Source organism: Balaenoptera ricei, chromosome 12, assembly GCF_028023285.1.
Source record: "Balaenoptera ricei isolate mBalRic1 chromosome 12, mBalRic1.hap2, whole genome shotgun sequence".
In the NCBI taxonomy this organism is placed as follows: domain Eukaryota; kingdom Metazoa; phylum Chordata; class Mammalia; order Artiodactyla; family Balaenopteridae; genus Balaenoptera; species Balaenoptera ricei.
In genome coordinates, this window is record NC_082650.1 from 59,714,371 (window position 1) to 59,858,549 (window position 144,179).

The 144,179-nt window shown below is 43.3% G+C and overlaps 1 protein-coding gene and 1 pseudogene across 8 annotated transcripts; one reads left to right on the forward strand and one right to left on the reverse strand.

Moving 5' to 3' along the window:
* The first annotated feature begins 287 nt into the window (after positions 1-287).
* FAXC (failed axon connections homolog, metaxin like GST domain containing) lies at positions 288-80,003 on the forward strand. 8 transcript variants are annotated; one of them, XM_059941547.1, is made up of 7 exons: positions 288-306; positions 5,409-5,530; positions 10,805-10,940; positions 26,982-27,178; positions 36,130-36,353; positions 69,305-69,421; positions 79,202-80,003. In XM_059941547.1, exons 2-7 carry the CDS (start codon positions 5,424-5,426, stop codon positions 79,489-79,491), a joined length of 1,071 nt encoding a protein of 356 aa, XP_059797530.1. In that variant the 5' UTR covers positions 288-306; positions 5,409-5,423; the 3' UTR covers positions 79,492-80,003. The 8 variants fall into 8 exon arrangements, with proteins under 8 accessions (XP_059797530.1, XP_059797525.1, XP_059797532.1 ...); XM_059941548.1 differs by lacking the exon at positions 288-306 and adding an exon at positions 4,625-4,644; XM_059941545.1 differs by lacking the exons at positions 288-306; positions 5,409-5,530 and adding exons at positions 4,851-4,930; positions 7,208-7,895.
* LOC132376351 (small ribosomal subunit protein eS12-like) lies at positions 53,989-54,407 on the reverse strand (annotated as a pseudogene).
* Positions 80,004-144,179: the final 64,176 nt, after the last annotated feature.

Here is a 144,179-nt window from a genome sequence, read left to right on the forward strand (position 1 = left end):
GGGTGCATCCGGAGGTGACATTGGTGTGTGTGGGGGGATATCTGGGTAGAAATTGACTTTTCATTGCATTCTTCTCTGTAGCTTTTGAATTTTGTACTGTGTTTATGTATTAATATTAAAAATAATGCATGTGATCCCTTTTTAAAAAGAATGGAGAAATATTTATTCCCCTCTCTGACGATCAACCTTTGCTTCCTCCTTTCACAGCCGAATTCATTGTGGGTGTTTTCTGCACTTACTATCCCACCTTCATTTTTCAAGCCTGGCTTCTGACCCCCTGACACTTGAAAGTGCTCACCTGCCAAGGTCAGTAATGTCTACGCTGCTGGGCTAAATTTATTTTACTTGACTTGTTAGGAGCAGATGATGCGATTGCTCCCATCTCACACTTTCTTGAGACACCCTCTTCCCTTGGCTTCTGCGGCCCTACACCTGTCCGGCTTCCCTCCTGGCCTCTCTTTCCTTCTCAGTTTCCTGGATGGTCCTCTCTTCCTCTGGCCATCCTCTAACTGTGGTGTTCTCAGGGCTCTGTCCTTGGCCCCTGTCTCTTCTCACTTAGCATTCACCCTCACATTCTCATGTCTACCCTTTAATGACCCCCACCTATCTCATTCCCAGGCCCAAAGCTCTTTTCTAAACCCACACATTCTGTTGCCATTGGGCATCTCCACTTAGGCATTCAATAGGCTGTTAGGGGCTGAACTGTGTCTCCCTAAAACCCATATGTTGAAGTTCTAATGGTCCAGTACCTAAAAATGTGACTGTGTTTGGAGGTAGTACCTTCAAAGGGATAATTAAGGTAAAATGAGGTCATTAGGGTGGTTGTAATCCAATATGACTGATGCCCTTAGATAAAGAGGAGATTAGGACACAAACGTACAGAGCAAAGACCATATAAAGACACAGGGAGAAGATGGCCATTAACAAGCTAAGGAGAGAGGCCTTAGAAGAAATCAACCCTGACAACAGCTTGATCTCAGACACCTAGCCTCCAGAACTGTGAGGAAATAAATTTCTGTTATTTAAGCCACCCAGTCTGTGGTACTTTGTTACAGCAGCCCTAGCACACTAATGCACTGCCCAAGCTAAAAATCTTCCAAACCCTTTCATGACCCACCTTCTTAATTGCCCCTCACTTATCTGAGCCTGGTTATTATTTGAATATCTTTTCTCAGCATCAAGTCAATCTTCAGGAAATGTTTTCTGAGTGTTGCATACTGATTAATAAAATGCCCAAGTCCAGTGGATCAGAAAGTAGATAGGCAAAGTCACCTTATGGTGACAACAAGCTTCCAGCTATAATGTTGGATATCTGGGTAGGGGAGTATTAGATCTCTTCTCCACAAGTCAAGCCAAGAAAGCAGAAGCTTTACAGTAAAATTCAGGGTAACATTATCAAGTAAACTGTTTATTTTTTGAATGATACAGAGATATTTTAATAAAGTAACATTAAATTTCATTATATAAAACCAGCAATAATGCTAACATCACATCCACCTTTTTTATTTTTTTATAGTATTTATTTGTTTATTTGGTTGCTCTGGGTCTCAGTTATGGGAGGCGGGCTCCTTAGTTGCGGCAGGCAGGCTCCTTAGTTGTGGCTCCAGGGCTCCTTAGTTGCAGCTCACCGGCTCCTTAGTTGCAGCACGTGGGCTCCTTAGTTGTGGCATGCATGTGGGATCTAGTTCCCTGACCAGGGATCAAACCCGGGCCCTCTGCATGGGGAGCGCAGAGTCTTATCCACTGTGCCACCAGTGAACCCCACATCCACTTATTACTACAAGAGGAGGATCTTAAATCTGTTAAGCTATATTTTGAAGCATGAAGTATAACATTCTTGTGAAAATGTTTTCCAGGATAAAAGAAACTTATAAAATATTTTATTCACTTGTTTATGCTCTTTGTGTTGGTTCGTGAAAAAAGGTGCCATGATATCACTACTCCCCCAGGATACTCTGTCTTCTCCCTCTTCTCCGTCTAACGCCCTACCCCCACCTCTCCTGCCCCGTGGCTTCCGCCCTCAGCTCCTATCACTTGAGCATCAGATCAACTTCTCATAAGGCATATGCATTATTCTCTGTTCTAATTGCTTTTCTTGAGTCTTGATTCATTTTCTTTCCATTTCTGATTCTACTGCTGCTCCAACCCTTTTATCTGTGTGTCTAGTGTCCAGACTCAGCAAGAATGGTGACTTAATTGGGTTGGTTAGGAACCATCCCACATGGGGTTCTGTCTCTTTGGGGCAGAGTTTTTGTTTTTATTTTCTTTTTTTTGTGTGCTTCATTTTTTTTTTTTTCTCTTTTAAACATCTTTATTGGAGTATAATTGCTTTACAATAGTGTGTTAGTTTTTGCTTTATAACAAAGTGAATCAGCTATATGTACACATTTATCTCCTCCCTCCTGCATCTCCCTCCCACCCTCCCTATCCCACCCCTCTGGGTGGACACAGAGCACCGAGCTGAACTCCCTGTGCTATGCAGCTGCTTCCCACTAACTAGCTATTTTACACTGGGTAGTGTATATATGTACATGCCACTCTGGGGCAGAGTTTTTGATGCCCCTCATAAGCTAGTGTTCTAGACCACTGATAATCAAAGTGTGGTCTGGCTTCACCTGGAAGCTTGTTAGAAATGCAGCATCTCAGACCTCACCCCAGAACTCCTGAGTCAGAATTTGCATGTGAACAAGATCCCCAGTGATTCGCATACACAGTAATGTTTGAGAAACACTGATCTAATTGTCCCTTTTGATCATTGTGGCAGATTCCCAGATGATATGTATACAATGTTTGGGAAGCACTGATTTATTTGTCCCTTGTCATATCATTATGGCCAGGCTGCAGAGTGACATGACACAGGCATAGCCATATCTGCGTAAGGAACGGTCTAAATCTACCTTTCTCAAAAGGTGATAGCATAACAGGCAGGCGTTTGAGGCTTTGTAGTCATTGGATTTAGACGTGGTTCAGAAGACTGAGCCACAGACTGATGGTCTAAAGAAGAAATGCCATGAACAGCACTCCAGCAGTGGTACCTGGGATGAGAGCCATTGTAGGTGGTGGGAAGCCCAAAGGGCTGCTGGTGTGGGACACATGGGGTTTGAATCCTGGCTCTATCATTGCCTAGCTCTGGGACTTGAGCTTGTTAACTTACCTCTCTGAGCCTCAGTCTTCTCATTTGTGAAACAGGGATGCCAATACTTATTTAACACAGGTTGTTTTGGCGAGTTACTGAAAAATGTATCATCACTAGACAGACAGGTGTTCAATAAATATTAGCCCCTTCCTTTTTTTTTTTTTTTTTCTCTTGTAATACCTCAATAGTTAGTAAAACAAGGTTCTTGAAAAAAAAATAATAACAAGATGCCTCTAGCTTGGAGCTAATGTCATGGTTACGACGCCAAGGCTCTCAGAATTGGTGGTGGTGGTGAGAAGGGTGGAGTAAAGATGCTCACTCTGGCTCCCCAGGTCTTCATACCATCTCACTAGGTCCTCATGGCTGGACCTAGACACTCAGGCCAATAATCAGGTACAAACGGATATTCTTTGAATACTGGCTCAACATTTAAAGAGAGCATAGGCTGATGCCATGGGGGAAGAACAATGGAGAATCCCTGGTGCCCTTGCTCCTTATCCCCTCTCTGCACAGGGCCTTTAGTTCGGATCCCAAACCTGTCCACTCTGCTTCCTATGCGGCCTCCTGCTCCCTCTCCCCGGAAGACAGTCTGGTGACCACCTCTGTGTCTCCAGCAGACCCTTGGGTTCCACTCCTTGCAACCTGCTCGTGGAAGGTTCACTTCCACCCGCACACTCTGCTTCTTGCTGAGAGGTCCCATAAACGTCTGCAGGGGTGTTTGAGACCCCGCACGTGCTGGTGCTTGGGCGCCAGCCTGGCTGGCCCCTGCCCTTATCTGGTGGGGGCTGGCACCACGCCCCACATTATTAGCTGTAGGACCGCCCTCACTGCCTGTTCTAAGGGGCTGGGGCGGCAGGGGAAGTAGAAGGGCGTGTCCCCCTTCACTCCAATGTCGGCTCTCTCACGCAAAAGCGTGGAGGCTTCTTATATCCATCCTTTCACCTTAAGAGTGATAACCGCGCCCCCCCCCCCCCCCCCGCCACTTCAATGTTTTTTCAATTCCTTCAAACGATTTTAAACTATCCATGCTCTTGCTAAAATGTGTGTGTACATCATACACTTGCATGAAGCACAGCCCTGTTCTTTGTACGTAGGAACTTTTAAAAATGAAGTTAAAGAGAAGAAAATTGATCACATACACACACACACATCCACGTTTGACAGATTTTCTGCACCGAAAAGGAAAGGAAAAACAACAACAACACCCCACATTCCCTGAGTTCCCTGATAATGATTTCCAAGGGGAAAGACTAGGACTTGGGCTGCGTCTGTCGGAGGGGAAATCGCTCTAGAGTACATTTTTGTTGTTATTTATCAAACCAGACATCTCTCCGTGGGCACACTGCCGAGACTTAGGTAACTGTGTAATGTGATAAGTGTTTTTATGAGTTATGCAAAGACACAGCGCTTTCCTGACGGCCGGAGCAACGTAATTCGCGACCTTGTCCGGGCCCCGGTTCCCGGCTCGCGCGGGGCGGTGTCTCTGCCCGAGCTCCGCGCGGCCGCAGGTGAGTCCTGCGCGCGCCCTGCTCTCGCGCCTGCGGGAGGGGCTGGAGCGGCGGCGGAGGACGGGCTGGGGGTGGCGGTGGGGGACGGAGATCCGGGCCCGACTGCAGCTTCCTCCGGGGGGAGCCGCATTTCCAGCCACGTCCGCAGCCCTGCCCTCGCGCGCCGAGCCGTTCCCGGCCGTGCCGCCTGGAGGCGCGGAGCCCGCCCGGCTCGCCCAGCCCTGCAGCTCCGGCCGGGGCGGAGGCCGCCGGACCGCGGAGATGCGGGGCGGGGGCAGGGCGCGGGGTAGGTGACTTTATCCCGCCTCTGTTTCCCTGCCCCAGGGAGCAATGACATCACGCGGCCTTCTCCCGGCGCCGACACAAAGAGCGGCGCGGAGAGGCCGCTGCGGGGGGAGCCGGCGGCCGCCGCCGCTGCCGCCCCGGGCCCCGGGGCCCCGCCGGCCAGGCCCGCCGCCCGCGGCCCGCGCCCTCCGTCTTCCTCCGCCGCCGCCTCGGTCGCCGCCGCCCGCGCCGCCCGCACCGCCAGCGCGCCGCTGAGCCCGCGCCCGGCCGCGCCTGCCCCTTCCCATGCGGGCGGCGCGGGCCCTGGGAGGGGCGCCCGCAGCCAGCCGCGCAGCATGCACTGGGGGGTTGGCTTTGCCTCGTCCAGGCCGTGCGTGGTGGATCTGAGCTGGAACCAGAGCGTCTCCTTCTTCGGCTGGTGGGCCGGGTCCGAGGAGCCCTTCTCCTTTTGTGGGGACATCATCGCTTTCCCTTTGCAGGATTACGGTGGGATCATGGCAGGGCTGGGCTCCGATCCCTGGTGGAAGAAAACCCTTTACTTGACCGGGGGAGCTTTGCTGGCCGCAGCTGCGTATCTGCTCCACGAACTCCTGGTCATTAGGTGAGCCGGAGAGAGGGCCCCGCGCAGGGGCGCAGAGAGGGACACCTGGCCAGGGCAGGGTTGGCGCGAGGGGGGACCCGTGCCAGCCCCTCGGTCACAACGCCCAAACGCCCGAGTCCTGTCCTTCCCTTTCGCCAGAGGCAGTCCGTGGTCACCTGGCCGTGAGGGGCAGTTTGGAGTTGACAGGAGAATTAAACTGGTACTGGGAGGGAAAAACACTTGTCTCCCTATCATTCGGTGCTAAAAGCAAAAATTCTCTGGGCTGTTATGGAGCATAATAGTCTGTTATGAAGATCTTAACTGCAGTGTGTTTGCAACAATAGAATTAGTTCCTGCAGAAATACTAAGTTACATTTTTATGCAATGCCTTATTTGTTTATAGATGATAATGCTGGGATATCAACCACTAACCTCATCTTTTACTTAAAGGTTAGTTCTCCACTGTCCATCCCCAAGTGTCAACATCATCAAAAGGCTGAAATTGCAAAAGCTCCAGAGACCTCTGGGTCCCTGTTAGGGATGCACAGTGGAGTGTGCAATTTTGATGCAGCCTTAACCCGGTTATGTGCTAATCTGGTATCTAAAGCTAGGCACAAGCTTCAGGTTTAAATGCCATTGTTGTGCTAACAAGAGGAGATCCGAGGACTGAACTAGCACATGGGCCTGCATGGGAGTTGCCCCAGGCCCTAAACAGTTGCCTCTGCCGCCTGCCGCAGAATGTTTACAGGATTGACTTGGGAATACCAGAAAATGGAGGCCCCTGCTGTTGGTACATCCAGCCGGACATGAGATCTTTGTTTGAGTAGAATAATGCCATAGGCTGCCGGGACCAGTGGTTTGGCTAATTGATACGTCAATTTACGGTTAAAATTTCCATGCGTTTGAGCCCTCTGTCACTGGGGGGAGGACCAGGAAAGAGCAGTTTTCAATAGCTCAGAATGTCCCTCTTGGCCAATATTTTCTAAAGAGTGAGAAAATGTGTCTTCCTGTCTTCTTCCCGTGGGGGAATCCTACACAATAGGTTTATAAACAAAGACAGTGATAGGTGACCTTTAACAGGCCTGCAGGGATTCCAAGAGGACACTGTAGCAGCCTAACAGGTATTTTGAATATTTTTAGTCTCAGAGACTGGAAATCATTTAGGTCTGGGGAAATGTATTGTCTTTCATAATTGGGAAGTTTTATTTTAAGCTTATCATTGAATTCTCTCACTTAGCACAGTGTCTTGAATCTAGTTGAACCAAATTTAAAAAATTAAGTGAATTATTTCTTTAGATTATTTTATATATTTTCCAGTTTTAGAACTCTACTTCAAGCTAGGTTTCAAGCCATATGGAAAACGAAAACATTTGTGCAGTGCTTGAAATGGTAACCCAGTTGTTCTGAAATTCATATTCCAGTCCAAAGCCTTTGGAGGATTCCGAACCATGTGGCTTCTCACCGGTCTTCCACTTTGAGGAGGGAGTGAGGCACAGCTTCACAGGACTGAGTCTCAAACTTGCTTAAATGACCTTGCAGAAATGGGGAGGCGGGTGGGGGAGCTCAGGGTTGACCTTGGGAGCAGGCCACGCCCTGGTAGATGTGGTCTCTGCGCCCAGAAGAGCCCGCTGCCCACTTGGACACTTATTTGAAAAAGTGTTTTTAATCCTTGGTTTATTCACTTTTGTTTCTTGACAGATGTTTACATTGAGTTGGGAAACCGTGTTGTAATGCAGATAATAAACAAATGGCTGCCTGTTTTTGAGCCCTTAATAGGGGGCTCTGCTTAGAAGTGCTTTACCTATGTGATTGCATTTAACCTTCGCAACTGCCAACTGCTGTTGAATGCTTGATCTCCATTTCTTAGATGAGGAAATTTAGGCTGATAGAGGTTAAGCAATTCACCCAAGATCCCGTAATAAGAGTAGTAGGATCCAGATTCAAATCTGAGAATGTGTCTGCGGAGCCCGCACTTCTACTACTTTCTCCTAACAAGTACCAATTCTGGAATAAGTTTTGATGGCGGAGAGGAAGAGAACTGGGGCATTGCTCAGGGAAGACAAGTCTGTGGCACAGACCTGAGTTTTTGACAACCGCTAGGGGCACAGAGGGCATAGGGGAAGAAGACCAAGGAAAATGCGGCACTGGGATTTGGAGGTTACGCGATAGAGACCTTCACTTGACGGGAAGTCTTAAGTTTCAGTTGTCTGTGTAGTTTAGGCAAAACACAAAACAATCTGAAATATGTGGGATGGAAAATCCATCTTGAAATGGCTACGCTGTCTGAGTTCACTGGCAATCATATTCTTCACCACGGTACTTGGATTTCCTGCTGCGTAGACTTAATCTATGGGTACATCTCCAGAGTGGAAAGTAAAGTTGACAGGTAAGAATTATTTAGGAAGTTTAATTAATGAGTATAATAACCAAAGTAGGTATTTTGGATTTTACTCATATTTTTCCCATCACAGTATTTTTAAAGAAATAGAGTCCCAGCCCTTTACTTTATCCTCCCCTAGTGGAGAGAGCCTTGCAGCTCTCTTAAATTCAGTCCAGCATTTGGAAATGTGTTGTTTGTAAATTGAATGACCCAGGAATGACTTGTTACCCATAGCTTGTTTGTACTTTAGGCACGTGGGCTCAGCCTGCCCTAGAAAACTTAGGGAATCAGAGCAGCCCATGGGTCATGTGATCTCTATAAACTAACAGCCCATCAGCCGTACACAGAGGCATGGTCATCTGTGATATCCTTCATCATGGGAGTAGGGGCTAGTCTTGCTGCTTGACAGGTGTTCTCTTAGACAGTCCTCACTATAAGGGCACTTTATAAAATATAGCTGTCCAGATTACCTGCTCCTCTGGTCCTAAATTACAGAGAGAGCTTCCTGACCTGGAGGGAGGGCTCTGGAGCCAGACTGGGTTCAAATTCACTCTGCCTTTAACCAACCATGTAACCTTGGACCTGAGAGTAAGCTTGGTTACTCAGTTTTCTCATCTGTGAAATGGAAATAATAATAGTAGCCTTCCTCCCAGAGGTGATTACATGAATTAACTCATGTGAAATGCTTAGCCAGAGTTCGACGTTATAGTGAGCATTCAATAAAAGTTGGCCATCATTAATTATTACAGACTTTCATCAGAAAGTTCCAGGCTTGCGTGGTCTGAGTCAAACCAGCTACTTTAATAAAATTAACTGAGGTATTGCCCATTTTTGGCGTAGTCGAAGTGCTTAAGAGCTTGGGAACTAACGTTATTAACGACTTGATCTTAAATTGGTATTCCTTGGGCAAGTTATTTAACCTCTCTGAGCTTCAGTTTCCTTGTCTACTGTAAAATATAAGTATGATATAATATTCTAAATTTAAACTATAGCAATATCTGCTCTGTAGTGGTACTATCAGAATGAAATAATTTAATATGTATGATGTACACAAAGTCATTGGCATATGCTGGTCACATCCATTCTTATTATGACATGGCCAAAGTTAACCATCAGAATTAGATTGTTCTGGCCAGTGGAGCAGGGGATTTTACATTTATCTCCTCTTTCAGTTCTTAAATTTTTTGCCTGGCTAATTTACATGAAATTACCACTCTGAGTTGAATTACTTGACTGGACAAAGTCAGTTAATTGTCAAGTCTACAGTTTGCACTTCTTAGAAACATAGTCTAAGTGGCTTCTTAATTTTAGTATCTGACCTCCCAAACATTTCATCTAAGTGAAAACCTTTGTTTCATAGCAAGTATTGTCAGAAGGCAGCAAATATTTTTATTCTTTTGACTAGTATTTTCAAAATTAGTCATTCTTAACTCTTTAAGTGGAAAGGGCGCTCCGGTGGTAAACTTCTCCAAGAGAGTTTGTTTAACTGAACGGGGTTTCTGCAGGAAGTGGGCATCGTTGTGATGATGATATGAAGAGCTTGCCCTTGCTTGCTTGGGTACAAGGAAGTACACGAGGATTACACGAGGAACAGTGTGAGGGAACCAGAGGCTTAGGGAAGGCCAAGGGGGAAGAGGGAGGTTTATCTGACTGGGAAATGGTTGGGTAGAGTGAAAGATGGAAGTTGCAAAAGGTTCCCGAATGTGGTGTATGAGTGCCACTGTTTGGAATGAGATTTTGTAGTTTAAGGGGATAAGACCATGTCTCTTTGAATGAGAATAAAGTCCACCACTTAATGCTTGATAGCTCACCAAATGTTTACAGATATTATCTTATTTAGTTCTCGAGATAATTGAGGCAGAATTGGTACTGTCCTCACTTTCCAAATGAGAGAGGAGGAGAGGTCTTGGGTGATGTGGCCAATAGGAAGTAGGGCTTGCAATTGACCCCAGGTATCCAGAAGTGGAATCCAGCGTTTGATCTCCTACATGGTGGCTACTGAAAAACTCTACCAGGGAAGTCCTCACCACCCAGAAAAGTAGCCAAAGGAAAAGATAGATGTGTGGCTGAGACAGAAGAAAGGGAAAAGGCAGGGGTACTGGGATATATGCTGTGTGGTGAAAGTGGGGAACCTGTGAAGGTAGAGAGGAGGAGAGAGCACCAGAAGCCAGGTTCCTCAGCACCACAGGTGAAAGGTCAGGTGAGGGCGTGGATAGTTTGGAAGAGGGACCAGAATATTCAGAGTCTCAGATTGCCTGCAGACTTGAGTCGTGGCAGAGCAAATCTGCACTGTTATTCCAAGGTCCTGTGGATGAATAGACTGTTTCATGGTACAGTCTCGTGGTCAAGAACATAGGCTCTGACTACATGGTTTAGTCCAAGTTCTGCTATTTACTAGTAATGGGACTTTGGGCAAGTTTATTCTCTGTGCCTCGGTTTCCTCATCTACAAAACATGGATAACGGTAGTACCTACCTCAAAAGGTTATTGTGAAGATTAAATGAGATAATACCCGTGAAGCCCTCAGAACAATGCCTGATGCACAGTAAGCACAGAATATCTTTTTTTATCCATCCAACTTGTCCCTGGCAGGTAGGCATAGCCAGCTGGAGAAGAGGTGGACCTTTACCAGAAAGAACACATCCTGCCCATAGGCCACAGGTACCAGAAAGAGGTTGACATGTAGTTACTCTCCTGAGCCCTTGCAGTTACGGTAATAGCAGAGTTTGTGAGGTTCTCTCGTGTTTTGACCAAGCTTTCCCCCTCTAAGTGCTTGTTGGTGAGGTAAGCCCCTGTGACAAACAGACCTGCTTGTTTATTGAGGAGCTACAGCCCAGCAGGGGCCTCTAAGGAACTAAGGGAACTGCATGTGTAACACGTGGATTGTTCTTTTTTTTCTGTTTTGGTTTTGACAGGAAACAACAAGAGATTGACTCCAAAGATGCTATTATTTTGCATCAGTTTGCAAGACCTAACAATGGTGTCCCCAGTTTATCTCCTTTCTGTTTGAAAATGGAAACTTATTTAAGGATGGCTGACTTACCCTATCAGGTACTTTTGTGCAAATATGTTTTATCCTCGTGGCAGCAATATTGGCTAGGGGGGAAGTACTTAATCTCACAGGGTGGGAAGGGCTCGCTCTTGGTGCCAGAGGGGTGGGTATGAAAGCAGCGGTGCCCAGTCCTTAGTAGATACTTAGGAGACTTGATTCCAATCTGTTGATTTTTACATCCAATTTAACGAGTGATCACAAGGGTCTGGACTTTCGTAGCGTTCAGGGCCATGTTATTTTTTCCTGACATAGAGTATTCTTTGGTTAATAGTTTGGCCTACTGGGAACCTATAAATAAAGGTGAGCCTGATGTGGTTCTTTCCTTTAGGTTTCTATTTGTTGGAAGCATTATATTTATCTCTTATGAATCCTGGGGACAAACGTCCACCAGGCCACCAAAGAGATACTTGTAGATTTTGTGAGAGTTTTTCCTACTGTTTCATTGTTCTGTTTGGGTGACTTTCAGGGAAGCACTTGCTCATTTCAGCCTTAGAGAGGGAACAGAGGAATGAATGCATTTAAAATATAAATTTTTCTCTGAGTAATGCTTGAGCTTTGTCTCACAAATTTGACAGGTTGCGTTTTCATTGTCATTCAATTATATTTTTTTAAAAAATTCCCTTATGTTTTTCTTTTTCACCTAAGTTCCAGTCATAGGCATTAAAAAAAACTTTGATTTTTGTTATTGTTTTTTAATTTTATGGTCAAAGCAGGTAGTCTTTGTGATATTAATTCCTTGGAATTTACTGACATTTTAGCCTTGTGTATGGCTACTTGTTTATAAACGTTGAAAATAGAGACATATTCCCTGGGAGTAGAGCTCTCTCTTTATCTACTTGTTTGAGCATGTTTAGTGTATTGTTTAGACCTGTTATATCTCTGTTTTTTTAAATTTAGTTTTTTAAATTAAAAAAATTATTTTATTTTATTTATTTATTTTTGGCTGCATTGGGTCTTTGTTGCTGCACGCGGGCTTTCTCTAGTTGCGGCGAGTGGGGGCTACTCTTTGTTGTGGTGCGCGGGCTTCTCATTGCGGTTGGCTTCTCTTGTTGTGGAGCACGGGCTCTAGGCATGCAGGCTCAGTAGTTGTGGCTTGTGGGCTCCAGAGCGCAGGCTCAGTAGTTGTGGCGCACGGGCTTAGCTGCTCCACAGCATGGCATCTTCCTGAACCAGGGCTTGAACCCCCGTGTCCCCTGCATTGGCAGGCGGATTCTTAACTGCTGTGCCACCAGGGAAGTGCCTCTCTTTATTTTTTGTCTGCCTCTTCTAGCAGTTTCTGGAAGGATTGGGTTAAAATATTCAAGTGTATTTGTTGATTTCTCTCTTTTCCTGCCATTCTGTCAGTTCTTGCTTTAGGTAAGAGTATGCATCTATTCGAGGTTATATTGTTAGGTCCATATAATATGAAAGATCACATCTTTTACTGTTTTATTTCTTTTTCTGGTATATAGTACCCATCTTTGTCCCTTATGATTTTTTTAACCTTGAATTCTGTATTATCAGATATTCAGATCGATTCTCCAGCTTTCTTTTGGTTCATATTTGTTTGGGATATCTTTCTTCATCCTCTTTCTCTATTATTATTACTTTTTTTTGGTATTTGTCTCTTGTAGGCGATGTATTAGTTATAGCCAATCGGAGAGTCCTTAATTGGTGAGTTTAATCCATTTCACTTGCAATGATTATTTTATTAGGACATATTTCTAACATGTTATTTAATATTTTTCTCCTTACTATACTTTGTTTTTATTTTTTCTCATTTCCTGCTTTCTAATAGGTAAAAATATTTTTCTTGTCATTTAAAAACAAATTCTATTTTTGTTGTTTTGGCGGTTGCTCTTAAGATCCAAATTTGTGTTTATTTATCCCCACTCACTTCTTATATGGGTCAAAATCTGTGCTTTCCCTCTAATACTACAAGTCTGTTAGTAGGTTTACGTGAACCTTGGGTCTCTTTCTTCCCAGGGCTTATCCCAGGTGTGTTGCTGTTATCTAATATTTTAATTCTGGAATTTTGGAAATCCTTTCTCTTTTTATGGTCCTTTTTTAGGCCAGAAAACTTACTAAGTTATTTGACTAACTTTATTTCCCATATATCTTATCCTACAGGATTTATTTATCTTTTTATATGAGTACATCCTTGATGAATATTTTGAATGAGCCTTTATGGGGCAAACTTTCAGTGGCTTTGCATGCCCAAGAACATCTTTATTATGCCGCACATTTGATACTTCTATGTCCAAAGTTCATTTCCTTCAGTGCTTTGAAAATATTACTCCATTGTCTTTTTGGTTTGCTGTTGCTATTGAAAAGTCTGATGTTAATCTGGCTCTTTTTCTTTCTCTCTGGAAGCTTTTAGAATTCACATTGAATCTCAACATTCTTTTTTTTTTTTTAATCTCAACATTCTTAAATGTCATCATAACTGGCTTGGTGTGGGTCTTCATGTATCTTGTCTGGTCCTTTATAAACTCTTTTTACCTGAAGTCTTTAATCTCTTTTTAATTCTAAGAAATTATCGATGTTCTTCACGTTTCCTTTTTTTAAAAAAAATTTATTTCTTATTTATTTATTTTTGGCTGCATTGGGTCTTCATCGCTGCTCACGCGCTTTCTCTAGCTGCAGTGAGCAGGGGCTACTCTTCGTCGTGGCACGCGGGCTTCTCATTGCGGTGGCTTCTCTTGTTGCGGAGCACAGGCTCTAGGCATGCGGGCTTCAGTAGTTGTGGCACGCGGGCTCAGTAGTTGTGGCTTGCGGGCTCTAGAGCGCAGGCTCAGTAGTTGTGGCGCACGGGCTTAGTTGCTCCTCGGCATGTGGGATCTTCCCGGACCAGGGCTTGAACCCGTGTCCCCTGCATTGGCAGGTGGATTCTTAACCACTGTGCCACCAGGGAAGCCCTCTTTTTCTTTTTTGTTTGTTTGTTTGTTTCCCCTTCTTCTTTTCTATTCCTGATTATCTGGATCCTGGAATCTCTGCTATTATTTTCTGTGTTTCTGAACCTATCTCTTTATTCTTTTCTTCTTCCTTCTTGGAGAATTCGTCTCTCTGAGCTTCCATTGCATCCCTCTGTTCTCTTCTTGTATCCATCCTATTATTTATCTCATCCATTGTGTTTAACTTCTACATTTTTCTTCTTAATATTTTCCCTTGGTTTGTATTACAATCTCTTTCTTTATCCCTTGGAGGATATTTCTTATGCTAATTAAATTTTTCGGTCTGTCCCAATCATTCTGCCTCATGTTGTATATATTATCTGTTGCCCTTCTCTTACAGTAACTGTACCCCTCAGGTGTCTAGTTGTTTTGGTTTGAGGTCTCCTTTTACCAGGGGTGTCAGCTTCCCTGCCCAGGAGTTTGCACAGGGCAAAGGCTAAAGCTTAGGACACAGGTTGTGTACCTCTGAAGGAGTTTAAGAAAAGTAAGGAGGTGAGCCCCAGGCATCCCCACACCACCGTGGTTCCTCCAGTTTGCTGCCACTTCTCCAGATGGCTCCCACTGGTCAGGGGTTCACCTTTAAGCTCTTACAAAGAAGCAGCATAGGGAGGGGGTGGTCTTCTTAGCAGGAAGCAGAGCAGCTGGGAGGTTGGAGGGGGAAGGTTCCTCACCCAGCCAGGGTTTTGGCACCCTGTTAATGATATTACCCCCCAAGTCCCGCCTCCCCATGGCCTGTGCTTTCTGAGCTGGTTTCTGTACAGAAGAGGGCATGGGGGTGGCAGTGAGGCTCCTAAGGCAGTGCTGGGACAGTTGAATGACATGCTCAGCTTGGTAAGTGGTCCTCTGGGAATATGGCACTGAATCTGGACTTCAGTTAGGGGATCTGACAGGCATGAGGTGTTTGGGGAACAGAAAAAGGGTCTTTATTTATGACGGGGAACTGGAATGCAAGGGGTCAGTCTGGACAGAGAAGCAGGGAGGTTATTCAGGACTTTCTAAGCCAGCAATGGAGGAGAAAATAGCAAAAGACCAGACAAGGCTTGAATCATCTACATACATTGGATCGGATTTGAGAGATCCTTGTTCAGCTCGGCATTGGCTGTCAGCACTTGAAGGTGTGTGTCACTGAAGGACTCACGTTGAAGGAAGAGACTGCTCACTGCGGCTGCCTGCCTCTGGGCCGTTGTCACTCCCCACCAGATCGCTGCATTTAGCCAGGACAGCTTTGGGGCAATTAGGGCCCCAAACCTGAGTTTTGTGCGCTGCAGCCTCTGGTGGCTTTCTGGATCTCCTGTGCCCCCCACCCTTGATGAAGTCCTCTTGCCGTTGGCAACGGCTGCAACAGCTGCCAGGCTGCGCTGCCCTTTCCTTTCTTGCCTTCAAGCCATCAAGCGCTGATTGCCCCAGCCTTGTCTCTGCCAGCAGCCTAACACCTCTGGTCATGTTTCAGAGCATGTTGCTGCACTGTTAACGCAGTAACAGTGCATATACTGCTTTTAGTTAGTATAACTGGAACAACTGGATACACGCCTTGCTATGAAGCCTGGAGAGACTTTCGAGAAGGGGACTGCTTACCCCCTTCCAAAATTAGTATTGCTTGTTAAGTATATTTTTTAGGAAAGGAGTGTTTTTTCTTCTGTGAGGTCTCTATGGAAAAGAGATGAAGGGAGCATTCAGCAGGGTAGGTAACAGGAAAATGGTCCTATGGTTTAGAAAGGGATGCCCTGAGCCCCCGGGGAGGGGAGCGGGGGAGTGGGTGGCGTTGGGGTGGGGGGAGGGACGGTGCCTTGAGACCCGTGTGCCGTCAGCGAGGGTTTGTGTGCATGCAGGTGGTTCCTGGGAAGTGCTGGTGGGGCTCATCGCTTGGAGGATGAGTAGAGAGGTATTCTGTCATAGACTCAGGGAGCTCTACCCTCCGCCCCTTCTGTGCCCTGTACCTTTTAAAAAAAAATTAAAATGTCATCCTCCTAAGAGCACAACTTTATATTTGAAGCTTTTTTATTTTTTAACAAAAATGAGACGGGGTAAGTATTTGATGACCATTAGTAGGAACTCACAAGGGTTTTCTTAAAAAGCCTGATGTGTTGGTTAAAATCAGAATATAAATATTGGTGGGTCAATTTTTAAAACTTTTCATTTTGTTATAATTATAGATTCATAGGAAGTTGCAAAAAAGAAGTCCTGCAGGAGTCCTGCAGATATGGCTACTTTTTTTTCAGACCAAAAACGGATTTACCGTTTTCTTGTTTTTTGTTTTTTCCTGATTACATATAGATGACATAAGGTCCTTATAAGAATTTCAAACACTACAGAAAAGTGTAAGGGGAAAATGAAAATCGCCTGACATCCTACTCGCTGGAGATTATCATCACTAATTCTTCCGACCATCTTTCCATACTTGTCTTTAGACATACATACATAAAGACATCGTTTGCCATAACTGGTTGTATAAGAAGCATGTATTTGACACAATCATTCTTTTTAAATACGAGAAAGAAAAAAGAAGGAAAATGGCTCCTTTGGAACTCTCTGCTTTGGCTCTTAGCCCTAACTTCTTTTTTTAAAAATTTATTTATTTTATTTATGTATTTAATTTTTGAATTTTATTTTATTAATTTTTTTATACAGCAGGTTCTTATTAGTCATCCATTTTATACACATCAGTGTATACATGTCAATCCCAATCGCCCAATTCAGCACATCACCACCCCACCCCACTGCGGTTTTCCCCCCTTGGTGTCCATACGTTTGTTCTTTACATCTGTGTCTCAATTTCTGCCCTGCAAACCGGTTCATCTGTACCATTTTTCTAGGTTCCACATACACGCGTTAATATACGATATTTGTTTTTCTCTTTCTGACTTACTTCACTCTGTATGACAGTCTCTAGATCCATCCACGTCTCAATAAATGACCCAGTATTGTTCCTTCTTAGGGCTGAGTAGCATTCCATTGTATATATGTACCACAACTTCTTTATCCATTCGTCTGTCGATGGGCATTTAGGTTGCTTCCATGACCTGGCTATTGTAAATAGTGCTGCAATAAACATTGGGGTGCATGTGTATTTTTGAATTATGGTTTTCTCTGGGTATATGCCCAGTAGTGGGATTGCTGGATCATATGGTAATTCTATTTTTAGTTTTTTAAGGAACCTCCATACTCTTCTCCATAGTGGCTGTATCAGTTTACATTCCCACCAACAGGGCAAGAGGGTTCCCTTTTCTCCACACCCTCTCCAGCATTTGTTGTTTGTAGATTTTCTGATGATGCCCATTCTAACCGGTGTGAGGTGATACCTCATTGTAGTTTTGATTTGCATTTCTCTAATAATTAGTGATGTTGAGCATCTTTTCATGTGCTTCTTGGCCATCTGTATGTCTTCTTTGGAGAAATGTCTATTTAGGTCTTCTGCCCATTTTTGGATTGGGTTGTTTGTTTTTTTAATATTGAGTTGCATGAGCTGTTTATATATTTTGGAGATTAATCCTTTGTCCGTTGATTCGTTTGCAAATATTTTCTCCCATTCTAAGGGTTGTCTTTTCGTCTTGTTTATGGTTTCCTTTGCTGTGCAAAAGCTTTGAAGTTTCTTTAGGTCCCATTTGTTTATTTTTGTTTTTATTTCCATTACTCTAGGAGGTGGATCAAAAAAGATCTTGCTGTGGTTTATGTCAAAGAGTGTTCTTCCTATGTTTTCCTCTAAGAGTTTTATAGTGTCCAGTCTTACGTTTAGGTCTCTAATCCATTTTGAGTTTATTTTTGTGTATGGTGTTAGGGAGCATTCCAATTTCATTCTTTTACATGTAGCTGTCCAATTTTCTCAGCACCGCTTATTGAAGAGACTGTCTTTTCTCCATTGTATATCCTTGCCTCCTTTGTCATAGATTAGTTGACCATAGGTGCGTGGGTTTATCTCTGGGCTTTTTATCTTGTTCCATTGATCTATGTTTCTGTTTTTGTGCCAGTACCATATTGTCTTGATTACTCTAGCTTTATAGTATAGTCTGAAGTCAGGGAGTCTGATTCCTCCAGCTCCGTTTTTTTCTCTCAAGACTGCTCTGGCTATTCGGGGTCTTTTGTGTCTCCATACAAATTTTAAGATTTTTTGTTCTAGTGCCATAAAAAATGCCATTGGTAATTTGATAAGGATTGCACTGAATCTGTAGATTGCTTTGGGTAGTATAGTCATTTTCACAATATTGATTATTCCAATCCAGGAACATGGTATATCTCTCCATCTGTTGGTATCATCTTTAATTTCTTTCATCAGTGTCTTATAGTTTTCTGCATACAGGTCTTTTGTCTCCCTAGGTAGGTTTATTCCTAGGTATTTTATTCTTTTTGTTGCAATGGTCAATGGGAGTGTTTCCTTAATTTCTCTTTCAGATTTTTCATCATTAGTGTATAGGAATGCAAGAGATTTCTGTGCATTAATTTTGTATCCTACAACGTTACCAGATTCATTGATTAGCTCTAGTAGTTTTCTGGTGGCATCTTTAGGATGCTCTATGTATAGTATCATGTCATCTGCAAACAGTGACAGTTTTACTACTTCTCCAATTTGTATTCCTTTTATTTCTTTTTCATCTCTGATTGCCGTGGCTAGGACTTCCAAAACTATGTTGAATAATAGTGGCGAGAGTGGACATCCTTGTCTTGTTCCTGATCTTAGAGGAAATGCTTTCAGTTTTTCACCATTGAGAATGATGTTTGCTGTGGGTTTGTCATATATGGCCTTTATTATGTTGAGGTAGGTTCCCTCTATGCCCACTTTCTGGAGAGTTTTTATCATAAATGGGTGTTGAATTTTGTCAAAAACTTTTTCTGCATCTATTGAGATGATCGTGTGTTTTTTCTCCTTCAGTTTGTTAATATGGTATATCACATTGATTGATTTGAGTATATTGAAGAATCCTTGCATTGCTGGGATAAATCCCACTTGATCATGGTGTATGATCCTTTTAATGTGTTGTTGGATTTTGTTTGCTAGTATTTTGTTGAGGATTTTTGCATCTATATTCATCAGTGATATTGGTCTGTAATTTTCTTTTTTTGTAGTATCTTTGTCTGGTTTCGGTATCAGGGTGATGGTGGCCTCATAGAATGAGTTTGGGAGTGTTCCTTCCTCCGCAATTTTTTGGAAGAGTTTGAGAAGGATGGGTGTTATAGCTCTTCTCTAAATGTTTGATAGAATTCACCTGTGAAGCCATCTGGTCCTGGACTTTTGTTTGTTGGAAGATTTTTAATCACAGTTTCAATTTCATTACTTGTGATTGGTCTGTTCATATTTTCTATTTCTTCCTGCTTCAGTCTTGGAAGGTTATACCTTTCTAAGAATTTGTCCATTTTTCCAGGTTGTCCATTTTATTGGCATAGAGTTGCTTGTAGTAGTCTCTTAGGATGCTTTGTATTTCTGCAGTGTCTGTTGTAACTTCTCCTTTTTCATTTCTGATTTTATTGATTTGAGTCCTCTCCCTCTTTTTCTTGATGAGTCTGGCTAATGGTTTATCAATTTTGTTTATCTTCTCAAAGAACCAGCTTTTAGTTTTATTGATCTTTGCTATTGTTTTCTTTGTTTCTATTTTATTTAGTTCTGCTCTGATCTGTATGATTTCTTTCCTTCTGCTAACTTTGGGTTTTGTTTGTTCTTCTTTCTCTAGTTCCTTTAGGTGTAAGGTTAGATTGATTATTTGAGATTTTTCTTGTTTCTTGAGGTAGGCTTGTATAGCTATAAACTTCCCTCTTAGAACTGCTTTTGCTGCATCCCATAGGTTTTGGATCGTCGTGTTTTCATTGTCATTTGTCTCTAGGTATTTTTTGGTTTCCTCTTTGATCTCTTCAGTGATCTCTTGGTTATTTAGCAACGTATTGTTTAACCTCCATGTGTTTGTGTGTTTTATGTTTTTTTCCCTGTAATTCATTTCTAATCTCATAGCATTGTGATCAGAAAAGATGCTTGATATGATTTCAATTTTCTTAAATTTACTGAGGCTTGATTTGTGACCCAATATGTGATCTATCCTGGAGAATGTTCCGTGCGCACTTGAGAAGAAAGTGTAATCTGTTTTTGGATGGAATGTCCTATAAATATCAATTAAATCTATCTGGTCTATTGTGTCATTTAAAGCTTCTGTTTCCCTATTTATTTTCATTTTGGATGATCTGTCCATTGGTGTAAGTGAGGTGTTAAAGTCCCCCACTATTATTGTGTTACTGTCAATTTCCTCTTTTACAGCTGTTAGCAGTTGCCTTATGTATTGAAGTGTTCCTATGTTGGGTGCATATATATTTATAGTTGTTATGTCTTCTTCTTGGATTGATCCCTTGATCATTATGTAGTGTCCTTCCTTGTCTCTTGTAACATTCTTTATTTTAAAGTCTGTTTTATCTGATATGAGTATTGCTACTCCAGCTTTCTTTTGATTTCCATTTGCATGGAATATCTTTTCCCATCCCGTCACGTTCAGTCGTATGTGTCCCTAGGTCTGAAGTGGGTCTCTTGTAGACAGCATATATATGGGTCTTGTTTTTGTATCCATTCAGCAAGCCTGTGTTTTTTGGTTGGAGCATTTAATCCATTCACGTTTAAGGTAATTATCGATATTTATGTTCCTATGACCATTTTCTGAATTGTTCTGGGTTTGTTTTTATAGGTCCTTTTCTTCTCTTGTGTTTCCTGCCTAGAGAAGTTCCTTTAGCATTTGTTGTAGAGCTGGTTTGGTGGTGCTGAATTCTCTTAGCTTTTGCTTGTCTGTAAAGCTTTTGATTTCTCCATCAAATCTGAATGAGATCCTTGCCGGGTAGACTAATCTTGGTTGTAGGTTCTTCCCTTTCATCACTTTAAGTATATCATGCCACTCCCTTCTAGCTTGTAGAGTTTCTGCTGAGAAATCAGCTGTTAACCTTATGGGAGTTCCCTTGTATGTTATTTGTCATTTTTCCCTTTCTGCTTTGAATAATTTTTCTTTGTCTTTAATTTTTGCCAATTTGATTACTATGTGTCTTGGCGTGTTTCTCCTTAGGTGTATCCTGTATGGGACTCGCTGCACTTCCTGGACTTGGGTGGCTATTTCGTTTCCCATGTTAGGGAAGTTTTCGACTATAATCTTTTCAAATATTTTCTCGGGTCCTTTCTCTCTTCTCCTTCTGGGACCCCTATAATGCGAATGTTGTTGTGTTTAATGTTGTCCCAGAGGTCTCTTAGGCTGTCTTCATTTCTTTTCATTCTTTTTTCTTTATTCTGTTCCGCAGCAGTGAATTCCACCATTGTGTCTTCCAGGTCACTTATCCGTTCTTCTGCCTCAGTTATTCTGCTATTGATTCCTTCTAGTGTAGTTTTCATTTCAGTTATTGTATTGTTCATCTCTGTTTGTTTGTTCTTTAATTCTTCTAGTTCTTTGTTAAACATTTCTTGCATCTTCTCTATCTTTGCCTCCATTGTTTTTCTGAGGTCCTGGATCATCCTCTCTATCATTATTCTGAATTCTTTTTCTGGAAGGTTGCCTATCTCCACTTCATTTAGTTGTTTTTCTGGGGTTTTATCTTGTTCCTTCATCTGGTACATAGTCCTCTGCCTTTTCATCTGTCTGTCTTTCTGTGAATGTGGTTTTTGTTTCACAGGCTGCACGATTGTAGTTCTTCTTGCTTCTGCTGTCTGCCCTCTGGTGGATGAGGCTATCTAAGAGGCTTATGCAAGTTTCCTGATGGGAGGGACTGGTGGTGGGTAGAGCTCGTGTTGCTCTGGTGGGCAGAGCTCAGTAAAACTTTAATCCACTTGACTGCTGATGGGTGGGGTAGGTTCCCTCCCTGTTGGTTGTTTGGCCTGAGGCAACCCAACACTGCAGCCTACCTGGGCTCTTTGGTGGGGCTAATGGCAGACTCTGGGAGGGCTTACGCCAAGGAGTACTTCCCAGAACTTCTGCTGCCAATATCCTTGTCCTCAGGGTGAGAAACAGCCACTCCCTGCCTCTGCAGGAGACCCTCCAACACTAGCAGGTAGGTCTGGTTCAGTCTCCTATGGGGTCACTACTCCTTCCTCTGGGTCCCGATGCACACAGTACTTTGTGTGTGCACTCCAAGAGTGGAGTCTCTGTTTCCCCCAGTTCTGTCGAAGTCCTGCAACAAATCCCAGTAGCCTTCAACGTCTGATTCTCTAGGAATTCCTCCTCCTGTTGCCAGACCCCCAGGTTGGGAAGGCTGACGTGGGGCTCAGAACCTTCACTCCAGTGGGTGGGCTTCTGGGGTATAAGTGTTCTCCAGTTTGTGAGTCACCCACCCAGCGGTTATGGGATTTGATTTTACTGTGATTGTGCCTGTCCTACCATCTCATTGTGGCTTCTCCTTTGTCTTTGGATGTGGGGTATCTTTTTTGGTGAGTTCCAGTGTCTTCCTGTTGATGATTGTCCAGCAGCTAGTTGTGATTCTGGTGTTCTTGCAAGAGGGAGTGAGAGCACGTCCTTCTACTCTGCCATCTTGGTTCCAATCTCGCAATCCTCCCTTTCCTGAGCAAGGATTAAATTAGCCTTTTACATGTTAAGACTGAACAATCGTGATTTATTTAACATTTTGAATATAGAAGCTAAAAATAGGTATTGTGAGGTTACGAGGTTAGGAAACAGAAGCTGGCCTTTCCCCTAACTTCTGATGTTCTATTTATTTGCTGTTTTTTTTTCTATACACCACCCTCCCACACCACCTCCACAATCTTTTTGTTTCGGAATTTTTCTAAGCTACAGACAAGTTAAAAGAATAATACAACGAACATCCATATGCCCTTCACCTTGTTTCACCAATTGTTAACATGTTGCCTTCTTTCCTTTATTTCTCTTTATATATACTTTTATGAACAGTTTTTTTTATGCAACATTTGAACATAAGCTGTAAGAATCATGACGCTTCACCCCTCAATTCTTCAGTGTGCATCTTCAAAAAAGAAGGACATTCTTCTACAAAACTACTTGTAAAGGGAAATACTCGGATTTTTCCTCCCTGTGTAGGGAAAACTAGTTCCTTCCTACTGCGTGTTTCTCCCCATGAGTATCCTTTACTACTCACATGAAACACTTCATTTCTGACACTTTTGGTCAGATGTGTGGAGGCTTTTCCCCGCACCAAGTGATTCACTGACACCAGCTGGACATCCTACAGTTTAATTCAATTCTGACGCTACCCAGAGATAGTGTCAGATCCCACAGCTTAAGGACTCAGTCCCACAAGACTGCCCCCCCAGACCCCCAGATGCTAGTTGCAAGCCCAGATTGTCACCTGTGCTTCTGACCAACCGACTGTAGATCAGAGGTTCTAAGACCCTTCCTTAGGTCTGATTAAGTTGCTAGAGCAGCTCACAGAACTCAGGGAAACGATTACTTACATTTACCAGTTTATTAGAGGATATGATAAAAGATACAGATGAACAACCAGATGAAGAGTGAGGTTTGGGAGGGTCCTGAGTGTAGGAGCTTCTGTCCCCGTGGAGTTGAGGGTGTCACCCTCCCAGTGTGAATGTGTTCACCAACCTGGAAGCTCTCCAAACCCGATACTTTGGGGGTTTTGTGGAGGCTTCCTCCTGTAGACATGATCAGTTAATAACTCCATGTCCAACCCCTCTCTCCTCTCTGGAGGATGGGGGAGGGGTTTGAAAATGCTAAGCTTCTAATTGTGACTTGGTCTTTCTGGTGACCGGCTCATCCAGGAGCCCACTCAGAGTCACCTCCTTAGAGCAAAAGGTGCTCCTAGTGCTCTTAGCACTTAGGAATTTATAAGGGCTTTAGGAGCTCTGTGCTGGGAACCAGGGGCAGAGACTAATGCCTCTATTTCTTATTCACAATAGCGGTTGCATGAATTTTTTTCAACGTGTTATAATCCACAAAAGTTGCTCAAATTATCTCAAATTTAGCCAGTGGGAGACCTTTCAAGATGGTTCCAGAGGTGCAGTGAATGTAATGGATATAAATTTAGCTGAAAAGTTGGGGGCACTGTGGCCAGTGTAGCATGTCAGTTTCCCAAGACTCTGGGATTTCTTTTAAGGCCTCAAGTTCTCCATTTTGAAATGGTGATGGTGATGTTAATACTTCTGATGAAGGCACTCTGTCAAACACTTGGTGTGCATTTTCTCATTTAATTCAAGCAACTGTTTTTATCCCCATTATATAGATGGGCCCAGGGGGGATTAAGGGAGACCAGGGAGGTCCAAGGTCACAGATTGACTAAATGAGGGAAGCAGATCTTTAAACCCAAAGCCTATTGCTTTCACTGCTGTGCTAATAATGTATTATAAGTGTAGATGCATTCAACTCATCTAGGACAGACTTGCAGGGGGAAACATCAGCTTGGAAAAGAGGTAAAGAGGATTTACCTCTTCATCTTTCTTCTCCAAATTACTTTCAGAAACTACTCTTGGTGGGCCAGTCAGACTCCAATTGCTTAGATAAAAATAGACCAGGAGTTCTTTAGTATATTTAAGGAAGTTAAGGAAAATTAAGTATTATTTTAAAATTATATATATTTATTTAAAAAGTAATATAACCACATTCAGAAAAATTGAAATTCATGGAAAAAGATCACCTGCCTCTCACACATAGTTTTGACAATTACTTTGGACATTTTTGTGTTTCTTTTTAAAAATATTTTTTGAATTCATCTAATTTTTAGATATACTCATATTATCTCTAAAATGTTGTCTCCTGCTTTTTTTATCCAGTAAGCAAAAAAAAAATTTTGATGATGAAAACCTACTAGAACTTTCATTCCCATAAGAGTTCATCACTGATTTTTATTACCCCAATTAAAAAAAATGGTCTAGATAAAAATGTACCAAGTCCTCAGGGAAGGAATGGACTAGACGGAAGGGCAGATGTATAAACAGTAATTCTGAAAGGTGAGGGGAATATACACTGCACTGTGGAAGCATGGAGGAATGGCAGATAATGGTTGTGCTTTGAGGAAATGGTTCACCAACAAGGTGAAATTTGAACTGAATTTTTTAGAATGGATAGGACTTGCAGAGGATGGGCAAAGGGATTCCTGTACAAGGTACAGGAGTGTACAAAGTCGTCAGAGAGATGGCAGGACTTTGACTTGGTTAGGGGTGGGCAGTTGGAATTCAGGAAATCAGACACACTGGCAGCAGGGAGGCTGGGCAGGTGGGTGGTGACTAGATGGTATGGGCCTAGACCACTTTGTGAAGGGGGTTAGACTAGACCTATTAAAGCCGTTGGGTAATTTTGAGCAGCAGAGGTCCTGCATCTCATTTGCACTACAGACAGTTCCCTCTGATGTCAGTGTGCAGGATGGAATCCATCTGTGAACGACAAGAGTCTAGAAGGGGATGTGGAGGGAGGATATGGGTGGTATCAAGAGCAATCTGAAGCAGATACTATGTTATATGGTAAATTCACATCTTTAGTGTACAAATTATAAAAATGTCAGATGTACTAGCAACTTTTAAAACTTGACATTTCTCAACATCAGGAGTAATGTCTAAGGCTGCCATGTATAGTTGTGCAGGTTGTTCTCTGCACAACAGTGCCTGGACAAGGAGTGGGGGCAAAATCTGGACCCACCTCTTGCCAAGCTGTGAATCCTGGCATGGACTGTATCCACCCAGAGGAGGCTCTATTTTCCAAATTGCACAAAAACAATATGGCTAGCAGCAGCCCCAATAACTCCCTTTTCCAGGCTTAGGCCTAGAATGAATTTCTTTAGAATAATCAATGAGATAAGAGATCAAGACACCAAGAGTCAGAGAACAGTTGAAGTCCCCATTGTTCTCTACCAAATTCATTGTGTGTATCAATAGTTCATTCCTTTTTATGAACTATTGCTGAGTAGTATTCCATGGTAAGGTTATACCAGAATTTGTTTATTCATTTACCTCTTGATGAGCATTTGATTTTTTCCCCCTGTTTTTGACAATTGCAAATAAAGCTTCTATGAACATTTGTGTACAAGTCTTTGCATGGACATATGCTTTCTTTTCTCTTGGGTAAATACCTAGGCGTGAAATGGCTGGATTGAGTGGCAGGTGTGTACTTAACTTTTTAAGAAACTGTCACATAGTTTCAAAGTGGCTGTGCCGTTTTACTTTCCCACCAGCAATATTTGAGAGTTCAGTTTCCTCCACGGGAACCAACACTTGCTATTAGCCCACAGTATCTGAACTATCGACTTGTATGAAGTATGAGGAAGAGTTGGTAATAATCTGATTAATTTAGTCTGTGTAGACCACCCAAAAATGGATTCAGATTTAAAAATCAACTTTGGGTTCTACACAATCCAAATTTACTGGGAAAAGGGATTGAGTAAATGCAATCATTACCACAGAATCCCCTCCATCAGTGTGGTTAAGATCTTTTAATACAGTGAGAAGATGTTACTCTGTCATTCTCAGTGTCTATGTGTGACTCCACCTCCACCTCCCCACCCAACCCTATTCTGGGATCAGAATCCCCTCTGAGACACTGTGAGCTTCTAGTGTGGGTGTGAATCAAAGGGAGCTTGTCAAAAACACAGATTTCTGGGCACTTTTCCCTGGATTCTGACCCAGTGATCTGGGCGGGGGCCCAGGAATCTGCATTTTCACAGGCACTGGAGTTGAGTCTGTTGGACACCCTTTGTTACACCTAACTTATAATTTCTGGGACTACTTGTTTGCAGTGTAGTGGTATTAAGCATTTTCAAGTGTAAGCTGCTGGGTTTCAAGTGAGATTTTTGATCAGTAACCTGGTCAGTACAAGCCTCCTCATGGCTTATTTTTACTTTTTGCATTTTTGGGTTGTTCACATATTATAACTAGACTGACTCTTACCAGGATCAGGGTCATTTCAACACTTCCCTTCCTCCCTGCTGTTTTTTTTTTTGTTTTGTTTTTTAAACAGTAAGCCAGAACCCATGATAAAATCTATGGGAGTAAAGTAATATTTTCATGTGAGACAAATCTTTTTTTTTAAGAGTAACTTCTTATTCCCTTAAGAGTTTATATGCTGAGTTCATTCACTTGAATAGTGCAGTCACTATCAAATATGCCATTGGAATATTTGTTTCTGTTAATCATACAGTGAAGTTTAAATAAAACATTGCTTTTCTCTTTTTAAAATTTACTTTGCTTAGAACTATTTTGGTGGAAAGCTCTCTGCTCAAGGGAAAATGCCTTGGATTGAATATAATCATGAAAAAGTTTCTGGGACAGAATTCATAATTGACTTTCTGGAAGAGAAACTTGGAGTGAATTTAAACAAAAACCTTGGTCCTCATGAAAGAGCCATCTCCAGGGCAGTGACTAAGATGGTGGAGGAGCATTTCTATTGGTGAGTCCCCACGGGCGCCTGGGTGGGTGTCCAGGGCCTGTCCCTATCATTTGGAGTAAGCTAAGTTGTTTCACTTTTCAGACACTCCCCCCCAACCCACCGCCTTTTCCAAAGTGTTCTACACTCTGACTGACTTAGGGGTCAAAGTTACGACTGTTAAGTTTCTAGGTATCTAGAGCAGGGTTGACATTTTCTGTGGAGGCCCAGCTAGTGCATATTTTAGGCTTTTCGAGCCATATGTGTCTGTGGCAGCTACTTAACTCTGCAGTTTTAGTGCAAAAGCAGCCACAGATTGTACACACATGAATAAGTGTGACTGTGTTTCAGTAAAACAACAAAAGCACTGAAATTTGAATTTCATTTAATACGAAATACTATTCTTTTGATTTTTTTTTCCTCAACCATTTACAAATATGAAAACTTCTTAGCCCATGGGCTATATAGTTGGCTGACCCCTGATCTAAGTCACTGAGGTGAGGGAGATATTTCAGTAGACTGGGCTTTTTACCAGTACAAACTGCTGAATTAAAGTGATAGTACATCAGATACCCAGAGGAGGGAACAGAAGACTAAGGCAGGACAGAAGTCTCAGGTGACATAAATTAAGCAAGCTTTGGCAGGGTATTGTCAGTTTTCCTTGGATGACAAGAGCTTCTCTATGATCCAGAAGTAAAGCATACTACTATTTTCTGAGCAACTTTGCCCGGATTGGCTGACTGCTAGCCTGTACTTTGCTCTGATTGGCTGACTCCTATCCTGTGCCTTGCCTTGATTGGCTGACTCCTAGCCCGTATTCCCTGAGTCCGAAGCATAACACACACTGTGTGGATGAGGTAGGTGCCCCTGTGCTGCCCCTGGCGTGCTGGCTGTGACATCGCCTGAGTTAAACAGACTTGGTTCTTCTTGCTTTACAAGCTCATTGATACGTGGGTTTCTTCTTTTTCTTTCATCCGTCTTCTGGAGTTTTAGCATCTTTCTATACACTCCAATAGATAAGAGACGTTTTCTCCCTGATTTCTGCACTTTATCTTGTTCGAAAGATTTAATAAAGAATTGCTGAGCCCACTTTTTTTGGCATTAATTGTTACTCCTGGGTTATTGCTCACCGAGTAGCTTTTTACCTCTTCCACCAAGAGATTCACTCACTGTGGGGTTGATTGTAGAAGGTTTTTTGCCACCACATTCCTATTTCATCCATTCAGCTCTCTTTCTAAATGGAAAACTTGTCTCTTGGATTTTGTGACCGTCTGTTTTTCTTTTTCTTTTTCCACTTTCAGTTCTTGCTCACTTTATTCCAGGGCTGACCTGAAGCAGCACTTTCTTCCCCTTCTCACTGCAGAGGGTGGGAGGAAGGAGGGAACCAGACAGAGAGTGGAGTCAGGGGTGCAGATCAGCCTGGGGGTGATCACAGACTCCGTGTGCCCAGAATGAACTCTGGTCTGTTCCTTATAATACCTGTGGAGAACTGCTGACCCTTCCCTCTCAAAGAGTGCAGGGGTTGCAGTGTGGACCAAAATGCATGAGTACAGGTGACATGCTTAGTCTCAGGGAAAAGCCTTTGAGGAACAGAGTCGTCTCACCTGCTTGCCAGGTTCGAGTCCCCGCTTTGCAGCGATCAGGGAAATGAAGAACCAGCACAGGCACCCAAACCCTCGGTGCCTTCCCTTGCTGAGGCCCCCATCAAAGTGCTGCATCATTTAATGGATGGGCCCATTAATGTGGAGAGCTAGCACTTTGTCAGCTGCCTGAAAAGCCGAAAACCTTACATTTAAGTTGATATTTTTCTACACTCTTTGTTTTCTGTAGTGGTTCATAAAATTTATATTCCAGTTAGAAAGACTTTGATCCAGCTAGATTCCCAAGTACCACCCATCACTGCTTCTTGCTCTGGGTTTTAGTGACGTTTTATATATGTTTACTCTCTGGTAGAAGTTCATCTCCTGCTCTTCCCTTCCCTTCTCTTCCTAATGAGAGGATCCCTGCTAATGAGATGGGGTGTGGTGGGGAGGGGTGAGAGGGAGAGTTGGGAGGTGGTACCCTGGTGGGGAAGAATCTTAATTTTACAGACTACAAACCCCCAAGTGCTTGGGAAGTTGCTTAGGTCATTTGTAGATTCTTCTCTTTTTTTAATTAAAAAAATACTTTTTTGGGTTAGCTACTGTTTCTTATTTGTGTCTCAAGGGTTAATTTGAGGAACAGATAGTGAAGGTGGGAGGTCAGGTCTTGACTGAGATACAAATATCCAGTGAACTTTCAAAAAAAAAATCCGAATTCCTCCAATTTCTTTTAGTCTCTAGTAGCGGAAGGAAAAGCAAACTTTCTCTGTTTCATAAAGTTTCCAAACCTTTAGCCAACTTCTTGCTTTGGGGAGATCCTGAACAGGCTTTCCTGAGAGCTCTAAATCCCAGGGGAGAAAAGACACACCCGCCCCCCTCCCAGCCCCACACTGCCCGTGCAACCCATGGTAAGAAAATGTGTACCTGTGGAAACCGGGGGCCAGCGTAGGGAACTGACCACAATATGTAGGAAAACATTACAAGTATGAGCTTTCCATGAGAGCTTGTTAAATTCTGACCATCAGTGTGCTCTAAGGTTGTGTTTGTACTTACAGAAGTGGAAGAGATGGAATCAATTGTTTGACTCAGTTGATTCAATTATCTGGAGTTTTCAGATATGTTTATTTTGGTCTGAAGCTTTAAAAATACTCCACTTCACATATGATTTTCTGAAAAGCAAAGACATTGGAAGGCTGTCATTATATAACATCACATAATTCTGAAGCTCTGAGTTAGGTCTGTTCAAATAAGCACACTCAGCTATAAAGTGGTTTTTCCTGAACTTGAAATCCATACGCTTGCATTATACAGCTATTATTGAAGATGAGGGAGATGGGTTTTCATTCCCTTTGTTCCACTGGATGCTCAAATTAGATCTAATGCAGGGAAGCCGGTGTAAAGCGAAGTCTGATTACTGGAACGAAATTGAGTTTTGGTAACAGAAGCTATAGCTGCTTCTGTGTGACATACTGCCCCCTTGTGGACACTACTGAGTGTCTTGAGCATCTTCCAACCCGATAGGGAAGTGTGCAGGGCACCGTTGTCAAACTATCTATAGCCATAACAGTTTTACCCATAAAAATATAGGGGTTAGAATAGAGGATTCAAATTCATTTTTAGGTTGGCCATAATTTTTAAATTTTGATTTTGGCTTTTGGTGAATGGGAGAGATGGGATGCTTTAATAAAATGACTTACCCAAGATCTCCTTCTCTAAAAGCCAGGAGACACTCTCTCCCTGATTACAGCTCGATTTATGTGGTTCCTTCTCCTTTCTTTTTTTGTCCCCCTCCACCCTTACTTTTAGATGTAGTGAGGACCCCTGTTTGGAGAGGCTAATCTAATGCCTGTGAAACGTGGTGAAATTACAGAAGCATATCATATGCTCTCGCACCCTTGAGCATTTAGAGTACAAGTGAAAGATGGCAAGGATGTAGCATGACCCAGAAAAAGACATTCTCATGGTTGGGAAGGCCATATGCTAAGACTCATTTGTCAAACAGTAGTTTGCCATGGTTTGCAGTTTCTCACATGTGTACTAATAGTCATTTCTGCTATGGGCCAGGCCTCATGTTAGGTTATAATGAGGGATATCGTCATTAAAACATCAGAGGTCTGCTTTTCTTTCCTGCCTTCCTAATCTGCTTTAAAAATGTTTGAGCAGGGTTTACTCTTCTGTTCTAAGATAATCAATACTGAAAAAAGAAAAAACCTCTTTGACCTCATTTTGTAGGAGAGACCAGATACATCAGTTACGATAACGAAAATGAGTATCAACTTCCTGAGAGAGGCTCTCAGAATGAGAAATTATTTTAATTGCTCAGCCTGGTCTAGTTTCCAAATTGGCCTTCCCCGTCCTCTCCAGTTAATAATTCATGATTCCTTGTGCAGTGGGCCTCTTCCCAGTGTAGAGTGAAGAGGCAGATCCCAGAAGAGAATGGTGGCAGCCCCTCCTTGTTCATTCTCCATAGGCATCTCTCTTTCCATTTTTCTGTGTAAATATTGTCAGCCCTTAGAAACACTACTTAGCAGAGGCTGGCTCAGAAGTGAAGGCTTTTCATTCAATTGATAATTCATTCTTTCAGCAGACTTAGTGAATGGATGACTACCAGTAGCTGGCACTGTGCTGGATGGGGGCGGGGAAGCAAGGTGACGAGATGCTGTCCCTGTCCTCAGATGGCTCACAGGACAGGGAGGCACCCAGCTTGCACAGTGGCCAACGCCAGGGGAGCGTTTGAAGAACCGAGGCCAGGCAACCAGCACCTGCTGGAGCGACGCGGGGAAAGCTTCCTGAGGAGATGGTGCCACAGCAGAATCTAGGGCCAATCAGGGTGGCAGGCGAAGGGGCCAGGTGGGAGGGGAAGATGAGGATGTCCAGGCAGAGGGGGCAGCAATCTGCCAAAGTTTAGAGGCAAGAAAGTGGTGTCTGGGGGGGGGGGCATGTGTAATTCTGTGTGGTGGGTGCACGGGAGGTGATGCAGGTGTTGGGGTCAGGCTGTGGGGAGGGATGGGAGGCTGGCGTGCCAAGCTAAGCAGCTATGGGGAGTTAATGAATGACTCTGAGAAGCAGCGAGGTACCATTCGATTTGTGTTTTAGGAGGCTTCTTGTGGCTGCCTCGGGGGAAATGGATTTCCGGAGGGCCTTGAGGGGCTGTCAGGAGCCCTGCAAGGAGGCCACTGTCCTCAGGGTTGAGCAGTGATGCAGCCTGCACTGCAGTGGTAACTGAGTTGGAGAAAAGGGCAAAGCCACAGGGTGACGGGCCGTCAGGAGTGAGGCGTGGGGAGCAGTGAACAGGAACTCCTGGGGTTCTTTCTGGTTTGGGTGAAGAGTAGCAGAATTGAAGGGAAGGAAGAGGACGAATCCAACTTTGGAAATGTTGGTCTGAGCTCCCGAAGCTCCTTCACATGGATCCGTGGACCTTAGGGCAGAGGTCTAATGGGCAGTCCTCACTTTGAAATCATGAGTGTGAAAATTAGATCACCCCATGAGTGACGTGTAAGAAGGTGGAAGGAATAAAGAGAAAAATCTTGGCAACGTGGAAGAGGTGAGAGGAAAAGCAGTAGAGACGTAAGCTAAGGGAGAATTCTAAGAGGATGATAGTGTTGGCTGCTGCCGAGAGTTCAAGAAAGGTAAAGATGGAAAGAAAATGTATTTGAACTTTGCAATAAGAAGGGATTGTTGACTCAGACGAGAGTGGTTTCGGTGGAGTGGTGGGGATGGAAGACCCACCACGTGGAGAGTTTTCAGGAAGCTTGGGTGTGGGAGGACGTGGATTTGTGGTTGTTATGATATGGAAGCATGCATGAGTGATGTCTTTGCCCTGTAGAAATTGACTTGACCTTGTCGTTTATACACACCTTATGGGGCTTGATCCTGGAAGAGCCTGCCTGGCCCTCATTTGCTTCTCTTCCCTGATACTGGTCTGTAATTTGGGGCACAGGGAGTGAAAGAGAGGAAAGAAATAGAGAGCAGGGTGGGAAAGAGAAGGGAAGAAGGCCAGACAGTTTCTGAGGTTACTTCTAGCTGCAAAATTCTGAATCAACCCAGTGTTTCTTCTGTGCCCTGCATCCGACCTGCTAACGCAGGTGGAGAACCTTACACCATTGCGTCGGGGCTGGGAGGTGTTTCTCTTCCCTGCTCAGCTGTGTGGCCCAGACAACAGCTGCCTCTTCCCTCCCCACCTGCTCCTCTAACCCGTCAGTCTTCTCAGACTCTCTTGCCAGTGCTGCGTCCTCGTCTTCTGCCTTTGCCCTCGTTTCCTGCTCTCAGAGGAGACCAAGTTCATCAGGCGGGAACCTGGAACCTCTCTACAGCCCCTCACATCTCCATCTCACAGAGAGCGGTGTCCCTACTTCTCTCCAAGCTGGCCCTTCCAGCCTGGCCTTCTAGTCTTCTCACTTACCCTTGAACTAGGTTTCTCCCAAACCACTCCTTACCCTAGAGACTTTCTGAGGCGACCTCAGCTCCCCTCACAGCTTTGAAACTGCCACCGCCATGCCCCTGCCCGTAAATTCTTTATCTTGAGTCTAAACCTATCTTGTGAATTCTCAACCCTCGGAACGTCCTCCCTTGGAGGTTCCATGGAACCTTCAAATGCAACAGGTTAATTCATCTTTCATCACCTAAATCTGTCCCGCCTCGTGTATGTTGGCACTGGCTACCATCCACTCCAGCCATCAGCCTGGGAGATGGCTTCCTCTGTGGTTTCTCCACCTCCAGTCCTTTCCTCACCTTGCCACACATCTGAGTATGTTTCTCGTCTGCTTAAAACCTTTTAGTGGTTAAACTCTGCATTCTGAATAAATCTTAGCACCCTTTGCATCGGACCCCTCCTGACCCAATCCTTGCCCACCCTTCTAGCTTCAACTCTTACAAGCTCCCTCAGCCATCCCGGACCCCACCCGCCCGTCCTGAAGTTCTTGCAGTTCATAGAGCAGCCAGGGCTCTTCATGCACATGCCTTCTGCCTCTGCTTCATGCCTGGTGAACTCCTGCTCATTCTTCAAGATCAGTTGTGCTTGTGAGAAAGCCCGTGCAATTTGTCTACAAAGAATGTATTCTTTTTCACATCAACCTGTCCGTTTACAGCCACCATATTCCTCATTTTTATGCCTTAGATGCTTCCTGGATGCTATTATTACCTGGTCATACTTAACTTAGGATAATTTAGTTTTATTCTCAGATCACTGACTTCCAAAATAATCAAGGATGGTATAGGCCTTTTATTGTGAATTTAGATCTAGTACAGTTAGAATCAAAGTGCTGATTATTCTAAAGAAATGTGAAAATTGACACCCTCATTACTGCAGGTATAAAAAGAAGAGCAAATAGAAAAACGTTTTGTTTGCATGTTTATAAAGAATCTATTAGAATAAATGAAATCTTTTATATCAAAAGTGTTATTGACTCTCTACATATTAATTAGTCACCATTGCAATGTACTTTTTCCTCTTTTCAGTCAAAATTTCTTGCCTCCTCAATACTTTATTTTGAGATCCTTACAAAAAGAGGTACACAAATATTTCTAACAAGATTTGTAAGCATCTTTTAAAAAGCTAATAAAGAAGAGTTGTGGTTGTAGTACAGAGTATGTTGAAATTGGTTGTGGGACTTTTCAGTAAAAATCAGGAAGGCTTAAAAAAATGAGAGAAATCTTTTTTTTTTTTTTCTTATTTTCATACTCAGGAAAGAGCACTGAAAAGAATCGAACTATATAAAATGATCAAAATTTCAGGGCCTTCTTTTCCGCTTTTGTTTCTTTTTCTTGAGGTGGAAAGTAGCTACAGTTGGCTATCAACCCTTGCGTTCTCTCTGTAAAAAATATTTTCATTCCTCTGATGTTTTCCAAGTGACCATTACTGCTGTATCAACCAACAGTGGGAGTAGGGATGACTCCAGTACAGCTTTTATTGCTCACTGTGAGGAAAAGCTAAAACATCTTCTGCCTGTACGCCTACAGCTACGTTTTTCTTAGCCTTCAGTAGGAAAACCTTTTAATTTCTATCTACCAACACTATGAACCATAAAAACATTCCTGCGATTGCCCAGGTTCAGAGAACAAACTCAGCAAAGGCCTGGGTGTTGCAACCAGCATAGCACACGAGCAGGGAATAGCTGCTTAGCTGTCCACACATATACGCAGGAGCCCCTGGAGGGGTGGGTGTTTGCCACGAGCACCACCCAGATGGGAAGACTGATCCAACCACGTTCCTTTGGTGTTCATGCTCGCTCCAGGGTCCTGGAGAACAAACCGAAGCAGAGAGCTGCCTTTCTGGAGAATGAATCATTTATGTACTACTTATAATTTATATGGTTTATAGTAAACATAGACAGCTATACCTATTCCCTGATCCTGTCAAAAAGGCAAAAAGATTTCTTTTTAAAAAATCCTTTGATATCAGGAAATATAAAGTGCATACACAAAGTGTACAAGACAAAAATGTGCAGCTTAATTAATTAACACAGAGCATAAAAAAGAATAATGCCATCTGCAGTAACATGGATGGACCTAGAGATTATCCCACCAAGTGAACTAAGCCAGACAGAGAAAGACAAGTATCATATGATATCGCTTATATGTGAAATCTAAAAAAAATGATACAAATGAACTTATTTACAAAACAGAAATAGACTCACGGACATAGAAAACAAACTTATGATTATCAAAGGGGAGGAGGGATAAATTAGGAGTTTGAGATTAAAATCACACACTACTATATATAAAATAGATAACCAACAAGGACCTACTATATAGCACAGGGAACTATATTCAATATCTTGCAATAACCTATAATGGAAGAGAATGTAGAAAAAGAATATATGTATATAAGTATATATATATATTTATAAAACTGAATCACTTTGCTGTACACCTGAAACTAACACAACATTGTAAATCAACTATATTTCAATAAAAATTAAACAAAAAACCCCACAGAGCGCAGACCTTTGTAACCATTACTTTGATCAAGAAAGAATGAAGCCAGCACCCCAGTCCTTGCCGCCTCCTTCCCGATGCCCCCCACCCCGCCACGTAGGTACTCACTGTCTTGTCTAAAAGCCTTTTAAAGTAGGTTTCTACTTGTTTTCTGTGGGGCTGCCTGAGAGAAAGCAGAAGCATGGCCTTGGGGGCTGGGGGATCTGCAGGCAGCTGCAGTTTGGTGGGAGGATAGCATGGCAAGCTCTCTGCATTTGTCACTGTTTCTCCCTCAGGCCCTAAATCCAGGCATGGACTAGAGTCCGTTGTAATACCTGCCGTGCAAACTGCTCTTTGGAAAAGCTGCAACGATTCAGTCCTCCAGAGTGTGCTAAATTCCCAACCCCTCACTGGAAATTGACTCTGTGGACCTGCTATGTATCTAACGCACAGTAGTAACTTGTTTCCACGCAATTGCAGGACCTTAGCTTATTGCCAGTGGGTGGACAATCTCAATGAGACCCGGAAGATGCTCTCTCTTAGTGGTGGCGGTCCCTTCAGTAACCTGCTGAGGTGGGTCGTGTGCCACATAACGAAAGGAATCGTGAAACGCGAGATGCACGGCCACGGCATTGGCCGCTTCTCAGAGGAAGAGATTTACATGCTGATGGAGAAGGACATGCGGTCTTTAGCAGGGCTTCTGGGTAACGTACCATGTCTTCTATTCTATATTTTCTATCCTTACTTTTTGCATGATTAGTAAAGCACTGTTAGTTTACTGACTTAAAGTTTTATTTTTGTTCGTTTCTTTGCTTCCACATGTAGGCTGCAGTTGCACCATTTAACCAAGTCCCCTAATTTTCAGGAGCACATGTCTCTCTTTTTAATCACTAGAGTATGACTGTTTCTAGTGTGGCGAGGCCTCGTGTAAAGAGAACGTGGAACATGGTGTAGCATTACTAACTGGCTGTAAGTGATGCTGGCGTTTCTGAATGTGTTGTGAGCCAAGGGGGATTTTGAGCAAGGAAGCTCTTCTATTTATGAACAGGTCAGGGTAAAAGGCTGTTTATAAACACATCTGCTCAGAAGATTCGACTGGGTACTGTCAACATCAAGCTAAGAGAGATGCTGACCCAGCCCGAGTACACGTGCGACATTTGACATTTTCTCACCTCTTTCATTTCCCTTTGTAATCCAAGTCCTCCTCTTATTAGCATGTTTTAACTCTTCTGATTTTGTATTTACTGCACCCAGTGGGTTTAGCTGTGTTGGGAAGCCTCTCAAAGAGAAGCACAGAGCGGCATCTGTTCACGGGTGGGTGAGGACGCTGAGCCGGGTGACACGCGCTTGCTCACCTGGTCGGCTGGAGGTGGCTGGGCTGATGTGACTTTGTACTGGACAGAGTTTGCGTCTCAGCTCTGACAGATCACAAGCAGATCATTTGAATTCAGGAGCTTCAGTGTGTGGAAGGATGGCCTCTCCTGGGAACAACTAACGTATACGGAGCCAAGGTCATAGGACCTAGTCCTTCGGGGCTGCTGATTTTGTCTGGGGACAGTGCGTTTTCACCGACCCTCTCTCAGTACCCTCATATCTATTCTGGAGCACACTAGGTACTTCACCTCCTCCAGGAAGTGGGGGTTTGGGATTTGTTTTGTTGAAACCTACCTGGTGCCGAGGAACTGGGGGCTGTGCTGGGTGTAACCACCCCTGTGCAGGGTGACCCACTCTGATGGGCTCCTTCATGCTCTTCGCTCCACCTACTGGATCTGGAGTCCTCCCCTGAACCTGGCCTGCAGGGGGAGAGCCCAACAGGGCATGCAGCTCTTGGCCAGCTTTGTCATGTGGGGGGTTTGACGCCGCTGGGCTCCTGCTCTAAATAGACACTCAGGAGCTCTGCCTGGCTTGGAGGTTGACGCTGTCTGGACCTCCTGGTGCTTTGCGTCCCTGGGCCCAGGTGGGCCTGCCGGATGTAGGTATGATGCTTCGTTCCTTTGGAAACTCTCAGCCTCACACAGAGCAGGTGCACAGAGGGCCGTTTCCTCCTAGCAGTGGCTCTGTCTGCTCCTGGCTTCCTTCCCAGCTCATGCTGTTGGGAGCCCCAGAAAGCCAGGAGTGGAGACCCTGAAGTGATGACAGCTCATTTCTAACAACAGTGCTCGTTCCTTAACCAGAGCGGGCTGATCCTCTCCCTTCTAGAGCATTTTTGGTTGGGAGAACCTGGGGGCAGGGTGGTAGCAATAATAACGATAACTCCAGTGTCTCTGTGGTATTTAATGACTCAGAAAAATGCTTCCACCCCAGTGACGGTGAGATGGGAGACAAATGAATCACTGGTAGCTAGGCTGTCAGTGGCAAGTATTCACAACAGCATCCCAAGTCCAGGTGATTTTCTAGGATGAGAAACTGAGTGGGTTACTTGCAAAGCTGGATTTTACTAGAGTTATATTCTGTATGGGGGCCCAGGGAGCAGTCTAGCTTTGAACTCTATCACAGGAGAAGCACTTCTTCTGCATTTGGGGAGGGAGAGGCTCTGGGGCCGAACATCATAGTTTTTCTTACTAAATGAGGCAGAAAGCAGCTATTTCTCCCTTCACTCGGGGTTATAGCTTACTTTTAATGTCCAGCTGCCTAAGAGACTCAAAATGCAAAATGACTTTTTATTGAGCTATTTCAAGATTTGGGGAAATTGTCCAGGGATGTATTTGACTCATTAGGATAAATTAGTTATTGCTGTTTCAGTTCAACTGACTTCAGTGATTTGACACCTTCTGTGTGCCAGGAGCTGAGAGATTGAGTACAAAGATGAGTTAGAGCTTGTTCCCGCTCTCAGGTGCCTATAGTCGAGTGGGAGGGATGAACCTATAAGCCAGGAGCACGCAAATTACAGCCCATAGCTGGTGGCCTATTGTTGTTGTTGTTTTGTTTTTTTAAATGGCCTGTGAGCTAAGAATCATTTTTTTTTTTTAAAGTGCTTCTATAGCACCTTGGTTTTTTTTTTTTTTGTAATTTTATTTTATTGATTGATTGATTGATTGATTGATTGCTGTGTTGGGTCTTCGTTTCTGTGCAAGGGCTTTCTCTAGTTGCGGCAAGTGGGGGCCACTCCTCATCGCGGTGCGCGGGCCTCTCACTATCGCGGCCTCTCTTTTTGCGGAGCACAGGCTCCAGACGTGCAGGCTCAGCAATTGTGGCTCATGGGCCCAGTTGCTCCGCGGCATGTGGGATCTTACCAGACCAGGGCTTGAACCTGTGTCCCCTGCATTGGCAGGCAGATTCTCAACCACTGCACCACCAGGGAAGCCCCAAGAATCATTTTTACATTATTAAAATGTAAGGAAAAAATCCAACAGAGATCAAATGTGGCCTGGAAAACCTACAGTTTTTACCATCCGACCCTCCATTGAAGAAGTGGTTACCACGCACAAGTGCACAAGTCAGGCTGCAGTAGGGCCCGTGATAGAGGTCTGTGCTCCCAGGGGCAAAGAGGCAGGAGAACCGTGCAGGGCTGTAGGAGAGGTGGCAGCTGTGTTGGCTCAAGAAAGTAAACAGTTGTCCCCATGTAGAAAATAAGGAAGGATCTCCCAGGCAAATCACGAGAAAAGGAGTCCTGGGTGAGGGGCATTTTGGGATCATGGTTGAAATGAAGATCAAAAGGTAGTTGGGGCCATATTATAAAGGGTAATAATTATCATGCTCAGAGATGTATACTTTATCATACAGGAAACACGGAGGTGTTGCAGATTTCTGAGTATAAGAGAGAAAGAACCATGTTTGTGATTCTAAAAAGTGGCTCTGTTGGTGTCTTAGAGGAGGGATTGGTCCAGAGGTGTAGCTGGTAAAGAGAGACTGAAGACAGGCAGCGAATATCTATGGATATAGTTTAAAAAATTCTAATTAAATTCAAATTAAAATAAAAAATTAAATTTAAACTAAATAGAAATCAGTTAAACAAAATTAGTGAATTTTAATTTTGGTGTATTAAAAAAACTCTACAGCCAGATCAAGTAGAAACTGAATAGAAAATATGATTTGATGATATAAAATATATTAACAACATCGATTATGAATGGCTAGGAGGAAAATCATAATTTTCTCAGTACTGAAATGGCATTTGAAAATGAAATTCAGGATCCATTCCTGATAAAAACTCTTTGTAAAAGACTAGTTCCTTAACTTGAAAAAAGGGTGTCAAGCCAATAGCAAATGTCATATTTAATGTTGAGCCACTAGGAGCACCTCCAGTAAAATAAAGTACAGAACAAGGATGCCCGCTCTCATGTTATTTAATGTACTTTTGGGAGAGCCTGACAACATAGTTGGACAACATGAAAAAATGATTATCTTCATGTTGGAAAGGAGGAATCAAAATTATTATTTACTGAAATTAAGAGATTACATAGGGGCTTCCCTGGTGGTGCAGTGGTTGAGAATCTGCCTGCTAATGCAGGGGACACGGGTTCGAGCCCTGGTCTGGGAAGATCCCACATGCCGCGGAGCGACTAGGCCCGTGAGCCACAACTACTGAGCCTGCGCGTCTGGAGCCTGTGCTCCGCAATGGGAGAGGCCGCGACAGTGAGAGGCCCGTGCACCGCGATGAAGAGTGGCCCCCACTTGCCGCAACTGGAGAAAGCCCTCGCACAGAAACGAAGACCCAACACAGCCATAAATAAATAAATAAATAAATTTATAAAAAAAAAATGTATGCTGGTCATCACTCCATGGCAGTATATAGCTATATTAAAAAAAAAAAAAAAAAGAGATTAAGTAGCTAAAATAATGTAGAATCAACTAAAGTTATAACAGATAATGGGAGTGTCCAGTAAGTTTGCAAAGGTTACAAGCATGCAGACATCTATAGTTTTTTTGAGTATCCCAAATAAGCAATTAGAAAATATAATTTAAAAAATCCACTCACAATAGCAATAAAAATTTAAAATATTAGAAATAGAATTTGTCAGAAATATTTAGTACCTAGAGAAATAAAAATAAACAATCCTAGTAAGAGAGAGAAGGATTTTTAGAAAATGCAGGGTGTACCTTGATTGATTGATTGATTCACTCATTCGAGAGTGATGACCCGAGAGCCAGAGGCAAACCCCAGCTTCCTCACTAACTAGCTCTGAGACCCTGGGCACATTTCTTAACTTCTCTAGGCCTCAGTTTCCTTATGTTTGAAATGGGGACCATCACCACGAGAAGACAAGTAATACATGTAAAGTGCTCAGAACGGTGCCTGGCATGTTGGAAGCAATCAAACAACAAGCAAATTAAAGTACCAGGAGGAGAGGAAATTCAGGAAGGAGAGGTTCAAGGTGCTGTGAGAGCTGATAAGGGGGGTTGCCTAGTGGTCAGTGCTAGTCCCTGTTTAGTTCTGCGTGGTCCCCTGACCTCTCTTTTTTTTTTTTTTTAATAAATTTATTTATTTATTTATTTATGGTTGAGTTGGGTCTTTGTTGCTGCGTCTGGGCTTTCTCTAGTTGTGGTGAGCGCAGGCTACTCTTCGTTGCGGTGCGCAGGCTTCTCATTGTGGTGGCTTCTCTTGATTCGGAGCACGGGCTCTAGGCGCGTGGGCTTCAGTAGTTGTGGCATGTGGGCTCAGTAGTTGTGGCTCACGGGCTCTAGAGCGCAGGCTCAGTAGTTGTGGCACACGGGCTTAGTTGCTCTGCGGCATGTGGGATCTTCCTGGACCAGGGCTCGAACCCATGTCCCCTGCATTGACAGGCAGATTCTTAACCACCGCGCCACCAGGGAAGCCCGACCCCTCTGTTTAAAGCAGAGATACCCTCCATGTAGTAAGTGCTTGATTGTCACCTCAGGCAAGAAGGGCACACATTGTCTATTTCCATCCTCCTCCCCAAAGGGTAAGAGTCCGAAGAGCATGAAAGATGTAAAAATTAAAAACAAATGGTTAGGTTTTAGGAAGCAGTGTGGGTGGAGGCAGGCAGCCTCGTGGCCGCACAGGAGGGAGTTCTGGAGTCAGATCCCTGGGCTCAGACCTTGGGCTCCACCACTTGCCAGCTGTGTAACTTCACATGAATAACTTAAGTTTTTTTCACCTGCAAAATGGGGGTCGGAACCTAGAGAGTGTGAGGACTAAAGGTGATAATTTATGCAATATACTTACTACGGTGTCTGGCACATAATAAATGCCAAGTAAGTATTAGCTATGACCATTATCACTTTTACAGATTTTTGTATGTAATACAAGTTCACAAGGAACATTGTTTTCTGGGGAAAAAAATGTTTGTGAAGAAAACCTTTTTTCTGATTTTTAAATTTATTAGTTAATTATAGAAATTTGAGGGACTTCCCTGGTGGTGCAGTGGTTAAGAATCCGCCTGCCAGTGCAGGGGACACAGGTTCGAGCCCTGGTCCAGGAAGATCCCACATGCCGCAGAGCAACTAAGTCCGTGCGCCACAACTACTGAGCCTGTGCTCTGGAGCCCACAAGCCACAACTACTGAAGCCCACGTGCTACAACTACTGAAGCCCGCATGCCTAGAGCCCGTGTTCCACAGAAGAAGCCACCGCAATGAGAAGCCTGCGCACCGCAACGAAGAGTAGCCCACGTTCACAGCAACTATAGAAAGCCTGCGCGTAGCAACGAAGACCCAATGCAGCCAAAAATAAATAAATAATAAATTTATAACAAAAAAATTAAAAAAAATAAAAATATCAGAAAAGTATTTTAAGAAAAAGAAATTTGGTAAGGTTCAGAAAAGCATAGAGAAGGAAGATTAAGTCCTTAATCTTATAATGTACTGCTAACCACAGTTACCATTTTGGTGTGTATCTTTCCAATATTTTTATGCATAATTTTGAATCTTATATATGATTACCTGTATTATATATGTATGTGTATTTGTGTACACACACATATATAATTTTCCAACCTGTCTTTTCCCTGTTTAATATATTGCACATATTTTCCTCTATTATTAAGTATTCTATACCATGCAATTCTGTGCGCCTGGTATCACATTTGATGCCATAAAAGCTGACTAAGATTCATCAGTAAAACTCTGTTTTGCCCTCTGCCTCGCTCATATTTCTGTCCTATTATTATTAATCCTGAGTCTACAGGTATGCACATAAAGTGGAAGGAAAATAAGACAGAATGAACATAAGAAGTATGTAGCTGTATCCTTCATTAGCATAGAGATCCCCAGCTGTGGCCATTAGAGATGAGATTAAAGTAAGAATAGAGGATGGAATCTGGTATAAAGTAACAGCACCCATTTGGCTGATGAGGAAACCGAGGCACAGGAAGGTTGAGTGACTTGTCCACAGCTGCACCAGTCGTAAAAAGTGGAGGCAGGAATCAAATCCAGGCTGCCTGACTCTAGTCCCCTGCTATTTTCTGGCCCAACAGCTACCCTGCAGTTCCTTGGGAGCTGAGACTTAAAGTGGAGTGTGTGTTATGTTATGTCAGGATGACTCCTTTAGAGCGTTGTCTGAAGTTGCCAGAACTTTAACTGGCAAGTTAAAATGTAATCTCCAAGGTAATTTTACAAGCTGTTTTATGATGCTGATCTTGGAGGCTGAGAGCAGCACAAACTATGAAGTCTCATCATTGATGTCCGTTCCTGGGCTTTGTGAGTTGAAGTCACCCCCATCCTGAGGAGGCTGGCTCCCAACAGAGATGTGTTAAAACTCCAGGCTGAAGTGTACAAGTACTTGAGGAGAAAAGGTCTCTTTTTTAGGAGCTGTTATTGAAAGAGCCAAGTAATAAAGTGGAATTTGTAAATGAAAGTGAGAAAAACAAGCTGATTTCCAGCGAACTATACTTGACTAATATAAAGTGAAATGCACTTTCCCCTCCTGGTCTGAAGCCTTTTGTTGAGTCATGAAAATGGCTTGGGGAGTCTTTATTTTTCAGAGTCCTTGTTGCCATTGGGTTGGCACATGTCAAAGAGCCAAATCTATTGGTTATTTTAATAAACACCAATGTGTGATCTTGGCTATTTAATAAAGAGGAAAGGGGTGCAAAGTAGTGCTTCCTTTCAAAGGCAGCAAAGTGAGTCACTTGCCACATGTGCTTCATGTCACCCTTTTCAGCATGTATAGTTACAGTGTGGTATAATTTTTCAGAATGACTGTATTTTGCTATTGAACTGAAAAATAAAATCATTTAAAATTTATTTATTTATTTGTTTATTTTTCAGGTTGTAAATAATTTCATTTTTTAAATACATAGATATTCAACTGATCACTTAGTTCTTTAGTTAAATAATATATAGAAGATTAAAACTGGCTTTGTGATTAGTAATAGAAAATCTCTAGCCCATTTTTAATCAGAAATGCCTTTGGGGTTCCATCCCTCCAGACTGAAGAACCTTGCTTTGGAGCAGAAGTGGTGATGTGGTATATTAATTTTGTATGCTGCAACTTTACCAAATTCACTGGTGAACTCTCGTGGTTTTCTGGTGGCATCTTTAGGATTTTCCACGTATAGTATCATGTCATCTGCAAACAGTGACAGTTTTACTTCTTCCTTTCCAATTTGGATTTCTTTTATTTCTTTTTCTTCTCTGATTGCTGTGGCTAGGACTTCCAATACTTTGTTGAATAAAAGTGCTAAGAGTGGTCATCGTTGCCTTGTTCCTGATCTTAGGGGAAATGCTTTCAGCTTTTCACTGTTGAGTATGATGTTAGCAGTGGGTTTGTCACATATGAACTTTATTATAAGAGAGCTGGTCTCAGAGAGCTGGGACTCCAGAGCAGGAAGCTGGGCTCGGTAAGAAATAGATTGGGGGTCTTGTAGCTGCAGCACGGGAGCTGCTGTCTTTGGGGAGTGTGGCTTAGGTTGTTGCCAAACTTTTTCTGCATTTTTAAAAAATATTATTTATTTATTTATTTACTTTTGGCTGTGTTGGGTCTTCGTTGCTGCATGTGGGCTTTCTTTAGTTGCGGCGAGCGGGGGCTACTCTTCATTGCGGTGCATGGGCTTCTCATTGTGGTGGCTTCTCTTGTTGCAGAGCACGGGCTCTAGGCACGCGGGCTTCAGTAGTTGTGGTATGCGGGCTCAGTAGTTGTGGCTCGCGGCCTCTAGAGCGCAGGCTCAGTAGTTGTGGCGCACGGGCTTAGTTGCTCCACGGTATGTGGGATCTTCCGGGACCAGGGCTTGAACCCGTGTCCCCTGCATTGGCAGGTGGATTCTTAACCACTGTGCCACCAGGGAAGTCCTTTTTCTGCAGTTTTATGCTCCATGTCTTGTGGTTCTCAAGCTTCTCCTAGTCACAACGCAAGATTGCAATATGATGCTTTTGGAAAGCAGCTTTTGTCAGGTGGACCGGAACTAAGGGTTATTAAGGAAAGTTGAGGTGGCAGCTCCTTATGTGTGGGCATTGGGGGTGGGTTGAGGCTGGACCTGAATTTCTTCTCTTGTCTCTAACTCACCCTCGGGTTCAGGCGGGGGAAACAGGCTGCAGGATGGGGGTGTCGGTGGTATTGATAGTTCAGACTGTTACAGAGGGTCTTAAAGAAGCCGTCCATTTACCTGATTGTGATGAAGCAGCACAGATGACTGAACTCTAATGTTTGTTTGCTTTTGACTGGACTTTTATAGAGCCTGCATGGTGATACAGCACTTATGTCATGGGAAAAGCAAATGAATAATTGGCAACTAGAGTTGGTTTGGGAGACATAATCATATGGGGGAGAATAATAAAGGTACAGTTTCAGTTATGAGGCTCAGCTGGGCACTGTTGGTGGGCAATAAATAACTGCTGGACGAATGAAGGAAAGAATGAATGAATGTCAGGACACGTTTAGCAGGTAGCCAATGTGGCAGTCCAGGATCTGTGGATCTGAGAGTACTTTCTGAGCAAAAAACTGAAATTTGTGAATGCTTTTAAGAGGTAGGATCAGAAATAGTGCTGGGCTCTCTAGGTGGAAACTGCAATTTCCTATCAAAGAATGTTCTTTTTAGCCATGGCTAGAGACCTTAGGAGGGAGAGTATACTTGTAATAATTAGAATGCAGACGGAAAGATAATGCCTTTGACTTAGGACTGTATGAGTCTGACTGTATGGGCACACATGCCTTCAGCTCTTTGAGAGGGGCTGTGAGTAAGGTGGCGACAGCCCTGGCTGCTAGAACTGCCGCCTGAGGGAGATCTTGTAATATTTATAATAGCAACACTTGTGAGACGTGCCACCCTGGAGAAGTACCAGGTGCAATGAGGACGTTTTTTGCAGGGGAAACTGACATGGTCAAGGCTACTTTGAGGGGATGACATTTAAGCTGGGCTCTGAAGATAAACGGGGGTTAGGCAGGCATGTGTGTGGGGAAGAGGAATCGGATGCGGCAGGGAGGAGATGAGCACGGAACATGGAAGGAACTTGGCCCGTGAAGGCTCTGAGTGGAAGAGCAGCTGGGGGCCTTCAAGGAATGAAAAGATGGCCAGTGTGTCTGGAAACTGTGTGAGAGCAGAGGTGTGGCATGAGGTGGAGGTAGGCAGGGGCTAGATCATACAGGCCTTCCACGTCACGTAAAGAACGCAGGCTTTGTTTGAAGAGCAGTGAAAGCCATAGGAGGTTGAAAGTAGGGAAGAGGCGGGACCTTATTTACGCGTAACGCGCTGGAGGGGCCGAGGGGGATTCGGGGCCCAGTGAGGAGGCTGGTGCAGTCCAGGAAAGGTAAGATGGCGTTTGGACTACGACCATGGCCATAGAGTTGGGCATAAAATTTAGTGATTTTAAATGTGTGTGTGGGTGTGGGAGGTGGTGATGGAGAGGGCAGGGGTGAGGAATAACCAAGTTCTCAACACGAAAATTGAGTAATAAGCAAAGTAGCCATTCCGAGAGCTGGGGATCACTGGAGAGAAGGGGAGGATCACGAATTTCACTTGTGGATATGCCGAGTTTCAGATCCTGGGAGACAGGTGCCTGAGTGGAGAGGAAGTATATGAAAAAGGCAGCCTTTTGAGTTAGTGGAGAAAAGATAAATTAATTCAGTAAAATGGTGTTGGGACAGCTGGCTAACCACCTGGAACAAAATAAGTATAATCCAGACTTTGTCATATACCTGAATAAATTCCAAATGGATTAAGCACTTCAGTGTAAAAAATAAAACCCTAAAGATGCCAGGATAAAATACGGGAAACATTTATATAATGTTAACTTGGGAATATTTTTCTAATAATGGCACCAAAGGGAGAAACTATAAAAAGAAAGGTTGAATTGGTGGATTACGTGAGAAAAGGAAAACAAAAATCGCCATAAATAAAGTTAAAATTGAAATGGTAGGTTGAAAAATGTTTGTGACATGTGACAAAACAATATTACTGAACTTGTGAAGAACTTCCGCAAGTCAGTAAGAAAAGTGAGTGCCTGAAAGGGAAAATTGGGCAAAAGACATAAAAAGGTAATTTGCAAAAATAATACAAATAATAAACACATGAAAAGTGTTCAACTTCTTTAGTAATCAGAGCAGTGCAAGTTAAAAAATCAGGCACCACTCTGTCAATCAAACTGGAAAAACCTTTTTTATTTTTTTAATAGTGTGAAGTAGCTGCAGGGGTGTGGAAGAGGCACTAACCTCTGTTGGTAGGAATAAAAACTAATACTTTCTGAAGTTGAGTTTCACAGTTTCAAAAGTCATAAAATTGTACATATTTATCAATACAGCCGGCTGTCTTTATCCGCCTGGGTTCCGCATCTGCAATTCAACCAAGCGTGGATCCTGTACTATGTTTAGGATCCGAGATTGGCTGAATCTGCGGATGCGGAACCTGCGGATATGGAGCGTCAAGTAATGGACTTGAGCATCCGCGGATTTTGATATCTGCGGGAGTCCTGGAACCGATACCCCGAGGTACAACTATTTACTAGATAATTAAGCCTGTTGGGGTTTTTCCTAAGAAAAATATTACAAAGATTTTTATCTATAAAGAAGATTATAATACTGAAACATTGAAATCTTATGGTTATTAATAGTATGGATTTTTTTTTTTTTTTTGTCCAGAGTGCTTCGTTTTTGTTTGAGATGGTAACAGGAAACTTAAGTTACTAGGCACTCACAACTCTCTCTTTCCCCACCCTCCTCTGCCCCCCTTATATTGTCAACTTTCCCTTCTTTTAGGGCAGCTCAAGGTTTAACCATGGCAGAACACATAAAAATTGGTATATCCTTAGGTGCCCACTTGTGGATCGTTTGTGAGTAATTTGCATTTTTCTCTAGAAAGAGTGATGCATTTCATCAGTTCTCTTTGGTCACAGGCATACCCAAAGAAATTATTATTACTGCCAAGGGTGCTCTATAGAGCTGAGCAGAAAGCTGTAATGTCAGGAGATTGAGGTTCGTGGTTTGTAAGAGAGCTCAGGACATTTAAAGGTTTTTTAAGGATACGAAGTTAAGTGACAGCAAGGATAAGGTCTTAACACTCAACTCATAATTTGCTTCTATATAGAAAGTTGAATTGAAATCTAAACTAGGTGAGAAGGTCAAAAGAGAGCATTTCAATATTTTTTAACAACTGAAGACTAACAAGCAAACTATTTGAACATTATTTTTGTATCGGTTATGCACCGGGTGCTATGTTAGGCTCTTGGGAAACAAAGACGAATAAAAATGGTGTTTACTTTTAGGAAGCTTATAATATAGCAGAGCTCACGTTTCTAGGCTCAGACAATATCCTTGGATGTGAAGAATTTCCCATGTGATCTTGGAACTCTGATTGTAATCTTTCAGAAATGAGGAGGCCAGGAAAAATGTCAGAAGATGGAGATAGGAAATCATCCCTGTTTCCAAAAGGGGTTGGAGAAAGTAGATTCTCATAATTAAATAAAACACTAGAATGAATTATTGAATAGATGGCTGGTTTTCTTGAAGGACTATTTTTGGTTCATTGTGAATAAATCATACCAAAAAGGACTGTAGTCATCCCTCGGTATCCACTGGGAATTGGTTCCAGGACCTGCCACTGATACCAAAATGCTCAGATGCTCAAGTCCCATAGTTGGCCCTTTGTATCTGCGGGTTCCACATCACTGAATTCAACCAACCTCGGATCACATATGTATATAGTGTATTTATTGAAAAAAATCCGCGTGTAAGTGGACCTGCAGCAGTTAAAACTCATGTTGTTCAAGGATCAACTGTACTGTGTTTTCGTGACTTGCTGGACCTACTAATTGGATAGATGATCCCTTGATTTCTTCAGATCACTGGAGACCGTCTCTCATGATATGCTTGTGCAAGATGGCTGGTTTTTACAGGGGGCTTCGTGGATGCATATGGTGCCACCAAGGTTTCTTGAGAGGTCTGGTTGGGGGGTGGGGAGAGGGAGCCCTTGATGGCTGGATCTTTCCACCCTTTCTTCACCTAGAGCAGCTCCTGTGTTATCTGTTTATGTATTGGGAATCTCTTTCATTTTGTTTGATAGAGAACTTCTCCTACCAAAGAAAAAAGTTTGAAAGCCCCTGGATTAATTGGTGGTGGGTGCATGCTTGGTTGAGTATCTGTAACCGCCACAGTACCCATTAATGGACTGATATCACCTGAATCTCCAGGGACACTGCTCTTGACTTTTCTCCAAGACCTGTTGACAACTTCAAAGACAAGCTTAATGGTTTTTGAATGACTCCAGGGGGAAGGATAGCTAAAAATTGGACAGAAAAATCAGGAATCAAAGCTGTCAACCTTAACAAGAAGAAACCTAATACGGATAAATGTCAAATTCTGTACGTAGGTCCCCAAATTGAATTGCACAGGGTGGGGAGAGGCATATGAAAAAAGATTTAAGGATTAGTTGATTTCGATCTCAGTATGTCACCAGCATGATGGGCTTCCAGAGGTGCTAATAAAAACCTAGCCTGTTTAAACAAAGCATAATGTCTCGGCTTAAAAGTTGTTTCCTCAAGGAAGCCTTTCTGGAACTTTCTCCCAGAGTGTGTCAGGCAAACCTGTTCCATGCTCCCAGGCCCCTGGTACTTTCTTCCCAGAGCACTCCCTGTACCTTCTCTGCATGGTAGGCTTGACTGTCTCCTCAGCTGGTTGGGGCACCAGGCCTGGTGGGTTGGTTTCTGTCTCTAGGGCCTGAACAAACGCCTGGCACACGTTAGGCTTTCAGCAAGTGTTTGTTGAACAAAGGATGCAATTTTCAGTTCTGGGAGCCATCTTTTAAAAGGAATGTGGCCAAACCAGGGTGTATTCAGAGAAGGGTAGTTAAGAAGGTGGTTAGTCTCAAAAAATTTTCCTATGAGGAATTTGAATATACTGGGCATGGATAATGTGGAAAAGTGCAGATATAAGGGTCATCAACTAGCTTTTTTCAAGTGTTGAAAGTGGGTAGTGACTTAGGCGTTGTTGCAGGTGTTGGGCATGTTTGGGCAGAGGAAAGGAGGACAGAGGGGGACTGGGGTGTGTATGAGGTGAAATAACAGATTGCAACTCAGGGTGAGACAGCACTGTAGAGCAGACCCATCTAAAGTTGGGAGGGCTTGTCCTATGATGTGGTCAGAGCTGCCGTTTTTTGGAGTCACCCCCTGAGGGTGAGGACCACCATCAGGATAGCTGAGGAGTCTTTTTACAGGCAATACGATGTTAAAGTAGAAATGGTCTCTGGGGGTCCTTTCAGTTCTGATGATTTGGTGATTTTATATTCATTCTCTAGAGAGAAGAGCAGAGACAGTTTTCCAAGTTATAAAACGAGGCAGATTTATTCACTCGTATTCTGGTTGATCTCTTGGATTGTGATTTATGTTTGGGCTGCCACTCATGCCTTCTGAAGGCACGATGCTTTAAATGATCTATGTTTACTCTATGTCCCTTGTTGTTAAATCTACTTTTTGAACAATGGTTGATTTCCAATAAACCTCTCTTCTAATCTTCTACTTTTTTAAAAGTGAGTTTTACTCAAAGGCTTTTGGACAGTAGGAAAAATTGTTTTTTATTTTTTAAGAGAGCTTGGGAATAGGCTATTTTAATAGCTGCTCTTCCTACCCTGTTTAATTACATCACGCAAACAGCACTGCATTCACATGAGGCATTCAGGCTGAGGCTGGGAGCCACCTGGCACGCAGTAGCCATGCCCCAGGCCCCCCACTGTGAATGGCAGGGGGAGGGTGGGGGGGTAAGTCTTCAGAACTAGAAAAGGCTGAGAAACATTAGGTTATATCTATGTACGTATTAGCACATTTAGCATATGTTGAGTAACTGAACAGAGGGCAGAGGAGGAGAATAAAGGTGGGAGTAATTAAGCCTGTCAGTCTAACTAGAAAGAGAAAACCCACAGATAAGAAAATAATAGACACTAAAAGGAATGTTCTGGAACTGCAACGCAGTGTTTCCTAACTCAAGTTCTAAGCCCTTTCCAAATTACAGGGGCCTGTCTAGCACAGTGGTTCTCAGCCCTGTTTGCTTGTTAGGATCAGGTCTGGGAAAGGCATTTTTAAAACCCAGGAGGTGGTTGGAACATGTTTGTCATTTACTATAGGGCAGACAGAAGGGCTGGTGTGGGCGCTGGAAGGAGGCCAGGTGGGTAGAGGGCCATGGAAGGGGCCACATGAGGGGACTGTCCTGGTTAGGGTGACCCTGGGTGGGTCTGTCTTCATGGTTCTTTCCGTGTCACGGACCTATTACGCAGACTGCAGGGGTTTTCTTTGTGTGTGGATAAATTTTAGACTCTGTTTTTAACAGCATCCTGAAGATGTTGTAGTCTTACAGCACCCCTGAGAGCTAGTTATTTCACAGAAGGGAAAGCCGAACGAGGGTCAGAGAGACGAGGGAACTGGTCTCGGGCTGTGCAGCTAATGACAACGCATTTCTTTTGCTGCAGGACAACTTCTGTATATTTGCATTGGTGGTTTGCTAAAACCACCTGCAAGAAGAGTAATAATTTGACCTGGAAACCATAAATTCTATTTTTACCTGTATTGATTGGGTCCCCGTGAGTGCCTAAGCTTTTTTTACAACTTCATATCGGAATCCGATACTAACTGAAGTGAACTGATCTACTGTGAAAGATCCTTACATATTATTCAATAACTCTAAATTGCTTGCAGCTGCTAATGGAGAGGACATTTAGATCAGATGCTCAGAGAGCAGCAACTCTTCTCTTCAGGCATCACATCCATTCCAGACTTCCAGAAAGAGGGAGCAATGGAGGCCTGGGGGCCTGGCCATCTTAAAGAACCAGGGATTGCGGGGGCCAAGCCCTGCTCATCCTAAAGTGTTGGCAGGACTTCCCTGGCGGTCCAGTAGTTATGGCTCCACGCTTCCACTGCAGGGGGCACGGGTTCCATCCCTGGTCTGGGAGCTAAGATCCCACATGCCGTGCGGTGCAGCCAAAATAAATAAATAAATAAATAAAGGGTTTGCATCCTTATGGGGACGAGGCAGTTGTGGCTCATTTCTTTTCCAGGTTCATTGTCGCTATCTCAGTTGGTAAAAATATGTTGATTATTCACGAAAACAAAAAAAAATTACTTTTAGCAGATTAAAATGAAATGCTAACCAGTGCTGAGTTCTTGGAAATCTTTGTGGCTTATTTAGCAACACAAATTGGTTGATGTAATTCTGACAGAAGCAGTCTGGTTTTTGCTTTATCCTGGGGGTGTTCTAGCTGTTTGTTCCCTGAGAAAAGTGACTTTGTGTTTAAATTTTCAGGGTTCCAATTCCTGAATGATTAAAATAAAAGAAAAAAAAGAGTAAAAAGGTTCACAAGCTAGTGCCATGTAGACAATAGATTCTTAAATCTTATGTAGGTATGTATGTGTTAGGGATGAGCACAGAATGAGAAGTCTCAGTGCTTTTCCTGTGTCTCCAGATATGGAAACCCTCCGCATTTGTGTCGTGGGGTTGGGGAACTTTCCCTTTCCACTCCTCTCTAGTTCTTGTGGCTGGACTAACACACAAGACAGATTAACAGGAGAAAAAGAAATTTTCATTTGCGAACATGCAGGTCTCATAGAAATGGTACCTAAGAAGTGGCCAAGGAAGGGAGCTTTTATATTTTTTAGGCAAAGAAACAATATGTGAGGAATTGACAAGACAAAGAAACTTGGGTTTTGGGTGCTCAATTAGTGAAGAATCTGAACAGGGTTTGGGCTTGGGGTAGTCAATTAAAGACGTAAGGAGGTTTGTTTATACAGGCTTCTCAGCCCCGAATTCCCAGTCTCCGGGTGGTAAGGGTGTCCTTCTACTTCCAGAGGCAGGGAGTGCACCTTCCACGTTGGAGACTGATTTCCTGTTTTCAGGGAGACAGAGAGGAGGGTCAGAGTGTCCCTCTTGCATTGGCCATTTCTTAAGTGACTTTAATTCAAAATAATCAATATGCCACTCTGACATATTTTGGGTGGCCTGCCCTGCGTCCCAACAGTGTTCTTTTGGGCTGATTTGACTGGATAAAATTCATTGACTAGACTGCCTAACTCGGGAGGAATTATAATTAAATGGTGACTTGATGTATCCTAGTACATTAAGTCAGTTGCTTGGTCCTTGGTGAACCAATCAACATATCTTAGCCCACCTCGCTCCCACACTTGAGCATTGATGCCTCCGGACCTCAGGCTTCTTCCTTCTTCCCCTTCCCCCCACCCTATTATTCTATTTGCTCCTTCCCAAATTTACTTCCCTCCCACTCAGCCCAGCCTGAGATCCATCAGGGAAGCTACTATCTCCCCAGGGTCCTCCATCCCTCAGCCCAGCCCTCGTGGTCTGCACCCTGCAGCGCTCCGGGCAGCTGGGAGGCCTCCCTCTGCTCACTGCACTCAGTTCCACCCCCTCCACCCCTTCCCCTCGAATTCTCTCTTCCCTCTTTCAACCCTTATTTCTTTACAGCCTCCTTCTACTTACCATATAAGTCTTTCCTGTCTAAAAAAGATACCACTCCATACCTCATTATTTTGTAATAACCTATAAGGGAAAAGAATCTGAAAAAGAATATATATACATATATATATATATATATATATATATATATATATATATATATATATATATATATAACTGAATCACTTTGCTATACACCTGAAACTAACACAACATTGTAAATCAATTATACTTCAATTTAAAAAAAAGTTTAAAAAAATACCACTCCACTTCTGTCCTGTCTCTTGCCTTCCCTTCACACAGAAGCTTTTTATGAAATGAATCAATAGTCATTCTCTTCACTTATCTCCCATTTACATCATGAATCACTGTATCCTGACCCCTGGCCCCCAACCCACCTGTCTGCAGAGTGCTCTTGAAAGGGTAAATAACACCCTGCCTTATTGTCAGATCTTATTAAAGCCAGGTCTTATTGCCTGCCTTATTACAAGACTTATTTTTAGTTTGGCCTTTTAGTTATTAATTATTATTATTTTTCAAGAGCCAAGTTTTTTTATTTGTTCATTTCTTGCATTTGAAGTAGTCCTCAATGACATCCTTGGCCTGACTGAGACTCTTTGCCTTGTCCTTTGTCCTTGGCCACCACGCAACTGCAGCGACCACTTTGCGGAGCTCCCCTCTCTTGTCAGCTTTACAGAGGCCCACTCATTCCCCTAGTTTCTTGTTGGCATCAACTTGAATTAGGTTGATTTCGTGCTCAGCACAAACAGCCTCCACCAGCTTGACCCACACAGGCTTATCACACAAAGATGGATGCAAGCACACAAAGGTGGTCTTGGCGCTGGTCTAAGGCTTTGGCAGCTTCCCGAATTCCACGTGCGAGGCCATCGGTGGATGAGAGTGGTCTTCAGTACCTCCTGTAAAGTGTTGTTAACGTCCATTACACCTTCCAGCAGCAAATCAATGCCTTCCTCAGCCATGGCTGTGGGTTACAGGTGGAGCCGAAACTGGAATACACCCTCCAGCTTGGTGGCAGCAGGGAAAGAGAACCTTTTATTTATTTTAGTTTTTAATTTTGGATTTTTAGAAGTAGGAAACTTTTACCTGAAGGAGAGACTTTGAGGCGTCTCTTCCTTGCTGTAAGGCTGATGGAAATGACGTTTCTTGGGTGTGTTGAAGTACAGAGGATTCAGGCTTTCTCTTCCCCCGGAGGCTCCATCCTCCATTTCAACTCTACAGATTTCCGGGCACGAGGTGAGGAGGCATTAGTCTCCTGCTGTTTCAGGTGTCGCCCGATTGTTGGCTGGGGGGTGCAACCTTCTAACACACGCAGGTGCATACTTTTCACGTATTAAGTCATTTACTGCTCACATTGATCCTGTCCATGGGGAGATTTAGGCACAAAGAGCTAACTTGTCTGGGAACACCCAGCTATCATGGATTTGAACTGAAGTAGTCTAGGAGAAGCCAGAAATCATTGCTGAACACTTTTTAGCCTTTATCTTACTCATTGGCTCTCTCTGACCCTCTTTCCCTGCTCTCCTTTTTAGGTTCCTTAAATGTTGATTGGTCTCAGAAGTCAAGCCCCCCACCCTCTATTCATCTCCTGAATCCAGCTGTTTTCTCTATCTTCACTTAGATGTCCCACAACCATGTGAGATTCAGCACATTCCCAAACAGAACTCCTCACCCTCCCACCAAACCAGCATCCCCTCCTGTGGCCTCTCTCTGTGAATGGCACCATCCTCCATTCAGTTATTCAAGTTGGGTGCCAAAAGTCGTTCTAGATTGCTCCTTCTCTGTTATCTTCCACCTGGCTTTCAAAGCCCTAGACTGCCCGGGCCCTGCCTTCTTTCCAATCTCATTTCTTAACCCTCACCCCTTGCCCACTCTGTGCCAGCCATCCTTGTCTTCTGTCCACTTCACAAACACACCAAGCTTATCCTGACCCTGGGGCACTTGTCTTAGCTGTTTCCCTTGCCTGGAATTCCCAGTCTCCAGATCTGTGCATCGGTAGATCCTTCTCGACATTCATGTCTCTGGGTAAATATCAGCTCCACAGAGAGGCCTTCCCTGACCACCCAGTCTAACATAGCTGTCAGTCACCCTCTATCACATCACCTTACTTTAATTCTCTGCATTGCATTTATCACTGGCTGATGCTTTCTTATTTATTGATTGATTTGTTTATCATCTCTCCATGGGATGTAAACTCCATGAGAGCAGTGACCTTGTCTGTTCTGTTAGTCCCAGGATCCCAGCATCCAGAGCTGTGTCTTGCATATAGTCAAAATAATATTGATAAGAGCTGACATTTGTGGAGCATTTCCAGTGTGCTTAGGCAAATAGTAGTACAATATGTAATACCCTCATGTGGTAATATGTACTTTCTTAATAATATACATAGTGTGTATTATATATTAATTATATAACATACAATATAATACATATAATATATTACACATATGATATATGTATACTATGTAATATAAAATACCTACTATATACAATATATATCATATGTACATATATATGTGTGTGTGTATGTATATCCTCATGGTAATATAATAACAATACCTATTCTCATATGGTTTGGTGAGAATTAAATGAGGCAGTATTAGTAACATCTTATTATGATTATGATTATCATTAGTATTATTATGCCTGGTTTGTAAATGAGGAAACTGCGGTACATAGTGGTTAACTAACTTCACAAGATCACGTGGCTGAGACGTGGTGGGGTCAGGCTTGGACCCAGGAGTCTGGCTGTAGAGCCAGATGCTCAGTAAGCTCGCTGGGAGCTCACCGAACACCTTAACCTCTTAGCTCCTTTCTGCCCCACGGCCATAGGAGGAGCGCCCAATGTCTGTTGCCTGGATTTTGCCACAGATTCTTAGCTGATGTCCCAACCTCCAGGCCTGCTTTTGAATTCTACGAGCGTGGTCAATCTAAAATGTAAATCAGAACTGTTAGGCTCCCAGTTCTCTTAGACTAAGATCCAAACTCCTTTTCTTCATAAGCTGAATTCTCTTCACATCTCTGGCCATATTTCCTACTTCTTCCCCATGTGCACCTTTATTCCTAACGCACCAAATTACCCTTGGGTCCCTGAACACACTGTGCTGTTTTGCAGCTTCATGCAAAACAGAGGCTGTTTCCCTTGCCTTGCTTAATTTGACAGATTCTTAAAGCTTGTTTCTATTACTTAGAAACTTTCTTAGTGTTCTCCCTAACCTACTCCAACCCCATGGGGCCGCCTACATTGGGTGTTCTCTTCTCTCCTGTTTCACTTTGTGCACAGTTCAATCATGGAAGTACTGTGTTGTACTCTTCTGGGCTCCTCCTATGCTCCCCTACCCCCCAACCTCCAGCCTTCCCTCAGCCTTTCCTGTGGACGTTATCATTTTGACTGGCTTCCCTCCAACCCTGGTACCTAAGAGAAGGCCTGGTAAATATTAGGCACTCAGTAACTATTTGCTGAATGAATACTAACTTCCAAAAGGAATTTGAGGCAATCATATATAAGACAGAGCATTATAATATATTCAATATTAATACAAACATATCAGAAACCAACTAGAAAAAAATTACGTTCTTGGAATGAGTTTATTCCTGGAATTGGGCACAATTTAACTTTGAGTTTTTTGGCTACCAAGATAAAAAGGGAGATGTGTGGGGGCAGTTTCATCTTTATTTTCTAGGAAAAGGAAAAGGTTCTTCAATTGAGACAAGTTTTTTCGTGGTCCTGAATTCTAGGAAGAGATTCTTCCATGGAAGGGAGATTGGATTTCCTTAAGGACAGTGTTTTTGAATGTAAACATTTGTAAAAAATTTTTCTTAATAAAAGCTCAAGGTTTAACGTTGAATTGCAGCTCCAAAGGCATTTGTTTGGGGTCCTACTTTAATACAGTGCCTGTATTTTTTATTTGGATTTATTTATTATAGGGGTGGAGCTTAGAGAGCCTAGAGATTTTGATAACTTACCCAACAACCATAGCCCAGGCACCTCTTATCAATAGATCCACTTTCCAATGTAAGTTATTTTTTGGGAGGGGAAGTGTGTGGGTTTAGGGCAAGCTTTGGCAAGTCCTGAGTCAGCTATTTTACATTTGGGTCTTTGGTGACTACCAGGGGTTTAGCATTTCCATGTTGTTCATTGAAGAGATTTCTTGCATTAGACACCAGGTGGTCCGTCCACCTTTGGAGGATCTCTCATCAGAACTTAAGGGCCTGCACAACTACTGAGCCCGCGTGCCACAACTACTGAAACCCACGCGCCTAGAGCCCACGCTCCACAAGAGTAGCCACTGCAATGAGAAGCCCATGCACCACAACGAAGAGTAGCCCCTGCTCGCTGCAACTAGAGAAAGCCCGCACGCAGCAACGAAGACCCAACACAGCCAAAAAAAAAAAGAAAAAAAAAAGAACTTAAGGACCTGACTTGTGCTGCCTGGTTTGAAGGCCATCTTGCCTTCATGAAACAGTGAGCTCCAGCAGTGTGGGGCAGGGCCACTGTAGTTCTTCACAGACTATTAGCTCAAGCACCTATATAAGCCCTGGCTGAGCCTCAGAATTGTACATCCTAGAGTTCTGTGCCATCAAGTATTGGGAGGGATAATTTTGGTCTAAAAGATTTAAGGACAAAGTATTATAAAATAGTCTGCATTCACTGAAAAATATATTTACTGAGCACCTGTTGGGCGCCGGGCACTGGTGGGTACCGGGGGTACAGTCTTAGTGCCCAGGTAGAGCTCACCATCTAGTATGATTTCTGTCTTCACTGATTTTACAATCTAGACAGAATCATAAGAGAACCATTCTGATGAGACTGTCAGGGCATCCATGTGCCAAATAAACTCCTAGGTAGCTGAGTTCGTTCACCTATTAGATGAGGATGATTTAGGATTGTCCATTTAAACATTGGGGGGTGTCTGCCAAATGTTATCATTTGAGATTTAGCATAGTCGATACAGTCTCTTCCCTTGGCCCCTTGTCAGTGAACAAGATCAGGTGTTTTTTTTTTGTTTTTTCATTTTGAAAATTTTCAAACACACAGAAAAGTAGAATAGTAGTCCAATGAACAGCTTTATAACCATCACCTCTATTCAATAGTTGTTAACATTTTGTCATATTTGCCTCAACTATGTTTTTTTCTTGATGTGGACGTATTTTAAAATTAGTTACAGATATCATGACATTTAACCTCCAAACACTTTTGAATGCAGCACTGATATTTTCCTCATGTGATCAGCAGCCTCCAAGGTGGCCCCCAGTGATCCCTGCCTCCCGGGATTCACCCTCTTGGGTAATCCCCTCCCATTGAGTGTAGGCTGGACTTATTGATTTGCTTCTCAGAAATAGAATATGGCAGAAACAATGGATGTCCCTTCCAAGATTAGGTTATGAAAAGATTGTAGCTTCTGTCTTGGGCATCCTCTCTCTCCTGTCCTTGATCTTTCACTTGCTCTGATGCAAGCCAGCACGGTTATGAGCTGCTCTATGGAGAGGTCCACGTGGCAAGGAACTCATCTCTGGCCAGGAGCCAGCAAGGACCTGAGGCCTGTTAACCATGTGAATGAGTTTGGAAACATCCTCCCCTAGTCAAGGCTTGAGATAACTGCAACCTGGCTGACATCTTTTTTTTTTTTTTTTTTAATATTTGGGATTTTATTTTATTTTTTTAATTTTTAAAAATTGAAGTATAGTTTATTTACAGTGTTGTGTTAATTTCTGCTGTACAGCAAAGTGACTCAGTTATACACATATACAAATTCTTTTTTATATTCTTTTCCATTATAATTTATCCCAGGATATTAAATATAATTCCCTGTACTATATAGTAGGACCTTGTTGTTTATCCATTCTATATGTAATAGCTTGCATCTACTAACCCCAAACTCCCAGTCTATCCCTCTCCCTCCCCCTCCCCCTTGGCAACCACAAGTCTGTTCTCTATGTGTGTGAGTCTGTTTCTGTTTCATAGATAGGTTCATTTGTGCCGTATTTTAGATTCCACATGTAAGTGATATCATATGGTAGTTGTCTTTCTCTTTCTGACTTACTTCACTTAGTATGATAATCTCTAGTTGCATCCCTGGCTGACATCTTAATTGCAGCCTGTGAGAGACCCTGAGCCAGAGGCACCCAGCTAAAGCTGCCTGGATTCTTGACTCACAGAAACTGTGAGGTAATAAATATTTGGCCTTTTTAAGCTGCTAAATTTTTGAGGAAATTTATTACACAGCTATCAATAACAAACACACCCACGTAGCTCCAATCCCATTAATCCTAGTAGGAGCCTCTTTGAGCAGCTGCTGAGCTGTGAAGGGTACAGCCAGGTTGTCAAGAGGGAAGAGTGCTTATCCTGCTATGATGGGCGGCAGGCATCAGGCATCCAATTTCAGTTGCCTCAAGTTACATAGATAAAAGGTTTTACATCTTTTAGAAGTAGAATCTTATCTTCTGGTCTCTCACGAGACTATTATTACTACCCATTCTGATTTTAGCAGTGTTCTTCTCTTGGCTGTGAAGAAACCTGGATCTATTCCAAGATTGTAGAGCTTGGCACACAGGAGGTTTCTGTCTCTGGATTCAATGATCTTTGAGAAAGTAGTGTGCATTGGGGAGAGAGTTATGTGGGACATTCTTAACCATCTAATGGCCGGGATACATGAACAATAATGTTCAGTAGGGGAGTAATAAGGCCTCCCACAGAGTAGGAGCTAAAGACTCAGTCTTACACTCGGAAAGAAGCATCACACAGAATTCTATGTGCTATCCAGCATACTCATGGGTATATCATTTGAGAAGGTATCAGATTCCCAATTTTTTTTTTTTTTTTTTTTTTTTTTGGCCATTCTCAGACCAGGGATCGAACCCAGGGCCCGGCAGTGAAAGCGCTGAGTCCTAACCACTGGACCACCAGGGAATTCCCCAGATTCGCATTTTTAAAGATGAGGTCAATAGCAGTTTGATTTCCTCCAAAAGGATCTATGCCTATTGTGTGAATCTGAGTAAGGTCCACCACTCTGGGCAGGTGCTAAACAGTTCTGGTGGTTAAAGGTTTGCACCAGTTTTTGGTGATTGCTCAGATGTTTGAAAATGGTTGAAGATCCTGGATTCCAGCTAAGGTGAAACCTGGGGTCCATAAAATGATGACAGATCCTCCAGAAATGTGGAGTCTGCTTGCAGGGCCCTGATGGCCAGGCACAAAACCTGCCATTAGAATCTGCTACTATTCAACTTTCTTAAAAGAAGGATAAGTTCCTTATAAAAGGATTTGAATTTAAATTTCAGCATGACATTGAATTCAGTCTGATGTGTTGTTTCATTAACTAAACCATATTTGGGGGCTACCAGATAGTCTTTATTGAATAAAGAGACAGAACAGCTGGTTCCTCTGATTGCCCAAATACAGAATAGCCAGGACAGAAATGAAATGAAGGGGAAAGCCTCTCTTGGGATGTAGTTTGAGTTGGGTGCTCTATATTCTTTACCCTCAGAAGGTGTACTTGGGAAAGTGAAACAGGGGAGACCCATAGAACTTTTATACCCCTCAAATCTCACTGTTTCAGTTGAATGTCTAGTCAGACTCAAAAGCAGCAATATTTCAGCAACTTCAAGAAGAGAGAGAAATAAGAAGGCCGATCATCAGTGAGTCAGTAATGCTGCGTCATCGTTAGAGATGTTAGCTATGGTTCTTGAAGACTTCCAGAAGCTGCTGTTTAATGTTATTAAATTATAATACTAAGTGAGTCTGAGCAGGCATTTGCCTCCTCCTGAGAAATATTTTCCTAAACCGGATTTTCTGTGTGTGAAATTTTTCCACAACTGGTACAAATCCTTTATCCAAATTTCCTAAAGTTACAGTATATGTGCATGAATGCTTTGAGCGCATGGAGTTCAGAAGGTGCTCAGAAACATTAATAGGAGGACTGAAGTACAGAAGAGCAAGTGCAATCCCATCCTTATAGTGGGGAATGTATGTTCATCCTTGTCTCATCCATAGGGAATTTTAAGAGCTGGGGCATCAACAAAGAGAAGATTGCGAGGAAGAGGCGAGATGATTGGTATTGGTGGTCATTGGGGAAGGGGTCAAGATAGTTCATACTCTCTGGAAAAAATTTTCCTGTACGTTCTTCTAGAGAATTTTGTAGAAGATTGGAGGAGTATCTAGTTGCCTTCCAGAATGAAATCTGAGGAGGGATTAAATTTAGGGGCTTCTTCTGGTATCCCCCCACCCACCTTTATTTTTTCCCAGAGTGTGAGCCAGTTGGTGCAACTAGTAAATGTCAGAAAGTTGTCAAAGTTAATGGTTTTAATTCTGATATTTACTCATAAGGACCGTTAATAACCTCATATATAAGATAGCACCACCCCCCTCATAGTTGAAAGAATCACATATTCAATGATTTTAGAGTATGCTGGGAATATGAACAAGAGCTCTTTAAAGGAAGTGGCCTGTCATATGACTTCTGACAAAGAGAGGTCTGACCAAGAGTGTAAGAGAGACTAGAACATAGATTTCCTTCAGCTTTGCCCTCTGGGAGTCACATGCAGGAAAAAGAGCTTCAAGGATGTGTTCTTTGAAGGTTGGCTGGTAAGATTACTGTGACCTGTGCTATCCTTGGGGAAAGTACTCAAAGTCTTTGTCTCTCAATTGTTCTTAAAGTCCCAGTTAATTAAATGTTGAGAGAGGGACAATTAGAAATAGGAATAATATCAACATTGTCTTCACTGGAATTATCTGTTTATAAATCCCATCAGTGCTCAAGTATAGGGAACACTAAGTAGGTGAAACACGGAATTACTCTTAATTCTTAGATTAATAGAAAAATGAGTGCTTGAAAGCCTTTTGACTATTAATCTTTAATTTCTCTCTAGAACGATATTCTCCCCACAGCCAGTCTTTTCTCTTCTGCCGCTTATAGCATTTGGAAATTTAGCTAAATGGCAGGAATGGAGCTGATAGTGGCCAGTAAAAGCTGGGAGCAGAATTAGTAAGGGAATAAGTGGATATAATTCAGAGGTTCATTTCTATAGCTACTTCCAGTGCTCTGAAACAAACATTCTACCCACTATCGCATAGTGATATATGTGAACACAAGTCATCGGTTTTTACTTAGAAGTATGTTAGTGGAGACTTACTTTCCTAGGGTGTTGTGCAAAATAAATATGGCCGTAAATTCTTTGTGTGATCCAGAGGAAAGAACTGGGATCAATGGTAGATGTACCAAGGGGACGTATTTTGTCTCAATGTAAGGAACTATCTAACCAGAGAATTGCCTGCCTTGCCCAGGAAATGAGGGAGAAGTCCCTAGAGGGGCTGCCGTTGGGGACTCTGGTAGGGAAATGGGAGAAGGGATTTCTACACTGCGTGGGAGGTTAGACTGTTCCGCCCACAGCTGTAGTACTTGTTCTATTATTGTTGATGAGTGTAAAATAATTCCTTATGTTAGAATAGCACCTTCTAGTTTGCAAAATGCTTTCACATTATTACATTTTTCAATCCTTATAATAGTTCTCTAATCTAAGAAAAGACAGATCAAACATACTTACGGCTATCAACACCTTAATTGATGATTTCTACTATGATAGGTACCAGAGGGACAGAAAAGTAAAACAGAGGGTTACCTGCCCTCAAGGAGATTAAAAACTACTTGAGGAGATGGACACACACATAAATAAGACTGTGAGATGACATTACCTAATGAGTGATCTAGACCAGTGGCTCTTAAAGTGTCGTCCCTCGACCAGCAGCATCAGCATTACCTGAGATCTTGTTAGAAAGGCAGACTCTTGGGTGCCACTCCATACCTACTGAATCAGAAACTCCTGGCCTGGGGATGCGTGGGGGATAAATCAGTATTTTTAAAAAGCCCTCTAGGTGATGATGATGCGCGCTCGAGTTTAAGACCACCGATCTACTCTAGTCTAGACCAGTGCTTCTCAAACTTTAGCGTGCATAAGAATCATCTGGAACAGCACTATTCAAAGTGTGGTGTAAGAACTGCAGGCTCTCCAGGGAATTTTTATGCCTCTAAAGTTTAAGAAACACTGACCTGGAAGCTTGTTGAAACACAGATTCTCTCCCAGTCTCACCCCCAGTCATTCTGATTCAGTAGGTGGGACCTGAGCATTTGTGGTGCTGATGCTGGCATCAGGCTATCCTTTGAGCAGCCCTGCTCTAAGCAGTTGTCCCTCTGGGGTTTGGCAGGGGAGTGGGCAATGAGAGGTGCTAGTGGACTGGACAGTGCAGGTAGCCTTCCTGGAGTGGAGGAGGGAGAACTTGATCTGAGTCATAAGGGAAGGGTTGGGTTAGACAAGTGGAGGTTGTTTGAGACAGGAAGGATGGGATGAAGGATGGTGATGGGATGAGCTCCCGGCGTATTTGACTGAAGTAGAGCATTCACATGAGGTAGACCTTGACTTGTCTTGCCAGGGCCTGGAGAGACCTATCTGCTGGCAGCTCTCATGCACCATCCCCAAGGAAGAGGCTGAGAGGCAGGCAGCAGGCAAACAGCCTAGACCAGGAGTGATTCCTCATTTGCGCTGTTTTGTGGTCCCTCCCTCTGGTGGGACTTTTAAGATCCGTGTTGCTCTCTATTTGTTCTCTCCTCATCCCTCGGTTTCCTTGCTCACTAAGCCATCTTGCTTCAACTCTGCAGCTTTCTTGTTCTCTCAGTTTGGTCTGAATCTTCAGGATTGGATTCCGGCCACTCTTCTCAGCCTCCGTGTTGATTTAGTTCTCCCTGGACAACTGTGTGGCTTTGCCCTCCATGTGTGCCCTCCCCTCACTCAGCTATCGCCTCAGTCAGTTCTAATGGGGTGGGGGCAGGTAATGGGGTGAGGGACCTAGCTGACACGTGCAGTCTTCTTCCACATGTTCTCATCTTTGTTGCATCCTGCTGTCTCCTGGTCAGCCCTGTGTTGCTGCCTGTGACAGAACTGGAAGGCCATGTGGGAAGCGCCAGAGGTCAGGCTTGGAGGTCAAAATAAGCAGCCTTGAGTTCATGGGGCCACTTAAGGTCTTGACCCATGATCTATGATAAAGTCCAATCACAGCAAGCTCAAGTCTGGCGTACAAAGAGCAGATATCCTTCAGGGCCCTAGAATATTCTTGTTATTCATGACTTAGTGCTCCCCACTCAATTTTTGGTCATCCTTGGGTGCTTCAGTGGTTCCTCCATCTACAACATGATCTTCCTCACAGAGAAGAGCTGCTCAAACCACCCAGGAGAGGTAGGATCCGATTCTAGAAACACCCAGGACCAGCTATCGTTCTCCAGCCCTCAGTGGAGCCATCCCCTGCCCCCCTGCCATGGGCTCTCCTCAGGTCCTTGTGGCCCCTCCCTCTGGCTGCTTGGTTGCCATCCTTGCATTTCCTCACTGGTCTCTGCTCCCTGGTGGCTGCTTGAAGACCCAGCCAGAGAGGTCTGTGAAATCAGCCTGGCCACCTGAAGTCACCCTGCCACTGCTGGGATGTGGGCTCACCCTCACAGTCAGGAGGGCCGAGCATCCTCAGAAAGGCTTCTGTGGTTTTGGAACCTGGCCTCTGGTGGACCATCCCTTAGGGAGTCCCATGTACCCTGGGTCCCTCACCTCCCAGTGTTTCTGATATTTTCAATCTTTATTTTCTCTCACCAATGGTTCCTGGTCCACACACCAAATCTGGGGGCTGGCAGGGAGTTACAGGTGCTCAGATATCCCTCAGCTCCTTCTGTCCATCTCTACAGAAACTGGTGGGGTGGTTTACCTACTAAAAATGAGGCTTGAGTTGCCTCGTCACCCAAGCCTGCTCCTTCAGTGCCCTTCAGGAGTGCCTCTAGTGTTTTGTTTTTGCTAACACCCTCCACTAATGAAAAATGGGCTCACTTGGTGAAGCCTGGGGGTGCTGCAGACTTGAGACTTTGGCTTGTCCTCTTCATCTCTAAGCAGAGTCTAATCTAAATTCAGTCTCCCTCTTAAAAATACTTCCTGCCAAGCTCAAAAGGCCAAATCTGGAACAATTTGAACAGCAAAAGGAATAATGAGAGTACTGGATTATAGGCCATAGAATAAAATAAATATCGACAAGTGCACACTTAAATAAATAATGGAATACGTCAGTAAATGGGGGATGAAGGGAACAGTAGTATTTGGATCAATACATGTAGAAGGATTGAGAGAAATAGAAAATCCTGATTAGGCAAACACCACAGTAATAATTGTTTCAGATGACATCTACTGAGGGATGCTAAAATTAGTGGGCCAAAGTTTGAGGAGAAACAGGATATTTATACAGTCTCAAAGTTTCTCTCCCAAGGCTATTAATTGCAAAAGGAAAAATAGTAACATTACAGTGAAGAAACCTTATAGACACCACCTTCACCGCACGGTCAAGGTTAACATCCCCAGTGATATGGACATATGGACATTGTGGATCCCCCGATATTATGCCCCGAGAAGGGTTATTAGGGTTCTCCAGAGAAACAAGCCAATAGGAGATCTAGATATAGATATCTAGATCTATCCATGTCTATTTCTCTTATATAATAAAGTTATATTGACTTATACAACTATGGAGGCTGACAAGTCCCAAGATCTGCAGGGTGGGTTGGCAGGGTGGAGACCTGGGAGGGCTGATGATGTCGTTCCAGTATGAACTGGCTCAAGACCAAGGAAGAGCCAATGTTTCCATTTAAGTCTGAAGGCAGGAAAAAGCCCATGTCCCAGCTCAGAGGCAGTCAGGCAGGAGGAATTCTCTCTTACTCCAGGGAGAGTCAGCCCTACTGTCGAATAAGGCCTTCATCTAATTGGAGGAGGCCCACCCACATTAGGGAGAGCATTCTGCTTTACTCACTCTACCACTTAAATGTTAATCTCATCCAAAACACCCTCATAGAAACACCCAGAATAATGTTTTTTTTTTTAAATTTATTTATTTATTTATTTATGGCTGTGTTGGGTCTTCGTTTCTGTGCGAGGGCTTTCTCTAGTTGCGGCAAGTGGGGGCCACTCTTCATCGCGGTGCGCGGGCCTCTCACTATCGCAGCCTCTCTTGTTGCGGAGCACAGGCTCCAGACGCGCAGGCTCAGTAGTTGTGGCTCACGGGCCTAGTCGCTCTGTGGCATGTGGGATCTTCCCAGACCAGGGCTCGAACCCGTGTCCCCTGCATTGGCAGGCAGATTCTCAACCACTGTGCCACCAGGGAAGCCCAGAATAATGTTTGACCACGTAACTTAGCACCCGTAGTCCAGTCAGGTTGACACATAAAATAACCATCACAGAAGGGTTCATAAAAATGCATGACTACTCTAATTATTAACCACCTTTGACAAACCCAAGTTGATGAAAATTTTACAAAATAACTGACCAGTATTCTTTAATAAAAGTGTCAAGGCTATGAAAGACAAGGCAAGACTGAGGAGATTGGAGGAGACTAAGGCATCCTGATAACTAAATGCGGTGTGGGATCCTAGCTGGGATCTTGGAACAGAAAAGGATACTAGTTGAAAAACTAATAAAATTTGAATGAAGCCTATAGTGCAGTTAATTGTTTTATATTGATGTTAATTCTTTAGTTTTGGTAAACATACTGTGTTATGGTAAACATACTGATGTTAATCTTAGCAGAAGCTGGTTGAAGGGTATACAGAAACTCTGCTATTTTTGCAACTTTTCTATAAGTCTAAAATTAATTAACTAAAAAATTTAACTAAAAAAAACTTAAAAAAAAGTTTCCTGCCATTGGGTACTCTGAGGATTTCTTAGTAACAGAGGGTATTTTTATATTCTTTACATTTATAACTGTCTTGTGTGTATATATACATATAATTGTGTATCTACTGTGAATGCTAAATTCTATCTTTTTTTTTTTTTGGCAAGTTCCTTTAAAAACCCTTAAACTTTTGTTCTTTTTTTCCTTCTATATTCTGTGTTCCCTCCTGACTAAAGCATCCTTTTGTAAATGTTCACAGCTCAACCCTCTTGCTGTTCCATGGAGGGTCTTTATCTCTGAGGTGGTGCTCCTCATGGCATATTGTACAGAGCAGAGAACATCAGGCTGGGAGTCAGGAGACCCGGGTGCCCGCATTTCTAGTCTGGTTCTGTCACTAACTCAGTATCCTTCCAGTTTTAACATTCTGAGCCAAATGGCAAATTTGGGCTGAACGCTATATGCATTAGTTGATGTATGGATTCAAATGATTATATTTAGTATTTTTTCCCTTTTATCAAGGTCTGAAGTGCTCTATTTTTAGATTTCCTAAGTTTTTATAAACCCATGTACATTTTTTCCTCTTGCCCCCCAAAGTCTTTGGAGTCTACAACAGAATTCACAATTTACTCTGGCATTTCCCTTAGACTCTTTCCTTTTAGCCATTTAAGGAAATCAACATTTTGGGGAGCCAGGAAGCCAGTGTAGCTCTCCTTTAACTTGTTTTCTCCTCTCTGAAACTGGGTCGTATGTGTAAAAGTGAGATTTGAAAAAGGGCTGTCTGAACTGAAAACTTCTATTGCCCTGAGACGGCTTTGAAAGGAGGCTTCTGGTGGAAAGATGGATGGAATCTACCAGATGGAGAGAAGTGGGGGGCACATATGGGTTTTGGGGGGCAGGGAAAGGGGTGGGCACAGCATGAGCAGAGGCGTGGCAGTGGGAAGCATGAAGCATACTGGGGAGCCGGGGCTGTTCTGGGTCTGCTAGGGTAAAGGAGGATGAGGGATAAAGCTGGAACGTGGGCGGGAACAGAGCGCGACGAGCCTTGGATTCCAGGTGGAGTTTGGACTGTATTTCATAGCCCATTTCATAAACCATCGAAGGTCTTTGAGAAAGGGAGTGCCACAGTGAAAAGAGTGTCTTAGAGATTTAAGTATGGGTGGGATATGGAATGGACTGGAGAAACAGAGGGTCTCTCCTCATGAGTGCTGGTGTTTGATGAGTTAAGCAGATACGGTGCTAAGTGCTTTACATGTGTTATGTCATTTAATCCTCACAGTAGCCCTAAGAAATACCCTTAATATCATCCCCATTTTCCAGATGGGAAAACTGAAGCTTTGCGAGGTTAGTTAGTGACCAGGCTTTCCGTAGTTAATAACAGTGGTGGCAGGATGTGAAGTAGGATGGATCCGTTTCCACTTGGGCTGCCTCTTTATCCTGCAACACAGTGGCCTGGAGACAACCTGGGGCAATTGTAGTAGGTAAGATGTGATAAGTCCAGGTGACAAGGCCTGAACTAGGTCAGCCGTGGTGGAAAAGGAGAGATGGGAGCGGCAATGTGAGACATCCCTGTATGGGAGCCTGATCCCAGGGCTGGGTCTGCAATTTTGAAGCTTCTCTTTATGTTTGTTTCCTGTTGGTGCTCAGTGGTGAGAACTTTGCCAAGACCATGGAGACCTCATGGAAAGCCTTGCCTCCAAACTTCCTAAGTAGCTTAGGCTTCTTGTTTTTCCCGAGGAAATGAATTAATTTAATAAAGTAAGTGCTGAGGCTGGGTGAGCTTGGCTGGGGTTACTAGAGATGGTTTAAGCAAACTTCCAGGTGTTCTCAAGCACCTCAAACTTTAATGGCTAGAGTTGGAGACAAGGAGGTGCCTCTGGAGGTCTGGGGGTGATCAGTTCTTCCTTTTTTCCATGAACCCCCTCTCTCATCCACTTATCTTGATATGTTTCCAGTTACTTCCCTGCTTTGCTGTTGTGTGGGTTGATATATCACAGAATTGTTTAATTTGCTTTACTTTTGTTTCTAGTTTTAAGTCAAAGGGGGTACATGCATTTGGTTTTGCAAAGCTTTTGATGCACACTTAAACGGGCGTATAATGGGCGCATGCTGAATGCTGTTGTGACGTAGTGGGACGGTGAGGGCCGGCCCAGTGACCTCTCTCTGCTCTCTCTGCTGCAGGTGATAAGAAGTACATCATGGGGCCCAAGCTTTCCACTCTTGACGCCACCGTCTTTGGACACTTGGCACAGGCAATGTGGACCTTACCAGGGACGAGACCTGAGCGGCTGATAAAAGGCAAGCCCTACGAAGCTCTTCAGGTTTTGGGAGTTGCTGGGGGGTGGACGGTGGGAGCAGCACAATGGAGAATTCTAGGCCAATGCCCCTGAGCTCGGCTGTGCTTTATGGAGGCGCCAGGCCGTGGTGTCTGGGGCCAGGGTCGGTTTCCTGTGCTCAGGATATGTAGAGGCTGAGGAGAGACCCGGCTTCTCACCTGCCATCTTGCTCAGACCATGTTCTTAGCAAAGCTGACACAAATCCTGCTGTGTTCTACACCAGGGCTTTTCTTCCAGCTCCTAACGCAGTGGACTTAATACTTGTCGCTGAAACAGGGCTTGCATTCCCCCTAGTGCCCTTGTTTTGTTGGTCTTCCTTAATTTCCTTTGGACTGTGGTGGCTCACCAGTTTCTGGTTTACCCAGCACTGCGGCAGCCGTGGTCGGGTGGGACTGATGAGCTCACTGCCCATCTCACATGCTCCTTTTGAGTCTGAACTGGTCTCAGATATTTCACACGTGGGTATAGGTACATATGATTCTGCGTCATTTGAGTTCAAAGCACTCCCTTCTCCTATTCCAGCGGGGTGTCTGTAGATCATACGCTGAGAATAGTAGAGCTAGAAAGTTCAAGGTAGTGGGAAAATGGGGAAAGTGTCAACAAATGCTTTGTAAGTCTAGCGCTATGTGAGGTGTTATTATTGATATTATTGTACATGCATTTTGACCAAAGAAATGGTATCTTTGTTGTGTGATCTTGATGTAAGGCCCATGAGAATTACAGTTCTAAACTGGAGGGGTCGAAGTGGGATGAGTGGGACCGGAGCTAGAGGATGCTCGTATGTGTGGGGTAGGGATGGGGGTGGTTGCCAGGAGTAAAATTGGCAGTGGGGCAGGGAAAGTCAGCTCAACCTGGATTGATGTCAAGGGACCAGATCTTCATGTGTGTATGTGTGTGTGTGTGTGTGTGTGTGTGTGTGTGTGCATGCGTGTGCGTTGGAGTGGGGTGGTGGGATATACATGGCAGCTGGGGCCTCTGGGAGAGGCTTCCTCTGCCTTGATGAATGGGAACCATTTTGAGTCGTCTCTGGTTTTAAACAGTACCTAAGCAAGTGCCCGGGGCCTGGGAATGTGGGGATCCAGGTTCCATATTTCGATTTGGGGAAGGGGATTGACGAGAGTTAATCAGGATTTTTATACCCCAGCTGAGAGACTGGAGGTGTACATGAGATCACCAGTGAGTAACATATAGAGTACTCTTAATTAATGTTGGATGGATGGATGGATGGATGGATGGATGGATGGATGGATGGAACCAAGCAAGGCAGAATCATACAAGAAACTGAGGCAGGTGAGCAGTCATGTGTGGTAGTCGTGGGTGGGTAGGTGGGGAGGTTGGTGAAGGCTGTAGCTGTGTGTGTGTGTGTGTGTGTGTGTGTGTGTGTGTGTGTACTCATGTGCATGCCCAGAGATTCAGACCAGGCTAAAGGCAGCAGGAGTAACTCTCCAGATTGGTGGGGATGGGGCTCTAGATACATTACCAGACTTGGTTGGAATGGATCAGGCATTGACTGAAGGTCTTTTAGAACGATAGCTAGGCGGGGATAGGGATAGTATGGACTTATGTTTAATTTCCTAAATGATCAGCATGGAGGTGTTCCTTGTCTTGTGATGTGCTGGAAGTTATCTAAATTGAATATGTTATCATATTGGTGATGTTTGTAGCACTTAAAGTAGTTTCCCTTTATTTTAATCAGATTTTCCATGGTGGTCTAAAAGATAGTGATTCCTTTTCGTTCATCTAGGGGTGTGTTTTGTATTTACTCTTGCTTCCTGTTTCTTCGTACTCCCTCCTTCCCTACCACACCACCTTTACACACCTATGCATACACACACACTCACATCTACTCATATGCTTCAATACACACATGCCCTATACACACTCACTTGTACACATACATTTACACTTCTACCCAAGCACATACACACACACACCCTATGCATACACACTCACACACACACACTATGTGCGCACACACACACACACACACACACACACACACACACTACAGTTGACACTCAAACAACACAGGTTTGAACTGCATGGGTCACTTATACGTGGTTATTTTTCAGTAGTAATGACTACGGTATCACACAGCCCATGTTGGTTGAATCCACGAATGCGGAGGAACCTTGGATACAGGGGACAGACTATAAGTTCTATGCGAATTAACCCCCATGTTGTTCAAGGGTTAAGTGTATTGAGGCCATCTGTTATTTTGTCAGAAGGATTTAGGTATCCAGTATCAGTAGAAATCTCAGATTGTACAGAATCCCTTCTCGAAGAAATGAAGCATCTTTTGTGAATTTATTTATGACTTGGCCCTTTCCTCTCTTACTTCCTGGAGGGACTTGAGGCATTTAGTGTTCTTTTTAAAGAAATGATCAGTGTTTTTGGAGAACTGATTTTGAGTCCCATGCGGAGACGCACACATTTGGGGGAATCTGATGCTGTCACCTGCAGGGCACTTTGGCACGTAGATGCAGATCCTTAAAATAAGCCGGTAGCTTCCAGCTCTCCGTGGGGATTGGAGGAGCACGAATCATTCAAGTCCACGGCAAGCCTCTAAAGCTCACTTCAGTCATTATTCTATGCCCCTTTCTAACCTTTTGATCGGAGCTGCTAATGCAGGCAGACTACTAATTTGATCTCAACTTCTCTGCCTTTGCTCTTTTTGTGGTGGAGACTTTCAGAGGAGAAGTAGAAACAAACAACCAAGAGTCTGGATAATTTAGAACTGGCTCACATCCAGGAGTGGAAGTGGCTTGGATCTGGCAGTTTTCTGCCTTAGCTTTGGAACAGCCAAGCCACTATTGTCCTTGCCATCTGTGTGAGTGTGTGTGTATCAAAATTAGCTTTTTGGTCCTAGATATTATTTAAAATAATCTAGCCACACAGGCTACTCCAGGAAACATCCAGAATCATGAGAACTTTTCCTTAATTTAGGTGAGTAGGAGGACAGACTTTGAATATTCAGCAATTCTTAAAATATGCATAATATGTTTGTGTATGATATGAAATGTCATTTCCTTACTAGAGAAAATTTAGAAAAGATAGAAAAGTTTAAAAAAAATAAAATTAACTTGTGACCCCATCACCCGCAGAGAAATTCTGTTAATATTGTGGTATGTTTCCTTATACATGTATATATGTATGTTTAAAAATTGGGATCATTATGTTGATATAGTTAAAACCTCCAGTTTTTAAAAAAAATTAATTTATTTATATTTGGCTGCGTTGGGTCTTCATTGCTGCGCGTGGGCTTTCTCTAGTTGTGGCGAGCTGGGGCTGCTCCCCATTGCGGTGCACGGGCTTCTCACTGCGGAGGCTTGTCTTGTTGCGGAGCACAGGCTCTAGGTGTGTGGGCTTCAGTAGTTGTGGCACGCGGGCTCTAGAGCACAGGCTCAATAGTTGTGGCGCACAGCCTTAGTTGATTCGCGGCAGGTGGGATCTTCCCAGACCAGGGCTTGAACCCGTGTCCCCTGTATTGGCAGGCGGATTCTTAACCACTGTGCCACCAGGGAAGTCCGTAACCTGCAGTTTTTAATTAACTATGTATTATGGCCATTTCCCTTGTCATTAAATATTCTTCAAAACAGTGTATTTAGTAGTTGCATAATATCCTATCCCATGGCTACATTGTAATTTATGTGATTAATCTTTTTCTGAACTTGTGGGTTGTTTCAAATAATTTTTACTAACATTCTATATTAACCACTGTGCCACCAAGGAAGTCCCGAATCTCAGTTTTATTATCAGCAAGTTTTTTTTATTAAAGTATAATTGACATACAGTATTATATTAATTTCAGGTGTACCACATTCAATGTCTATGTCCATTTTGAAATGATCACCACAATAAGTCTAGTTACTGTCATCATACAAAGTTAATACAGTATTATTGACTATACTTCCCCATGGTGTACATTACATCCCCATGACCTATTCTCTTTATAGCTGCAAGTTTGTACCTCTCAGCCTCCCCCATTCATGTCCCCACCCTCTGACCTCCCCTCTCCTCTGACAACCACCAGTCTGTTCTCTGTATCTGTGAGTCTGGTTTTGTTTTGCTTTTTTTGTTTGTTTATAATTAAAAATTTTCTTTTTAGTAGCAAGGATACTTTATTTTTTTAATTAATTTTTTAAATTGGAGTATAGTTGATTTACAATGCTGTGTTAGTTTCTGCTGTACAGCAAAGTGAGTCAGTTATACATACACTGCTTGTTTGTTTTTTAGATTCCACATATAAGTGAAATCTTATGATATTTGTCTTTCTCTGTCTGACTTATTTCACCTAGCATAATACCCTCAGGTTACATCCATGTTGTCACAAATGACAAGATTTCATTTTTTTATGGCTGTGTAATATTCCATACTATGTATGTTTATGTGTGTGTGTGTGTGTGTATCTTCTTTATCCATTCACCTATCAATGGACACTTTGGTTGCTTCCATATATCCTGGCTATTATGCTGCAGTGAACATAGGGATGCATGTATCTTTTTGAATTAGTGTTATTGTCTTCTTTAGTAAATACTCAGGAGTGGAATTGCTGGACCATATGGTAATTTTATTTTTAGTTTTTTGAGTAACCTCCATACTGTTTTCCATAGTGGCTGCACCAATTTACAGTCCCACCAGCAGTGTAGGAGGGTTCCCTTTTCTCCACATCCTAACCAACACTTGTTATTTCTTGTCTTTTTTAGCAACCCTCTTAATGTGGAGTCACATTTGATATTTTGATCAGAGTATCCTTATTAGAGAATTGCATGTGGATTTGGCACTCTTTAAAATAGACATGGAGAGTTGGAGAGCCTAGAAAAGTAAAAGTAAAGCACAAAAGGGAACGGGTTCTGTCGCACAGCTGCTTGCCCTGGAGAGCCGTACCAAACCCAGAGAAACTAACACTGCTTTTCTGAATTTGTAAGGAACACAACCTTCTGGGTTTTAAGAAAAACAAACACTGTTCAGCAACTCTTTTACCATCAGTTATTTATTGTACATGGATTTTTTTTGGCTTATTATTTGATAGATTAAAAGGTGGAAAAAATGCTGGATATCTTTGAAAAATATGCATGTATATGCCCACCCCATACTCTTACTGTTCTCCATTCAAAGTGTTTAGGAAGAGGTTGTGGGGGAATTCAGGTCTCAGGGAAGGGCTGGCTCAAATGATCTTTGCTGGTCTTTGTATCCTGAGATCTGTGAATTAGCTTCAGTGAGACTGGGGAAGAGGGGGGGGTGTCCTCATTACCGCATTCAGGTTTGCTAAGAACTTTTTTTAAAAATATTTTTAAAAAATTTTATTTACTTATTTATTTTTGGCTGCGTTGGGTCTTCATTGCTGCGCGCGGGCTTTCTCTAGTTGTGGCGAGCGGGGGCTACTCTTCGTTGCAGAGCACGGGCGCTAGGTTGGTGGGCTTCTGTAGTTGTGGCACACGGGCTCAGTAGTTGTGGCTCGTGGGCTCTAGAGCACAGGCTCAGTAGTTGTGGCGCACGGGCTTAGTTGCTCCGCGACATGTGGGATCTTCCCGGACCAGAGCTCGAACCTGCGTCCCCTGCATTGGCAGGCGGATTCTTAACCACTGCGCCACCAGGGAAGCCCTGCTAAGAACTTTTCTGAAGAGGAAATGTTCAGCGCCCTTGCTGCCTGTGTGACACAGCGTTATAGGGAGCAACCAAGGACACAGCCAGCACCTACCACAGGCGTGGAGCCAGGAGGTGCCGAGTAAATACCTGGAAACCAAAAGAGTGTGTGTGAGCGCCAGCCCTAGGTTTTCCGGATATTGGCTGGTTAAGAACCCGGGGCTGGCAGTGGTGCTGGGAGGAATTGGAGAAATATAGGAAAATAAAAGGAGTCACTTTTTTCAAAGAGCCGTGGGGAATATTTCCATTTGAGAAACTCCAAGAGAAAAGCTCTTTATTCTGTCTGGGAGTGTCCTTGGTGTAGAGGGCCATTAGGCTTTCTGATAAATATCCTCTCAAGTTGTCTGAGAATATCAGTAATCACTCATTAGTCATTTTACTAATTTATTTTATTGGATTTTTAAATTATAAAGGTAATACATATTGTCACAATAAGTTGAATTAAACAGGTGTATTTTAAAAGATTTATTACCTTCCCCTCACCCATGTCCAGTGTCACTCCCATAGAAAACTAATATTAAGGATTTGGAGTGAACCCTTCTGTGTCTTTTTTTTTTTCACATACAAATTTACATACATGTATATAGCTGTTTTGGTTTGTTTTTATTGTTTTAAAACTAAACAGTGGAATTGCATTATACACATTACTTTATAACTTGTTTTTTTCACTTAATAGAATATTATGTCTTTTTAACAGTTGCCCAATATTCTATAGAATTGATACACCAGAAGTTATTCAATCAATCCCTACTGATGGACATTCAGGTGTTTCCATCTTTCTTTTCTTTCTCTTTTTTTTATTGACATAATACTGCATTCGACATCCATGTTCATCTATCTTTACATACTGATGATTTTATTTTAGTAGAATAGAGTACTAAAAGGAGCCAACAGGTAACTGAATTTAAAATTTCAATAGATAACATCAGATTACTTTCCTAAAAAGCTTATAGCAATTTATACTTCCACCAGCCATGTAGTATAACGCCTGACCCTCCACACTGGATGGTATTAGACTTTTTTACCAGTCTGATAGGTGACATTATCTGATTGTTGAGTACACTTTGAAAAAAACCCTGCAGTTTTAAAAAAATTATTTCACAAAGTTTACATCTTCAGTATAGACATTTATGTTAACATGGGCATCTCTCTCTCTCTCTCTCTCTCTCTCTCTCTCACACACACACACACACATATTACACACAGGCTGTTTCTACTGCCGACTTTTTTCATTCTTTTTGGCTGGTAGCACATTGAGTGGGTCAGCTGGTGGAGAATCTAGGAACAAGCAAGGATTGGCAAAACCAGATAAACGGAGAACTCAACTGTAAATTTTCACTCTTTGTTTCACTCTTTTTATCAGGGGCAGGATATGAGGATGGGCATGTGAGCTCGCAGCCCTTGCTTATCAAAAAGCACACCCTTTCTTCACTGTGTGATAAAGAGATCTCTTCTTCACATTACCTTTGAGTGACAACACCTGTCTCCTCAAAATTCCTGAGACTCCAGAAAGAATTACAGAAAAATATTCTGTAACAGGTAGTGGGAAGCTATTAATTCCCAGGCCAGGCTGTCAGCTCATCAGGAGAGAGGCAGAGTTCAGTCATGGTGAAGGGAATGGAGTCTGGAGACTGCTTGTGTCTGAATCCTGGCTCAGCCACTATATAGCTACGTGACCTTAGGCAAGTTAATTAACCTCTCTGTTGCTTCAGTTTTCCTGTTACACATGGAGATATTAATAGTTCCTGCCTCATAGGATTGTTGCCAGGACTAGGGATGGGAGTTAATATAATTCAGCAATAAATAAAGCACTTCAGGTAGTGCCTGGTACACAGTAAGGCCTATATACATGTGTGCTATTATTAATTTTTATTATTGCAGACTGAAGGGGTTCTAATGTCACACAGTCATGAAGGGGGCAGCTCTCCTGGAAGAAAGGTAAAGAAACAGGCTGTAGAGAGAATGGCTACAAAAGAAGTAGAGACAGTCATATACTGTGTAGATCCCATGGACATTATGACTAGATTCTTACTTTCTGGGAACGGACTTGATTGAAGCAAACAGGGTTGTCCCCAGGGCCTGCTGTGAAGTGACCACAATTCATCTTTGATATTCCCTGCCCCCAATGGCCCCTTGCTGCTGCTTCTGCGTCTTTATCTAATTCTTGGTTACCAGCAATACCTGGTGAGGCGTTTCGTAACTGCTTCCCTGAGGGAGAAAATAAGGGAAAGTTTTGCGTGCATCTGCCCAAAAAGGAGCAATGATGTTGGCTTCTTAGCTTCTGAGCGTGTACAGAAAGTCTTCGAGTTGGGGGCAATCAGAATGGACTCATATAAGTGTGAGTTGAACTGTTTTGATCTGAGAAGACTGAAAATGGTGACCTGGAACCAATACAAATCCACTGGTTTACAGGATCCATGAAGCAGGGGGATTTGCCTTATTATGTTTTGTAGTGGATGTATTTAAGCAGAACAGCAATCAAGTTCTGAAAAATTTTAGCGGGAAAATGCTTATAATGTTACAGGAAGTGACAGGTAATGATAATAATGACAATAAATAAATAGAAAAAAATACTGAAAGAAATCACACCAAAATGTTAATTGTGATTACCTTGGATTGGTGAGATTATAGGTGCTTTTGTTTTCTTCTTTATGTATATATATATATATATATATATATATATATATATATATATATATATGTATTATGTATATTTATACCATTTCTATATACAGACTTCTCATTTTCCAAAATGAGCATATATTATTTTCTCTGATAGAAAATAAAATAGAGTTGTTACAGGCTATAACCACTAGAGCTGTTAATATAGAAACAGCCTAAATGGCTATAATAGGGGATTGGAAAAAAAAAAATGAAACTATGGTACATCTGTATAATGAAGTACTGTGCAATTATCAAGGTGGTCATGGAGTGAAATTAAAAGGTTTACATTATATGTTGCTAAGTGAAGAAAGTAGCATAGGAAACAGAATATATAGTAAATGCTATATAGCAAATGTAAATATATGTAAATATATATATAAATATGTAAATTTCAGGAAGAGTTTAAGTGAAAATGTTATTATGGCAAATGGGATTATTGGTAATTCTTTTATTTTTTGCTTATCTGTATTTTCTAATTTCCTGCAATAAAACATGGATTACCTACACAATAAGTGAATGTTTATATAACTTTTAAAAAATAAACATCCAAAGAATATTCTTAGGGCAATAAAGTCCTATAAGAGACAGTGACAAATTATATGCTTATGAGGAGTGTTGCCATCTGGTGGATCAAAAGCAAAAACTCACCCTCTTTCTACATTTTTCATTTGGAATTAGGAAATGAAAGCCATATACCATGCCATATTTCAGATGAATGCCTGGACAATTTTAGCAACTTAACAAAAATGTTCCTCTGAGTCGCAGGAAAAGGAAGTAGACCAACGACAAAGCCCAGAGAACCCAATAGTGGGTGCAGTGTTGAATTTTATTTAAAAAATAAAAAAATCTCTGTTTTACTAAATATGTTTGCAGGCATGCTCATCCATAAAGACAATTCTGAGTTACCTATTTTTTGGATGATTCAGGGCAAAATTTCCATCCTAACCTAATTTTTTTCAACTAGTTGGCATACTGACCAGCCCGTAATGACACTACAAATATTTGTGGAATGAAGGATCACTTCTGGCTGACTTAATCCAACTAACAGTTGGTGTGTTTTCATGGACTATAAATTAATTTAGATATGAACCAGTCGAAGCACTAGTTCTCTTGATATGCAAACATAAAATAATAAAATACTTCACAAAGCCAAATGATGGTAGTTTAGCTGCCATTTTGGATAAGCTACCCGCTCACTTCTCACCACCATCGGACTCACCCCGAAATTTCATTCAGCCCATTCACTGAATTTAACTTTTCCCACTCACCTTTCTCCTTCTGTGTATGAAAATCTAAACATTTTGACAGTGCCTCTGTGGAAAAACATGGTTAATGCCTACTCTACCCCATCCTTCTAGTTTCCCAGAAAGCCAAGCGGCTGGTAGATTGTTGCCTTTGAGAACTAACCCTCGCTTTCCTCACCACCCTGCAGGTGAGCTGATCAATCTTGCCATGTACTGTGAGAGGATAAGGAGGAAATTCTGGCCTGAGTGGCACCATGATGATGACAACACCGTCTATGAGTCCGAGGAGAGCTGTGAAGACAGCAAAACGCATACGCCCCTGCTGGACTTCAGCTCTTACTCAAGGACAGAGACCTTTGAAGATGAGGGAGCAGAGAACAGTTTTTCCAGAACCCCAGACACGGATTTCACTGGACACTCGCTCTTTGATTCTGATGTGGACTTGGATGACTACACAGACCATGAACAGTGCAAGTGACGTTCAGCCCCGCCGACCCTCCTCTGTTGGAGCTGCCATTCCCTGGGGTCAGTCCAGTTTCCCGGGTGGAAATCCATCCGCGCTGGGAGGAGATCTTCGTGCTTGACACAGTTCTCACAAGCTAACGGGACTAGAGCAGCCTTATTTCTTTTTTGTACAAACAAGACACAGAACCATTCCGATGGCTCCATTTAAAACAAACAGGCAAAAAAGAAAGTCAGCATGGTTCCTGAAATCCACTTTTGTTTTCATTAGAAAACTAAGATTGTGTGATAGAGCAGGTGCAAGAGCAGGTTGTCCGCAGATGGTGTGTACATCGATCCCCTGCAACCCGAGGGCTTAGGTGCAAGATGGATTCTTGAACGTCCTTCATGCAGCAGGGTTCAAAGTCAGGAGAGATGTCATGAGAAGGAATGTAGGAGATAAATGTTCTATGGTGGCTGCTTGTATTTCCTGTGTGTATATTGTATGTTGAGATATAAGTCAAATAAAATCCATAGATATTCAGTGAACACCTACTATGTGCAAAGCACTGCGCTAGGTGCTAGCCAGTATGAGTTTTATCCTAAGCCCTGCCAGTGGCTAGCTGTGTGATTCTGGGCAAGTCCCTTAATTCTTGTGTGCCTCATTTCCCTCACCTGTAAAGTGGGGGTAACAATAGTCCCCACCTACCTACCTCACAGGGGTGTTGTGAGGATTCATGTGGTAACATACGGCGCTTTAAACCTCTCGGAAGAGGTGTGACATAAACACATTTTATTCTTTAATATGCTTTGTGTGTGTGGAGATTGGAGGGCAAAGGAATTCCACATCCAGGCAACAGCGGCCACAGTCACTCGCCCAAGCGGAGCCAATGGAACACACACCAAGGCACAGTTAGGACTCTGTCATCATCCTCTTTGTGATCTTGCTTGAATCGAAATCTTTTGTTCAAAGAACCTTGGAAATGTTTCTACAGATCATCAACAGCTACAAACAGTCTTCAATTCTAACTGTACATTTGCAGAGAAGCCTTTCTTTCGTTGCCTGAACACACACTGGAACGTTGTCCTTTGTTGATTCTGGAGTGTTAAGTTGCCTACATTTGGTTTACTTGGGGGGAATAAAGCTCAGGAATAGGATGGATTTAATAGTGGTGAAGGGGAAAGGATTTGATTGATTTTTGTAAGCAGAAGCTCGCCAACTTGTAATGTCTTTTTTGAAAACAAACCTTGCAAGATGTATTGGAAAGATGAAGTAGGAAGAGGATCGTTGTAACTGGTAGCAGAGCACTTTGTGCAGTGTAGACCCTATGCAGTTTTATTAGCGCAACTTTTCTGGTGTTCTCAGCCATTGTCCGGTGAGGGGAAGGCAACGCTGAGGAAAGTCTTAATGTTTCTTAAGGATTTTTCCTCCCCTCCCCGTCCTCTCTCTCCCTCCCAATAGAGCCCCTGAACTCTTGGGGTTACTGTGTTGACTGAGGCACTCCATCTCTGAAGACATAGTTTTGGTTGACTTAGAACATTTTCTAGTGAAATATAGGTTGAAGATCCTAGGGTGATGGCTGTGGATTTGGGCTTCTGACCACAACTGACTGGGGAAGGGTTATTCCTTATGGGGTTAAAGAGGAACTTCTTAAAAGACAGCGTCTTCTGGTAAGTTCACGTACTTTATTTGAAAAAGACTCTCTTTGAATATGGTTTTGACAAAATAGTCCTAAAATGCTGTGGATTCACAAAGAAGTAAAGGGGGAGAGTTTTTGAGGCTATTTACCATTTAAGCAACAGGGTAGGGCATATGTAACTGGGAAGAAATGCTGAAATACCCTAAGCTAGACATTTTTATTCCACAGAAAACTCAGTTGTTAATATCTTATTAAAGCCCTTCATCTTTTGAGAGGACTATTCGATGACTAAGAAGAATGTGTTGGAGGATGTATGAATGGATAAGCCTGTTTTGTTTCCAGCATCATTTGGACTGTTCGCCTCTCCTCTCTCTAGCTTAGTGAGTTCCAAGGCCAGCTGGTGGTAGTTCTGTGTGACAGGGAAACTCCTGGCCTGAAAATGTGAATGTAGTGAACAGGCAAACTGTGGACCAATCTCCACAAGGACTGAGTTCCCCTTTCCCCACCCTCAGCTGGAAAGAGTTGTGTTTGAAATTTTGTCTACAGTTTATTCTTCCTGTATAGCACCAAGTGTGCTGTATCTTCACGCCAAGAATGATTAAGTTATGAGTATGTAGAAGTCACAGATATTTTTTGTTGTGTGTTACTTGGAGGGCAAGTCCATGAAGAGCCAACATTCAAAGTGAAGTTGTAAGACCTTCCTTCATTCTCTTCAGGAGCCTCCCGCAGGGGCTTGAATGGACATTGCTGGAGTCCTGGGTACTCCCTGACAGCTCATGACTGGGTATTCAGCATTTTGTACGGGTAACTTGATTAGGAACCCTAGAGTAGACCGAGGTTTTACTTTCCCAAAGTTGGTTATGGAAACAAAATGACCAAGACAAAACCCACTGTGGAGTGGGTGACTGATGCACTCTTGATTGGGAAGGCTTTAATTTTATGTGCTTCATTCTAAAGCTATCCAGGTTTGAAGTGTTCTCCAAGTTGATGAACAGGTGCTACTTATAAGAAAAATAAGAAATTAGGGGATATTTTGGTCATCTGGCTTACTTGTTCAAGTTCTGTATTTCTTTTTACTGGAAGGTAACTTAAGGAAATGTGATCTTTAATGGTAGTAGATGATTTTGGATGGACAGAAGACCCATGGGCTACCTGTTCTTTTTTTTTTTTAACCTCTCATTGTAAAATTAAATTCTGCCCTTCTCTCCACTTCCCTTTGCCTCAGCCCACCCCTGTCTCCACTCGTCAGGATGAAGGAACAGCAGCGTCACGCTGTGCCCTGCATACGCCAGAGTAGATACAGGGATGATTTAAATTTACGCAGGAGTAAACTATATTGTCGGAGGTTCCCATTTCTTGTTGTAACACCATGACTTGTGAATAGTGACACTACCAAGGCCACATGCTACCCAGCTGACTGATCACAGACTTAGAGCAACTGGACTTGAATCAGAACTGCAGTCTGGTCTTCACGTGAGCCCTGCCTGTGTGCACTGAGGTATGAGGATATGTGTTTGTGAAACAACTAGGGTTCAAGGAAAGGAAGCGTTAAGGATTATAGCTGTGGGGGTCTTACCCAGGTTATTTGAGAGAAAGTATAGACTCATAGAAATGGATAGCTGGGCCGTGGATTCGCTCTAGAAAGCCATATTTATTTGGAGGACAGGCCCGGAACGGAGGTCTTTCACCTTGCCTTTTACAGGGTTCTTCCCATTACATCATCTTGACTTGGATTCTTTTTAAAACCCACCTCCCCAAGAGGTCACTCCATGTTCATAGAACCAGCCGTCCCTAGTCTCTCTCTGACAGTGCTTGGAATTCTCCACTCTTGTCCCCTGTATCTCTTCAGCCTGGTCTAGGCCAATTCAAAGGATCTTTCTTTGGTATCTTCTCTGTGCAAGGCACTGCTGGGCTCAGTGAATGATACCAAGAGGATATCCAAATCACTAAGACTCTTCATTCTCGGATTATATCTTTTAGGGAATCCATGCCCATATGCTCTCTCACTGGATATTTACTCACTGGTGAGTTGATAACCACCTACCCTGTGCCTGGCCCTGGGATCCACACTGGATATAGAGGGGTGAACAGAACAGACATGGCACCCTGGTTTTAGGGTATTCTCTTTTACCTAAGCTTCTGTGTTAACCTCTTTTACGTGCTTAGCCACTTCCCTGATCCATTCTGCTCATCACCACTAGATTAATATTTCTAAAAAGCTCTAACAGGGCACCGTATTGCTGCAGGCTGAGGTATTCCTTAGGGCCTGGTGTTCTCACCTCTTTCTTCACCTTGTTTCCTGGGGCTCCTCCACATGGTCTGTCCAGTGTATCCACGCTGGTCCATTTGCCATCGCCTAGACATGCCTCATGTGCCTGCGCTGTGCCTGTGCTCATGCCAGCCCTCTCCTGAAATGCCTGCCCTTCCTCTCCACTGGCGCAAGTCGTATGCACCTCGCAAGGCCCAACTTCGTCAGTTCTGCAGGAAGAGGTCTCATTATAATCTCCCCTTCCTCTAGAAACACAGCTCCCATCATTTCCTTCCCTGAAGGCTGCATGGGAAAGGTATGCCCAGAAAGTGGGCCGTACACTAGAAAGTAATGGTTTTTAATTTTTTTGTCTCCATTGATAATCTAATTCAAGTCCTATGCCCTAGTCCAAGAAAAATACGTATCTGCAGATATATGAAATTTTACATGTAAGTTCAGGAGATTTAGAGACATCTTGACATTATCCGTGGATTCCTTAGGGGGTTCATGGACTGCAAGTGAAGAAGCCTTCTTCTAAAGAGTCTTTAAAAGTCACTGTTGTTAGTGTTTGTTCTTGCTTGCTTTTATCACAGCCAGACAGGAGACAAATTGGAATGGGATGTGCAAGCAAAAGTAGTCTCCATCATTATCCCCGCGGAGAGTGTGCTGAGTGACAGGGGAGGAGGGTAAGGCCTCTCACATTAGTTGAGAAAATATCTTTGTTTTGACAAGTGTGGCATTTTGAAAGTGACAGGGTTTCGTTGTCATCGTCATTGTCATCTCCCTTCTGACCACCCAAAAAGTTGATTTCGCAAAATCAGTTCAGGGCCAGGGGAGCTTCCCTTCAGCCCTGAAACCCACCACTTCTGCATGGGTAGGCTGGCCGACCTGGGCTTAAGGTGGGAGAGAAGACGCTGGATTTTCCTTACAGGAAAAAGTTCTGCACAGTCAGGTTTTTCTACATTAATTAAGCAATTAATTAATTCATAGAACAGTTGAGTGTATTTTCAATAAAAGGATGGTGCCTTTTGTTGATAGGGAACAACTCAGGTTCTTCCTCTTCTTCTTTTCCTTCCTCTTCTCCTTTCTCCTCCCCCTCGCCCCCCCTTCTTGCTTTTTGTTTTCAGGGTGAAGCTCCTTTCGTATGACCCAGGATCCTTTGTTCTCCTTTATATGTAGTGCTGTTTAAGATGAACACAGACTAATGAAAGTACATTCAATGACAAATACTTCTTGAGTCTAAATGCTGAACTCTGGCAACCCATTTCTAACAGGTCCGGGTCGATGGCTTGACCTTCCTTCACTTGCTTCTGGTGGTCTGGATGCAACCTGCAAAGCTCAAAAGGACCCCTTGGTGGGAGGGACCCCTCATCTGGCTGGCAGAACCCTTGCTAGTGCCAGGAGTAAATGCAAATGGATGTGAGGCTTTCCTCATTTAAATTTCTTACCAGAAATTTAGGTTTTTATTCTCTGACTTTAAAGAATATCTTAAAGATATTTAAGATTCTTTAGTCTTTAAGATAACTGGAACCAGCAACACATTGGCCTTGTGCCTTTGAGAAGGTTACAGAGAATATGAAAAATAGCGTAAAAGGAAGCAACTCACTGTTTTGGGGCTAACAGTGTGACCTTCTCAACCATTCTGGCTCTTGCCAAAGCAGGGAACTTGCCCCCAGACCAAAGCTTCTTTGAAGCTTCTGCTGCTGGCTAGACCATTAAGGTGGTCTCAATGTTCAAGAGGATTATTGCCCCTAATTGTCAAGTTTGTAGACAGTAAAGGGGACCGTTGCAATAATAAGACAACTTATGAATGTGGTCCAGCCAGCACCAACACTCTTGATTATTTCCGTGTGGAAACAAGTTATCTAGAGCAAAAGATTGGTACAGTACTTTTGGTGTTCCGTACACAAATAATTTCAGCAATTAACTTGATGGCCTTCTTGAATATTTTTCACTTGCTGTTATCCCTAATTACAGCTTTAAATATTTTGAAACAGTTCACTATAGAGCAATATATATTTATGATGATATTTCATTTTATGAAAAGTAGTACTACTAAATGTGACCAATTCACCTCCTTCCCCCCACCCATTGGCAAGCATCCCCCCCCCACCCCCCGCTTTTTTTTCTGTTTTACTTTTAGCTCTAGAATAGAGTAACTTTTATTTATCAGTAAAATTTAAACCTTTTTTAGCATTAAAAAAAAAAGTTACCCCATGGCTTTAAAAACAATAGGATTTAGCTCCTGAATTGTCAAGTTAATCAGCAGTGGCTAAACAGATAGCAGAGGGAATGTGATATAATTGGAGGCTAGAAAAGAGTAATGCTTTGGGTATTTACTATCTCCCTCCCTTAAAAAAATACAGCAACCTATGGACTTTTCTCTTTAATAGTTGTTCAGAATTGGAAGTGTTCCCTCATATTTTCTTCTAGCCGCCAACAAGAGATCACATTCGGCTTATTAAAACATCAACGATGTCCAAATGATTGTATTTTTACCTTTAACAAATTATATCTGAAATTTTTTGCAGCAATAAGACTAAAGATAATGCTCAACCTTTGGAGGGATCTCTGCTTCAGTAGGGGCAACATGTTTGTGTTACTTCTGTCAAAATGATTTTACCTCAAGTGATCAGTCTCACAGGATCATGCTTATTGTAAACATGTTTTTTTCCCAGCGATCTGTCTCCTGCTGAGTGTCTGACAACTCCACCGTTGATGAGGGTGACGGTTCCTCGATGGTGGTGATTGAAAAGATGAGGGTCCGAGTCCTTCATCTGGTGGTATTTGAATTTCACTGAGTGGGAGGAGAGGAGGAATGATGAACAGATACTGGGGCTTCAAGGAACCACGAGGTGTGGCTGTGTTAGAGATGCGTCAGGCACACTGAAAGTTTTCTGGGTGGTAGCATCTTACTAACACCATCCAAGGGACTACGGGTTTAAATCAAAAACAAATGCAGTCTGTAGGGAAGGATTGTCTGTGAATATCCTGTTGATCTTTGTCCTGGTTTCTGGCTTGTTCTCCCGGTTTGCCCCGCCTGAGGCTGGGCCTGGGAACTGGAGGAATGGTCCCTGATTCTGGAACTTCCTTCTCATCTCTCAAAAGTGTTTGTGGCATATAGTTTCCATTTTACGATAGAAAATGTACAGAGTATATTTGTATATTCGTTTTATAGAAGACCTTTAAATGTTTAGAGACACCCCAAAGCATTCCTATGTAGGCAGTGGTTTCCAAGCCTTTGTGCTCATTGACCTCATCAGTAAAACTATCTGAGCATGCCCTGAAGCTTAGTTATTTATAAACACACACACACTGCTCTACTGATATGTTATCTACATTAAAAACCATAGCAAACTTAGAAATTTACAAAGAATAGTCTCTACTCAATAGAGTTTAGAGTATGGGGCGAGGAAGGCTTAGGCGTAGCACCCAGAATGTAGCAGTTGGTTAAAGAATGTGTAGGTAACGTTGGTGGGAAAATGGATGTAAAATAGGCATGGACGCATGATTTTAGGTCAAGATTATTCATTTATTCATTCAATCTTTTTTCTTTTTTGGCCATGCCGCACAGCATGCGGGATCTTAGTTCCCTGACCAGGGATGGAACCCGTGGCCCCTGCAGTGGAAGCGTGGAGTCCTAACCACTGGACCTCCAGGGAATTCCCCATTCATTCATTCTTAAAACAGGCATTTTTGGTTAGGAGAAGAAAAGAGTGAATAACTAGATATGACATTTACAAGAGCTCTTTTAAATTCTGTTTTTGGGACCACTTGATCTAGAACGTCTTGTCAATTCCTGCAAGATTTCCCAGTACAGTGATTTAAGCAAAACAAGAAAAGAAAGGAGGAGAAAAATCCCCATTAATGCAGATGCTGGCTCTAATGCCTGAGAATTTCTGAATCTGAAAAGCAAGTTTTGATAATTCCTGGTAATCATCATCTCACTGATTATGTGTCTTTTTTCTTTCCTTCTTTCTTTTAATAGATCTTTATTGGAGTATAATTGCTTCACAATACTTAGTTTCTGTTGTACAACAAAGTGAATCAGCCATATGCATACGTATATCCCCATATCCCCTCCCTCTTGCGTCTCCCTCCCACCCTCCCTATCCCACCCCTCTAAGGTGGTCACAAAGCACCGAGCTGATCTCCCTGTGCTATGCGGCTGCTTCCCACTAGCTATCTATTTTACATTTGGTAGTGTATATATGTCCATGCAACTCTCTCATTTCAACCCAGTTTACCCTTCCCCCTCCCCGTGTCCTTTCTTCTATTTGTTTATTACCCTGTGTCTCCAAATGTGTGGAAGATGTACAGATTTATTTTCAGATGTCTGAGATAGGAAGGACCAATGTTGGTGTGATTCAAACCCACGTTTCAGCTGCTTGGGGGGCTGATGGGTGGCCACTGCCTGGAAAACATTTACCTGCACCATCTGTTTTGCAAACACAGTGAATAGCATCTTGCTGAATGAGGGCCTCGACGTGGAGGTGGCATTCCAGTGTTTATTTCTGGACCTATGAGTTACTTTAGCAGTTATTGTTAGTAGTTTATAAAGCCATATTTAAACTTGTACACTTGACTGTAAGATAGATTTGAATTGTGCACTATGTTGATTACTGTATATAAATGTGGAAATTCTGTATATTTGGTCTTAATGCTGTATGTATTTGATGTGTAAATGATAACTAACAGATATGAAATAGCTGGCTGTGAATGTCTTTATTCCAATTCACTTCTCTTTTGCAAATTTGAATGTTTAAACTTTACACCCATGGGGAAAATCTGAGATTTTTGCATCTAATATACTGTTAAGTGGCGGTCTCAGATGATTGGGAGAATATTTTAGTTGTAAGGCTCTTGTATAATTAGAACAGAGGTAATGAATTTTTTAGGCATATGACTTTCTGATAGAATTTTAAATGAACGTTTTTTAAGTAGAAAAACAGGTCTCTGGATTACGTTGTCTTTACTCTCCTGCCTTTGTTTCATGCCCAGTGTTCCCGTCGGAGCCCTGTAAGGACTGATGTCCACTGGCAGAGAGAAGAAAAGGAGGTAGAGAGACTGGAACACATGTGAACCTTTACTGTGGCATCTGGGCCTGATGATAGACCAATTTTCCTTCTATATAAATTTGTCTCAATTAGTTTTCCCAACTGTTCAGTGAAGTAATTCTGATTCCCGTTTTGCAGATGAGGAAAGAGGCTTGGGGAGGTAAATTAGGACAACATGGCTGAGATGCTCAAGTTACATATATTGGGATCAGAGATTCACAGCGAGGTTTTGGAAACACAAATCTTATTACTGTTTCACACACACGTGCCTGGCAAGGAACCGCGCAGGATAGCTGGGCCCGCGGGCATTTCAGGATGGGTAGAGACATTCGGGATGTTTGAAATCCGATCTACAAATTTGACCAACTATTATTCAAATGTTAGCTTCTTACCATTTAGAGCAAATTACATTAAAATCCCAAAATCCCAAACTCCCCCAAATATGGGGATATCTATTAAGTAACAAATGAGAGAACCCCCTAATCCCACATTCTAGAGATAATAGTTTGGTTTTTATCCTTTTAGAACTCCTTCTCTCTTGACCTATAAATCCTAACTATTCATCTCTGCTTATTTTTTTTTAAAAATATTTATTTATTTATTTATTTATTTATTTATTTATTTATTTATTTATTTTGGCTGTGTCGGGTCTTAGTTGCGGCATGTGGGCTCCTCAGTTGCAGCATGCATGTGGGATCTAGTTCCCCGACCAGGGATGGAACCCGGGCCCCCTGCATTGGGAGTACGAGGTCTTACCCACTGGACCACCAGGGAAGCCCCTTCAGCTCTGCTTATTAATAACACAGATGCCGATTGGAAATGCTTTGGGGCAAATCTATTGTATATCTACTTCTAGAACATGTGTGGGGTCTTGCCCTCAAGCTTGGTGTCTGTCCCTTTACGGAAGCTTTATTCTCCTTGCTTTCAGGAGGAAGGGGGTTGTTTGCCTTTCCAATGCGCAGTGCTCTCAAAAGTGTTAAGAGAAATACTTTGTGAACAGTTGTACCGGATATTGCATGAAGCCATTTTTCACATTTTTGTCCTTCTTTCCTTTTAGGGCAGAGACAGCATGGTCGGCCTCCTGTTCTTTCGGGCTGCCTGTGTTTTTTGTAGATGGTGCCACTGTCAGCACCCATTAAACGCTGCCCAGCTGGGCTGGTACCCATTAGCAACAGACTTTTAAAATCTGCCAAGGTTAAAGTAGCTTATCCTTCGGATGAAAGGGGACTTTGGAAAACAAAGAGGAAAGAGAACCAGCTTCCTTCCTCATGGGGATGACTGCGTTGCTGCCCCGTGTGCCTAAGAGGTACCTGGTCGGTTTCAGTGATGGTGTTCTTATTGTGGAGACACGGGGTTCATCTCCGGGTGAGGGACCATCAGGATTGGAGTTTACCTCCCTGGGTGTTTGGCCTGGGTGAGCACACTGGGTAACTCGTGCTCCGCACGGATCCAGGAAAACCCTGATTAAAACAGCATCCCAGGCAGCCTTGAAAGGGAGGAGACTTAAGGAAAGGTCTGAGTGTGGGAGACAGCGGCCCCAGGCCTCCTCCCAACCCTACTGTGTCCTCGGAAGCCCGGCTGCTGCTTCTCCGCCCTCACAAGGCTCCTCGGCTTTAGCTGGCACATTCCAAGGAAAATAGCAGAAATTTTAAGGGCTGCTCAGGGGTGTCAATAGTCCCGATTCACCGGTGGCACAGAAATGGGAAGTGGGGGTAAGTGGGGAGGAAGGACTCGGGCCCAGACTGTTTGGAAAGTCATCCCTTTGTGGGTAAGGAGGGTTTCTGAGCAGGGGACTAATGTGAGGAGAGAATATTTAAATAAGACTCACTGATGACAGCCTGGATGCAGGACTAGTCAGAGAAGAGGCTGCAGCAGAGCAGCTGGACCTGATCTCAGTGGCTCAGAGAGAAGTTACAGGTGGGAAATGAGGACAGGGAGGGGAAATGTGGGTGTGGGGAGAGCAGCCGCCTTGCACAAGGACACCCTGAGACCCCCGGATGCGGGGAGCCCCGGGGGAAGGTAACGCCGGGAGATCGGGTTCCTGATGCTGCTGCCGCCAGATACGGGAAAGATGGGGGAGGGGGAACTGATTTGAGGGAAAAGCAGCGTTTGGTTTTAGCCGCCTTGAATTTGAGGAACCAGTAGGAGATGCAGGACTGGAACTTGTGAAGGGGTAAGAGTGAAAACACAGCCCCCGAAGGGATGGCTGAAGCAAATGGGCTGGAGAGGGAATCAAAGTTATTGGCACCTTGCATTTGCATAATGTATAACTTTGAGATACTGTTAGAGTCAGTAACACCCGGACCGCATCACTTACTATCTTCGTTTACAAAATGAGAGTCTTATAGGTTGATCTTTAAGATAGCTTCTGGCTCAAATCTCCTTTTATCCTTCCCTGAGGCTGAAAACCACTTCTCTGCCAACACTGATTCTACCTCCTGCTTTGCTGATTCTCAAGCGCTAAAGAGAGGAGTTTTTTGACCAAATCAAATAGTAATAGCTAATTAATTAATATTGATAATATCAATTCTAACAATATAAGTATAATGTAATATTATATATAATTATTATACTATATTAATATTAATAATAGCTAATTAATTAATTAACACCATATTAATTACTGTGTACCAAGCGCTGTGTTCTTAGAAGCCTACTTCTATTTACTCATCTGCTCCTCACCACAACCCTGTGAGGTTCTGTCATTCATCATCATCCTCATCACCACACCTTCATCCTCGTCATCACCATCATCACCATCTCTAGTTTACAGATGAGGAAACCGAGGCAGAGAGAGGTTAAGTAACTTTCTCTAGTCTCTGCCAAGTGATCGGCAGAGCTGTGGTTTAAATGCAGAGAGTCTGAGTTTGAGTCCAGCTTTAACCTAAGTGTCCATTGACAGATGAATGGATAAAGAAGATGTGGCACATATATGCAATGGAATATTACTTGCCATAAAAAGAAGGGAAATTGAGTTATTTGTAGTGAGGTGGATGGACCTAGAGTCTGTCATACCGAATGAAGTTAAGTCAGAAAGAGGAAAACAAATACCGTATGCTAACACATATATATGGAATCTAAAAAAAAAAAAGGTTCTGAAGAACCTAGGGGCAGGACAGGAATAAAGATGCAGACGTAGAGAATGGACTTGAGGACACGGGGAGGGGGAAGGGGAAGCTGGGATGAAGTGAGAGAGTGGCATGGACATATATACACTACCAAATGTAAAATAGATGGCTAGTGGGAAGCAGCTGCATAGCACAGGGAGATCAGCTCGGTGCTTTGTGACCACCTAGAGGGGTGGGATAGGGAGGGTGGGAGGGAGACGCAAGAGGGAGGGGATATGGGGATATATGTATACATATAGCTGATTCACTTTGGTATACAGCAGAAACTGAAACAACAATGTAAAGCAATTAGACTCCAATAAAGTTGTTAAAAAAAATATCCATACTACAAAAACAAAAAACAAAAAACAACCCAGCTGTGGGGACTTCCCTGGTGGTCCAGTAGTTAAGACTTAGCCTTCCAATACAGGGGATGCGGGTTTGATCCCTGGTTGGGGAGCGAGGATCCCACATGCCTTGCGGCCAAAAAACCAAAACATAAAACGGGAGCAATATTGTAACAAATTCAATAAAGACAAAGAAAAAAAAAGTGTAAAAAAAAAAAAGAGTCCAGCTTTTATACTACCGTCTACCACTAGCTCTACAGCACTGAAGAGGAAAAGGAGGCAGAGGTATGGAAAATGGGCTAAAATGGACACAAGTGCCTCTGTGGTGGCAGCGACAAGGTTTTGCTCAAGAGACACCATGCCAGGTGCTTGGAGGCAGGTGGTGTGGGCAGATTGGGTGTCTGTTCCTTACGTCTTAGCATCAGTGAAGTCAACCCCTTCTCCTTAAAAGCAGCCTCCGCGAGTCACTGGGCAGCTTTTCCCTGGGAGCGGAGCCCAGGAAACTACTTAGACAGAGCCCCGAGGATGGAGCACTCGGGGAACCCCACTCCCAAACACCTGTGGCTGTAGCTTCCTAAAACATTTGTTTTACTCCTTTGTTGCTGTTGATGGGTATTTACTCCCCAGGCAGGGCTCTGTAGCTGGCTGTAGGATGTCTTATTTCAGGTGTTGGATAACTTTAAGGGTTTAAGGCCTGCAGCAGCTGGCGGCCCTCAGGGGAGAGGCACACTGCAGCTCTCCCCATAGCTCGGTGCGTGTAGGAAATGATCAGTAAAGGTTGGTTACAGGAACGGACAGATTCTCAGGTAAAAGACAAATCAAACTGCAAAGAAATATCCAAAGTTTGAGGTTTGACAAGACAGACTGTGCAAAGGCAGCCCGTAAATTACTCATAGGACAAACCGCAGGTGACTGAAATATAGGGTAGTGATTTCTGGAGGCTCAAGTGGTTTATGCAGTCCTCAGGATCCCTAGATGGAATGATAGCCCCATAATTGAAACAGCTCCCATTTCCTTGACACACAGATACCACGCATCTGAATCCCAAATCCTGCCCATGGTTGGCACTGCCTTCTTCTCCACCCCTGCACTCTTATGTTGCCCAATAAATTCTTTTGTTAGAGCCTCTGGTGTTAGGTACCTTCACCTGCTCTTTGTCTTACATTGTTTCTATGTACTATAGGATATTTAACTTATTAATGAGACTGCATACATTAAAACTCTGTGTATAGCTTTATTTTGGGGTTTTGGAAGCTTATGCCTTTTAGCTCTCACTTTTTGCATCCTATAGGAAGCAGAGCGAGGTTAGTGATGCCTTCTTTGGATTTAGCTTGAACTCTGCACATAAAGATAGAGGGAGAAGTTCCTGGTAGGTAGGAGATAAGTCTTCTTCTTTTACGTTTTTCTCCTCCTGCTCTAACTCTTTCTTTACATTAGGAATTTGAATTCATAGTGATATGCCATTGTTCTTAGCCCTATTTCCTATACTGTCTTATGAATATGTAACTAGTACCTTAAAAGCAGACATGTCAGGTACAATTATAAATTACTATTTTTTAAAATAACTGCCCCTGCAAAGCCACTCCACGGTGCTAGTATTTCCCCTAATGTTGGATGAAATTTTAGGCGAGTCTCATTGTCTCTCTGCTCACTCTTAGGCAATTGAAAGCTGGGGATCCCTCTAGTCCCTCAAAACAGTTGCAGTTCTGTTATTAATATGTACAGTCGGGCTTCCCTGGTGGCGCAGTGGTTGAGAATCTGCCTGCTAATGCAGGGCACACGGGTTCGAGCCCTGGTCTGGGAAGATCCCACATGCCGTGGAGCAACTGGGCCCGTGAGCCACAATTACTGAGCCTGCGCGTCTGGAGCCTGTGCTCCGCAACAAGAGAGGCCGCAATAGTGAGAGGCCCGAGCACCGTGATGAAGAGTGGCCCCCACTTGCCGCAGCTGGAGAAAACCCTCGCGCAGAAACGAAGACCCAACACAGCCATAAATAAATTAATTAATTTAAAAAAATGTACAGTCAAGGGCAATAATACAAATTCTGAATTGCATTTAACGCTGAAGCTGCTTCTCTGCTTAGCCAGAGTCTCCATCAGAAGAGGGGCATGGTCTTTTTTTTTTTAAATAGTTGCTATTTTACACAGGGTCATCTGGGAAAGGTTTTTAATTTAATTTAATTTATTTATTTATTTTTTGGCTGCACTGGGTCTTCGTTGCTGCACGTGGGCTTTCTCTAGTGGCGAGCGGGGGCTACTCTTCGTTGCGGTGCACGGACTCTAGGCACGAGGGCTTTGCGGGCTCAGTAGTTGTGGCTCGCGGACTCTGGAGCACAGGCTCAGTAGTTGTGGCACACAGGCTTAGCTGCTCCACGGCATGTGGAATTTTCCCAGACCAGGGCGTGAACCCGGGTCCCCTGCATTGGCAGGCGGATTCTTAACGACTGTACCACCAGGGAATTCTGGGCATGGTTCTTTTATTTTCTTTATTCTATCAACTTCTCCCTCTCTCATCCTTTCCCACCCCATACATGCATTGGCCAGCTGCAGCTTCTGACCCTTCTAGGGATAGACCAGAGAAAGGCAGAGGAGTTTAGAGAGTTTAGAGGTCTAACTCGGCTGCCACCAAAATGGTTGTAGATATTTGCAGGTGTTTAAAGATGACTCTCTTGTGGGCACTTTCACGGGCCCTTTGGAGACCTCCTTAGTATCAGGAAATCTTTCACCTGGATGTTCCCATGATACAGGCAAATGCCTCTCCTCTGGCTGAGCCCTTATGACTCTGCCATTGCCCCACGGCTGGGGTTGGAATTCTAGCACTCTTCCAGAAGGGCTCGTAAGCAAAGTCTCTTTTAGATGGTGCCATCATCTCTGTTTCTCTCTGTGCTAAAATGTAGACCTCTCCACCAAAATGTTGAGCTCTCCACCAAGCCCCATTCCAGTTCCTGAGGCAACTGGAAACTTCCCCTGCCCCCTTGCCCACCTCTGCTTATGTGTCTAAGACCCCACTGCAGAGTGGGATTAGTTGATGCCTACTGTCTTGGGGCCTCAGTGGAAGGTGAGGGTGCAGTCCTGTAAAATGTAGCATATACGTGTGAATGAGAAGCAGATAATTATTTTTAGGTGAGTTTAATGGTCATGAGTCTGTGAATGTCCTCCACTGACATCCTCACCTAAATGGGCGGCATTCTGGCATCTCTTCTCAGGCTGGTTATGGGAGGTTCTTATCACTAGGGCTCAGGGAAGTTTTAATGATTTGTGTTTTTATTATGCCTGTGTATAAGATTAGGGTTAATCTAAGACTTGTCAAAAATAGTAGAAATCCATGCTTTTAAAGTCTGGGTGTTACGTGCCGTCGTGCCCCTGGTGACAGCAGGTACAACCAGGAACAAAAACCCACCTTAAGTGCTGAATTTGTTAAAAAAAAAAAAAAAGTTAAAACTTTCTGACATCTTAAAATTATAAATGATGAATTATAATAATAAGATGAGTGGAAAAGATTATAAGTGCAGATGAGTTCCTAGTAAGTGAAGCCAGCATGGGCAAGAGAGATCACTGATGACCGTGGGGAAGATGTGGACTCGAGCTTCTTCTGGGTGAATGGGTAGGATTCAGGCAAAAAACCGTAGAATGGGTGCTCCATTGGACTGCGGGTGTTCCAAAGTAGCACTCTATTTTATGACCCTTTCGTTTTCACATCTAGCACAGAGCTGGGCACAAAATGTGTGACCATATATGTTTGTTCATAATGAACTGTGCGTATGTTGGAAATAGAGAGCAGCATGTTGACAGTGGAAAGGTCTTGTTGTAAGTAAGTGGCAAATGAGTCTGTAGTAGATCTGTGCAAGGCCATAGAGCATGGCGGGTACCAAGAGGAGGACTTTGGACTTTGTGTGGGATACAGTGAGGACTTTCCGGTGGAAGATTCGTTAAGATGATAAAGGAGGATTAATCCAGCAGTAGTGTGCACTAGAAGGGAAGAGCAGGACATCCTGTATATTTGTTCCTTCCTTTCTGTTCACATTGTTGCTCTCACCTTGAGTCCTGCTTGCTTCTTGTCAGAACTTCTTGCTCAGACACCTTTGGTGGCTCTTCCCCTTCTACAGAGTAGTCTCACCTCTTTAGCCTGCTTGTCAAGGACTTCCTGTACAGAGTTCCCCCACTCTCAGAAAGTACGAAAACTTTCATGAGCTGAAATGTTATAAAACAAAGAAGCAATTACCTTAGAATTCATCTTGCCACTGGACGCCAAAAATAAAATGAGATAAAGCCCAGATGCTCACAGACACAGTTCAGAGTTATGGTGGCTTGATGCTGTGATGCCAAGTGTAGTTCCCAGGGAGCAACTTGGGGGACCACGCCCCCTGCCTCTGTAACAGCTCACTGCAAAACAATCACTGGCTGCTATTTTCTCTTTTCTCCTTTTTTTTTTTTTTTTTGTAAAAGTGAAAATCCTTTTTGGATTTCTTTTGGTTAGTGGAGATAGGTAGGTCTTTCTTAAAAGTGAAGTCACACAAAGCAAACATTCAAAAAAGGGGGGATTCCTATATTTTGGTCCTAATGATTTCATTTTCCTACTCTTCAATGTGAACGCCGTCCTTTACCCAGAGAGCTGATTTACTCAAAAATGTGTCAAACCCTTGGCCACTTTCATGTCTTGGCTCATGGGATTTCCATCCTGTCTGCTTGTCTGTGCCCTGAAACCCATGTATTATGGCCATATCAAACTCATCCTTCTCTGCAAGTCTTCCTGCTCTGAGAAATGGCCCTTTCTTCTTCATTTCTGAAGCAATCCTTGTTCATCTGTTCACTGATCACCTAGCATATGCTCACATGCTCTCCTAGTCACCTCTTGCCGTATACCATGTCCCACTTTCTAGATTATAAACTTCCAGAAATGACACCTGAGTTCTTGTGTTTTGTAAAATTTCCTCTGAGGCTTCGTGTTGTCCAAAATGGGGACAGTGGAAATAGAGGGGAAGAGATAGAAGCATGAATGATTTCAAAGGAAGAATTCACAGAATTTTGTGATTACTGTCTTATCTAAATCCTTCTTGGGGACTTATTTTTATTTGTATGCTGTTCAAACTCTTGAGATAATAGGTTCCATATACATCCATACTCCTGTGTAAAGAAATTCTTCCTTTTATTTGTCCTAAATTGCCCTTTATACTGATGATCCTATTTAAAGCATAAGGTCTATATGCCTTTTAAAGGTTAGGGCACTGTTTAGCCAGACGCCCAAATATTTATATACTGAGACCTACAGGAGTGTTGTCTGATTAATACCTGTCTTCTTGGGAAAGCTGTGAATAATGTCAACATGAACTACATTATTCCTGCTAAAAATTCATCCATTTAGTTTAACTTGCATGTAACTGACACCTGAAAGTCAGGAGTTGTTTGCTGAGCGCATTTGCAATACTGTTGTAGCTCATTCATAACAAATGGTGATGAAGTACCTTCAGCATACGAAATGGGAGCCTCAGCATAAATTGGAAATTTAGGGGCTCCTGGAAACCTTTAATATGCAATGAATGTAAAAGGAAAATGCAATGGGTCTCAGAGCAATCCTTGTTTTGGGAAAAAAAGACGCCTTTAGTAATAAAATTGAATTGGGTATTAAGACGATGGTATTAACCACATGCTTTATGTTAATGCCAGTGGAAATTTATCAAGATAGCTGAACAATAAAGAAGGTGGAGATGGGGGTATTAAATAGAGCTAGGAAGGGCTGGGGAAGGCAGAACCTCTCCGTCTTTTCATCTTTCTCTTTCCTCTTTTTTGATTTCTTCTTTTCTCTCCTGTTACATGGTTCTGTTTATGCTTTTTCTTCCCTCTTGAAAGCTTTTACTTCCCTAGGTCTTTCATCAGCTTCTCCTCTTTCCTCTAACTGCAGATTCCTTTCTCCCCTCCCACTTCTTTCCTACTCTCTGTGAATCTACCCTCCCTCCACTTCAGATGATCTGTTGCCCCTCTGTTGTAAATTATGGAGGTTTGCAATGAGAGGGACCTTGAGACCATGTAGTTTAGTTTTCTCTTCTTACAGATGAGCCTGAAAAGCCCAAGAGAAATTAACTTGCTTGCTCAAGTCACATAGATAGTGAGTGACAGGATCTACACAAGAGGTACCACATCTTAGTATTGAAAGGGACTAGAATGTCATCTATGCCATTCTTCCATCCGATGCAGAAGCACTTTCTAAACTGTGTGGAGATATTTAGCTTGTTTGTGAATATTTCCAGCAGGACTGAGAGCCCATCCCTAGGTAGATTGACCCTTGACTTGTCTATAAGAATCTGGTGGCTTGACTGAGGTAATAGGCCTTGGAGTTATCCAGCTTGGTATGAGTAAGGGGAGAATAAGGAGAGGTTTAGATTTAGTTTCCAGAAACTTCATAATGGAGAGTGGGGTATTCTGATCTCCCAATTTCATCACCCTGTGTTTCCACCATTCGCCCATTGGCTGCCTGCTTATATGTAGGCCCTGGAAGAACTCAGACGGTTCTTAGGAATAATCAGACCCAAAGCTTCATTTGATAAATGAGAAAACAAAGAGGTTTTAACCTCTCACACAGCTAGTTAAGGCAGAGCCAAGGATTTGACTCCAGGTTTCCTGTTTCCCAGTTCAATTCTTTTTCTCCGGATCACCCTGACCCTGAAGCTAGAGGAGGTGTTTTTTTTTTGAGAACTGTATTTCAAACTAGGGTGGGATCAAAGCTCACATTTATTTTAAAAAATAATTATTTCATAAAATTTCCAAAGATACAATTACTGTTATTAAATAAGAAAATATTTTATAATCAAATATATTATGTATTAGTAAAATATATTATTAAGAATAATTAATAAGTTACAAATATTTTATAAAAAATAAACAGCTATGGAATGACTCACAAGAGGCCAATTAACCATCTAGTTGTGGGGTGGGGTAAAGTAGATCATGGAAAGCTGCAGGGAGGAGGTGACATTTACCCTGGGTTTTGAAGGATGAGTAGTAATTCACCAGGTAGTGGGGGTGGGAAGGACAGGGGAGACATCCCAGGGAGATCAGCATAAGTGATGAGTTAGGGGGCCATGTAGTAGGGTGTTTGGAGGAGTGGCCAGAGAGGAGAGTAAGAAGGTGGTGGGACCAGGCTGTAAAGGGCCTTGTTTGCCTTGCCAAAATTTTTCAACAATATCTTATAGAAAAATTCTGTTCAAGAGCCCCTTCTGATGGACAGGGCCATGTCAGGGGGTGTGTTTTGGGGTGTCTGTGAGCTTAGTACGACTTTAGACAGCCTGTCTGCTGGTAGGTGGGGCTGTGTTTCTGTCTTGCTCATTGTTTGGCCTGAGGCATTCAGCACTGGAGCTTGCAGGCAGTTGGGTGGAGCTGGGTCTTGGTGCCCAGATGGGGACCTTGCAGAGCTCAAGCCGATTAATATTCCCTGGGGCCGGGAATTCTCTGGTGGTCCAGGGTCCTGGAATTGGTGCTCCAACCCCAGGGCCGCAGGCCTGACACCCCGCTGGGGGACCAAGACCCTGCAAGCCAAAAAAAAAAAAAAAAAAAGGAAAAGAAAACACACAGTCAAACAAAACCCAAGACAAATAACAAAAACAAAAACTAACAAGCAAATAAACAAATAAGAAGGCCCCTTCTGTGATCTTGGAAATGTTTGACATTTGTATTGTCCAATGTGGTAGCCACATGTGGCTACTGAGCACTTGAAATGTGGTTGGTACCATGGAGGGGCTTTAATTTTAATGAATTAAAATGTCAATTTAAATAGACACACGTGGCCAGTGGCTACCATATTGGACAGTGCAGCTCTACAATATGTGGGACCATAAGAGATGCTAAGTAGGTGAGATGTATGTTTAGGGATTCCTCCATTTGAGGAATCATGACTATGAAGCTGCATTTATGCGATGCTAGGACAGTCAATCAAGTAGGAAAAAAATAAATTCATTGATCAATTTCTGCACAGACCAGCCTCAGAATGAAAACAACAGTGATCCTGGGATAGAGGATGCTCATAAAACAGGCATGAATTCTCACGGGATCAGAATGAATGCTGCTTTAAAACCACAACTCCAGCTATGGTATCAGTAGCCTTTGTATTGTGATATACCAATAAGGAGATGATAGCAAATAACACACTGTTTTATTAAGGTTCCCCTCTTTCCTTAGATTATTAGACTATGCGGCTGCATTTCTATAAGATTTCTGAAATTTCATGTATACATTAAGAATATAATAATTAAAAAAAATTCATTCCGGTTCATTTATCCGTCACTAGTTAAGTTGCAAGCAATGAGTCGGCAAGCGAGGGAATCTTCAATGTTTCATTAGCACAGGTAGTCCCCAGAGAGACAGCAACTTCAACACACATTCTGGATATATTCTAAGCTAGGGAGTATATCTTTCAACAATCCTAAAAACAAAAACAATTTTTTGAGCTCCTGATGGGCTAAGGTCTTGTTTGGCCCAGTGGGGATAGGACTGGGGCTGCCTTCAGTGTGGATTCACCTCCCCTCCAGCTCCCTGGAGCCTGGTTTGGTTTCATAGTTGATCTAGTCCAGGATTTCATAATGGGCCTAAGCCCCTGACTTTAGTAACCCTCAGGATTGGTCCTGGAATACCTCACCTTCCTAGCTCTTCCCCACCCCCCCATTACCCTTGGCTGGACCCAGGTTGGGCCAAGAGCCCAAATCCAGATTGTAGCACAGGAAAATTATAAACACTGTAAATCAGACGTTTTATTGTTTCTCCTCCTTCACCTTTTCCTCCAAGGCTAAAGGTATACCCAGACTTCCCTTGAGTACACTGAGCCTTGGCTAGAACTAGACCGATTTCCGGACACACATGGGATGGTCGGGAGCAAGCAAAGGTACAGTTTTTCCAGGTGCCTTGCAGAGGTGAGCAGAGCTTTTGGACACCAAGTGTATGTCCCTCCTTTTTGCCTGTGTCTCATCTTGGAAGCTGGAGGGACAGGATACCAAGTCACCCACAAGAGGGCAGCAAATGATTTCCATTCTAGTTTTGTTTCCCTTCCGCAGAGCTTCTATTTAGTCAAGAAATAAATATTTGCTGCTGTTGGGAGGAGCGGGACCTGGGGCTCATTTCCCTTCGCAGCTTTTGCACATTTTCCCGGGTATCCTTGTTAGTACAGCTTATCGCTGGAGTGTGGCAAGTCCTGGCTGGAGGTCCCCCGGCCCAGGCACGCAGGATGGGAGGCCTGTGGGGATGGGGCCTTGTCTCCACTCAGCTTTCGAGGTCAGGGTTTATCCCTGAGGAAAGGAACATCACAGCCCTGCATTTAGTAGAGTATTTATACATTACCTCGTTTCAACTTCCCTTGTTCTGAAAGATACCTCAGATTGTGATAATTTGTGGACCAAGTTATCAGATGCTGCTCAGTTGCCAATTTACCTACGCAGGAGACTGAACTCGGAGGGGGTGTCTGGAGGGCAGAGGTCTTTGCCTTGGTGGTCATCGTCAGGAATCCGCCCTGCTGGTGATGAAGCGTGATAATTCCTGTGTTCCCACCACGTGAGGCGCAGACAAGCCTAGGCTGAACTGTGAGAGTGGCCCTAACCTGGCATCGTTTGATTACCTCCTTCTCTATGCCCCTCTCTTGTGGGAGGGGTTTTCTATAGTCTCCAAATTCAAATCGAGGAATATTTATTAAGCACCTCCACTGGCAAGTCACTGGGTAGATGCTGAAATGGCCATCAAATGACACTAATAATAACTTAATTATTAAGTGTGTATGCTTAGCTCATTTCATGACTGCCCTAAACAACCCTAGCAGGTAGGTATTGTTCCCAGTTTGCAGATGAAGAATTGAGGCTGGGAGAAGTGAAGCAGTTTGTCACTTAGCTGGTCAAGTGGAGGAACAGGAATTGGAACCCAGGCTTGGCCAACTCCAGGACCCTAACTGCACTGCTATATTGGTTTTCTTCCTAGAAAGGCCTTTAGTCTCAAAGACCTTGTAATTTACTGCAGTGGGTTTTTAAACTTGGGTCTACATCGGGATCACTTAGGGAGCTTTTAAAAATCCCAATGCCAGGGTCTTATCCCAGGCCAGTTAAAGCAGAGTATGTGTGTGTGTGTGTGTATGTGTGTGTGTGTGTCTTGGGTGGGGGATGTACTAGGCATCAGCCTTTAGAAAATCTCCCCCAAGTGTCTCCCTGTGCAACCAGATTTGAGGAGCCCTAAACGGAGGGGGAGGGATGGGTGATATGAAGTCCAGGCACCAAAATAACGAGCAGAATATATTTGTTTTCGCTGGGATTGCCTGTCTGTGTTCCTGCAAAGATGGGTACCTGTGTCCAAAAGGAACTCCCAGTTAATAATGGTTACAATAACTAATATTGGTTTGAATGCTTGCCCCTTGTGAGGCAGTTTTTAGATTGTCACCTATATTAACTCTTTTAATCCTCACAAAAACCTAATGCAGGAAGTTCTACATTTTCATCGAGTCTAAGAGGCCAGGGTTCCAAGATTCATCATCATCGTATGTACACTAAGAAATAAAGAAAAAACACCACCAATTCATTGTAAGTCACCATAAATTATGATTGTTTTTTTCAGAGATGTTAAAATGTGGGAAAACATGCATCTTAAAATTAATGGAATAAAAAGAAACGAAATTGAGTTATTTGTAGTGAGGTGGATGGACCTAGAGTCTGTCATACAGAGTGAAGTAAGTCAGAAAGAGAAAAACAAATACCATATGCTAACACATATATATGGAATCTAAAAAAAAAAAAAAAAAAAAAAGGTCACGATGAAGAACCTAGGGGCAGGGCAGGAATAAAGACGCAGACCTACTAGAGAATGGACTTGAGGACACGGGGAGGGAGAAGGGTACGCTGGGACGAAGTGAGAGAGTGGTATGGACATATATACACTACCAAATGTAAAACTGATAGCTAGTGGGAAGCAGCCGCATAGCACAGGGAGATCAGCTCGGTGCTTTGTGACCACCTAGAGGGGTGGGATAGGGAGGGTGGGAAGGAGGGAGACGCAAGAGGGAAGAGATATGTGGATATATGCATATGTATAACTGATTCACTTTGTTATAAAGCAGAAAACTAACACACCATTGTAAAGCAATTATACTCCAATAAAGATGCAAAAAAAAAATTAATGGAATGTGGTTGTATTTCCACTTATATATGAGGAAACAGGCGCAGAAAACTTCAGTACAGTGTCCAGGGTTGCTCGGCTAGGAAGCATTGTAAGCATTTACCATGTCATTAGTATTCTTCCTAGACATTTTTTTTTTTTGACCACACCTTGGGGCATGCGGGATCCTAGTTTCCCGACAAGGGATAGAACCCGTGTCTCCTTGCAGTGGAAGCGTGGAGTCCTAACCACTGGATTGCCAGGGAATTCCCTTCCTAGACATAATTTTTAATGGCAACAGTAAGTTTCATATAAATAAACCCTAATTACTTTAATTACTCCCCTAATTTTAGTTGATTGTATCTCAATGTAGGTTTTTATATGTGTCTTTTCCCAGGGCATTGCCAACCATGCATTGGGTGCTGACTATTTTACAGCTGATAATTCAGTTAAGTCATCCCCACTGGTGTGAGATAGATGCTGGGACAGTGCAGGCCTCCCGTAGAGCTTTCTCTTTTTCACCCGATTGGGTTGCTGATTGGCTACACATTGGCTGGTTTCATTATGCAGCATCTCTAGTCCTCTAGCTTCTGATTGGTCCTCCCCTCTGGACTGAGCCAGTTAGTCGCTCTTTGAGACTGACTGATAATGATTATACGGTAAATCAGATCTTGGGTGCATTGCTTTTCCTGCAATTTTGGGAAGTGAGTGGAGGAGCGCCACCTGAGGGTTGAGCACACTTGATGATCAGGAAAAAGTGTCTGGGGCTTTCCGATTCCGGGAGATCCAACCCTCTACTGCAAACCCCTGTAGGCATTCCTCCTGTGTGATCCGTGAGGAGATGCTGGCACTTCTACGAGAAGCCTGACCCGTCTTTTGTCGAGTCTATCCTTTCCTTCAGCAGCGTGCTGCGGTTTGGAGTTCAGGCATTGATGAAAGCGACATAGTTCGTAGCTTATGGGAGAAGGTGGCAGGTTACCTCAGCTGGTTGAGGGTTTGGTTGGCGACACCTGAAAGCAGGTGTCTCACTCTGAAGAAAATCAGCCAGACGCCCACTTCCCTGTCCTTTCTCAATCGCCCTCTTTTAGCCAAGTGTTACAGTGTTTGGTCCCCACGCACTGGGATGCAGGTGATGTATCAACTGACCGCTGGTCGGTCATCTGGACGTGTTGGTTATTTTCTTTCACCCCGGGTAGATTTCTGGTAGGTAGGGCTACCTTCTTGAGATCCCAAGACTATTTCTGATTTACCAGAACTGTGTGGTATCAGTCATTTATTATTGTGTAACAAACGTCCCCAAAACTTAGGGGCTTAAAACAACCACCGTTTTATTATTTCTCATTTGGTTCTGTAGGTTGACTGGGCTCTGGGCTCAGCGGAGCAGCTCTGCTTGTGTCACTTGGAGTCTCTTTCAAGGAAGCGCAGTCCCATGGTGCATAGACCTCGAGTCATGGGGAGGGCTACCCTAGCTACCCTCAGTGGGAGGGCTGAGCCTCCGTCCCTCTCCACAGAGTCTCAGGACCTCTTTTGTCCATGGGGTCTCCCCATCAGGAGAGTCAGATTACCTGCATGGTGACTCAGGGATCTCCAAACAGCAAAGGTGGAAGTTGCCAGGCTTTCTTAAGGCTTAGGCCTGGAACTGGTGTGGTGTCACCTCAATTCGTTAGGGAGTCACAGTGCCAGTCTAGATGCGAGGGGAGCGGTTCATAAATGACTTTTAAAAATTTTTATTTTTTTATTGAAGTATAGTTGATTTACAATGTTGTGGTAGTTTCAGGGGTACAGCAAAGTTATATATATATGTAATTTTTTCAGATCCTTGTCCCTTAAAGGTTGTTACAAAATATTCAGTAGAGTTCCCTGTGCTATACAGTAGGTCTTTGTTGGTCACCTATTTTATATACAGTAGTGTGTATATGTTAATCCCAAACTCCTAATTTATCCCTCCCCCTCTTTCCACTTTGGTAACCATAATAAATGACATTTTTATGGAGGGAGTTAACAAAGAATTTGAGGTCATTGTTACTCTGCCACTTATGTTCACATGTGGTGGTGATACCGGCGAAAGTAGGCTAAGAGAGGGATCTGACCCCAAGGGTTTTAGGGTGTGCAACTGCTTCCCTACTGTTGCTTTGATGAGGATGCCAGATGGGTCTTGTGTGCATTGGCAAATGTTTATTAGGAAGAAACAGGAAAGTGTAGTGGACAGATAGGGTGCCTGGTAGTCTTTCTGCGTTGGGCGTTGGCTGTCTCATCCAAGTACAGGAAGGAGAGCTGGGCACTTTTCCTAATGAAAACTGAATTCTTACCTCCAAGTTCAGCTATAATTTGTTTGTTGTCATGTTTGCTCTGTTTTGGCCGGTGAAGCTCTTCTCTCAGTTGTTCGTGGTCTTGGAGAGCTCCCAGCAGAGCTGCTGCTGGGCTGAATGACAAGAGAGAGTCTAGCTCTCCCCGTGTGGACGTATCTCCTGGAGGACACGCCAGTGTCTTCGCTCCCTTTGTTAACTATAGCGCCTGGCATAGGGTAGACAAGCAATTGATTGGTTTCAGTCGAGTCACAGGTGTTATGAAGGAGACAGGGCAAACCTAGGTAAGGTCAGATAATGAAAAGCACAAGAGACAAAATAAAAGTACTATCTTCCTACACTCAGCCTCCTATATGGGCGGAGATGGGACAGGGTAGCAATAGGGACTTGAGGCTGAAATCAGGACAGAATCACTGAGAAAACCTTCAGGGATGTTAATCAAAAGAGGGAGGACTCGGGAGGGCCAAGTGGGTTGAGGAATGGAGAGGCTATGACGTAGCACAGGCTTTTCAGACTTTTACATGCAAGGAAACCACATGGAGGTCTTGAAAAAAGAGAAATGCTTGTTTAGTGGTTGGCATGGGGTCTGAGAGTCTGAGTTCCTAACAAGTGCCCAGGTATTGCTGATGCTGCCCTGTCCAAGGAAGATGGGGTGGAAAGGAGAAAAACGAGGCAAGTTTTCAGGATGGAGAAAAGTAGGTGAAGCTCGGAGGTGATGCAGAGGGCCCGGCTAAAGGAGCCCTTTCCTCTGGACGGCTCTTACCTTGGAAATTTTCTCTGTGAAAGGACATGTCCTTCCAGAAGGCAGGTGCGTGGGAGGCAATGGGGGGAACCGTGTCAGGTTTTTGTCTGTTTATTTTGTGCCAAATAGACCTCAGATATTTTCTTAAACATTCCTCACCTGACACTCCTCTCCCTCAGGGGTGCTGGGATTCCATCTTTCCAGGTTACCTGTAAAATGGTCTCAGAGATTCCTTCTGGGGGAAATAGGGAATTTGCTAATTTTGAAACTGCTTTGAGATGTGGACAGATGCCATGATAGCCCACAACACATTTGAAGATCAAAGTGATGTTTGAAAAACCTCAGATGGTCAACAAAGATGAGAAATTCTTGAAAAATCTATATCTAAAGACTCTTCGCCATTTCAGGATATTATTTATTTTCATTCTTACTCGGCAAGACTTTCATTTTCCCAGTTCAATATGGTAAACATTTTAAGTAGTGTGGGGTTACTTCTAATTCTAAGAATATGCTTCTAGGCTCCCAGTAAAATCCTGTTCATCCTAGGAGCACTCAGTACTGACTGACTAAAGCGGAGATTGTACCCAGGAAATGTCTGGCTTCTGCTGTAGCTGCACAGAGTTCAGTGTCTCCATTCCATCTGAGACACATGGGCCCAGGACCACCATGCCCTCCATGGTGAGAGCAGTTACGGACTGTAATGGGAAGTGAACACCTCTGCAGGTTTATGACCTCCAACCACCCCCCGTGACTATTCAGATAGACGATATCGCCTCTTATCACATCCCTTCTGTCATAACCTGGGAGATAGTGGTCAGGGTCCAAATAAATGATACCACTGGAGTTCAATTGGTGATTTTTGTATCACGGTAGTGATTTCAGGTATATACTCCCAAGCTCTATGAAATGCAGCCTCATGTCTTTCCTGTAGAGGAACTGTTGATTTTTAACACTAATTTTCCAGATGATTGTTTTCCTTGGTCTTGTATTGCTTCAAACTACTCCCTAGAAAGCTAATATTGTATCTTCTTCTTCTTTTAAAGTGGTCCAGTTTAGATAAGGAAACATGCTTTCAGATTCTTATCCAAAGCCTATGCAAACCACTTAGGTTTAGAAAATTGGTCTGTTAATCTTACAGGGTCTGGGATATTCTTGGGCACTTATGTGGTCTCAGGTGGGTCAGAAATTGATGCAGCGTGTCCTTGGAACTACAGCATTGCCAGCCTGTAACTGCAAATACTGGGCAGGGTTACGAAAGGGAAAGGAGAGGTACTGGACGCTTTGAACTCTGAAAAGGACTTCTGTTTCATTTCCATTTCGGCTTAAAGGTCAGTTCTCTCCAATGGCAAAGCTTGTCCTCTGGGGCTCACCTCGCCTCGATAAGAACAGTTTGCCTGCTTTCCAGGGGTGCCAGCTGAAGGCAGCCAGATCGGAGTGACGCTGCCTCTGCCCCGTCTGCTGAGCTTGAGCTGTGTGTGGTACTTGTGGTAGCGGGTGACAGAGACAGTAACAATGCTATGCAGGTTGCTGGTGTGCATGGCTTGTCCGGGGAGAAAGCAATGATACCTGCTACCGTTTATTGTATGCTTACTGCCTGCTGGGCTCTGCGCGTTCATTATATCATTAATTCCCTCAACAGCCCTGCGAGGTAGGCATTGTCATTCTCCAGCTTTCTGCCAGGGTGACACGGAAGGGCCTGTCAATACAGCTAGCTTGCAGTATCTTAGTTCCCTGACCAGGGATCGAACCCCCTCCAGTGGAAGCGTGGAGTCTTAACCACTGGACTGCCAGGGAAGTCCCCAACAGTGGTGAAAATTAATTGGGTTGGTCTCCACTTCCAACTTTATCCATCCCTTTAGTTTCTTTGTCCTGCCTCCCTAACCCTGCTTTGCTCCTTAGGGAATCCAAGAAGGGTGAGAGGAGAGGAGGAGGGGCAGAAAAAGAGGATGGTGTTAGTAGTTCAAGCTAGGACAAGCTCTCAAGGAAGTGGAAGTGAATGGAATAAAGTTGCTCTGTCTTGAGTTCCAGGCCCTGACACACATGAGAATTTTTTTCACGGGAAGGAGACATGAGTGGTCCAGCCAAATTCTTCTTCTTTTTTTTTAATTAATCAATTAATTAATTTATTTGTGGCTGTGTTGGGTCTTCGTTTCTGTGCGAGGGCTTTCTCTAGTTGTGGCAAGCAGGGGCCACTCTTCATCGCGGTGCGCGGTCCTCTCACTATCGCGGCCTCTCTTGTTGCGGAGCACAGGCTCCAGACGCGCAGGCTCAGTAATTGTGGCTCACGGGCCCAGCTGCTCCGCGGCATGTGGGATCTTCCCAGACCAGGGCTCGAACCCGTGTCCTGTACATTGGCAGGCAGACTCTCAACCACTGCGCCACCAGGGAAGCCCTCCAAATTCTTCTTTGAAAGAGCATGGAGGGCAGGGCTGGAGGAGTGGTTCCCTGGGGTGAGATCTCCTTGGCATCACTGCCAGCACCAAGGGTGCTGTGGTGTGGAAGATACAGGCATCTTCCATTAGTATATGGGGGTACTCGCCTACTCTCTAACGACAGACCAGTGACTGCCAGCTTATTAACATTCAGAATTCAGGCAGTTTTTTTTCACTTTTCTCAGTGCAGGGAGCCAGACTTTAGGGAAGCACTTCCTTTCCTTTGTTACCGACACTCCGCTCCAGGGGTAAGGCTGCTGCCGGATGGCGCTTCACAGAGCTGTGGGATGAGGTCCCGCAGACCCTGGCTCTGGAAAGTCGAGTCTTCCTTCTGGAATCCTCCATTGCGGCTCTGGGTTTACAAGGCAGCTTGTCTCTCTTCTTTGAAACCAGGGTCATTTGCTAAGCAAAGGCAGCACTATCACATCTCACTGACGCTCCCAGCAAACCTCAGCAGCAAACGATCCCCTTAAGCAAGTGCGAGGGGCTGGAGGCAATGCTGGGGGCGCAATGTATGGAATGGACTCCAATCAAAACGGCTGCTCAGCCTCAATGCCACCGCACGTCAGAGGACACCTTGAGCATGCTGATGTGGAGAAGGTCCTCAGACCTGCAGGTGGGAGGATGGGAGAAGGGGCTGCCCTCCATGAGAGCAAGCTGCCTCCATCCCGGGGCACCGAGTCGGTGACCTCAGCTCTTCAGCTTTGCCTTTTTTGGCTGGAGAGAGGCTCAGCCACGGAGGCCAGCTTGCATGAGGGCGTAAGAGGACTGGACCTGGGCTGGAAAGGGAAGTGCCTTCTGCACACTGTGGCGCTTTGATTGCAGCAAGTGGTATATCCGTGAGTCCAAATGGACCCTTCCCATCAATTTTATCTTTTAATTAAAAAAATTGTTTTTTGGCTGAGCGGCATGCAGGATCTCAGTTCCCCAACCAGGGATCGAACTCGTGCCCCCTGCAGTGGAAGCGCAGAGTCCTAACCACTGGACCGCCAGGAAAGTCCCTCCCATCAATTTTAATAGGTGGCAGAAGTCCCTGCTACTCGAATATATGGTCTCTGTTCTGATTTTGGAAGAAAAAATCCTTGGCTATTTTTCACATCATCTTTGCTCAGTCTTATCATTCCTGTCATCAGTTTATTCTAAATCAAAGGAATTCCCTTTCCTGATGGAAACCTGGGACAGGGCTCTTTGCACAGAAGAGAAGTCAAGGAATATTAGTGGCTGGTGGCGCTGGTGTTACCAGGTTACTAGTGTAATGGCGGCGCATAGAAGTGGGACCACGTGAGGATTCAAGCTCTCAACCACAACGCTGTTGGTCTGCTTTCAGATGACTGTTGGAAAGGTCCGTGGAATTTGATGTTTGCATTTTTCTGGAACTTCATCTCAGTTCTCCTTTCTCTTCACTGGAGTTATTAGGGTCCTCTTTGCTCCCCAGCTTGTCTGATTTCCAGCCACAGTTGTCTCTTCGCCCCAAGGCTGGGTCTTCCTGAACACACCTGTAGTGTCAGCTCTGCCCCGGGCTCAAGGACTAATCCCACTTGCAAGCAAGAGGGATTTAAGGAGTTTCAGGTTTGAGCATCAAGTGGCCTTTGGTGCTGGTACAGCTTTGACCTCATGCGCTGATTCTGATAACTGAAGTTGTGTGCCAGTCCTGAGACATCCATCTTACCCTGTGCCTTACGTCTGATAACTGAGCTTCTGTCTAGTACTCAAGACCCAATTGTTGGCATTTTCATTGGAGAGTTTAGTTTTTTTATTATTTGCCTGTTATAAATTATTGTTTCAACAATCTGCCATTTATTTTTCTTTCTTCAGGGTGAGGATTCTCTTCATTCTTTCTCCCTGAATACCTTCTATCTGCAGATGGATATCTCTGATACTGCCTGCCTGTCAAGGCTGCTGGGTTTCTCCTGTGTCCCTTTTATCCCCCGATTAGCTGCCTTTTTAGGTAGCATGCTGTTTCTTTTTGGACTCTGAATCTGAATGCCCATTCGTCCATGCATTCATCCACCCATCAACCTCCTATCCACCCTTTCATTCACCCATCTACCCATCCTCCCACCCACTCATCCATCCATCCACCCATCCATCCATCCATCCATCCATCTATCCAAGCGTACCTACTGTGTGTCAGGCATCATCTTCTCTGACTATACCCTTTAGAGATGATATTGCACCTGTTAGGCTGTGTTTCCTCCCAGCGCTTATAACTAGATCTCTCGTTCAACTCCATTGAGTGGATTTAGGTGTGGGGCATTCTTCCCTGATGTCAGACCCTTCCAGCTGCTCTGTCTAGTTGTACTTTACTGAGATTTCTCATTTGCCCACATAAGCCAGAGGCTTCAATTCAGTTTTTTATTCTTTCTTTTATGATTCTGATCACCATTATGAAAATATATAGTTTCACATTTTTAATCCAATTATTATTAACTCCATAGTATTCTTTGAACTTTATTAAGACTCTGGATCTGGTCAATGTAAACATAATTTTATTGTTTCAGATATGTTCAGATTCCTTCGAAGTTGTACAATTGGTTCATATTAATTCTACTCCTACTTTGGTCTTGATAAATTTTAATGTTGTATTCTTCTGAGAAATTTTGTGTCATTCTATCAAAATCTCTCATATTTTCAATACACTTATGGAAAACATTTATGGAAAAAACAAGGTGCAAAAGAATAAATGTCTTGCCCAACTCAGGCAACCTCAGAGAGTGACAAGCCTAGAGAGAAAGCCATTCCGTGTTCTCTCTTCAGACTCCTCAATGGGCAATTATTGCTCAGCTTTGCAAATGAATTGTTTAAAATTATTTCCTTTAAAGTGGCAGATTTGTTCTGCAAAACAGTAAAGTGGTAGAAAGAGTTAAATTAAGAAGACATAATAAAATTATTAGGTTTAAAGGAGTATGAAAAGACATCTAATAATTTGAAAATATGGTGCAGGAAAAATTTTTTTAACTTAGAGATTAGTGGCCTACACAGATGTAGACAACAAATGTATGGGCACCAAGGAGGGAAGTGTGGGGGGGGGGTGGGATGAATTGGGAGATTGGGATTGACATATATACACTAATATGTATAAAATAGATAAGTAATAAGAACCTGCTGTATAGCACAGGGAACTCCACTTCGCTGTACAGTAGAAACTAACACAACATTATAAAACAACTATACCTCAATTAAAAAAAAATCAGTGACATAGATAATAAGTGAGTCCAAAAGCAAGCGCTAAATGCAAATTAAGTGCTAAACTCAGCGAGTGGGTAGAATACATAAATCTCTCAGGGACAGGAGATTGGGCCTTTTTGAGGAAGATTGTTGGAATCTGGGTGACATACTCAGGAAGGTCAGAGGTTCCAGGACAGGGGTGGAGACATTTAAAGACAAGCAGACCCCACCGGAATCCTGGACACTTTCATTTATGCTTCCAGACAGTGTTTTCTGAACGAGCACTTGAATAGTTCCTCTGGGCAAAGTCCTTAGATGTGGCGGCTGAAAGCCAGTCCTATTATCTCCACAGTCGTCCTTCTCGCTCTTAACTTTATAACAGTTCACTCGATTCCCAAATGAAATGTTTCTCACCCGTCAGAGTCTTTGATCTGGCATGTCAGCGTCACATCAGATTGCGTCACCTGCTCCCTTCTCTCCTTGCTATATCATCTTACTCTGTTTCTTCTGAACTGCATGTCCCTTCACATTTGGATGATTATGTTTGAAAACGTTGCCTCGACATTTTCCCTATTGTATCATGTGTCTCGTGCTCCCACTCTCTGTTGGAAATGAGAATGCACAGTTAAAGGAAACCCAAACATTTTAGTTAACAAGATGGGATGGAAACCTCCCTATGTGTACTACGCACTGGAATACATCTGAAGAGACACCCTTGAGAAAAAGCACTCTTCTTTAAAGCATTGCATATAATTCATTTAGAGTAGTTAAAGTTTAGCAATCTCTAAATTCTGCATAGACTCTGATTGGTCCATTCTCTTCTGCATTTTAGCAAATTAAGACCTACCTGCTGAGCTACTTGGTTCTCTCTGCTCTTTATACAGCATAGTATATATTATTTATCATAGAATAGTATTACAGTATGTTGTATTGTTACTTAAGCATGATCACAATCATCTGGATCCTCATCAAATTTATAATAGGTCCTACTTATTAAGCACATACTGCATGGAGTAGCGGTTTTCAAGCGTGGGTGCACCTCAGAATCGCCTAGGAAGCTTTTAAAAATCTCAAGGCTGGGACTTCCCTGGTGGTCCAGTGGTTAAGACTCTGTGCTTCCACTGCAGGGGGCGTGGGTTCGATCCCTGGTCGGGGAACTAAGATCCTGCTAAGATCCTGCATGCCATGTGGCATGGCCAAAAAAAAAAAAAAAAAGAAAAAATTCTCAAGGCTCAGGCCACATCTCCAGATCAACTAAATGAGAATCTTGGGGGTGGGACCCAGTCATCAGTATTTAAAAAATTTCCTTGACAAGGTGTAGCCAGGTTTGAGAACCAGTGATGTAAAACCTCGCTCCTCAAAGCTTGGGCTGTGTACCAGCAGCACTGGTGTCACCTGGGAGCTTGTCGGAAACCTCATCCCAGACTTAATGAATCAGAATCTGCATTTTGTCAGGATCCCAAGAGGCTTCCTTATGCACTTCAACACTTGGGAAGCACTGATGGCCCCGGAAGGGCACTCTGCTAAGCATTTTAAGGCCGTTCATTCACAAACAATTTATTATATTTCCATAATGTGCTGGACACTGGACAAGGCTTAAATTCATCGCTACCTGGCAAAGTAGTACTTGAGCATTATTTTATGAGGAAATTGAGGCTTAGCCAGGCTAAATATCTCAAAAGACACTCAGCCAGGATTTGAATCCAGGCCTCTGTTACTCTAAGACACAATTTCCGCCCGCAACACCAAGCAGCTTCTTAGTTCTTGGATATTTTCTACAGTAAATCAAATAAACAACACTCCCTAAATCTTTACGCTATTAATAACATCTTTAATCTATTTATCAAGAACAGAATTAAAGGCAGTTTCGCCTGGCAAAACATGTATTCCCTCGCAGGGAAACGGGAAGGTGATTAGTCGTTTGTTAGGCACTGAAGCAGAAGGCAGGGGGCAGGACTAAATTATCCCTCTTTGGTTATGAGGGCGTCCCAGTGAGCCCCACTGAATACTCATTTTAAAGATGAAATATCCTCAATTTAGTTACATGGGGGCTCTAGTGTGCCAGACTTCGGGTAACAGGTTTGGAAGAACCAAAATTGCCTGTGGGGTAGCTTCGAGGAATTCAACATACATTCTTGTCATCTCACTCAGTTGCTTGCCTCAAGGGGATCATTCTGGGGTTAGTTGTTCGAAGATTTTGTGTAAGCAATTCACGGGGACTCTGGCAGCTAGGATGTGAGGGATATTTGATATGACTGAAAATGTGCTCAGCGATGTATATTGTATGTATGGATATTATTTCTGCTAAATAATAATAATGATCTGCCACTGTCATTCTCTTCCACAAGTTTAATTCTTGGCTATCTTGTGTCAGTTTCCTTCCCAAATTAGAGATGGTTTTAGTGGGACATTTCTAAGTTATATGAGATGTAATAAAATGGAATAGGTAAAATAAACCCTACCTTTTCACTTAATCACAAGTATTTTTTTTCCTATCATTAAAAACCATAAACATGCAACAGCTTTTCAAAATTACTGTTTAATATTCTAATCTATGGATACATCTTAATTTACTTCACCATCATCATACTTTGGCTACCTCACTTTTTTTCTATTTTATATGAACATTTTTCTCCACAAACTTTTGCTCACCATTTAGATCTTTTCCTTAGGATGTGTTTCCTAAGTGGAGATAGTGAGTTAGAGAGCATACACATTAAACTCAGAAAGGGAAGGTATTCATTTACAATGAAAAAGATAATTATCAAAAAGACCACTCATCGACACATTCTTTCCTTGTCATAGGAAAGTACAGATATTTTAAAGGCTCATGATCCATATTGTAAAGTTCCTTTCCAGAAGTTTATGCAAGTGTGCATCTGCACCAAAGAGGTGGCATTTGAACACCAGCTGCCCCTGCAGGGCTTCTGATGGTGATCAGCCTGGTGGAACAGTTGTCAGAATGGGAGCCGGTACAACAGGAAGCTAACCCAAGCTCTGCCACTGGAGATGCATTGGAGACTTAAAATGGGGGGTCAGACTTTGTCTAGAGAATTAATTAAGCTTAATTAAAAGGAAAGTGATAGTTCTACTGAAACCGAAAGGGTCAGCTGCCTAGAGGAACGATGGTAGAGAATCTTTCAAGCAGAGGGAATAGCTTATGGGAGACATAGGAAGAGCTGGGGTTGAGAAGGATCACGTCCATATAAAGAAGTCCAAAGTGACTGGAACAGAGAAAACAAGAGCGGTGCAGGCCGTGGCTGGACAGGTGGGTAAGGGCCAGATCATGTGGGTCTTGGAGGCCATGGTAGAGAGTTTGTGTCTTGTTCTAAGGACAGTGGGGAACCACCTTAAGGTTTAAGCAGCAGAGGGACATGATTATATTTGCATTTAAAAAGATCACTCTAGCTGAAGTGTAGCTAAGAGAGATGAGCAAGACTGGGGAGTGTGGAGTCCATCAGGAGGCTGCTGCAGTGGAAGGACATGGTAGTGTCCGAACCAGGTGAGGATGGTGGAGGTAGAAGAAGGAGGAGAGGTCTCAGAGATGTAGGAGACAGAATCAGTAGGATTTGGATGCAGGGGAGGGGGAGGAGGAAAGGGTGCATTCGCTAGAGGGTCCGCCTAGATGACGTGCAGAGTCCTTTGTACCTCTGAGGTGATATTCCATGAGCAGGGGGCATATGCAGGGTCACATGAATTTGAAATTTTGTTGTTTTGTTAGGAAACACACTTGGGGCTTCTCTGGTGGCACAGTGGTTAAGAATCTGCCTGCCAATGCAGGGGACACGGGTTCAAGCCCTGGCCCAGGAAGATCCAACGTGCCGTGGAGCGAATGAGCCCGTGTGCCGCAACTACTGAAGCCTGTGCACCTGGAGCCCGTGCTCCGCAACAAGAGAAGCCACCGCAATGAGAAGCCCGTGCACTTCATAGAAGAGCAGCCCCCGCTCGCCACAACTAGAGAATGCCCGCATGCAGCAATGAAGACCCACAGCAGCCAAAAATAAAAATAAATAAATAAATTTTAAAAAAAGAAAAAGGAAAAGAAACACACTTAGCTCTAGGGAGAAAATGACAATCCTCAAACCCAGGAGGAATCCTCAAAACCAGGATAAAAATAAGCATAACAATGATAATTTTTTTTTAATATTTAAGGCTTATTTATTTCCTTCTAAATAGCTTTATTAAGAGATAAATGACATTCAGTAAACTGCACATATTTAAAGACTACAACTTCAGGGCTTCCCTTGTGGTACAGTGGTTAAGAATCTGCCTGCCAATGCAGGGGACACGGGTTCGAGCCCTGGTCCGGCAAGATCCCACATGCCACGGAGCAACTAAGCCCGTGCGCCACAACTACTGAGCCTGAGCTCTAGAGCCCGTGAGCCACAACTACTGAGCCTGCATGCCACAACTACTGAAGCCCATGCGCCTAGAGCCCTTGCTTCGCAACAAGAGAAGCCACCGCAATGAGAAGCCCGTGCACTGCAACGAAGAGTAGCCCCGGCTCACCGCAACTAGACAAAGCCCGCGCGCAGCAACGAAGACCCAATGCAGCCATAAAAAAAAAAAAAAAAAAAAAAAAGGACTACAATTTCATAAGTTTTGACATATGTACACGGCCATAACATCATCATCGCAATCAAGATAGCGAACATACCCATCACCCCAAAACGTCTCCGGGTGCCCCTGGTGGTCCCTCCCTGCCACCCCATCCCCAGTCAAACACTGATCTCCTTTGGTTACTATAGATTAGTCTGCATTTTTTAGAGTTTCATATAAATGGAATCATACAATGTTGTACTCTTTGGGGGGGAAGTTCTGGCTTCTTTTATTCATGAAACTCTTCTATATACCTTATCTGATTATTTAAAAAATGACCCTTTATCAAGGAACAGATATTCAGAGAGGCTAAGTCCCAAGTTCTCCCAGCTGAACAGTGGCAGCGTTGGTCTCGGAGGCCATGCTTTCGCTGTTGCCACACACAGCCTGGCTGGTGCACCCCTGCCCCCGTAGCACGCGTAGTCTCTGAGGTGCTTCATCTTCATGGCATGAGTCTAGGAGGCGGGGCCTAGCCCACGTCTCATGGGTTTGGAGGTTGGAATCAGGACCTGGTGAATCTGAAGATGAGCCCCTTACCTCCATGACAGTGTACCTGTGAAGAATTCCAGTGGCAGAGAAACAGACATGGGTGGCCTGAAGTTTTGTAGGATCTTCATTTGTGAAGGACACCAGAAGCCTGGGCTGGTGGAGACAGAAGGAATTAGAAGGGTGGGACAGATTGTCTGCTCCCTTGGTTTTGAAACAGAACCCAGTGCAGACCTGGGTTCAGCGAAAGGTAGGGGGAGGGCTCTGGATGCCCACCTCTGCCACAACCATAGCAGCTCTGTTCTACCTATTCCATACATTGTGCTTCTGGGAAAGATTTTTTTTTTTTTCGGCCATGCCATGCAGCATGCGGGATCTTCGTTCCCTGACCAGGGATCGAACCTGTGCCCCCTGCAGTGGAAGCACGGAGTCTTAACCACTGGACTGCCGGGGAAGTCCCCAAGACATTTCTTTTTTTTTTGACAGGAGACCTTCGTTCTTTAAAAAGTCTGAAAAATCACTGATCTAGTTTAATATTCCATCTAGAGATGAGGAAACTGAGGTCTCGATAGAGCTGCCAGATAAATAGCAGGATGCTCAATCAAATCTGAATTTCAAATGTACAAAGAAAAAAATTTTAGTATATCAAAAATATTGCATGGGAATACATATTAAAAATTATTCATTTTTGCTAAATCTGACGACCCTAAGCCTAGAGAGCGTAACTGCCCTGCCCAAGAGAAGGTCAGGGCTGGAGTGTAGGAGAGGCGTATGTGGCTGATGCAAATGAGTAGCCTCCTGTCCGGATGTGGACCTTGGTTAGAACATGTTGTGTAGAAGTTCAGCAGATCTTCCCATGCTGGAGGGCTGATAGTTGTTTGCAGCAGAGCCACACCCCTTTCCGGGCTGGAGTGAGGGAGGTTAGTGGAGACAGAGCCCTTGATGAAGCCAGTGGCCCTGCTGGCATCCCCCGTGCCTGCTTCCTCCCTTCCCAGCTGTGCCCTGGGGTCTGGGGATAGAGCAGCCCACGACACTTGGGGTGGTGGAGAGCCATGTACGGCTCCAGTACCGGCGCCTGCGGAAGGGGGCGCGCTGAGTCCTCGCCCTGAGAGCGCCCAGCTTTCTCTGGAGCAGGGAGAGAGGAGAGGAGTGCTGGGGGAGAGAAGGGGCTGAAAGTTAACAAGCAAAGTCACTCAAATGATCTCCTGTCTTACTCTTCCCTGACTCGGCCTCATTAACACAAGGAGGCTAATATTTGGCTCCGGCGCGAAGGCAGGACTGAAGCTCTCTCCAGTGGCTCTGTTAAATGTCATAAATTGCGAGAGCGCAGCTTGAGGAGTTTGTAAATGGCATCTGAGCCCGAGGCCATCTAGTAATATTTATACTGTGGAAGTTCAGCCTTTTCCCCCTTTAGAAAAAGTTTCCGATTTGTTTCAGAGGATGTCCATCTTAATCACTGTTTCGGGCGCTCTAATGGGCAGGCTTCTCAGTTTCCGGCTGCCAGGGGAAGGGCGCGGAAGACGCAAGACTCCGCACTGCGGCTGGCTGCTCGGTGGCGCTCAGATTGCTCACCTTTATTCCGCCCGATGCCTTCTTTCTTTTTGGGGTACACTTAGGAAACAGATGTCTAGCTGTCGTGGGCCAAGAGAATCATACTTATTTTTAGTCTATAAAATCCAAAGAATGAATTAAATATGCCTGTTTAGCCATGTCCAAAGAGCGTGAAACTCTTCAGGTGGGTTGATGAATCTCACCAAAAATAAGAAAATAATAACATACCTAAAACTTATTACTTGCCAGGCCCCCTGTTCTAAGCTATATAATATATCATATTATATTATATTAGCAGTATATATACATATATACTGTATATATTAGCTTAGATATATACGCTATATAAATGTATGTATTTTGATATACATATATATTATATATACATACATGTATATATATTACCATGAGTTAGGCACTGTTATTATGCCCATTTTAAAGGCTGAGAAACTGAGGCTGGGGTCTTAACTGCTAATCTCTATTACACATCCAAGTAGAGGGTCATGCTAGCTGCTCACGCTTAGGCTGGCTCCTGAACCCCATAGTCTGGCATTCTAGGCCCCTCACAGTTTGTCCCTAACCTGTCTTTTCAGTCTTATTTTGCACAACTCATCTCTGGGTACAACTCAGATGTGGCCCTACTGTCCCTGAGGTCACCAGGCATACTCCTCCTCTGAGACTCTGGGTCTACTGGGCATGTTGTGAATGTTGGCTGCCCATCTCTTCATAAAGAAAAAAATTCCATCCACCCTTGGATCAGGTCCTACCTTCTACCCAGACATCCTCATGGCCACTCCAGACCATCGAGATTTCTCTCTTGCTCTGAATTATTGGAGAACTGCTCCTCAGTCGGTTAAGCCTGGGCAGCCTTGAAGTTGCTTTGTGCTGCCACCCAAGTCTGATGCTGTTTCTTAATGACTCATCTCTTTGTCTTGTTCCCAAACTAGATTATAAGCTGCAGGAGGGAAGAGGCTTTGAATGAACATAATGGTCCCTTGGTCAGAGATACTGAAGGATAAGGGACTGAGTGCTTTGTGTTACACTTGCTGACTCTTAAAAGAACCACAAAAGAGGTAAGTGGTTCTCTTCATGGGCAGTTGGGATACTCCTGGTGTCTCTTGTAATAGGCAAGTTCTGAGATTTAATACTGAATATAAGCAGACACTTATGCATTTCTGGTCTTACCCAAATTCTATTTTCCTCAAATAATTCTATAAAGCCATAGTAAGATTTTAGAGTCACAGAAAGATAGGGTTCTTGCAGGAACAAAGAGTCAACGGTCACAAGCAGCAGCCGCTCTGAGCAGGGCTTTCCCTTTCTTTCTGGGATGATGTGGGTGACCACGGGACTCAGGAGGAGTTAGCCTGGGGTATGTCAGTGTTATCCGTGTCATTGTCCTGTCAGCTGCCATGAGTTCCCGTTGATCGCCTCACTAGTGCAGAGCACCGACTCTGGAAAGGCTCGAGCTCTGACTGCAGACGTAAGGGTGAAATCCAGCGATGCGAGCACCCACTTTGTGCCTAGTCACCGATGGTTCAGTAGATTCAGCTCATGCTTATTTTTATAATGTGAAAGTGAGCTCCGATGGGGGATTGAAAGGAAGAAAAAATTATGCTGAAGTGTTTTTGACTTTCACAAAATTTGAGTTTTGCAGGACTTTTGCTAACTGAGCATTTGGGTGTCTTAGGGAGCATTTGTCATTTGTGCGTCTGGGTGAGATAAACCAAAGGTGAACTTTTTTTTTTTTAATTTATTTATTTATTTTATTTTATTTTTGATTGTGTTGGGTCTTTGTTGTTGCGCGCAGGCTTCCTCTAGTTGCGGTGAGCTGGGGCTACTCTTCATTGCGGTGCGTGGGCTTCCCATTGCGGTGGCTTCTCTTGTTGCGGAGCATGGGCTCTAGGCGTGCAGGCTTCAGTAGTTGTGGCTCGTGGGCTCTAGAGCACAGGCTCAGTAGTTGTGGCTCACAGGCTTAGAAGGTGAACTCTTTCTGGAAATGTGTAAGCATTTTGTGCCTGTGCCCTTTGCGAGGTCTCCAAGCTCACACCCCTGGTTCTTCTGGCCTCCAGGCTTTTCCTCAACTTTCCTTATTGCCCAGAGAGAGCTGTTTGTCCTCATGATAAGAGGAGGAGACCTGCTGGGGACAGAGAGTGATGACTGCTTTTCTTTTGTGTTCATCCTAAAGATCGATAATCTGCACATCATTTCCACATTGGGCGTAAGGAGGAGTAATTATGAAATAATTAAATGTGCTAAGGGTGGCCAGGACTGTTAAAAGAGCAATTATGTAGCTAACTCCTCTGGCTGCCTTCACTCTGAGTCAAGATGAAATAATTTGAAACATAACATCAGGTTTCAGAGTGAACATTTCAGAGTCCTCTTCTGTTACACACTGTTTACCTGTGTGTTTATCTGTTCATTTACTTAATGAACAGATACCAGTCTTAGGACGTCAAACCAGGGCAGAGACAAAGGGAATTCAAGACTGAGCCAAGGTAGGGCCATCCCTACTGCATTTGTTCATGCTGCTACTAGCAGCCTGCCAGCCTTTCAGCATCTAGTTCAAATACCACTTTGTTTTGAAAAAATTCTGTCATCTGAATTATCTTGAATCTCTCCCTGACCATAGTACCTCCACTTCTATAGTAGAACTCTGTAAAATCTGTCTTATTTTATGGCTTTTTGATAATAAACATAATAAAAACCTTTCTAAAGTGCTTTGTAATTTATAAAGCATTTTCACATATCTTATCTCATTTTTATCCTCATAATAACCTGTTAACTATACAGAGTATTGCAAATTTATAGCTGAAGAAACTAAAGCTGACATGACTTAAAACTTTTAAACTCAAATGCCCATAGGAGCTAAGCAAATACAAACACAAAATAATCTCTTCAGGTATGTATCAGTCAGCATAAGCTAAAATATGGGCAGTAACAAAGTGATCCCCCAATCTTGGTGGCTTGTATCAACGAAGGGTTATTTCTCAATCAGGTTTTATGTTCATCGCAGGTTGACTGTGGTCCTGCTCCATATATCTTCACTCTGGGATCCAGGCTGAGCAGCAGGGGCATTGCTGGGAGTGAGGCAAGAGGTAATATGGTACAGCCGTGTGATGGCGTCTAAAGATCCTACATGAATTTGGTACACATCTCTTCTGCTCACTAATTAAAACATGTCCTTTTCCTCAGGCTTCTCTAGTAGATCTGTATGAACCAGACATTCATCCTACATTGGGGTTGGCCAACTGATTAATGCTCATGGGCCGGATCTAGCCCACTAATTGTTTTTGTATGGCTTGTGAGCGAAGAATGGTGTTTAGATTTGTAAAAGATTGAAAAAAATCAAAAGAAGAATAATATTTTGTGAGATGTGAAACTTACATGAAATTGAGATTGTAGTGTCTTTGTAAATAAAGTTTTACTTAGACAAAACTACTCATTTGTGTATTGTCTATGGCTGCTGTCACGCTGCAATGGCAGAGATGAGTAGTGGTGGCAGACTGTATGGCTCACAAAGGCTAAACTATTTGCTGTCTGGCCCTTTACAGGAAAAGTTTGTTGCATCCTGTCCTGTATCATCGGTCAGAAATCAACTCGGCCATGTAGGAGCTCAGACTAAGTCTCAGCTGCTTTTTTTCCTTTACAATCTCTATGGACAATGTGTTTGGAATCCAGGACCACTGCATACCTGGTGGGTGCTGTTCAAATCACTTCCAACCTAACTAGAGCCCCTGAACTTGTGTGATGTGGTGCCTTGCTCCCAGCAGTGGATGTTAGGGTCTATATGTAGAAAGTTTCTTACTTGGAGCACTTTCAAAATGGCATATAAATTATAACTAATGTAAATATCCTAAGTGATATTAAAAAGCAAATGTTAGCCTGTGGGAAATCCTGGAAACAAATATGGTAGACCAAAGATGGATATTTTTAATGCATAAAGAGCTCTTAAAAATAAATAGGAAAAGATAAATACCATAATATAAACAATGAATAAAAGTTATAAATATTTAAGCAAATATCCAAACAGCATATGATAAAATGTCCAAGCTCACTAATAAACAAAGAAATGCCAATTAAAACAGTGTGCTCTCAATTTCACCTATTAAACTGGCAAAAATGTGGAAATGCCCCCTATTGGCAAAGGTACAAGGAATAGAGCATAGTCTACAAATATGTACAATTTTTGATGGGCAACTTGTTAATATAAACCAAAATCTTAAAAACATTCATACTCTCTGACTTTGTCTACTTCAAGGGATTTATCATAAGGAACTAATAAGTAGAGATGCACAAAGAGATTTATGCACGAGAACTTTTACTACTGATGTTATTTCTAATAGAGAAAATTAGAAACTACTTAAATATCCAACAGCAAATATTATACAACCATTAAAATTATGTTGTAGAAGAAAAATTAATGTCATGGGAAATTGTTTGAGATATTAAGTAAAATAAACAGAATACACACAGTCTATACAAAGTGTTTCCATTTGTATAAAAAAACAAAAAACTAGGTGAGACAAATGTACATGCACAGAAAAAACACTGGGATATATTCACTAAAATGTTAATAGCAGTTATCTCTGAGTTAGTGGATAACGATTGATTTAAAGTTTTACCTTTGTGGTTTTCTGTACTTTTCTAATTTTCCACCATAAATATATACTTGGCAATCAGAAAAAAATTAAATATGTTTGGACTGAGGAAACTTTGTACTTACAGGATTCTCATGACTATATTGAGGACCATATAATCCTCTTCATCATTTCCTTCAACTTGGAAGAAATCATTTTGGAATGACTTTTTAGGTGAATCATGAGCTTTGTCTTCCTTTTTTTTTTTTTTTTAAAATATTTATTTATTTATTTTTGGCTGTGTTGGATCTTCGTTTCTGTGCGAGGGCTTTCTCTAGTTGAGGCGAGCGGGGGCCACTCTTCATCGCGGTGCGCGGGCCTCTCACTATCGCGGCCTCTCTTGTTGCGGAGCACAGGCTCCAGACGCGCAGGCTCAGTAGTTGTGGCTCACGGGCCTAGTTGCTCTGCGGCATGTGGGATCCTCCCAGACCAGGGCTCGAACCCGTGTCCCCTGCATTAGCAGGCAGACTCTCAACCACTGCGCCACCAGGGAAGCCCTTGTCTTCCTTGATACTAGAAAATGTGTGAGTCCTGAGCACGCTGGAAAAGGAACATCCTGATTCAGTCTCTCTTACCTGGGTATTAAGATGTATTAAAGAGGAAATTGTTTGTTTGGATGCTCTGAGGTATTTAGAGAATTGCCTCAGCTCAACAGACTATTTTCTTACAACAGCTATGGCTTAAGACAGTTGGAAGCCAGGGTGCTTTCTGAGATGCAGTGATCCAGCTTTGAAGAGAAATGCTCTTCTAAATTGGGGTAGGACCTTGCAGCCTGTGGTTTTCATCGAGAGTCAGCATGCTTCCCCACCCCCTGAGATGAGTGGGCGCCTGCTCACCCAGTCCAGGCACGCCTGAGCATCAGGGGGAGCGGCCTGATGGGGCCTCCCTTTGGAAAGGTTGCCGACTCCTACTCAAGAAAATTGCTTTTGTTCTCCAGCTCTTGTTACTGCTAGTCTGGCCCTGGGTGTCTGCGGTAAATGAAATTCTACGTAAAGTTTGGAGAAAGTTGAATACTTTTCTTGGGTCTGAGGCTAGAAATCTAGAAAGTTCTGGGCAAAAGCCTGTTCATTTTTATTTTGGAAGTCAGCTTTTACTCGACCTCTTGGACATGGTGCCATCACAGAGTCGATTACCTGCTATCTCTGGTGTCGTGTCCTTTTTTGGGGATTCACACTGCCCTGGATCAGGGGCTCACAGGCAGATGGGGCAGATTGAGGGAAACTGGGAAGAGGCCAGGAATGGCTCTTGGTCTGCTTGCAGCAGCCGAGGGAGGCTTGGTTTGGCCAGAGCAGGAGAGATTCCAAGGCGCAGGGAAATAGCCTGGCAGAGTCAGTCATGCAGCCAGCAATGGGAATCCAAGACAAGGTAGCTGGGGGCCCCAGCAGAGAGGCAAATCCCAGCAGAAGGAGTTAGTCAGTGATCTGAATACCCAGTAAGCAGCCGGTCAGTGGGTAGCAGGGCACCAGGCACCAGGTGAGGGTTCAGAGACGCTGGACACTTAGCACAAGAGAGTTGTATGGTCCAGCATTGGCCATGTGGTACGGCTGAAGGGGCATGGGCTTTGGGGTCAGACAGACCTGGATTTAATCCTGGCTTCACCACTGACTCACCATTGGTAAAGACCTCAGGTGTCTTACCTTTGAGCTAATGCCAACTAGCTCTGGGGGGTGTTGGGAGAATTAAGTAAGTTGGGATATATTGTATAATGCATTCAGAGCAGACACACAGAGGGACCTTCTTAAGTTCTATTGCCCCAGCTCAGGATTAGAACTGGGAGGGTCCCTGGGCTTGCAAGTGGAGAACCAGTTGTCCCAGCCAGGAGACCTGTTGTGCTGAGGCTGAAAGCCAGCCTGGGTCTCACACTTTTGATGGGAATTTTAGGAAAATATTCCCGCTGGATTTTTCTACTTTCTTTTCTAATGGCTTCTCTTTGGAAAGCCAAGGACTTTGATTTTATTTGATCATCATCTGAGATGATTAGAAGAAATGGGGGTGGTCTGAAAAGCAACTGAAGTTGGACTTGTGGAGAGAATTCCAAGATGCAGCGAGAAATTCCTGCAAAGAAATAAAATTATGAATGTCTGTGGAAAGGGACAATAAAAATGTAAAGATTATTGTTTATCTGACACATTGCTTTCCAATTTCAGTGAAAGAAAATGAGTATGGACCTATTCTTATGGTTTTAAACTCTTTGCAAATAATCTAAGAAGAGTTATTGAGGTCAATATTTTTTTTATCAGTTGTAAAATTACTACCACTGTCACCCTTTCAGCACTGCATTAAGAAACTCCAGCTTTTCTATAGTCATGACATAATGCCCACTATGACATTCGGTGAAAATAAATTAAGGATGTTAACTCCTTGAACCTACAGGAATGTGCCACATTAACCTCTGCCTCACTGACTCATTAGCATAGTGTTTCTCGCTTCCTTGCAGGCTCTCAATAAAGGGTTGAGCTGAAATGAATGAAGAACAACATTTTATTTTATAGCTTTATTGAGGTATAATTGATTTACAAGAAGCTGCATCTATGTAATGTATACAATTTGATGAGTTTGGACATATGCATACACCTGTGATGCCTTCACCACAATCAAGGTAATACACATACTCCCCACCTTCAAAAGTTTCCCAATAAACATCATTTTTAATTGAATGCTCCATTTATGCTCCATTCTAAGAAAACCCAAAGAACATTGAGATTACCAGACAGATACATAAAATGACGGTGGTTTGGATGTGAGGGAAGTTAAAATTCATACTACAAATGGTTTCTTATTTTACACAGTAAAAACAACTTTAAAGAGAAGGTTCCTGTGTTGAGTTAAAAATAAGATTCAGCTTTGGGAAATTCATCTTTGCATCCCATTTTGGGGACGTGTTTAGTTTCATGAACTAAGGAACATAGATACTTATTTTTCTATTAAAGTCATTTTTTAAAAAAGCTTGATTTGGACTTCCCTGGTGGTCCAGTGGTTAGGACTCCACATTTCCACTGCACGGGGCACGGGTTCGATCCCTGGCTGGGGAACTAAGATCCTGCATGCTGCATGGCCAAAAAAAAAAAAAAAAAAGGCTTGGGACTTCCCTGGTGGCGCAGTGGTTAAGAATCTGCCTGCCAATGCAGGGGACATGGGTTCGAGCCCTGGTCCGGGAAGATCGCACATGCCGCAGAGCAACTAAGCCAGTGCGCCACAACTACTGAGCCTGCACTCTAGAGCCCATGAGCCACAACTACTGAGCCCGTGTGCCACAGCTACTGAAGCCCGCACGCCTAGAGCCCGTGCTTCACAACAAGAGAAGCCACCACAATGAGAAGCCCGCGCGCCACAACGGAGAGTAGCTCCCGCTCGCCACAACTAGAGAAAACCCACGCGCAGCAAGAAAAACCCAACGCAGCCCCCCAAAAAAGGTTGATTTCCCTTGAGGTGTCAGAGAATATGTAGTCTCTGACCCTGATGAGAAAAGGAACTTTCCCAATTCTGCTATGGACCTAAAACCTGAATTCCTAAGACCGAGATTCTAAACCCTTCTCTAATTCACCCGCTGAAGCCTCTACCCCAAATCTGCGTCCTTACACATGTGGTGGAACAACAGTCCTGGGGACAGAAAGTCCCTGGACAGGAGATGTCTGTGTGTCAGAGTCTCTTGGCCTCCCAGCACTGGTCATTCTTGGTGTGGTGGGAGTTCTCTGCAGAGAGCTGAATGACCCTGTGGGTGCTGGGCTGTGGGGAGAGATTCTAGTTCTAGAGTAGCCAAGGGGCAGAGGCAAGACCTCAGTATAATGGTGATACACTCAGAGAAGACGATGCCCAAACTATAAGGGAGGAAGTGGGTTATTTATGGTTCGGCTGTAAGATTCAGCCTTGTTTACATTGCCCTGATGTGTTTGTTTACCAATGCTGAGAGCCATGCCACTGACATATTTTGAAGCATCTTCGGTGGGTCATAAAGATTAACTGTAGTTCACCAGCAAGAGCACTTCATAATCAATATTGGAGGCCACTCAAAGACACAATTTTAGCCACAAAGACAAGGTAGAGTCAATCTGAGCCTGCCTCTTGGTCAAGCCAAATAGTTTGCCATTGAGATAGAGTAAGGTTCTTTATGCAGGGATTGAATTTTTTAAATGTCATCTATATTTCTAAAATTATTTCAAACTATCCACATTACATATTGATCCTATAGCACACTGATGTATAATCCAGCTCTCTCATACCTACCCTACTGCATTTCTCCCAGCCCCACTATGTGTATCCCGAGGTCCAGATTTGCTGAATTATTCACTGTTCCCTTTGTACAGCCTGTGGTTATTTGCCTCTGTGTCTTTGTTGAGGCTGTTCCTTCACCTGAAATATCCCTGCCCTCCGCAAGCCAAATACTGTCTTTTCTTTAAGACCCTGCAATGGGACTGAATATTTGTGTCTCCCCAAAATTTGTATGTTGAAACCTAATGCCCAACGTGACGGCATTAAGAGGTGGGGCCTTTGGGAGGTGATTAGGTCATAGGGGTAGAGCCCTCATGGCTGGGATTAGTGCCCTTATAAAAGAGGTCTGACAGAGCTCCCTAGTCATTCCCATGTGCGGTTGCAGTGAGAAGATGGCTGTTTAGGAGCCAGGAAGTGGGTTCTCACCAGATAACAAATCTGCTGAGAACCAGCCTTGATCTTGGACTTCCCAGCCTCCAGATCTGTGAGGAAAAATGTTTGTTGTTTACAAGCCACCCACTTTATGGTATTTTTGTTATAGCAGCCCAAACGGACTAAGAGAGACCCTGCTCAAGTACTGATTCTCTGTGACGACTTTCGGAGCGCAGGCTAGATGCCCCACCCCATTCCCTTACCCCATCCAGAGGACCCACAGATGGGTCCTGTAAACACTGGAACTTCCTCTGGAGAGTATTCTCCGGCCACAGGCTGGAGTTTGTGCTGCCAGGCAAAGAGAGTGACTGTCCTAGGAGCTACCTTCAACCCTGAGCGATGAGAGTTGAGGGAAGAACACTCCAGCTTCTTCCTCCCTCACTGCGATGATTCTGAGGTGTGTTCAGGCCTCCTCCAGTGGCTCCGCGTGGAGGTGAGCCCCAGCTGCTCATAATGGTAACCTACTCATTACAATACCTTGTTTTGGTCTTCCTCATTTTGCTGCCTTCTACTCCCTGTGCTTCCTGAGATCCTCTCCCCCACCAATAAACTACTTACACTCAGATCTTTGTCTCAGGGTCTGCTTTTGGGGAAATAAACTCCCAGACAACTTCCCCGATATTCCAAATGCCAGTAATGTCTTTCCATTCCCAGGACACATGCCACTCTACTTCTTCTTTTATCATTGCAACAATTATATTTTACCTTATCTTTGAGAAATTATATCCGTGACTTATCTCCTCTATTAACCTTTTTGAGGGCAGGATCCTCTGGTGAGCTCTCCTTTCATTTTCCACACTGCCTCACACAGTACTTTTCACGGAATAGATATTCAATATCTATCTGTTGAATAAGTGAATAAGTGACTGATGAATGGATGAACGAATGAATGACAAAGCTCCTTGTGCTTTGTCCGTATCGGTGGAGACAGAACACATTCCGGAGGCTCTGCCTCCCCACTCTTTGCACATGGGAAGAACTCAAAAGGTGTTAGTGGCAGGAAAGAAAAGCATATTTGGTGGAAACAAAGCGATCCTCAGGAGGGGCCAGAGTCTTTTACCAGGCCCGTGCCCAGCTCGTGGTAACTTGATCCAATGGTATTCGAGAAGCCTGCATGTTCTGCAGACTCTAGAGGCCATTGGCAGCCAAACCCAGTTTGCTGGGGCCTCACAGAAACAGCCAGAACGGTCTGTCAGTCTGGGCTCTGTCCCTGTCTCTGTGAATGAGCCTCAGGACTGGCCGTTGGCAAGAGGGAGGCTTGCCTCCCTGACAGCTGTCAGCTGCCCATGGATGGTAGGAAACCAACTCAAGTGGCAGCCTATAAAATTCAGACTACTCTGAACCACTGAAGGGAAGCCTTAAAACCCCTCACATAGTGCCTTAGGGCCTGATCTCAGCCTGAAGAAACCCCTGTGGGGCTGAAGCTTGGCCGGACTCCCCTGGGATGCATGGGAGAGGGAGCCCAGAAAATTCTTTGGCTTTTGGGAGTGTTGAGGAGACACTGAGGCCCCAATTCAGACTCTCAGCTGCTGAAGTTTTTCATGCTGGTGGACTGTGTTGACACCCAGGGTCCAGGGTGGTAGAAGAGGTGACACCTACTTCCTGTGTGAAGGGAATTGCTTAGCGTGTTAGGACAAGACCTCACCAAGGGCACTGAGTGACCGCCCAACGCCACCTCTTGGCAAGGAGTGGATTTTGGGAGTTGAAATCACGGAGGGACGGTAGAAAAAGACAGACCTAGCTCTGATGCTCGTAAGCCCTGGTCCATGTGCAAGTCACATAAAGACACTCGGCCACAGTTGCCTTCCCTGTTACTGGGAACAGTAATGATACCTAGGACAATTAGGAGGATTGTGAGGGACAGGTATGTAAAGCACCTGGTTCACAGTAGCTACTCAAAGCCTATGTCCTTTCTTTTGAAGCTCTCCTCTCCTCTCCCCTTTCCCCCATTTCTTTCTCATTTCTGTTGCACCTTGAAAGAATAATAAACTAGAAAGTATTCTTGAAGTATCTCGTATTTTATCCTTATCACTAACAAACTGTCAGTTGACTTGTGTGTTTTTTGAACACTGCAGAGACTCATGCAGGAACACGAACATTCCAGTCACTTGTCAAGGGCAGCCCCAGGCAGGGAGCCCCTTGTTTGAATTCTTCTCCCGGCCAGTCTAGATCCAGGGCTTTGGGTGCCACCCTCTCCTCCCACCCCCTGTGCCTTGGCTGGGCCGGTTCTGACCTGAGACCCCAAGCATCTACCTGAGAGATCTCCCGGGAAGCTGATGCTCCCAGGTACATCTGAGACACCTGAGGCAGGAAGCTTCTGAAAGTGGAAGAATTCAGAAGCAATCTGGTTGATGGAGATGGTCTTGCATATTCCTGCCTCCTGAAAGGAAGCAGAGAGGTATACTTAATTTAAAAAAAAAAAAAAAGAGAGAGAGACAAAATCCCCTGGGAGCATCCCACACAACTTAGAAAAGACCTTAAAGGCGTCACAATTTCCCATGTTAAAAAAGCTTATAATTTAAATACCTACTTGATAACAGAGAAACAGAAATGTTACATAGATAATAAACTTTAACACTTTTACTTTTGTTGGGAGATATGCAACAATGAGGGGAAAGTGAAAATTTGTAAGCCAAATCTGCTTTGTTAAGGAGAGAAAACAAGTTTAAAAAAATCTCTTTTACAGTACTTCCCTGGTAGTGCAGTGGTTAAGAACCCGCCTGCCAATGCAGGGCACACGGGTTCGAGCCCTGGTCCGGGAAGATCCCACATGCTGCGGAGCAGCTAAGCCCGTGCGCCACAACTACTGAGCCTGCGCTCTAGAGCCCGTGCTCCACAGCAAGAGAAGCCACCGCGATGAGAAGCTCGTGCACCGCAACGAAGAGTAGCCCCCGCTCGCCGCGACTAGAAAAAGCCCGCGCGCAGCAACAAAGATCCAACGCAGCCAAAATAATAAATAAATAAATAAATAAAAATCTCTTATTACAGGTAAGTGAGAACTCTCTTCTGTCACAGCTTTGTTTTTAATGTTGGTAGCTATACTTTCTATTACTTTATTAATTTCTCTATATCTTTTTAAAAGGATTCATATTTCAGTAGAGCAGAAAAAAGCTTTGTGTGTTTCTATAGATCTCTGTCAATTATGGTGAGGTAAAATACATATTGATATAAAGATTGTGTTATAGCTCTATCTTGTTATCCGCATCTACTAATCAAATGTTATGGGTTAGATTTGTGCATTTTACTGTCATAAAGTTCCAATGAAAATAATTATGTTGACATTCCAAATACTCTTTCTTACTTTGGACAGTGAAATGACCTTAAAATGTTTATGTAAAAGAAAGTGAGATGTCCAGAAAAAAATTATTCAATCTCTTCCAGTGTCATACATGTGAATTTAGTGATTGCTTAAAGCTAGCTACCATCTTGAATGGGAGATGGATATCTGTACCTGTGGTTGCCAAAGGGGCTTCGGGTGGTCTTGGGAGGAGGGCAGGAGGGGCTGGAGTGGGCATGCAGATAGATGGGCAGGGGCAGGGGGGATGTTTCCATGAAGGTCATTAGAAGGTCAAGCCAAGATGAGGGAAGCTTATGTCTCCATTGTTGTACAGAACCAAAGATAAGTGCAGCCTCATGCAGGAGGAGTTGTAGGGGGACCAGGTTGGTCCAGTCTAATCACATGGATTCTTTTTTTTAAAAAATTTTTATTTATTTCTTTTATTTTTGGCTGTGTTGGGTCTTCATTGCTGCGCGCGGGCTTTCTCTAGTTGAGGCAAGTGGGGGCTACTTTTCGTTGCGGTGCGCGGGCTTCTCATTGCAGTGGTTTCTCTTGTTGCGGAGCACGGGCTCTAGGCGCGCGGGCTTCAGTAGTTGTGGCACGTGGGCTCAGTAGTTGTGGCTTGCGGGCTTTAGAGCGCAGGCTCAGTAGTTGTGGCACATGGGCTTAGTTGCTCTGCGGCATGTGGGGTCTTCCCAGACCAGGGCTCGAACCCGTGTCCCCTGCATTGGTAGGCGGATTCTTAACCACTGCGCCATCAGGGAAACCCCACATGGATTCTTAAGAGTGGAGAATCTTTCCTGGCCAAGGTCAGAGGGCAATGTGACTACAGAGAGATGCAACACTGCTGGTTTTGAAAGATGAAGGAAGGAAGGGGCCACAAGTTAAGGAATGCAGGTGGCCTCTAGAAGCTGGAAAAGGCAAGGAAATGGATTCTCCTCTAGAGTCTCCAAAAGGAATGCAACCTTGCAGACACCTTGATTTTAACCCAGTGAGACCTGTGTCAGACTTCTGACCTACAGCACTGTAAGAGAATAAATTGCGTTGTTTTAAGCCACCCAGTTTGCAGTAGTTTGTTACAGTAGCAATAGGAAACTAATACAGTAGTAGAGAACTAATAACTACAGATCTCTCAGAGTGGGTCCAGTTCTGGAATTCCTTAATCCAAACTCCTATATTATTAGACAGTTCCTCCTATATGAATACTTTCCCCATTAGCCTCCCATATTTCCAGACAATGTGACAGCATAAAATATTTAAGTCAAAACAAATAGACTTAATGAGTTGACTTATCTTGATTTTATAAACATTTTCTCATTGATCAAAGATAGTCTTTTTTTTTTTTGGCTGCGTTGGGTCTTCGTTGCTGCGCACGGGCTTTCTCTAGTTGGAGCAAGAGGGACCTACTCTTCATTTGGGTGCATGGGCTTCTCATTGTGTTGGCTTCTTTTGTTGTGGAGCACGGGCCCTAGGCGTGCAGACTCAGTAGTTGTGGCGCACGGGCTTAGTTGCTATGCGGTATGTGGGATCTTCCCGGACCAGGGTTTGAACTTGTGTCCCTGCATTGGCAGGAGGATTCTTACCCACTGTGCCACCAGGGAAGTCCCTTTTTTTTTTTTTTTTCCCAATTCCGTTCACTCAGAATAGTCCCATCCAAATACGCTTCTTCTGAAATGAGTTCACATGCATATCCCCTGCACATTCCCAGGGTTTTGTGCTCTAGGACCTTAGGAGATTAAGTTTTACGTGTTACCTTTTAGATGCCAAGATGGGTCACTGACACCTTAACAGACAAGGTTTAATTAAAGCTTAAATGAAAATGTACCAATGTGCTACTGAGAGTAAACCAGTCTTGGCTGAAGACAGCTCAGGACAGCTCTGATTCTGAGAGTCAATTAGGGAGAGGAAAGAACTCAGGTACTGCAGAGCAGGGGGTCATATTGACCCCAGTCTCACTGTGCTGCAGACACCACAGGATTGCTCTAGGAAGGGATCTCCCTTTGAAAGCAGCCATTAGGCAAAACATCCTAAAATAATTTTTAATTGAAGTGTAGTTGATTTACAATGATGTGTTAATTCTAGGTGTGCAGCAAAGTGATTCAGATATATATATATATATATATATATATATATATATATATATATTCTTTTTCAGATTCTTTTCTAGTGTAGGTTATTACAAGGTATTGAATATAGTTCCCTGTGCTATCAGTAGGTCCTTGTTTTTTATCTATATAATTATTGGTTTTTAGGATTAAAATAAACATTTATATTCAAAAGACTAAAAGTTTTTTAAAATAAATTTATTTATTTATTTATTTATTTATTTGTGGCTGTGCTGGGTCTTCGTTTCTGTGCGAGGGCTTTTTCTAGTTGCGGCGAGCGGGGGCCACTCTTCATCGCGGTGCGCGGGCCTCTCACTATCGCGGCCTCTCTTGTTGCGGAGCACAGGCTCCAGACGCGCAGGCTCAGTAGCTGTGGCTCACGGGCCTAGTTGCTCCGCGGCATGTGGGATCTTCCCAGACCAGGGCTCGAACCCGTGTGCCCTGCACTGGCAGGCGGATTCTCAACCACCGCGCCACCGGGGAAGCCCAGACTAAAAGATTGTGAGAAGGTCACTGGGTCTGTCTTATTCCTTCCTAGAGTGTTCTTGCTGCTCCATCTTGCAGCTCAGGAAGGAAGAGGAGGCACAGCCCTGCAGAGGCATCCACTTTCCAAAGAGAAAAACAAATTAAATTTCCGCTTTTCTACAGGTGAGAGGATCACAGCCACTGAATCACAAACTTTTTGAAACCACTGTTCCCTGGACCCGTTTCTACCTCAAAGCGTTCTGGAATCTCTAGACAAGAAGATACATGGAGGGCATACCATTCCATTCTGTTTCATTCCATTTCACTGAATTAAATTCATGTTTATTGAGCACCTGTTATCAGTCACGCATTGTATCAAGAGTTGAGAAAACAAATCAGTAAGATACAATGTTTACCCTCAAAGGACTCAAGGACTCACTGTTGAGGGGGGGGGGTAAGAACAGCAAACAAATTTCAGTTGAGAGGTTAGTGCTACAATAGGGGTAAATATAAAGGGTAGAGGACGCAGAGGAGGTGCCAAGCTGGGCTGGCTTCGTGGGCGTGGGACCTATGTAGCCGCACAGGGGCCCACACTTGGTTTCTGCTGTCCAGTCTTGACATTCTTAATAGTTTTTAAACAGAGGACACTGCATTTTCATTTTGCATGAAACACTGCAATTGACGTAGTTGGTCTTGGTGGTGGGGTTATCTTGGCGGCAGCCTGTCCATTCTATGCTGTACTCCCCTCTTGCTCAAGGACTATGGAATCACACCCCTTCTTGAGGCCCCTTCTGGGGGAAGGGCCAAGGCAGCACTTCCTATGTGTCCCCAAGATTCCTGGTGCAGTGCCGGCCAAAAGCCCCTCGTCCACCAGCTCATCTGACCCTATTCTGGGGTATGCACAAAGGTGGATTTGGCATATCCTCTGCCTCAGGGGAAGCTCACATGCTAGAAGGTGGAGACCGGTGTACATACATAATCAACTACAGACTGATATGGCCAGTGCTAGAAGCAGGGATGTAGATGTTCTGGGAGCCCAGGGAAGGATGAGCAGGGATCACAGTGTGTATTGAACATTTATGACCTTTGTGTGTGGTTTCCTTCTCCTGCTTCTCTTGGCAGAAAGAGTAATTTTTTTTCTCATGATTTTATTTCCATGAATGAGGGTCCAGAGAAGGGAAGATTTGGTAGTGCAATTCTTAAAACTCAGAAAGGCACAAAACTTGGACTTGTTTGAGCAGAGGCCTTCTGTCCCTGAGATTGCACAGCGGGTCCTGGAAGCCCTACTCCACCAGACTGTGTGAATGGCTGTAGGTAACTCTATAGTCTGACAAACAGTCCTCTGTAGCCAACAGGGCCTTCCTTCATCATAAGGTCCTTCAACATATTTTCTAATAACTTTTCCCTGGGTAATCTTATCTTTTCCATAATATCTCCCTCCTCACTTGGAAATGTCTTGAGTGGTCCCTTTGCTAGAGGTGGAAGGATTTTAAAGAGGAATCTTCATCCAGTGCTCTCAGTTATAAAATGTTTTCGTTGGCCATCCAAAGAAACCATCTAGGGGAGATTTAGGTTTTTTTTCTCCCTCTCTGACAGTAGAATTGTAAACAAATGTCTAGATTAAAAGGTGGTTCCCAATAGAAAAACTGCTCTCTCTTGGTACTGAGCTCAGTAGAGGCGGGGCTCCTGTCCCGTTGATCTTTGTCTCTGCTGTGCCTAGCACAGTGCCAGACACCTGGTCGGGGGCTCAATCAACAGCTGGTGAAATGAAACAATAATAACGGAGTGAGAGTGAATGCTCTCTGGAACACGAGTATGCAAAAGCAATTTTGAAATGTATAAGGGAGCTTCCACAGCTTAAGCTGCTGAAAAGTAGCCAACTATGGCAAGATCCTGGTCCACTCAGGATTCTGGACTGTATCTACCTTTAAATACCACGGTTATGCCTCCTCGATGCTGAGCAATTGGATTAATTAATTTCAGCTTTCCCTGAATTGGCCAGTTGTGTACCGTTCACGTGGAGAGAGCTGGAGAAAGCTCCTTTTTCTCTTCCGTGACAGTGTAACCGAGCAGGACCCTATGGGGGCCTTCCGGGACAGACCCCTCCCCCATATCCTCTGTTGTAGCTCCTCTCTCAAGTACCTAGATAATAGTATCTCATGTATATTTCCTGAGTTTTTCAGATGCTGAAAACCACCACCAAATGGAAGGAATTAACTGCTTGATGATTCCGAGCGTGTAATCACGCCCCCAGACCTTCTGGCGCCTAAGGGTTGATCATGTTAACCTCCCTGTTACCTCACCATCAGCCAATCAGAGGTCTGTGCACGAGCTGATCGCATATCCTGCAACCCCCCTCCCTCACCTGGCCTTTACAAATGCTTTGCTGAAAGCCTTTGGGGAGTTGGGGGTTTTGAGGGCAGGAGCCACCCGTTCTCCTGGCATGGCCCTGCAGTAAACCTTTCTCTGCTCCAGACTCTGACATTTCGGTATTGTTTGGCCTCACTGTGTGTTGGGCACACAAGCTTGCATTTGGTAACAACAGAAATGGAGGCCTGAGCCGCTTTCCAGAAGATTTCCCAGCTGAGTTGATTCACCACATCGCATTAGCTTATTTAACCAAGTGCCCTTTCCACGCAGAAGCACCAAACCTGGAGTCACTTACAGCCAAGGCATGGACACGGTACATCTCTAACGGAGTGCCGAGCTCTCTCAGAGCCAAATCCCACCGCGTCACCCGGAGCTGGAGCCCATCTCCACGCACATCAATCTGCGTTTTGATTCCAGTCATGTTCTCCACCAGCCGAGGAAAGCGTTCAAGGTGAGCAGGAGCTCTGGGGAGCTGAACTTCTGCTCCTTATTCCTTTTGAGAAGACCTAGGGTTTCTCATAAAATAACACCTAGCATTTGTTTTATTTGATGAGGAGGGAGAAAGAAAGCAAAACCAAGTAAAACAGAATACATTTAAAATAGAATATCTCTGTAGTTGAAAAGCTGAGATCAGACTCCTGCCCTGGGTGTCTTTCTCCTCCTCTGTGGGAGAGATAGCAGCTCACTGTTGATCAGATGACCACCATAGCCATTATTAGTATGTGTCAGTCCCACAGCTCCAGAAACGTGCCAAGTGACTTACTCTCATGCTTTACAATTTATTAAAGAGAAAATAATTCTTTGAAGCGAATTGACTTTTCATCTGGGAAGTGTCTACTGATCTCTGGTTCACTTAACTCAAGCAGCCAAAATACATGGCTCATTTTCACTCCTGAATTTGAGCACCTTTGTACACAACCTCCAAGTTTCAGAATTTAACACTTTGGTGAAAAGTAAAAGCCAGATACAGTTTTTGTGAAAATTCTTTAGCCTTTTATAAAGACATCCCTTTGGCTGGACTTGTAATATTGGTAGTTAGAGTGAATTAAAATTAAAAAGAGAGGAAATAGGTTAGAAGGAAGAAGAGAATGACTTGAGTTGGAAGCAAATGTTGTCACCTGCACTACCGCCGCTTAGATTACCTTGTGCTGTCTCCCCTCCGCCTGTCCATCCTCTACAACGATGGGCTCATGGAGGTGAGCATGTCTTCTCTTGCTTGAACTTGTTGATGGCTTTGCATTGCTACCCAGTGTCTGACACACAGTAGACAGAAAGCAAACACAAGTTGAATTTGTTTGTTGAGATTCCCATTTATGATACCCCTAGGCCTTAGGGAAGGAGGAGGGAAAGAGATTTTTGACTGATTACTAATAAGGTGGGATGTTTTCCCTATGCTTGTTGAACTTTTGTATTTGTGTGTGTGTGTGTGTGTGTGTGTGTGTGTGAATTTCCTGTATATTCCCTCATCTACTCTTCTGATGTGGTGGGTATACTTTTCTTTCTTGATCTCAACATATATGTTTAAACAGTTTCTGGTAAAAATGTGATAGGCCAGCTCTTAGCTCTCTTGGCCATGAATGTGCACTCGCGAGCACACACACACACACACACACACACACACACAGCTGTTCTGTGACCTTTGCACCATCATTTGGTAAATTGTGCTTAAACTGCTTCACTAAAGAAGTCCTAGACTCATATTCTTTTCTTTAAAACCTTGCCTTTTCTCCCTGTCCCAGACCGAAAGCACACATTAGCAGTACTAATATTGTCTAGGCGTTTAAGTCTCACCAATGTAGTCTTTTTTATTTTATTTTTAGAATTTATTTTATTGAAGTATAAAATAGTATTTTAAATACTATTTTTATACTTTATACTTCAATAAAATACTTTAAAAAGTATTTTATTGAAGTATAGTTGATTTACAATGTTGTGTTAATTTCTGCTGTACAGCAAAGTGATTCAGTTATACATATATATACATATATACATATATATAACATATATACAGTCATACATATATATACATTCTCTTTCATATTATTTTCCATTATGGTTTATCACAGGATATGGAATATAGCTCCCCGTGCTAGACAGTAGGACCTTATTGTTTATCCATCCTATATATAACAGTTTGCCTCTGCTAATTTAAACTCCCAATCCATCCCTCTCTCACTCCACCCTCCTCTTGGCAACCACAAGTCTGTTCTCTGATAGAGAATGTAGTCTTAAGTACAGCGTTTAAATAAATTCCTTCACCGGGGAGGCCTAAGCTGTGTTCTGGCGTGAGCACTCTCCCCTTTGCTGGGGATCCTTTCCCAGGTCCCCGCTCTGCCCGTTGGTCCGATCTGCAATCTGTTCCTTTTCCCATCAGCCCTGAATGCAGCTGGGAATGAAGGATTAGGAAAGGAACTGATGTTCAGTGAATGCACTAAGGAGCACTTCCTGCACTCTCATCATTGGGCAACTGGTGCAGAAGACGCATTCCCTCCCCATGCCCCCGCCTCCACCCCTGAACTTGGCCAGGTTGGGTGGTTGTGCCATAGAGACAACATACACTTCAGTTATGAAAAAATACGAGGCCATAAGTGGTTAAGAATTTGAGGAACTGGTTTAGATAATAAGCGCCATAAGAATCAAAGAAAGGCGAGATCCGTGGGAACTAAAAGGATGGGGAAATATTGCTAGAGAAAATGGGACTTGACTTGGAATTTGAAGCGTGGCTAGTTTGGATTGCAAAGATGCTCCAGGTGAGAAGAGAGTCTGAAATCGGGTTTCTGTTGCAGAGAATGGGGAGGTAGGTGGATTCATTGGGTGGGTCTGGATATCATGTGGCCCGGGGGACAGGTAAAGCCTGAGCTCTGGGCTGAGGACCTGCTGGGGACTTCCGAGCAGGGCCGGTGGGATCAGAGTTTCAGGAAGATGACTGCTGGCAACAGGGGGTTAGCAACGAAGAGGAAAGAGCCTGGACGGTGGGAAAACCTTCTCCGGGGCCCAGTAGTCCAGCCGTGCTGTTGGAGGAGGGTTTCATCTGAGGAGGGCAGCCAGAGCGGACAGGCTTGACCAGATACGGGGTCTGAGAACTGATTGCACATAGGTCAGAAGTTTAAAATGTGACTGTGTGGTGGGGTCCCTGACGATGGCACGCAGAATAGGAGGGAACTCTGTGTCTGGTCTTTGGTGAAAGAACCAAAGAACTGGTTCAATTCTAAAGCTTTGAGGGAGAGTGTGCACTGGTCCTCTGAGGGCCAGGGCCTCTGTCTCTCAGTCACTTCCCTGCTTTCATGATCACCCAGGATTGCCTGGCTGTTTTGGTGCCACCCTGGGCTGTAGGAGATTTCACGAGGCCATCGAAGGGCCTGGGACTTCCATGCCAGTCCTGGCACTGATTTGCCCTGCTGCTCCCATGCTTTCCTGGGAACTGGGTGTGTGTGATGAAGTACTTATCAGCCTAGACACAGCGTGTGGCTCTTTCCTCCTTGGGCATAGGGAACTCTGCATCACTCTGCTGTTTCCCGGAGCTCTGTTCAGGAAGAGCCTAGGTTCCCTTTGCTCTCCATTTTTTCCAACCTATCATCATACTTCATGCTCTTCCCCAGCACACACACACTCACACACACACACACACACGATATGAATGTGCTCTTTACTTCTCTGCGTCTCCTTCAGCTCTTCCTTGATCCAGGCAAGAAGGTCTTTATCTAACCCTGAGGTAGGGTATGTGGGGGGCTTTGCTCTTCTTCACATCTCATCTTTCCAATTACTTTGCCTAAGTCAGGACAGAGCATTTGAATCAAGAACTGACTCCTGTGTTTTCCACTTTTTGCTGTGTCATCTCTTCCCTGTGGTAATTAATAACACATCAGGAAGAGTAGGAGCAATAAGAAATATTACGGAAAAATCCTGACTAATAATTCAATATGTGAAGCAAATTTGGGGATGGGAGTGTATCCTGCTATTTTACTTAAAATTGTATTTTCATTATTTTCCGGTCTTATCAAATATTTTTCTAAGACATAATTTTTTTTCATTCATAATTTGTTTTTAATTTGGCTTTTCAGCATTTACCCATCCCCCCATGCCTTCGTTTTCTTTTTCTTTTTTCTCTATTTTTTTAACGTCTTTTTTTTTTATACAGCAGGTTCTTATTAGTCATCCATTTTATACACATCAGTGTGTACATGTCAATCCCAATCGCCCAATTCATCACACCCCCACCCCCACCCCCCCGCTGATTTCCCCGCTTGGTGTCCATACGTTTGTTCTCTACATCTGTGTCTCAATTTCTGTCCTGCAAACCGGTTCATCTGTACCATTTTTCTAGGTTCCTCATATATGTGTTAATATACGATAGTTGTTTTTCTCTTTCTGACTTACTTCACTCTGTATGACAGTCTCTAGATCCATCCACATCTCAACAAATGACCCAATTTCGTTCCTTTATGGCTGAGTAATATTCCATTGTATATATGTACCACATCTTCTTTATCCATTCGTCTGTCGATGGGCATTTAGGTTGCTTCCATGACCTGGCTACTGTAAATAGTGCTGCAGTGAACATTGGGGTGCATGTATCTTTTTGAATTGTGGTTTTCTCTGGGTATATGCCCAGTAGTGGGATTGCTGGATCATATGGTAATTCTATTTTTAGTTTTTTAAGGAACCTCCATACTGTTCTCCATAGTGGCTGTATCAGTTTACATTCCCACCAACAGTGCAAGAGGGTTCCCTTTTCTCCACACCCTCTCCAGCATTTGTTGTTTGTAGATTTTTTGATGAAGCCCATTCTAACTGGTGTGAGGTGATACCTCATTGTAGTTTTGATTTGCATTTCTCTAATAATTAGTGATGATTGAGCAGCTTTTCATGTGCTTCTTGGCCATCTGTATGTCTTCTTTGGAGAAATGTCTATTTAGGTCTTCTGCCCATTTTTGGATTGGGTTGTTTGTACTTTTAATATTGAGCTGCATGAGCTGTTTATATATTTTGGAGATTAATCCTTTGTCCGTTGATTTGTTTGCAAATATTTTCTCCCATTCTGAGGGTTGTCTTTTCATCTTCTTTAGGGTTTCCTTTGCTGTGCAAAAGCTTTGAAGTTTCATTAAATCTGATTTGTTTATTTTTGTTTTTATTTCCATTACTCTAGGAGATGGATCAAAAAAGATCTTGCTGTGATTTATGTCAAAGAGTGTTCTTCCTATGTTTTCCTCTAAGAGTTTTATAGTGTCCAGTCTTACATTTAGGTCTCTAATCCATTTTGAGTTTATTTTTGTGTATGGTGTTAGGGAGTATTCTAATTTATCTTTTACGTGTAGCTGTCCAGTTTTCCCAGCACCACTTATTGAAGAGACTGTCTTTTCTCCATTGTATATCCTTGCCTCCTTTGTCACAGATTAGTTGACAATAGGTGCGTGGGTTTACCTCTGGGCTTTCTATCTTGTTCCATTGATCTATGTTTCTGTTTTTGTGCCAGTACCATATTGTCTTGATTACTGTAGCTCTATAGTATAGTCTGAAGTCAGGGAGTCTGATTCCTCCAACTCCATTTTTTTCCCTCAAGACTGCTTTGGCTATTCGGGGTCTTTTGTGTCTCCATACAAATTTTAAGATTTTTTGTTCTAGTTCTGTAAAAAATGCCATTGGTAATTTGATAGGGATTGCATTGATTGAATCTGTAGATTGTTTTGGGGAGTATAGTCATTTTCACAGTATTGATTCTTCCAATCCAAGAACATGATATATCTCTCTATCTGTTGGTATCATCTTTAATTTCTTTCATCAGTGTCTTATAGTTTTCTGCATACAGGTCTTTTGTCTCCCTAGGTAGGTTTATTCCTAGGTATTTTATTCTTTTTGTTGCAATGGTAAATGGGAGTGTTTCCCTAATTTCTCTTTCAGATTTTTCATCATTAGTATATAGGAATGCAAGAGATTTCTGTGCATTAATTTTGTATCTTGCAACTTTACCAAATTCATTGATTAGCTCTAGTAGTTTTCTGGTGGCATCTTTAGGATTCTCTGTGTATAGTATAATGTCATCTGCAGTGACAGTTTTACTTCTTCTTTTCCAATCTGTATTCCTTTTATTTCTTTTTCTTCTCTGATTGCTGAGGCTAGGACTTCCAAAACTATGTTGAATAATAGCGGTGAGAGTGGACATCCTTGTCTTGTTCCTGATCTTAGAGGAAATGCTTTCAGTTTTTCACCATTGAGAATGATGTTTGCTGTGGGTTTGTCGTATATGGCCTTTATTATGTTGAGGTAGGTTCCCTCTGTGCCCACTTTCTGGAGAGTTTTTATCATAAATGGGTGTTGAAGTTTGTCCAAAACTTTTTCTACATCTATTGAGATGATCATATGGTTTTTATTCTTCAATTTGTTAATATGGTGTATCACATGGATTGATTTGCGTAAATTGAAGAATCCTTGCATCCCTGGGATAAATCCCACTTGATCATGATGTATGATCCTTTTAATGTGTTGTTGGATTCTGTTTGCTAGTATTTTGTTGAGGATTTTTGCATCTATATTCATCAGTGATATTGGTCTGTAGTTTTCTTTTTTTGTAGTATCTTTTTCTGGTTTTGGTATCAGGGTGATGGTGGCCTCATAGAATGAGTTTGGAAGTGTTCCCTCCTCTGCAATTTTTTGGAAGAGTTTGAGAAGGATGGGTGTTAGCTCTTCTCTAAACGTTTGATAGAATTCACCTGTGAAGCCATCTGGTCCTAGACTTTTGTGTTGGAAGATTTTTAATCACAGTTTCAATTTCATTACTTGTGATTGGTCTGTTCATATTTTCTATTTCTTCCTGCTTCAGTCTTGGAAGGTTATACCTTTCTAAGAATTTGTCCATTTCTTCCAGGTTGTCCATTTTATTGGCATACAGTTGCTTGTAGTAGTCTCTTGGGATGCTTTGTATTTCTGCAGTGTCTGTTGTAACTTCTCCTTTTTCATTTCTGATTTTATTGATTTGAGTCCTCTCCCTCTTTTTCTTGATGAGTCTGGCTAATGGTTTATCAATTTTGTTTATCTTCTCAAAGAACCAGCTTTTAGTTTTATTGATCTTTGCTATTGTTTTCTTTGTTTCTATTTCATTTAGTTCTGCTCTGATCTGTATGATTTCTTTCCTTCTGCTAACTTTGGGTTTTGTTTGTTCTTCTTTCTCTAGTTCCTTTAGGTGTAAGGTTAGATTGTTTATTTGAGATTTTTCTTGTTTCTTGAGGTAGGCTTGTATAGGTATAAACTTCCCTCTTAGAACTGCTTTTGCTGCATCCCATAGGTTTTGGATTGTCGTGTTTTCATTGTCATTTGTCTCTAGGTATTTTTTGATTTCCTCTTTGATTTCTTCAGTGATCTCTTGGTTATTTAGTAACGTATTGTTTAGCCTCCATGTGTTTGTGTTTTTTACATTTTTTTTCCCTGTAATTGATTTCTAATCTCATAGTGTTGTGGTCAGAAAAGATGCTTGATATGATTTCAGTTTTCTTAAATTTACTGAGACTTGATTTGTGACCCAAGATGTGATATATCCTGGAGAATGTTCTGTGCACACTTGAGAAGAAAGTGTAATCTGCTGTTTTTGGATGGAATGTCCTATAAATATCAATTAAATCTATCTGGTCTATTGTGTCATTTAAAGCTTCTGTTTCTTTATTTATTTTCATTTTTGGATGATCTGTCCATTGGTGTAAGTGAGGTGTTAAAGTCCCCGACTATTACTGTGTTACTGTCGATTTCCTGTTTTATAGCTGTTAGCAGTTGCCTTATGTATTGAGGTCCTCCTATGTTGGGTGCATATATATTTATAATTGTTAGATCTTCTTCTTGGATTGATCCCTTGATCATTATGTACTGTCCTTCCTTGTCTCTTGTAACATTCTTTATTTTAAAATCTATTTTATCTGATATGAGTATTGCTACTCCAGCTTTCTTTTGATTTCCATTTGCATGGAATCTCTTTTTCCATCCCCTCACTTTCAGTCTGTATGTGTACCTAGGTCTGAAGTGGGTCTCTTGTAGACAGCATATATATGGGTCTTGTTTTTGTATCCATTCAGCAAGCCTGTGTCTTTTGGTTGGAGCATTTAATCCATTCACGTTTCAGGTAATTATCGATATTTATGTTCCTATGACCATTTTCTGAATTGTTCTGGGTTTGTTTTTATAGGTCCTTTTCTTCTCTTGTGTTTCCCACTTAGAGAAGTTCCTTTAGCATTTGTTGTAGAGCTGGTTTGGTGGTGCTGAATTCTCTTAGCCTTTGCTTGTCTGTAAAGCTTTTGATTTCTCCATCAAATCTGAATGAGATCCTTGCCGGGTAGACTAATCTTGGTTGTAGGTTCTTCCCTTTCATCACTTTAAGTATATCATGCCACTCCCTTCTGGCTTGTAGAGTTTCTGCTGAGAAATCAGCTGTTAACCTTATGGGAGTTCCCTTGT

What these genes read in the sequence shown, in the direction of transcription:
- FAXC (XM_059941542.1), top strand. Translation starts at nt 4,521, where the DNA reads ATGAGTTATGCAAAGACACAGCGCTTTCCTGACGGCCGGAGCAACGTA. An exon ending in GGGCGGGGGCAGGGCGCGGG is followed by an intron (nt 4,931 to 10,804) that starts GTAGGTGACTTT and finishes TGGTTTTGACAG; the next exon opens with GAAACAACAAGAGATTGACT. An exon ending in GTCTTTAGCAGGGCTTCTGG is followed by an intron (nt 36,354 to 69,304) that starts GTAACGTACCAT and finishes TCTCTGCTGCAG; the next exon opens with GTGATAAGAAGTACATCATG.